Source organism: Malania oleifera, chromosome 3 (assembly GCF_029873635.1).
Source record: "Malania oleifera isolate guangnan ecotype guangnan chromosome 3, ASM2987363v1, whole genome shotgun sequence".
In the NCBI taxonomy this organism is placed as follows: domain Eukaryota; kingdom Viridiplantae; phylum Streptophyta; class Magnoliopsida; order Santalales; family Ximeniaceae; genus Malania; species Malania oleifera.
Genome location: NC_080419.1, coordinates 88,326,107 through 88,470,285, shown reverse-complemented (window position 1 = coordinate 88,470,285; position 144,179 = coordinate 88,326,107). Strand labels below are relative to the sequence as shown.

At 36.4% G+C, this 144,179-nt stretch overlaps 3 protein-coding genes and 2 non-coding genes across 13 annotated transcripts; 2 read left to right on the top strand and 3 right to left on the bottom strand.

The window, feature by feature from the left end:
* Positions 1 to 57,556: 57,556 nt before the first annotated feature.
* Positions 57,557 to 61,245, top strand: LOC131150994 (adenine phosphoribosyltransferase 5-like). 2 transcript variants are annotated; one of them, XM_058102137.1, is made up of 7 exons: positions 57,557 to 57,863; positions 57,957 to 58,067; positions 59,675 to 59,767; positions 60,364 to 60,513; positions 60,612 to 60,670; positions 60,750 to 60,822; positions 60,957 to 61,245. In XM_058102137.1, the coding sequence occupies exons 1-6, from the start codon at positions 57,773 to 57,775 to the stop codon at positions 60,819 to 60,821; spliced, it is 576 nt and encodes a 191-aa protein (XP_057958120.1). In that variant the 5' UTR covers positions 57,557 to 57,772; the 3' UTR covers position 60,822; positions 60,957 to 61,245. The 2 variants fall into 2 exon arrangements, 1 of the variants encoding a protein (XP_057958120.1); XR_009135650.1 differs by having other exon boundaries at positions 57,561 to 57,863; positions 60,750 to 60,887.
* A 299-nt stretch (positions 61,246 to 61,544) lies between these two features.
* LOC131150993 (PX domain-containing protein EREL1) lies at positions 61,545 to 107,252 on the bottom strand. 8 transcript variants are annotated; one of them, XM_058102130.1, is made up of 10 exons: positions 106,819 to 107,252; positions 103,159 to 103,269; positions 86,377 to 86,475; positions 86,089 to 86,175; positions 83,371 to 83,479; positions 82,351 to 83,138; positions 81,418 to 81,582; positions 81,084 to 81,329; positions 79,929 to 80,147; positions 61,545 to 62,094 (listed from the first exon to the last, which is right to left on the bottom strand). In XM_058102130.1, the coding sequence occupies exons 1-10, from the start codon at positions 106,909 to 106,911 to the stop codon at positions 61,804 to 61,806; spliced, it is 2,208 nt and encodes a 735-aa protein (XP_057958113.1). In that variant the 5' UTR covers positions 106,912 to 107,252; the 3' UTR covers positions 61,545 to 61,803. The 8 variants fall into 8 exon arrangements, with proteins under 8 accessions (XP_057958113.1, XP_057958112.1, XP_057958115.1 ...); XM_058102129.1 differs by having other exon boundaries at positions 83,347 to 83,479; positions 106,819 to 107,214; XM_058102133.1 differs by lacking the exon at positions 61,545 to 62,094 and adding an exon at positions 72,336 to 74,111 and having other exon boundaries at positions 83,347 to 83,479; positions 106,819 to 107,204.
* LOC131152529 (U6 spliceosomal RNA) lies at positions 101,162 to 101,262 on the bottom strand. The gene has a single exon (XR_009136023.1). It is a non-coding gene; the product is annotated as a U6 spliceosomal RNA (small nuclear RNA).
* LOC131152527 (U6 spliceosomal RNA) lies at positions 101,546 to 101,650 on the bottom strand. Its single transcript, XR_009136022.1, has one exon. It is a non-coding gene; the product is annotated as a U6 spliceosomal RNA (small nuclear RNA).
* A 6,680-nt stretch (positions 107,253 to 113,932) lies between the features above and the next one.
* On the top strand, positions 113,933 to 114,643 carry LOC131151418 (uncharacterized). Its single transcript, XM_058102662.1, is given in 1 exon segment — positions 113,933 to 114,643. A coding segment is annotated over 1 exon segment (711 nt).
* Positions 114,644 to 144,179: the final 29,536 nt, after the last annotated feature.

The following is a 144,179-nucleotide window of genomic DNA, read 5'->3' as shown; positions in this document are numbered from 1 at the left end:
AAACTGTCAGAGGCATGTGTGGGCATGTGCAAGCTCGTGGGACCTCCGTTTGAGCTCCGGTTTGCACCATTGGCTTCATCTTTGGGTCAAGTTGGTGCTCACGCAAGTGTATCAAGACCACCTATGGACTCCTCATGTGCTAACAAGTGGTATCATAGCCGATGATTTGTAACTCTAGGTAAGAAACTTTGTTAAAAAAAAAAACAAAAAAGTCGAGATGTGAAGCTAATTCTCGTGACGTGCTAACAATTAGAGGACCAAGTGTGTGATTAAGGCCAATAAGGATCATCTAGGTTTAGGATGGATCCAAATAGGGTCAAGACGTGGGAGGTAGGATTGGTTCGGAGGCACATGGAATGCAATCTCTGAGCCACGTAAGGCACCAATGGTAAGGCCCACTTGAGCAACTATTGGAAAATTAGGCTTACTCTGATAAAGGAGACGGTTTCCATTCAAGGGGAGTTGTTGGAACTCACAAGTAAGAGGAAGATTGTTGAGAATTTCATTTATGAGTTTGTCGCACATTGAAAATTTTGAGTGGATGATGGGTGGTTATATACATGATTGGGTCCAAGACCCAATAGGCTTAAACTTTTGTGTCAAGTTGGTGCTCACTCATGTGTGTTAAGACCACCCACGGACTCCTCTGGTGCTAATTTCATGTTGTACCTTTAAGAACATGAATATGACATTAGAGTTAATGATGATCTGACTAGTTTTCCAAAACCCTAACACAAGTCATTCTCTCTAAAAGACTCTTCTTTTAAAAAATAAAAATAAAAAAAATTAACATGCACAACTTTTAAAATCTCTTAAACAATAAAATAAATAAAAAATAATAATCCTATAAATAGATAAATAAATAAATATATGTATATATATAAACACATTAAACAAATTGGGATAAAAAACACATGAATCCAAGAAATTGAATCATTCATATTCTATGTCAATCTAAATAAAAATTAAATCAAAGGAAAGATAAGATGGAATTAGGCATGTTTCGAAAATAAAGCATAAATCATATTTTTATTATAGAACAAAAGCAAAAGAAAGTAGGAGATGGAGGAAAGGCCAGACCTTTCAAGCTATTAATCAATGCTATAAATTCCCAAACATATATTCCCCAAATGTCTTGTGTTCCTTCTTTAAGGTCCTTCCAAGAATACCCCAAAAAAAACCATTTCAAGCTTCCAAGAATATAGAAATTGAGGTTAGTCTGGACAAAGCGAGTATCAACAAGTAGATATGCTGCTAGGTTATGTAAAGTAAAAATAAATGTTGTTTGCCATATTTAAAATATATAATTTATATTAAAAGAGTTTTGTGTTTCAGTATTAATTTTGATGAAATTTCTATATTAATAAAAATAGTTGAAAGAGTTTTTTTAATTTAGTATTTCCTTTCTTCATTCAAATTTTTTTTAATTTTAAATTCTCGTGCATTGCGAAGTTGCAATCTAATTGTTACTAAAATAAAGGTTAAACTCGAAGACACTTCTTGAATTTTCTAAATATGATACTCTACCCCTTAATTTTCTAACAACTACTAGAGAACCTCCTAGCATTATAATTTATTTGCAAAAGTAATTTCTTGTTAGTTGATTGTTAATCAATAATTAAACTTAAAAAGTAATTTACATTATTAATAAAATTACCTTTTTATCCTTTCATTTAAATTGAAAAAAAAAATAGTTGATTCTTATAATAGATTGATGATCAAGTGCAACAATGAGCGTTTACTATAGTATTAAGAATAAATACTACTCGCACTAATATGTCCTTTTAATAAAATAAAATAAAATAACTATTACTGCATTTCCTATCTAAGAAACAGTCACTTAAAATGTTCATATTTCTCAACCATATAAATCCATTGATTAGTATCCATCATAATCGCTAGACAAAAGTAGAAAAAAAAAATTAAGATTCAATTAAAGAACTTCGCACAAAATGTGCACATTTCATTACTGTAATAAATTAAAATTTAAATGCAATAATAAATATTCATTAAAATATTGTTGAAGAATATTAACCTTCAATATTTTGCATATCCTTAGGATTTTTCGGAAAAAAATTACAAATTAAGTCAATGGTAGTTATGATAAAATTTTAGGTATAAACGAAAGTGTTGCAATAATGGATTGGATATAGGATGTACAGTGGAATAAAAAAAGCAACAAGCAAATCAAGCTCAATCAGAAAACATGAAATAACAAGCACAACAACAAGATGTACGTGATTCGACACAACCTACATCCACAAAAGCAATCGGCACGAAAAGTTCACTAAGAAATTTGAGAATACATAATACATTTCACAAAGATCTCTCTCATATCTCACAATATCCTCGGATAGGGATAAATAGACTTTCTTTTGAAAATTTCCCTCCAATTACCCAACCACGCCAACATTCAAATTCAAATTTTAAATTTCTTCTTGCAACCTAGGCGCACTCGTCGACGAGAATAGGGGATTTGTCGACGAGTCAAAGAAGCCCACTCATCGACAAGTCTATCCACTCGTCGACGAGTCTTTAACTCTGAGATTTTCTAACTCTCGGTATCTACTCGTTGATGAGCACAAAGCACTCATCAACGAGTTTTTTACTACCAACACAAGAAGACCTTTATCTCATGTTTTCCTTCCTTTGTTTGTGATTCTCACCAAGTATAAGAGTCACACACAAATACAACAATCTCCACCTTGGCGATTATACGTCCCTTAGGAGATCCCAAAAACATGACTAATTGCTCCACCTTGAACTTGAAATGCTCGGTTGGGACAGTCTCCCTTCTAGTACTTGGAGACATGCGCCAAGTCCAAGCAATGCCGCTTGAACTTCCCGACAGCAGCTTCAGCTTCTACCATCAACTCCGATACAGTTGTAAATTCAACACCCGAAGACTTCATCCCTAGGCTTCCAATAAGACCTTCTCACAACAGTAAACACAAAAGTTGCTACAAGTCTTATATCACCAAAGTCCCCTATATAGTCTTCAACAAAACTAACAACTAACGGTACACTTTGTTGCCTACTGAAAGACTCCATTACACAATCATGGAGGACCTTTGACATATCCCGGACATCCCAACCCATCCTTGGGTACCGAACGGTAGACATTTCACAACGATTCACCATAGAAGCTCCCTAAGACATAAAACAAAGTCTTCCTGCAATTCCATCCACAAAGCTATCCTAAGATAATACCAATCTCCCTGTAGCTCTGTCCATTTGAATCAGAAAACCAAGACCCATCTTGATCATACCCAACACATTCATGTCCAAACCTTTCAACAGAGTTCTCATCTGATTAGCCTCAGTTAAAGCATTTCTAGCCAATAACATGTCATTCACATACAACAAATACATCACTTCATACATCACTATCACCCTCTTCCCAACTGGAAGCCTCACCAATTTATACCTGAATGGTGGTCTGATAGTCCACATGGGCCCACTGTGATCCTGCTAAATTCTTGAGTTGAAACTCCCTACAATACGACCAATGCCATTGTTGCCCTGAGTCTGTTGCTGCACGTGCATCACATGCCCATTTATATTGTGATATTGTTGACCTAAGATAGAACTTTCTGCATTTCTACCCCGAGATAAAACTTCCCACATTTCTACCCCGACTCCTTAACTTTATATGAATAACATGATTGTTGTTGCCACAGTTTTTTGGCATTAGTTTCTCTTCCTTTACTTGAGTACGCTGCCCCATAACTTTAACAACAAAAGTCTAGTCCTCGATCACCCATTTGTTTACCATAGGATCACCCAGCTTGCACCCACCTTTTATATAACCCAGAAAGATGTATTTTCTGGACATAACACCAAGCATAGATCCTCCATCACTAGAATAGTGCACCAATGGACATCCACTCACAATCGAGTAGCTTACCACAAAATCTGCCCACAATTCAGTCGCAACTTTCCCATCTAGCGATACCTTTGGCGATCAGTCACACGAGAAACGTGTCATACTCACTGACTTCACCAAGAAATACCCTGTAAGCCCTGCATATGATCTACCCTGCTCATAAAACGCCTTAAAAAAACCAGCATACTTAGTCCCAATGGCTAACATGAGGATTTCTCTCCTAGTCTAGTACTTCACCTCAACCACGACACCTCAACATCAGGCTTGTGCCACATGAGATAAATCAAGACCTTCCGTGATACATTCACAAAAAACATATGTCTATCCTTTGATGTTATCATCATTGGTCCCCAAACATCTGAATACATGTAGTCATCAATATGCTTCAACTGTATATGCCACAAAGTATTTGATTCAAATTCAACAGTTGTAGTTCCACCTATAATGGTAACACCCTACAATACATAGATATTTCCTGCTATCTTTTCTCCTTTCATCACTATAGGGTTGCCTCCACACACTTTCATTTCTCTTTTTTCAAACTTGTAACCAAATCCATTACATTCTAAAATACCCAATGAAATAACATTCTTTCCTAGACCCTCAACATGCCTTACATCACATATGGTTCTTACAACACCATCATGCATTTTGATTTTGACATTTCCAATACCAAGTATTTTGCATGAAATATTATTTCCCATCAAAACAAAACCATTATTGACTGACCTGTAGGTGTCAAACCATCTTCTATTTTTTGTCATGTGATAAGAGCATCTGGTATCTAGGATCCAAGAATCATCCCTGAGGCACTCCAAACTTGATGAAATACATAGCATAACCCCATCACTGCACTCTGAATCTTCTTCCACTGCATTTGCAGATTCTAGTGGGCCTTGCTGATTTTCAGAATTCCTTTTCTTCAACTCCGGACATTCCATTCTTATGTGCCTAATTTTACCGCGCTTAAAACATTTCATGTCCTTCTTCTTCTTCCCAGACTACAACCGAAATTTGCTTTGGGACATACATCTCCCATGTTCTCGATTACTTTTCACAACAAGTCCTTCACCATGTGAAGCTTCATTGCTAATCATTTTTCTTTGATGAAAACCAAGAAATGCACTTGTCACTTCTTCCAAATTCAGGCTGTTAACTCTATGACTCCAATCTTGTTTTGATAATGACAAATCACTTGATATTTGATCTGTGCATTGAGTTTGTGAACAGGACTTACACTAAGCATGCATGGAAAGTTAACAAATCTTGGCAAGATCCATGGAACTCAAAGAGTACGAGAATCAAGATGCAAGCAGCAAAGTTCAAGAATATCTTGGGAAAGGGTATTTAGAACTCATGTACTTAAATTTTTGTATGATTTAATTTGAGGCTCATTATAACTTAGAATGGTTTTAGGATTCATCCATTTGATGTATATCATTAGGAAACTCTCATGGACCTTGAAATGTTTTCAAAATCATGAAAAATATGTTTTATGAAAGACCCAAGAAAAGGAGCCAAGTAGATTTTTAATTAGAAATGAAAATTTGAGAAAATGGGGACTTCGGTTGCCTGAACTCAAACCTCGGGCGCCTGAAGAATTTCTTTGGTTGCCTGAAGATTAAGTTTAATAGCCTGAAAAATTAAATGGAGAAGACAAAACCTGGCTGAGGCTCTTCGGTCGCCTGACCTTGGAACCTCAGGCGCCTAAAGTCACTTCAGGAGCCTGAAGTCACCACTTCGGTTGCCTGACCCTGTATTCCAACTTGATTTTTCAAGGCTTAAGGAACTTTGGTCGCCTAGACCTTTACCCTCAGGTGCCTGAAGTCGCGGGGCTACTGAAAACTAGATTTTTATTAAGTGAACTCGCGAGCCATCTGATTGATCCAACGGCTGAGATCAATCCTAAGGGTCATTTACTATATATACTAAATTTCTAAACCCTAGAAGCAAGCTAAGACACACAACAAGAAAAATATACATCTCATTGCAAGACTTGAACCTTAGAGCTAATTTTTCTGCACTCCTTCCATCTTCATTGGGCAAATCTCTTCGGAAAATCAAAGGGGTTTCATTATCTCTTTCAACTGTACCTAAATTGTCTAGTGAGGTTTGATCTTTCAAGTTTTTATTTCTCAAGAACCTTTCATCACATCTTGTGTTTTCTTGAGTATCTTTAGAAAAAGTTTTAGATCTTGAGTGTGCATACACATATAAAAGTTGATTTTTGTTAAAAAACATTTTGTGAGAAAGTCTTGTTAGCTTGGTTCATTGATTGTTGGATTCAAGAGTATATAAACATATATATATATATATATATATATATATATATATATATATATTGTTCATAGGGCCTTTTTATTGAAAAACCTAGTTTGGTGGAAAGATTGAACTTTGAAAGAAACTTTGTGAGTTTATTGTGTTTGTATTCAAGACAAAGTTTTTTTTTTTTTACTAGTTAGCTTCAAACACACTTGTGCATCTTTACAAAGTGAATCAAGAACCCTAGTTGACTCCAAAGCATTTCAAATATATTTTCACTTGGGAGTTTTGATTAAATATGGATTTGTGTGCTCAAGCATATCGTACATAAAATGCGTTTATCGTTTTCATACATTCATGAGCTTTAAGTTATATCATAAGTTAATGTACTAGGAAATTGAATTGTACTCATAAGCTTTTGTTAGAAGCATTGTTTTGAGTGTTATTTTCAGATTTCATTGTAAACACGGTTCGGGTTGTGAACCGGGTGTGAGGAGGAAGCTGTACCTCTTGTAAGCAGTGGATAAGGAGGGAGTTGTACCTCTTGTAAGTAGCGGTTTGTAAGAGAAGCTCCGTCCCACTTTAAGGAGCAGGGTTTTTAGTGAATCCTTGAGTGGTTACTCAAGGCGAGGACGTAGGCCAAGTCGGTTGAACCTCGTAAAATCGCATTTGTCTTCTCTCTTCCCTCTACTCTTTATTTTCCGCGTTGTATTTAAATTGAGTATATTGTATGCATAGATAGGATTGTCACACACATACATAATTGAGCAACAAGAAGTAGTTGGTAAATTTATAAGAAGTGTGTAAAAGGAAATTAAGTGGCTTAAATTTTTTTTTAAATATCCAATTCACCCCCCCCCCCCCCTTCTTAGGATTACACCTTAATCAACACTGGCTATCCTTGCCTTATGTAAGAGTTGTAACCAAATTCTCGTAAGTTTAAGACATAGGTAGGGAATTTAATAGCATTAATGCTTTGTTTTCCTCCTCGAACTTTACATCAACACGTGCCAAGTCACTCACAATTTGATTGAAAGTGTTGATATGTTGGTTCAAATCCGAACCCTCATTCATCTTAAGCCAATACAACCTTTGCTTAAGAAAATGTTTATTCGATAAGGATTTAGACATATATCAGCTTTCTAACTTTCGCCACACAGCCGCTGGAGAATCCTCCTCCATCACATGATAGAGAACTTCATTGGCCAAACACAAGCGTATTGTAGAAATGACTTTTACTTCCAATTCTCCACATGTTGCCTTATCCATTCCAACCAGTTGAACACCAAGTAAAGCCTTAGACATTCCTTGTTACACAAGTATATCCTTCACTCTCCTCTACCATAAACCAAAGTTCATGGTTCCATCAAATTTGACAAAGTCAAATCCTGCAGAAGATAATCCCGATGCCATGACAACAATTGCTATGATACCAATTTGTTATAATAATGGATCGGATATAGGATGCACAGTAGAATAAATAAATAAAAAAAAGCAACAAGCAGATCAAACTTAACTAGAAAACATGAAATAACAAGCACAACAACAAGATGTACATGGTTTGGCAAAGCCTACATCCACGGAAGCAATCGACACAAAATTTCACTAAGAAATTTGAGAATACACAATACACTTCACAAAGATCTCTCTCTCATATCTCACAATACCCTCAGATAGGGAATCATAGACTTTCCTTCAGAGGTTTCCCTCCAATTACCCAACCCCACAACGTTCAAATTGAAATTTTAATTTTTTTTCTTGCAGCCCAGGCACTCGTCAACGAGAACAGGGAATTCGTCGATGAGTCAAAGAAGCCCACTCATTGACGAGTCTTTAAATCTGATATTTTCTAACTCTCAATATCTACTCGTCGACGAGCACAAAGCACTCATCGACGAGTCTTCTACTGCCAGCATAAGAAAACCTCTATCTCATGTTTTCCTTCCTTTGTTTGTGATTCCCACCAAGTATAAGAGTCACACACAAATACAATAGGAAGAAATAATGAAATCATTACAAATGGAAGTGAAGGATGATATACAAATAGAGAGCATATAATTCAAATAAATTCCAAAACATATCTTATTAACATAAATTGGGTAGTGTAAATCAAACAAATCCACAAATTTTATTTTATTTTTTTTGCTCTAAAATCCTAATATATATATATATATATATATATATATGTGTGTGTGTGTGTGTGTGTATGAATGTATGTATGTATGTATGTATATATTTAAATCCTAACTGAAATATGCTAGTTATTGGAGAGCAATATTATTATTTATAGTATTTTAATGTGTACTTTTCATTGTACTTGAGTTTTAGTATATTATGGTAATGGAGATGCATATTTTTGTAAAGTCCTTTTTTTTTTTAATCTTAATTTGTTGCTACCTTTTTTATAGTGAGGGCAATGGATATTTGATGTAAAATTGATCATGAAATATGAACATCTTAAATAGCTTTATCTATTAAAAGAAAATCTTAGGCAACAATAGTTTTTTTTTTTTTTAGGACAAGTTATTTTATGAATAGTACTTTTTAAAAATTTGAAATATTTTACAAAGGTAAGTTATTTTATGAAAATTGTATTTTTAATATTTAATTAAATATTCATTATTGCACTCGGGTCTTGATTTCTTAATGAAAGGGAAATTTAATTCAAAGTTCCTTTTTTAGTTCACTCAACAATATTCTGGCTCTGAATCAATTAACCTAAAAGAAACTTGTTCTAGTCTCAACCTATTCAAAAGATATATTGATAAGCACTAATGAATAAGAAGTACTATATAGAAAATTCTTTTTTTTTATCTGAAAATTATTATTATAAGACCAAATGGATATGTTCAATATCACTGGGCATACCTAGGAAAGGGAGAACAAACTCCCAAACAGACAATTGCAAAGCAGTACAATTAAAAAGCCATACAAAGGCTCAGATCAACTACTACTCAAATACATCAAAAACCTGGGCATACACAGGGGCCTAACGTCACATTGACAAACAATCAACTACTACTCAAATACATCAAATATGGGCATACCCAAGGGCCAATGGCCAAACTAAAGTGTTGACTTTTTGAGTCAAATCCTGTTTTAATGCTAACAAAGCACAAGTATCTTATCTATGCATTAAGTGCTTAAACAGGTTTATAATCTAGCATGCACATATGATAAGGAAAAAATGGAAGCCATAAAAAACTTCAAGCTATACAACTTGGCGTATTAATTCCATGACGGATCAAAAGCGCAATAAAGAAGAAGACCTTCTTTTTTTTATTGTAATTGCATTTATGTTTTGGACTATAATAATGCATGACATGTATGATATGAATACCAAACTCAGGAGGACCATCGACTGACTATAGGGAATTAAACAAAGACTATAGACAAACCTTAAGGCACCAAATTTTTCATGAAAAATCCTTTTCATAAAAACTAAAATCATTCATGTAGGGTTTAAGTTATTTAGGGTCAAAATAGGGCTAAAATTTTGATTTTTCACTATGCTCAGTCGACCGGCCTTCTCTAGCTTAAAATGCCTCAGCCGATTGACCACCTCAGTCGACCGGCCATTTTATAACAAGAAAACCCCAGCCAATCAACCTAAGAAAATTGACCAAAGTCAAAGGTTTAGCTGACCGGTCACTATAGTTCAAAACGGCCTCAACCGACTGGCCTTTCAAGCACGGCAAATCGAACATTAGGCCAACCGATCGAACCTACAAAAGTTTGGGAAATCACTTTGGCTAGCCAACTGGCTCATTTCATAGCCAACCAAACCTCTTTAAGATTTGAATTTCTAGCTTTGGTCAACCAACCGGCGAAGCCCCCGGTCGACAAAACCTCTCGGGTTGGACCATTTTTAAGCGCTTAAAACATAATTATTTTTTTATTAAATAAATTCTAAAATGCCTAATAGGTCCGAAATGGTCATATTTTTCCCAGACTCTATAAATACCCCTTCATAACTCATTTCCTAACCAATGATTACATTGAAAATATTTTTGAGTTTTATTCTTTTACTCTCCCACACTTTTCATTTTGAAAATCTTTTTCAAAAAAGCATTCATTTTGGGCATTAATTTTTCATATCAAAAGTCATTTACTCTTATTCACTCTCTTCTTTTCAAAATCATCTCTTGAGAGTAAAATTTGTGTTTCTCCAAATATTTTTCTTGATAAATATTTTTGGAGAAACTTATTGTAACTTGTGAATTTTTTTGCATTTCCATTGCAAGATTCATAAGTTCATCTTGTTCTTTATTACAAAATTTATTTTGAGCTTCAAACCCTAGGTTCCCTTAAACCATATTTCTGAATATCATTTCTAGGAAAATTTTTAAGGATTTAAGATCTTTGAAAGACATATATTTCCATATTTCATATTTAATCAAAGATCTTATATATTTAGTTGCGTAAAAACTCTTTGAAAGCAAAACCCTTGGTTCTCCTTTACTTTTATTGAAAAAAATTTGTGGAGAAATATTGATTAGGGGTTGAATCTTTGAGCTCTTATCATATACATCTTACACAAAGATTGCAAAAATTATTTTGAGGAAAATACCTATACTCACGTAAGCTTATGTTCATATCTTGTGTGAGTGCATTTTAGAGCTTCAATTTGTACACATCTACTTTTGTAGAAGCATTTCTTTGTACAAAAATTTTTCATATCTGTTGTATTCCAGATATGGCCCGAAGAGAGGGACTCGCCCTGTAAAGAGTCCTGGATTGGCTCAGACTCGATTAGGAAAGTTAGGATTTGCACCATCTTGAAAAGTGTACATAGTTTGGCTCAGCCTGGTGAATTAAGTTAAGGTGTCTCCGCCTCGTAAGAAGAATTGGTTATGGCTCAGCTCCGTAATTGAGTTGGGGAGTCTCCACCCCGTAAAGAGAGTGTAAGTGGCCTCGCTCTGCTCAATTAAGTGAGCAAATAGAGGAATCCTCTTGCTGGTTAGCTCAAGGTAGGGACGTAAGCTGGTTTGGCCGAACCTCGATAACAAATTTGTGTGTTTGTTCTTTAATTTCCGCACATGAATGTTTTATTCAAATTTTCTATATCTATTTTAAATATTTGCATATCTTATTATCTACTGACTTGGTGAATTCTTAGAAAGACCCTAGGTTGTGTAATACTGATGGTAATTCGAACCTAACTTAGGAAGAAATTTTTGAAATACCCAATTCGCCCCCCTCCCCCCTCTCTTGGAAATACATCATTCCTATCATAAAGCAATTACATACAGAGGAAAGAGAACTTTTCAAACACAATCGTATAAATGTAGGTCTTAACCACTCTGACAATAGCATCTAAGTGTGTAGCACATCCTTCAGATTTCCTTTTATTGCGAAAGTGCCACAAAAAGTAGACCGTAATGGCTAGGTAGGTTCTTTTAGCAACCTCCTGCACTCCAGTGCCCTTTGTTTCCTTACAGAGCCATTTGAGGGCTGCTTTGATAGTAGTCATTGATCTAGTAATACCAAACCTGTAGTAACCTGAACCAGGAAATAAAGAAATAAATAAATAAAAGAGAGGGATGGAAAATTCAGAAACAGGGACAACATGGCCTCGTCGACGAATCCCAGTTTTCGTCGACGATCCTTAGAGAAACAGGGACAACATGGCCTCGTCAACAAATCCTAGTTTTCGTTGACGAGTTCCTTTCTAAGGATCGTCGACGAAGTTCAGGTCCTCATCGACGAAGAGTTACCAAGAGTCTAGAATAATTTCGGGCTTTAGGTTTGTCGATGAACCATTGTGATCGTCGATGAATAATCTTCTGCGGCTCGTTGACAAATGCTCCACTTTATTGACAAGGGCGGCCAAGTCAAAGACATAAAAGAGAAGAAACATAAGATATTTTGAAAATAAATAACTTTTTTCTCTTTAATTCTCTCTAACCTACAAACTATACTCTCTATCTCCTTAATTTTCTCGTCGATCGTTGCCATATTCAACGATCGAAACTTATCACTAGGATCTAGGAGTAAATCTCTAAAAGTCTAGTATAATGGATTTTTTATCATGGCATTTCGGGCCCCACTCCAAAAAACTAAGATTTCGGCCTTTTGGTGCATTTTTCAAGAAAATAGGTAAGGGGATTTTATTATGTCAGCTAATCTTACGGATTTTACTGATTTAGAATATTGGAAATGTTTTTATGTGTTAAATTACGACTTTTCTAGGGTTTCTGAGCCTAGGGTTCGGTTAACCGACTTTATTTTCAAAACCAACTGATTAAATTCAAATATGATATTTTTAGATTAAAGTACTCAACTTTCGGAACACTTTCACCGGTTGAGTATTTGGGATTTGAAACCAAAGGGGTATTTTACAACAAACCAAAGGCGATAGGGTTGATTATCTCCATTTTTCCTGTATTTAGTTATATAGCTATATTTTTAGTAAAATAACAACTTGGAGATACTCATACCCCTATTTTCAATGCAGTATTTATTTTCTTAAGTAGTTGTGTATTTATGAATTACCTGATGAAAAATTGTGTGGCATGAGTACAGTTTTAATTATTATAAATGAGCAAGTTTTGTGTAATACTGATATGATACGATGGCTATATGCTGAGATATGATACAACGGCTATATGCTGATATGTAATATGACGGCTAGATGTCGAGTTTATGATATGTCAGTTTTTACGGAGACAGTTTATGACAAATATGATATGCCAATTTTTACCAAAACAGTATACAATAGATATTTTTACAGAACTACGAACAGCTATTGTTTTATGTAGTTTCATGAAAAAGAATTATGATTTCAGTTTTATATGATGAAAATTATCATATATGACTGTAGAGCCCTATTGATACGATGTTATGTTATGAGCACACTACCGTAGCTATATATATATTGTAAGGGTGCAACCACACGTCTTAGATAGAGTATGGATATGGGAAAGGCTACTGGTGGCTTGGGTAAAGTACTCCCCAATGCAAAAATTCCAGGGCTCCATCTGATGCAGTAACTCCAGGTGACCCTGCCTTCGGGCATAGGGTAGGCACCATCGTATTACTTTATGTTTGACTTAGCTATAGTCGGCCGACTATATGCTAGGTCCAGCCTCTGGGCTGCACAACCCGTTATAGAGGGAAGCATGTCGTATGTTATGTTTAGTATGACAATGCTAAGTCAGCAGTACAGGTTGTATCTTCTAGGCATATATAGGTATATTTACTATAGAAAGGACTATATTGAGCTAGCAGTATGTATTTTCAGATATACAGTTTAGTATAGTTTTAAAATTCCAGTTGAATGATTTAAAAGTTAGCAGTAATATGTACACACGAAATCTCATGTTAACCACACATTGATGATAATATAATATGTCTTACTAATAGGTGTCTCACCCTAACATACAATTCATGTTTCAGGTCCTTCGAGGGATCGAGTTTAGCGTACCACCGAGCTGGCTTTTTATCGTTGTTTGTTTTGTCAGAGCCGTTGAGTCATAGACAATAGCTATGTTCCTTTTAGGAGTTGTAATAGCAAAGTATGGATGTAGTATGTATGTATGTATGTTGGGAAACAGTTAGAAACTTAAGTTTTAGAGAATGTATGGTTTTCCGATTTGTATGTTTATACAAATCGGTATGGAACACCCGTTCCCTTTATTTGGGCGAGTTGTATATGTATGGTATTAGAGAAATGTATGTTATATATGTTTAGTAGCACTCTAGCCCACCTAGAGGGTCAAGGGTTACAAAGCTTGCCCCTCAAAGCATTTCAAAAAGTTGAGGACAACATGCATTTGAAAAACAAGTGGTTAATAGATTCAACATCAAAACAGCAAAACACACAGACATTGTCAATCCCATCCACGCAGAAATTATCACAAGTTCGTAACTTACCGAAGGTTCCAAGCCATAGAACAAATGAATGCTTTAGGTCACACCAATTTCTCCACACCTGAGCCTACCAAGGGGCAGTCCTTCCCTCATTCCTCCAAAAATGGTAGGCATCAGAACACATGAACTACCAACCCACCACCCATTGTTTTAGCTAGGTTTCTACCTTGTTCGAATCCCCACACTTCAGAATGAATAGGGATTTAATCTTAATCAGTTTCTTATACAAAGGGGAGTGTTGGCCTAACAAGGCTTAAAATCTTGTTTTGATGATAACAAATCAAGGGTGTACTTAATATGTTTGTTTAAGTATCTATCAGGTCTTCAAAAAGAGCTTATGAGATCGAGTTTATGTGTTTAAATAAAATGGATGAAGTTTATACTCAAGGCTATGAGCTATGATAGATGTCGAAGTACATTGAAGTTATAAAGCTTCAAGTTGGATATAGAAAGCAAGCCAAAGCATGAAGACTTTGTTCTTAAGATAGAGTTATTTATATAAGTCTCATGTAAATACTGCGCAAATTCAATATTGATGCATGAAGCTCTTAGGAAAGTTTAAGTGACTTAAAGACCTTATTTCAAAATCATGGAAAATGTTTTAAAGTTTTATTTCCATTTTTCCACGATCCAAGTAAAGTTTTGAAATCAAAATTTGAAAAATCACTTAGTTAAAAGCAGGATAGGTGACTAATCAATCATCATCAAGCGACTAATATTTTTATGTGCTTTTTAAGAAAGCAAACAAAATCGAAATAGGCGACTGACCCTTAAAGCTTAGTCGACTAACCCAACACTGTGTTTTCAACATACGCTAAACTTAAAAGGCTCAGGCAACTGACCTCGAGCATAGTCGACTGAAGTTCATGTTTTAAATTTTAAACAACATTTGAAAAGTTTCCAAATTTGATTTCTTGAGCTCCAAACTTAGATTGGTATCAGAGCCCTAGGTTGTAGTAAATCTTAAACTAGCAGCTACATAAAGACCCCTATGGCACACCCAAGTGTATCTCCTCTTGACGAGGGTCAATCATCATCTAGACTACCTATTTTTTGCAATGTTAACTACACTTTCTGGAAACAATGAATGAGAATCTATTTGCAAATCATGGATTGGAAAGCTAGGAAAGTAGTCATACATGGTGACCTCATCCCCACTAAAAACATAGATAAAAAAGAAGCCCTGTACTCGTTGACAAAAGGCGCTTGGGCTACAAGTATTTTTTCTAAATTTTGAATTTTTGAACGTTGGGTGGTTGGGTAAACAAAGGGAAACCTCCGAAGAACTTCTATATATGTTGTTCTGGGCATATATTGAAGTGAGGGTGATCATTTTTAGAAGTGTATTGTGTGCATTGTGATTTCTATAGTGAAATTTGTGTGTCATTGCTTCCGTGAATGTAGGCTTTGTCGAACCACATAAATCTTTGTGTTGTTCTTGTTCTGGTTGTGTGTTATTTACTTGTTAGTGTTTATTCCACTGTGTATTTTTATTATTAGATCCATATCACAACACATTGGTTTCAGAGCGATTTTTGTTATGGCATTGGGCTCGTCTTCTGCAAGATTTGACGTTGTCAAATTCGATTGAACTGAAAACTTCGGTTTATGGTAGAGGAGAGTGAAGGACATTCTTTTGCAACAAGGAATGGCTAAGTCTTTTCTTGATACTCAATCAGAAGGAATGGATAAGACAACATACTAGATTTGAAAGTAAAGGCAGCATCTACAATACGCTTGTGTTTGGTCGATGAAGTTGTCTATCAAGTGATGGAGGAGGATTCTCTAGAGGCTATCTAGCAAAATTTAGAAAGTCGGTACATGTCTAAATCCCTCAATAACAAAATTTTTCTTAAGCAACGTTTATATTGGCTTAAGATGGTTGAAGGATCGAGTCTGGATCAACATATCAATGCTTTTAACCAAATCATAAGTGATTTGATGAGGATCGATGTGAAGTTTGATGAGGATGATAAGGTTTTGATGTTGTTAAATTCTTTGCCCTCAACTCATACCTACAAAAATCTTGTCACCACTCTTACGTGGAGAGAAGAAACTCTTGATCTGGAAGAGGTAACAAGTGTCTTGTTAAATTTTCATCAAAGGTTGAAGATATGTGATGAAGGAGAAGGACTTGTGGTAAAGGGTAGAAATGAGCGAGGAAAATGAAAGTCTAAGAATGGGTCTAGTCAGAAATCATCTCAAAATCAATCCAAGAAGAAGAAGGAAATCCGGCGTTATAAATGCGGTAAAAAGGGGCATGTGAAACTAGAGTGTCCAAATTAGTAAAAGGGAAATGTTGAAAAGCATAAGGGGATTTCAAAATCTGTGAATGTTGTTCAAGAAGAAGATTCAGCGGATGGTGATGTTCTATCAGTTTCAGCGGGGTCGAATAATCTAACGGACTCTTGGATACTTGACTCGGCAATTCTTATCACATGACTTTGAACAAGGAGTGGTTTAGCACTTGCAGGTTAGTGAATTCTAGATCAGTTTTTATGGGTAATGATGCTTCTTGCAAGATCGTTGGCATAGGAAATATAAAAATAAAGATGTTTGATGGTGTTGTAAGAACATTGTGTAATGTAAGACATATACCTGAGTTGAGAAAGAGTTTAATATCTCTTGGCACTTTGGATTGTAATGGCTTCAATTATAAGTCCAAAGGTGGAGTCTTGACGGTTTGGAAAGGTAATCTAACTGTAATGAAAGGGTAGAAACTGGATGAAAATATTTACACATTGTAGGGAACTACCGTTGTAGGTGGAGTTGTAGTCGTGAATGTAGTGACCCGAAGAATAATAGCCTTTTAAATATTAGAGGGAGAGAAAATAGAACCAGAAATAGAAGGAGGTCATGGACTTCATCGACGAACACGGAGAGTTCATCGATGACATTGCATTTTGGAGATAATATTAAATAATCAAAATTTCAGAAATTGCCAAGCTTCGTCGACGAACACAGGGTTTCGTCGACGAAGGTCTTCAGAATTTCATCGACAAACATAGGGCTTCGTCAACGAGAAAATACCGAGAGATGGTTTGGGCTACTCTGAATTTCGTAGACGAACACAGGGCCTCATTGACGAATTTTGTGAAGGGCTCGTCGACGAACACAGGGTCTTGTCGACGAACCTGGCTCTATAAATAGTGGAAATCTGGGATAATCTTCATTTCTCTCACCTCTCTCTCTCTCTCCTCTCTCTCTCTCTCTCTCTCTCTTACGACTCCCTCTCCCTTCTCTCTTCATTTTCGGCCCCACCGGTCGCCGGATCAACGATCCAAAGCTACTACGACGCTCCTGGCGGAGTTCTCCACGCATCTACCAAAGCGGATTGTCTGGAAATCGGAGTTGGAAATCATCCCAAATTCAAGGTAAGGCCTTTTAGTCTCCTTTTGGCCTTGTGGTAGTTATAGGAAATTATATAGGCAAAAAAATACTGATGTTTAGTTTTGGCAAATATTGGTTTCAGGGTGTTTTGTAGAAGGCCCTACGGGTGTTATACTTGTATTCCCTAGGGGCTTTTCAAAGTTAAGGTAAAGGAAATATGCTATACTAGGAAATTTCTAAATATTATATAGTTTATTTATTTATGAAAATTATGTATTTTAGTATGGTGTGGCTTGTGATTATGTATATGGTACGGGGATATGTTTTACGAATTTAGTTTCCTGATTTTATGAATTTCAGTATTATGGTTATACGAACTTCAGTATCATGATCTTATAGATTTCAGTACCATGATTTTACGTTATCTCAGTACCATGATTATACGAATTCCAGTATTACGAATATGCAGTTCCATGTATGCAGCATCATGGTTATTTCAGTACTTCAGAATCATGGTAAATCAGTTAGTTATGTATAGAAATATATTATATGATATTAGACCCTATTGGACTTGCAGCTACAGAGCACGGTACCGTTGCTACAAATACTATGTTACTTTATGAGTGCAACCACCTATTCAGATATACGTGGAAAAGTCGACCACCTAGGCCCTTGAAGAGGTTAGGCTCCCCATCCAGATATGGGTTGAGGTGGGCAGGTCAACTGACGGAGTTCAGTGATTTATTCCTGGTTGGCCAGCCAGGGTAAATCCAGCCTATGGGCTGCACAACCTCGTCATGAGGGGCATGTCATGACACAGATAGTCATAGGGAACAATTTCAGTTACTATTACTTACGTATTGATTTACAGAAACGGGGATCCTACTATATACGCTAAAAGTATTTTGAATTATAACCTTAATACTGATATGTCAAGCAATAGGGAAAAAGGGGTGGTGTACTTTATTATTTGTATTGTACTTAGTTATTCATGATTTTATGAAACAGATTTCATGATATATATATATATATATATATATATATATATATATATAGTAGCTCATTGGCCTCACACTAGTAATAGCATATTTCTTCTTACTGAGCATTGGCTCATCCCAGTGTTGAAATATTTTTCAGGTGATCCAGGTAGGCGAGCAGATCAGGCTCGCAAATAGTGGGGCGTCTGTAGTGCCCTGTCAACAGAGTGAGTATCATTTTTGAGAGCATTTTTGTGTAGCCCTCACCAGTTGAGGTTATTTTGGGAACAATAATACATGTGTATTCAGAGATTACATACTAGCACTCTGGTATTGTACATAACGTATATGGATGTGTTTATTCAGTTTCTGCTTCTTGCTGCTTAGGTTTATGGATGGACTTAACTCGGTAGGGTATCAGAGCATGTAGATAATCACAGTATATAAAAAAAAAACCCATTTAATTAAACAGGTCATTACAGTGAATGCTGAATCAGTTGAGGTCGTCTTGGGGCATATGCACCTTGGGCATATAAGGAAACACGACATGAAGGAACTACACAAGAGGAAACTCTTAAAGGGCTTGAAATCATGCCAGTTGGAATTTTTTAGGATATGTGTTCTTGGAAAACAAAATAGGGCAAAGTTTAGACCAACTAGTCACAAAACAAAGGGTCTTCTTGACTATATACATTCAGATGTTTGGGGCCCAGTTAGGGTTGCATCAAAGGGTGGGCATGTGTATTATGTGAGTTTCATTGATGATTACTCACGAAAGATCTGGGCTTTCTTCATGCGTTACAAATCAAGTACATTTTCCAAGTTTAAGATTTGGAAGGCTGAAGTGGAGAACCAGACGGGGAGGAGAATCAAATGTTTAAGGTCGGATAATGGGACCGAATACGCTGATTCTCAGTTTATTAAGTCTTTTTGTGGAGCAGGGCATCAAGAGAAATTTTACAGTTCATCGGACACTTCAATAAAATGGTGTGGCAAAACAGATGAACCAAACTCTTACTGATAGGGCTCGGTGTCTTACATTGAATGCGGGGCTACCGAAAAATTTCTTGGCCAAGGCAATTAGTATGGCTTGTTTTCTGGTAGACAGATCACCAAGAGTGTCACTAGAGGGTAAAGTGGTGGAAGAGGTATAGACGGAAAATGCAATAAACTATTATGAATTGAAAGTATTCGGGTGTCCAACCTATGTCCACATGTCTAGTGAGGAGAGGTCTAAGCTTGACCCAAAGTCTCGTCGTTGCATATTTTTGGGATATCCAATAGGTTTAAATGGGTACAAGCTATGGGACCCAGTGACAAACAAGGTGGTGATCAGTAGGGATGTAGTCTTTGATGAGAAGGCTATGGTGAAGCATACTCAAGAATGTGATGAATAGAAACAAGAGCCTCAAAGCTAGGGCAGTGATGAACATATCATGTAGGTGGAGTTGGAAGCTCAGGACAACGGAAATGATCATGGTCTCAACGATATTCTATCAAGAAGATCTAGATGGACTATTCAGTCTCTGCCAAGGTATGGGTTTGAAGAGTTAGTGTCTTATGCTTTTCGTACAACTTGCAATGATCCAACTACATTTCAAGAGGCAGTGCATAGCCAGGAGAAAGATAGATGGATAGGAACAATGATTGAGGAAATGGAGTCACTATGTAAAAATCAAACATAGGATTTGGTGGAGCTTTCAGATCAGAAAAGACCAATAGGTTGCAAATGGGTTTATAGAAAGAAGGAGGCAATATCAAAAAAGGAAGGTGAGAAGTTCAAGGCACATTTGGTGGCAAAAGGATACTCACAGAAGAAGGGGATAGATTATGATGAGATCTTTTCTCTGGTGGTCCGACATACTTCTATTATAGTTGTGTTAGGGCTGGTAGTTCATTATGATCTTCATTTGGAACAAATGGATGTGAAGATGGCGTTTCTTCACGGTGACTTGGAGGAACAAATATATATGGTATAGTTGGAGGGATTCATTGAATTGGGAAAAGAAAATTTAGTTTGCAGGTTGAAGAAATCTCTTTATGGGCTGAAACAGTCTCCAAGGCAATGGTATAAATAGTTTGATTCCTACATGATCAAAATTGGCTACAAAAGATGTGAGTATGAATGCTGCGTATATGTGAACAAACTTGATGATGGCTCACTTATTTTATTTTTATTGTATGTCGATGATATGTTGATAGCTGCAAAAGATTTAACTAAGGTGAATCAGTTAAAGGACCTGATGAATAAGGAATTTGACATGAATGATCTTGGTTTAGCCAAGAAAATACTTTGGATGGAGATTCGCCGAGACAGGACTGTAGGGAGATTATGGCTATCTCGGGGTGGTTATGTGCATAAGGTGTTGGAGATGTTTAGCATGGCTGATGCAAGATCGGGTAGTACACCTCTAGCGAATCATTTTAAGTTATCTACTACAGATTGCCCAAGTTCGAATGAGGAAATCTAGGACATGTCAAAGGTCTCCAATGCTAGTGCTGTGGGGAGTTTGATGTATACCATGGTGTGTACAAGGTTAGATTTGGCTCATGCAGTAAGCGTGGTAAGTAAGCTTCTTTCTAATCCATGAAAGAAACATTGGGAAGCCGTAAAATGGATACTTAGATACTTACAGGGTATATCGGGATATGGCATCATGTTCGACAAGCAACAGGGTTGTCCTTCAGTTATGGGGTTTGTAGATGCAGATTATACTGGAGATATGGATGATAGATGGTCTACAATGGGATATGTTTTTACTCTTGTAGGAGGACCGGTATGTTGGATATCTATGGTACAGTCTTTGGTAGCGTTGTTTACGACTGAGGCAGAATATATGGCAATTGCCAAAGCTACCAAGGAAGCCTTATAGCTTACCCGTTTAGTCAAAGAGCTAGGATTACAGAAAGATGGAGTGGTGCTGCATTGTGATAGTCAGAGTGTCATTTATTTGGTGAATAATCGAGTATACCATGCTAGAACCCAGCACATTGATGTAAGGTTCCACAAGGTTCGAGAATTGATTACTTCGTGGTGAACTTGTATTGGAAAAAGTTCACACATCTGAAAATATAGTGGATATTCTAACTAAATCAGTTACTTCAGACAAGTTCAAGCATTTCTTGGACTTACTTCATGTCTCCAAGTGATAGAAGGGAGACATACCCAACCAAGCATTTTCAAGTTCAAGATGGAGCAGTTCATGTTTTTCGGGATTCTCCTAAGGGGTGTATAATTGCCAAGGTGGAGATTGTTGTTTGTGGCTCTTATACTTTGTTTTTGTAAGAAAAGAAAGAAGAGGGAAAAACATAAAGGGGCAGCACAGCAGAGCTCGTCGATGAATGCCCTATGTTCGTCGATGAGAGGATAGTAAGGACTTGTCGACAAAGGTTCTATCGCCGATGGGAAAATATCAAGAGTAGGAAAATTTCTGAGTTCTGAACTTGTGGACAAAAGCCTGTTCTCATAGATGAATTGTTTTCTATGGATCGTCCACGAAACCTTGTACTCGTCGACAAAAGGTGCTTGGGCTGCGAGCAGTTTTTCTAAATTTTGAAGTTTTGAACATTGGGTGGTTGGGTAAATGGAGGGAAACCTCCGAAGAACTTCTATATATGTTGTTCTGGTTATATATTGAAGTGAGGGTGATCATTTTGAGAAGTGTATTGTGTACATTGTGATTTCTACAGTGAAATTTGTCTCATTGCTTCCGTGGATGTAGGCTTTTCCGAACCATGTAAATCTTTGTATTGTTTTTGTTCTGGTTGTGTGTTATTTACTTGTTGGTGTTTATTCCTCTGTGCATTTTCATTATTCGATCCATATCACAACAGGATGAAAAAGAGATGATTGACAATGATCTAAAGATGCTGCAAATAAATTCTAGTGCAATGAATGCACTATAGTGTGCCCTAGATGTCAATGAATTCAATAGGATCATGGGATGTAAATTAGCTAAAGAAATCTAGGATAAGATTGAAGTAACTTATAAAGGAATAGTTCACGTAAGGGATAGTAGAATTGACATGATCATCAGTGAGTATGAGGCATTTAAGATGAACCTTGAAGAAACCATCAGTAATATGTATACTAGGTTTACCCATATAACAAACTCTCTTAGTGCATTAGGGAAAAACTACTCTACTTATGAGATGATTCAAAAAATTCTTAGAGGACTTCCACCGATTTGGGAACTTAAGGCCACTGCCATAATGGAAGGCAGAAATCTGAAGAATGTCTCCTTAGATGAATTGATAGGATTGCTTCTCACGTATGAGATGGCAATAAACGAAAGAGTTCGAGGAAAATCTAAAACCAAGGAATCCATCGCATTTAAAGCCTCAAATGAAAGCTCCAACGATGAAGATGAAGAAGTAAAGGATGTTAACGATAAAGCCTTCATAACCAAAAAATTTACAAAATTCCTTAGAAAGAAGAATAAATTTATAATAAATTTCTAGGACTCCAAATCAAATAAAGGAGAAACTAGTAAGAAGGAAACAAAGGTTGAACTTCCAACATGTTATAAATGTAAGAAAGTAGGCCACATAAAACTAGACTGTCCATAGCTCAAAAAGAAGGATTCTAAGAAGAAGAAGAAAAAAGCAAAGAAGGTCACTACATGGGACAATATAAGTTCCAGTAGTTCAGAAGGTGAAATGACCAAGAGGTTGCTAATGCTTGTCTTATGGCATGGGACGATGATAAAGCACAAAATTTTTTGTCCAAATCGTTTAATAATTCATGCAATGATGTGACTATTCATGTAATGAATCCAATGATTAGAGTATGCCATCTTATGAAGAACTATAAAGTGAACTTGTAGAGACCTGGAGAATTTATAGTAATTAAATAATAAGAAAAGGAAAGAAAGAAAGGGAAAATTTCACAAAAGGGATAGAGCCTCGTTAATGAACACAGGGCGTTCATCCACGAATCATCTTCTTGGGATTCTCGACGTGGACGCGTGTCTCATTGATGAGAATTTACCGAGAGGCTATTTTCATGCTCTGAATTTCTTCAACGAGGTTAGGGTGTTCATCAACTAACTTGCTTCTTGGCCTCGTCGATGAAGTGATGTGTCTAGTCGACGAAGCTAGGGGTATAAATAGCCAAGAATTCTTTTTCTGCGAGGTATTTTGCATGCAGGTTCTCTCTCTCTCCCTCTCTCTCTAAAATCGTCCCTCCCTCCTTCTCTCTTCGATTCCGACTCCGTTCTTTGCCAGTTCGACGATCTGAAGCCGCCACGTCACTCCTAGGAAGATTCTCTTCAAATCTGCTGAAGTGATTTGTTGGTTAGGCCAACTTGGGAAACATCCTAAAATTTGGGTAAGTGAATTTTTAGATATTTTTAGAATTACCAGTATTATTTGAGGCCATATTTTTTATACCATGAGAATATGTTGGTGTTTTATAGAATAAATTTGGGGTGTCATATTTTTATGAATAGGGTGTTTTGGACCCCTATAGTCATGGATTGAGGACCCTAGCAAGTATCTGTTCAGGAACCAAGGTAAATTATAGTTTAAGAAATTTATGAATAGGCAATTTCAAGAATTATGGGTGTATTGATTTACTGGAAAATATGTATATGTAAATGCAGGTTTTTGAGATTGGTACACCGAGGGTACGAGAGTGGAGTGGAGTGAAGGCAAGCCTCCCAGTCAGATAGGTAAAGGAGATATGCTATGCTAGGAAGATGTAGATTTTAGAGCATGAGATTTTAATTACTCGATTGTGTGGCATAAGTTCATTACAGTTTAGTATGGTATTGATACAGTTTAACAAATATCATGTTATACAGTATATTAGCATAAAATATCAATATGCAGTTTTTAGAAAATATGATTTATAGTATTTTTCAAAATGCCATGATTTCCAAAACCATACACTCAAAATTACAGATTATTCAGTCAGATATTATAGTTATTTTAAATAGATAATACAGTGTTTCAGATCAGATTTATAGTGTTATGGTTATTTTGAAATCATGATGAAACAGTAAGATAATTATATATATTAGTATTATACAGTATCAGATCACTAAGGAAATATTCAGTCAGATTTAGACAGCAGAGTACGGTACCATTGCTATTTCAGATCAGAGTGCAACCACATATCTCAGATAGTGTGTGGATTCCATCTACTGTGCCAGGAGAGATCGCCGTCTCTCTAGAGAGCTGGGTTGACATGGCCGATTTGACGAGGTAAAGATTAGTAGCATTCCCGGAGAGACTATAGTGGGCCGGATTGTTGATTGATAGAGTTTCAGATTGACTTACCTGATAGGCCAATTAGAGTTAAGTCCCACCTACGGGCTGTACAACCCTGTCATGAGGGGTTAAATCATGACATTCAGATCCTAGGGTATTATCACAGTTATTTCTATAAATACAGATTTACAGTACAATAGCAGATTTATTATAATATTAGAATTTTGTGTAACTAGAAAACTCAGATATACAATTGTATTTTAAACTATAATAAATGTAATTTATACAGTATACTAGACTATCAGTTTTACAGTTTCAGTATTATATCAGTATATTAAAATGTATTACTCAGTTGCCACACACTAGTGATAGCATATCTTCTCTTACTAAGCGTTGTCTCATTCCAGTGACTTAACATTTTTCAGGTGAGACAATTAGGCAAGCAGATCAGGCTCGTATGTAGAGTCGTTCTTGCGCTGCCCTTTTCGAAAGGGTGAGTGTTTCCTGAGTGTTGGTTGTTTGGGTAGTTCCCATGATTTTTGATTGATGTCACTAGGTATTTTGTGATGTATGTTTTAGGACTTTCTAGATATTCAGGTATTGTGTTTTTAGTTGTACACTTTATGTTTTCCGCTACCTAGGTATGATTATGTTTTTGGGTATCAAAGAACAGGATATATTTACCAGTCAGTATTATGTTTATTATTATTATTATCTTTTTAAAAAATGGCATGAAAAAGCAGGTCGTTACTATTTAGTATCCGAGCCTAGGTTGCTAGGTTTTGTAGACCCTAGAGTGTAGCGGAAACAATAACAGAATAAGGGAAAAGGATTTGAGGTTTTGTTCTATGGTCTGGGCACAGGATTTTTGTGGTGGTTTCTATGTCTTTCCTGGGGTGACGATTTCAGGAAAGTCATAGTAAACTATTGACAAGTCATGTGTCTAGGTTGCATGATTGGATTTTGAATTAGGACTGGGGAGAGTAGTTAATAGTGAATATGAGATTTTAATTAGATGAAATAAATTAGATCTGCACAGGTGACAGGTGATAGGATCCTTAAATAGTGTTCTTTGTCTTTTCAAGATGGACCTAGGGAGCAGTGGTACGAATGCTAGAGGTGATAAAGAAGGACCCTCTAATATGGGAGGTGGAGATACGGATGTAGTATTGCGCAGCGTCACCCAACAGGTGATGGTTGAGATGGCTAGGAGTTCGGGGGAGCATGGCTGCACGATCGAGCAGTTTACGCAGATAAAGCCCCCATCCTTTGCTGAAGGAGCTAGTCCGATTGTGGCTGAAAATTAGGTTCGGGATATTGAGGAGATTTTGGCAGTGCTTTCATGTACAGACAAACAAAAGGTATCATTTGCATCATTTAAATTGATAGGGGAGGCAAAATGCTGGTGGAGATCAGCAAAGCTGATTGAGGAGTATAGGCCTGATCCCGTGCCAGTGACGTGGAGTCGGTTCAAGGAGCTGTTCTTCGAGCAATATTTCCCTTCTATAGTTCAAAGTGCAGAGGTAGTAGAATTTTTGCATTTAGCTCAGGGGCATATGACAATATCATAGTATGCAGGATGATTTATTGAGTTGTCTCGATTTGCCTCACACTTGGCACCATACGAGGAGAAGAAAGCAAGGAAATTTGAGGAAGGTTAGAGACAGAATTTGTTTGAGCAGGTCATCGGTTTTCAGGCTCAGACATTTGCAGAGGTGGTGGACAGAGCTGCTGTTATCAAGAGTGGCATGTAGAGGGGTGCCACAGCTCAAAGTTAGAGAAAGAGGCCCATGCCTCAGGATTTCTAGACGGGTTCTAGCCAGAGGCCATAGAGGGGAGACCGATATGGAGGTACTCAGGGACGAATGATGGGGCGTAGTGGTCCTCAAGGTGGACGAACTATTCCTATTTGTTCTAGATGTTGCTGAAGGCATCCAGGTGAATGTAGGATGGGAGAGGACATCTGCTATCATTGTGGGAGACCCGAGCAAAGGTCATGGTCGTGTTAGGGACTGCCGGCCTAGGCACCAACTCCTAGACCATTTCGGGGTGGTCATTAGGCGCCCCGTAGAGGCCAACAGAGGAATACTACACCGGCGAGGGTTTATACGTTGACACCGGGTGACGCCGAGGTAGCTAAAGACATAATTACAAGTGCCTTTATCGCTTTTTCGTATAAATCTGTTATTTTTTTTACACAGGTGCCACCTACTCTTTTAATTCATCAAGGTATGCTAAATTGACTGGGTATAAGACACGATTGTTGGATGTCAAGTTGGTTGTAACTATGCGGGCTGGATCAGTGGTGAGGTGTAGGAAGGTAGTTAAGGATTTTCCAATGGCCATTTAGGGAAAAGTACTGCCAGCTGATCTTGTGATATTAGACATGCAAGAGTTTGATGTAATTTTGGGTATGGATTGGTTGGCAGTTAATCATGCCAATATTGATTGTCATTTGAAAGAAGTAATTTTCAGACCTCCTGGTGAGCAAAAATATAGATTTATTGGTTCACGTGTGCGTGCTTCACCACAGCTTGTGTTAGTTATTCAAGTGAGAAAACTAATTCAAGAGGGTTGCCAGGGATTTGTTGCCTACATAAAAGAATTGCCAAAAGAAGAACTGAAACAAGTAGATATTCTTGTGGTAAGAGAACTTTCAAACATTTTTTCATAAAAATTACCTGGTTTACCACTAGACCGTGAAGTTGAATTTATCGTGGATCTTCAACCGGGGTCGGCACCAGTATCTAAAGCACCTTATCGAATGGCTCCAACTGAGTTAAAGGAACTGAAAGATCAATTGCAAGAATTGCTGGATAAAGGATTTATCAAGCCCAGTGTGTCACCCTGGAGAGCACCAGTTCTACTTGTGAAGATGAAAGATGGGATCATGAGGATGTGCATAGATTATAGGGAAATAAATAAACTAACAGTCAAGAATAAATATCCTCTTCCCAGGATCGACAATTTGTTTGATCAGCTTCAGGGGACCCAAGTCTATTCTATAATTGACCTTTGGTCGGGTTACCATCAGGTGAAAGTTAGGACAAAAGACATTTCAAAGACGGGATTCCGAACTAGATATGGGCATTACGAGTTTCTGGTGATGCCATTTGGGTTGACTAATGCACCAACAATATTTATGGATTTAATGAATCGGGTGTTCCATCAGTTTTTGGATCAATTCGTTGTAGTTTTTATAGAGGATATATTGGTCTACTTGAAAAGTTCTATGAAGCAAGAGCATCATTTGAGACTGGTGTTGCAGACATTAAGAGAAAGAAAGTTGTATGCAAAATTCAAGAAATATGAATTCTAGCTGAGGCAGGTTTCTTTTCTCAGCCATATGATCTCTGAGGCTGGCATATCAGTTGACCTGAGTAAGACAGAGGCAGTGGTGAGTTGGGTGAGACCAAGGAATGTCCAAGAAATTAGAAGTTTTCTAGGTTTGGCAGGCTACTACCGACGCTTTGTTGATGGTTTCTCCAGACTATCGGGTCTGCTGACACTACTCACGAGAAAAAATGTGAGGTTTGAATGGACCGATAACTGTGAATAGAGCTTTCAGGAATTGAAGCAACAGTTGGTCACCGCCCCAGTGTTAGCTATTCCTTCAGGAGAGGACGAATTTGCGATATACAGTGATGTGTCCCTGAAGGGACTTGGGTGCATATTAATACACCACAGCAGGGTTATTGCATATACTTCTAGGCAGTTTAAGGAATATGAGAAAAACTATCATGTGCATGATTTGGAGCTAGCTCCAATGGTTTATGCTCTTAAGATTCAGAGGCATTATCTGTATGGAGGGAAATGTGAAATCTTTACGGACCACAAAAGTTTAAAATATTTCTTCACTTAGAAAGAGCTAAATATGCGATAAAGAAAATGGTTGGAACTAATTAAAGATTATGACTGCACTATTGGCTACCATCCAGGTAAAGCAAACGTGGTGGCTGATGCATTAAGCTGAAAGTCAATGGGAGTAGTATTATCAACAATAGAGATTCAGCACCCTATTCTGATGGATTTCGAGGGATTAGGCATGGAGCTGATGGAGGATGATCACCAGCCATTCATTGCTAACTTGGTGATTCAGCCTATGTTGCAAGAAAGGATTAAAGCTGGCTAGAATTTTGACCTAGAGTTAGCGAAGTTGATAGAGAAAGCGGAAGACGGACAGGAGGAGGATTTCAACATATCATAAGACGGAGCCTTGCAATTTCGTACTAGACTATATGTTCCTGTAGATGCCGAGATTAGGAGAACTATATTGGAGGAGGCTCAAAAATCCCTATATACCATACATCCATGTAGTACTAAAATGTATCGGGATCTACGGGAATCCTTTTGGTGGAGCGGCATGAAGAAGGATATCGCTGAATATGTAAAGCAGTGCTTGACGTGCCAGTAGATAAAGGCTGAGCACCAGAGACCCATGGGGCAGTTGCAGCCACTCTTCATTCTAGAGTGGAAATGGGATCATGTCTCTATGGATTTTGTTACTGGACTACCACCAGTGTGACATGGGTTAAATGTTATTTGGGTGATTGTTGATCATTTGACGAAGACCACTCACTTCATCCCTATTAAAGTCAGTTATTCCATAGATAGACTGAAAGAAATATATGTTCAAGAAATAGTTCGCGTCCATGATGTACCAGTATCCATAGTCTCAGACTGAGATCCCCGATTTACTTCACGATTTTGGTAAAGCTTTCATGAGGCTATGGGAACACAGTTAGCATTCAACACCACTTTTCACCCGCAGATGGATGGTCAAACTGATAGGATGATCTAGATATTACAAGATATGCTTCGTGCATGCGTGCTGTATTTTGGAGGTAGTTAGACCCAATTTATGCCGTTGGTTGAGTTTGCTTACAATAACAGCTATCAAGCTAGCATCGACATGGCACCCAATTTGTGTCGTTCTCCTCTTTTCTGAGATGAAGTAGGCAAGAGACGAGTTTTGAGTTTGGAGATGGTACAACAGGCGTATGATAAAGTCCGATTAATTAAAGGAAGAATCAGTACAGCTCAAAATCGGCAAAAGAGCTACGTAGACACTCACTGCCGAGAGTTAGAATTTGATGTGGGAAATCGAGTATTATTAAAGGTAGCTCCTCTAAAAGGGGTTATGAGATTTGGGAAGAAGGGCAAGCTGAGCCCTAGGTATATTGGCCCTTTTGAGATACTAGAGAGAGTGGGGTCAGTTGCTTATAGGCTAGGTCTGCCACCAGCTTTGTCTAGAATACACAACATATTCCACATTGCCATGCTAAATAAATACGTCCCAAACCCGTCTTACATAATCAGTTATGCAGAAATAGAGCTTAGAGATTCATTAGCCTATGAGGAAGCACCAGTACAGATCTTAGACCGAAAGACACAGGAATTGCGCCCCAAAGAAATTTAGTTGATAAAAGTTTTGTGGAGAAACCATGTTATAGAAGACGCTTCGTGGGAGCTTGAGGAAGAAATTAGACAAAATTATCCATACTTATTTAATGAATTATAGTATTATTCAGTGTTGTTTAGATAAAAATAAAGTTTGTTTAGTGTAGAGTGATATATATATACATATATATATATATATATGTATATATATATATATATTTGTGTATATATATATATATGTGTGTGTATATATATATATATGTGTATATATATATATATATATATATATATGGTTGTATTTTAAATTATAGGATAGGTAATGTCTTGGTTTTGGGAGAATTTTCTTTTGTTTTTTTGAGTATATTTGTAATCTCCCAGGATGTTGTATGTAACCACGGTATTCCCTGCCACAAAAAGGGTAATTAAAAAAATAAGTAGCCAATTTTCTTCAGAGAGTGGTGTAGGGTACAGATAGTAAATTTCGAGGACGAAATTTTATAAGGAGGGGAGAATGCAGAGACCCGGAGAATTTATAGTAATTAAATAATAAGAAAAGGAAAGAAAGAAAAGGAAAATTTCACAAAAGGGATAGAGCCTCATCGACGAACACGGAGCATTTTTCGATGAATCGTCTTCTTGGGATTGTAGACATAGACGCGTGTCTTGTAGATGAGAATTTACCGAGAGGCTGTTTTCATGCTCTGAATTTCATCAATGAGGGTAGGTTGCTCGTCGACTAACTTGCTTCTTGGCCTCGTCGACGAAGTGACGTGTCTTGTTGACGAAGCCAGGGGTATAAATAGCCAAGAATTCTTTTTCTGCAACGTATTTTGCATGCAGGCTGTCTCTCTCTCTCTAAAATCGTCCCTTCCTCCTTCTCTCTTCGATTTCGGCTCCATTCTTTGCCGGTTAGACGATCTGAAGCCGCCACATCACTCCTGGGAAGATTCTCGTCAAATCTGCTAGAATGATTTGTTGGTTAGGCCAACTTGGGAACTATCCTAAAATTTAGGTAAGTGAATTTTAGGTATTTTCAGTATTACCAGTATTATTTGAGGCCAGATTTTGTATACCATTAGAATATACTAGTGTTTTGTAGAATAAATTTGGGGTGTCATATTTTTAGGAATAGGGTGTTTTGGACCCCTATAGTCATGGATTGAGGACCCCAGCAAGTATCTGTTCAGGAACTCAGGTAAATTATAATTTAAGAAATTTATGAATTGGCAATTTTAGGAATTATGGGTGTATTGATTTACTATAGAATATGTATATGCAAATGCAGGTTTTTGAGGTTGGTACACCGAGGGTGCAAGAGTGGAGTGTAGTGGAGGCTAGCATCCCAGTCAGATAGGTAAGGGAGATATGCTATGTTAGGAATTTTAAAAGTTTACCAAAAAATTGTATATGTATGTGTGTGTGTGTGTGTGTGTGTGTGTGTGTATTAGTTTATTATTCAGTTTTTCCATAATATTATTACTATGTTAGAAGATGCAGATTTTAGAGCATGAGATTTTAATTACTCAATTGTGTGGTATGAGTTTATTACAGTTTAGTATGGTATTTACACAGTTTTACAGAAATCATGTTATATGGTATATTAGCAGAAAATATCAATATGCAATTTTCAGAAAATATCGTTTATAGTATTTTTCAGAATGCCATGATTTCCAAAACAATAACACTCAGACATTACAGATTATTCAGTCAGATATTTTAGTCAGATATTACAGTTATTTTAAACAGATAATACAGTATCTAAGATCATATTTATAGTGTTATGGTTATTTTGAAATCATAATGAAACAACAAGATAATTATATATATTAGTATTATACAGTATCAGATCCCTGAGGAAATATTCAGCTAGATTCAGACAGTAGAGCACAGTACTGTTGCTATTTCAGATCAGAGTGCAACCACATATCTCAGATAGAGTGTGGATTCCGTCTACCATGCCAGGAGAGAATGCAGTCTCCCCAGAGAGCTAGGTTTAAGGTGGCCGGTTTGATAAGGTAGAGATTAGTAGCGTGCCCGAAGAGACTGCAGTGGACCGGATTGTTGATTGATAGAGTTTTGGATTGACTTACCTAGTAGGCCAACCAGAGTTAAGTCCCGCTTAAAGGCTGCACAACCCTGTCGTGAGGGATTAAATCATGACATTCAGATCCCAGGGTATTATCATAGCTATTTCTATAAATACAGAGTTACAGCACAGCGGGAGATTTATTATAATATTAGAATTATGTGTAACTAGAAAACTCTTATATACAGTTGTATTTTAAACTATAATAAATGTAATCTGTACAGTATACTAGACTTTCAGTTTTACAGTTTCAGTATTATATCAATATATTAAAATGTATAACTCAGTTGTCACATACTAGTGATAACATGTCTTCTCTTACTAAGCGTTGTCTCATCCCAGTGACTTAACATTTTTCAGGTGATCCAACTAGGCGAGCAGATCAGGCTCACAGGTAGAGTGCTTCTTGCACTACCCTTTTCGGAAGAGTGAGTGTTTCCTGAGTGTATGTTTTGGGACTTTCTAGATATTCTAGTATTGTGTTTCAGGTTGTACACTTTATGTTTTTCGCCACCTAGGTATGATTATGTTTTTGGGTATCAGAGAATAGGATATATTTACCAGTCAGTATTATATTTATTATTATTATTATTATCTTTTAAAAAATGGCATGAAAAAGCAGGTCATTCAGAACTATTCAAGGTTCATAAGATTTTAGTTAAAGTAACTAAACGATACTCTTTGTTGAAAAATAAGAATGAGGCAATAATGAAAGAATTCAAATCTAAAAATCTTGCTGAAAGAGAAATGGATTTAAAAATTAAGAGATTAAAAAGCAAGAATGAACAAGTGATCAAAGAACTAGAAGATTTAAGATCTCAAACTTCGATTGAAAAAGAAAAGGACCTAGTCATTGATGAACTTGAAAGCAAAATAAATCAGATGACTAAAGAACTAGTAAGGCTGCAAGCTAACTGCAAAGTAATAAAAGATTCAGAAATACTTTGCCTTGAAAGTAAAATTGAAGATCAAAATAAAATAATTTACAAGTTTACTAGAGGAAAGTAGAACTTGGAAAAACTAGTTTGATCACAAAGAATGTCTTTGGATAAGGAAGGTAGAAGATTCAATGGAGTTGAAAATAAAAAGAAACAGAACCTCTACATGGGGTACTTTTGTAAAAGCTTCTAAAGACTATGCTAGCACCTCCTCAAATGCTTACACACACACCACTTGTTTCCTATGTAAGGAGAATGGACACATAAAGTTTGAATGTCCATTAAAAAGAAAGGGTGTGAAAACTAAATAGGTTTGGAGAGTAAAAGAATCATCACCTATTAAACCATTAAGACCCAAGAAAGTATGCTTGAAATAATAGCCTAGTTCTCAAACTAAAGACTTCAAAGATCTTAGGATTAATTATTATCCATTTAGGAATTAAGAAGATTCTTTTGTACTAAAATGAAATGGGTTAGTGTTGTTTCAACATCATATAGAGTTAGTTAGCCTACACTAATATGAGAAGATTTTTAGCAGTAACTATTAAGTGTGCTCTAATAGTATATAATGATTAAAGAATAAATTACAAATGGATGTCTACTATAGTAGATACCTTGAGAAGCTAAAATGATGAATTCTAAGAATCAATCTAGAGCCAAATTTAACTGAACATATCATGATTAATTGATTAAAATGGTGGCTACAACCCAAGAGACATGGACAAAAGTGGTAACCTTAGTTGAATTGTTAAAGAAAGTTTCTGAATACTTAAGGTTAAAATTCTAGAGCACACATGTGTTGTTCTTTGCACATACTTGAGATTTAGAAGATCAAATTAAAAGAGCCCTAATAATGTTACTCATAAAATCCTAAACTCATCTTGAGCTAGTTGATTTATCAAACATTGAAAGAAGTTCAAAGTGAAAATCTATAGTTCAGCTAGTTAAGTATTGAATAAATCAACAAGATATTCATCTTTAAGTGCAAGTGCAATGAAATTGTTTTTTTTTTTTTTTTGGTACCTATGTAGTCTTTTTGAGTTTATATATGTTAGTAATAGCTTAAAAGCTTTAACTCAATCATCATATCAGAAGCAACTAATAAGAAATTCAGGAAGTTCACAAAACCACAACTTAGACTCATTGAAAAAAATTGAAATGGACTATGAAAATTTTAAAAGATGATTTTCCGACCTAATTGACGACTATTATATTGAAACAAATGAATACAAAAATGGCATTGTTGGCCACAATCAAAAGATGGATTGTACAAGGCTTAACTCAAAGAGCAATGAATTCAAGAGATCTAAGCTCTAATGACTAATTTGGAAAGTTATTTGAAGCTTGGTAAATCCATATGCATAAGGAAAAGAGTTAAATCAAAAGAGAGAGAATCTAAAGTAAACTAAGATTATTGCATAGTAGAGAAGTAGTTTGAAAAGGAAAAGTGAATAAGTGAAGGTCAGGCAACTGACTCTATAAGGCACAGTCGACTGACTTGCTATTGTTTGGAGAAATTTCGAAAAAACACATTTGTTAGGTGACTGACACATCATGATCAGTCGACTGACTTACGGCAGTTTAAATTCGAACAGTGCATAAAACCCTAAATTTTTAAATCCTCAGTCTACTGACGATGTTCCTCCCTTCTCCAAAACCTTTTCTACTTCATTCCCAAGTGTTTCCTCATGCAAATTCTTCCAACTAAACCTTGAAGATCATTCTCCTACTTCATTCCTAACTAATTTTCTAGGGTTTCACTGTTCGTTTTTTTTTTTTCTCAAAATTAATCATGCCATGAACGAAAACCACTGGAAACAAAGGATCTTCTTCCAGGAATGATGACAGCAATGACATAGAGAAATGGCTTGTAACTTCTCTATTGGAATTGGTGTATTCCCAAGAGGGAGGTGAATTGGGTATTAAAAAAGTTTCTCCTATGTTTAATGTTTGGCAGCAGTATAACACAACCTAGGGTCTGTCTATGCAATTATAAACACAAACATTCACAATAATAAATCATAAACATTCAAGTGCTAAAATATAAATTGCGGAAATTAAAAGCAGGTGTAACGACCTGCTTATCTTATCATATAATAAAACATATCTAATGATAATATCACCTGAATCCGTGGGTAACGGGGTACACTTGACATACACAGCGGAAACTTAAGCAGCAGTAAATATAAATCACATTTTCCAAACCACAAAATACATATTACCAGAGTCAACTACATTCCAAAATGCCGTGTTTATATACAATCTCCAAAAAATACAAAAGTATAACGTAAATCTCCTGTTCCTAGAACAAAACTTACCCTCCAAGCAGGGTAGTATCACACTAACTCAACGGTGGCCTCGATCCGCCGGTCTTTCTGGGTTTCCTAAAAATTATTTAAGTTCGAGGGTGAGACACTTCTTAATAAGAGGAAATAAACTAAATACAGCTATGTGGCAACATGAATATTTGATGCTATAATACATACACAGTACATTTCATATTATGGAAAACATTCATGATAACATATCTAAATAATCATAAACTTTTATAATTTCTAATAATTCATACTAATCATGAAATATCTAATATATATGATAATACTGAAATTTACCCAGGATGTATAGCTAGTTGATGTCATGTATTACCCCCCATGACGGGTTGTGCAGCCCAAAGGCAAGACCTGACAATGGTTGGCCGACCACTACCGAGTCAAAAATGTCTGTAAGTACGATGGGCCTACCACACCCTGGTCCGGATTGCTAGGTGGATGTCTACAACTCTACACTAAAAGTCACATCGACTATTCATCTCCTTGAATAGACTAGTACATCATCAATAAAAACAAAACAAACTGATCTAAATATGGATGGAAGATCTTATTCATAAAATCCATAAATATTGTAGGAGCATTCGTCAGACCAAATGGCATAACAAGGAACTCATAATGCCCATATTTGGTCCTGAAAGCTGTCTTTGTTACATCTTCTACCCTTACCTTGACTTGATGGTAGCTTGATCTGAGGTCGATCTTAGAATACACCCGTGTACTCTAGAGCTGGTCAAACAAATCATCTATACGGGGTAGAGGATACCTGTTCTTGATGGTCACTTTATTAATCTCCCTGTAATCAATGTATATCCTTATAGACCCGTCCTTTCTCTTCACAAATAGTACTGGAGCTCCCCACAGAGATACACTAGGTCGTATGAAACCCTTATCAAGTAAATCCTGCAACTGATTATTTAATTCTATTAGCTCTACTGGCGCTATTCGATACGGTGCTTTAGAGATCGGCATTGTACCTGGAAGCAGATCAATGTGAAAATCTACTTCACGGTCAGGTGGCAAACCTGGTAATTCATCTAGAAACACATCAGTAAATTCTTTCACTATTGGTGTATTAGTAAGCTTCATTTCGTTCTCTGATACTTCCTTCACAAAAGCCACGAATCCCTGACAGCCACTCTGAAGTAGTTTCCTCGCCTGAATAGCCGAAACTAACTGAGGTAAAGATTGCACTCATGACCCCTATGAATCTGAATTCTGGTCTTCCTAGCGGTCTGAATAACACTTCTCTAGCACGGCAGTCTATAATGGCAGAGTTAGCTGCTAGCCAATCCATGCCGAGAATGATATCAAACTCATGCATATCTAACACTACCAAATCAACAGATAAAATTCTCCTCTAAACATCAACTAGACAGCCACAGAGTACCCTACTACACCTCACCGCTAACCCGGTCAGTGTAGCTACTAATAATTCAACATCTAAGGATTGTGTGTCTACCCCACATAATTTAACACACCCCGAAGATATGAACGAGTTTGTGGCACATAAATCAAATAATGCAATAACTTTAAATAAAAACATACTAACCATACCAATCATCACGTCCCTGGCTGCCTCAGCATCACCCAGCGTCAGAAAAAAAAAACCCTGGCTGGAGCCATGTTCCTCTGCTGGCCTCCACGTGACGCCTGATAGCCTCCCTGAGCAGGTTTAGGAGCAGGAGCAGCACCAATCAGAGCCTAACAATCCCTCATCACATGCCCTGGCTCCCCATATCGGTAGCAGATACCTCACCCGGTACGACACTCCCCTGGGTGTCTCTTCCCACAAGTTGGGCAAGCTGGAAATGGCTGCATCCCCTAGAATCCACGATTCCCGATCTCCTGCCTTTGGTCTCTGTAGTAGCCACCTCTCTTCCATGAACCATGACCAACTCCTTGCTGGGAACCAAAAAGGTGTGGACCTCTTCTTCTGTCTCTGCTCCTCGACCTCTAACCGCTCTCCAATCTCTGTTATAGTGGCCCTATCTACCAGCTCAGCAAAATCCTGCAACTTCAGTATCGACACCTGCTTATATATTTCTCTCCTCGGACCTCTTTCAAACTTCTATACCTTTTTCACCTCATCTGTAATAATGTATGGGGCGAAACGAGATAGTTCAATGAACCTCGCCACGTACTGCTACACCGACAACTGTCCCTATTTTAGGTTCAAGAATTCCTCAATCTTAACTTCCCTGGACGAGGTTGGAAAATGTCTATCAAAGAATGTCTCCTTAAATCGCTCCCATGTCATCTCCATAGGTACTATCCTCTACTGCTCTAGAAATTTCACCGCCATCCACCATCTCTTGGCCTCTCAAGTCAATTTATAGGTAGCAAACAGCACTCTCTGCTCCTCTGTACACTGCAGCATTGCAAACACTTTCTCAATCTCCTGCACCCATTTTTCAGTGACTGCAGAATCAGTTCCTCTTGAGAAAGCTGAAGGATTCATCTTAAAGAATTTCTCGATCGAGCTACCGTAGCCTGTAGATGAACCACCTTGTTCTCTAGAACTCCTGGCAATTTCAGCTATAACTTGTTGTGCCACGCTATGCAATACAGCATCTGAATCACCCCCTGCAGCGCCTGAGGGTCCAGCACCCTCATTCCCACTAGAATGGGCACTACTGCCACTATAGTCCATCCTTAAAAACAAATAACTTAACTTAGAACTCTATCACCATAACATATCACCCAACTAATACAATATTTTCTTAATTAATTCACCACTCTTAATCTTAATTCAAGGTTCAATCCTGCAACCCAACGATAGTTTATCATGACTTTCCTGAAATTGTCATCCCAGGAAAATCACACAAACCACCATGGAAGTCCTGCATCTAGACAACAAAACCAGACCTCAAATTTCCTTATCCTATACTCTAGTATTATTACTGTTGCATTCTAGAGTCTACAGAACCTAGCATCCTAGGTTCTAATACGAAACTGTAACAACCTGCTTATCTTATCATATAATAAAACATATTTAATAATAATATCACTCAAACCCGTAGGCAACGGGATACACCTGACATACACAGTGGAAACCTAAGCAGCATTAAATATAAATCACATTTTCCAAACCACAACACATATTACCAGAGTCAACTACATTCCAAAATACCATGTTTATATATAATCTCCAAAAAATACAAAAGTATATACATATCTAGGAACCCATAACATAAATCTCCTATTCGTAGAACAAAACTTACCCTCCAAGAAGGGTAGTTTCACACTAACTCAACGGCAGCCTCAATCCACCGGTCTTTTTGGGTTTCTTGAAAATTATTTAAATTTAGGAGTGAGACACTTCTCAGTAAGGGGAAATAAACTAAATACAACTGTGTGGCAACATGAATATTTGATGCTATAATACATATACAATACATTTCATATTCTAGAAAACATTCATGATAACATACTTGAATAATCATAAACTTTCATAATTTCTAATAATTCATATTGATCATGAAATATCTGATATATCTGATAATACTAAAATTTTCCCAGGATGTATAACTAGTTGATGTCATGTATTACCCCCCATGACGGGTTGTGCAGCTTGAAGGTGGGACCCGACAATGGCTGGCCGACCACTGTCAAGTCAAAAATATTTGTAAGTACGATGGGCCAGCCACACCCTGGTTCGGACTGCCAGGTGGACATCTACAACTCTACACTGAAAGTCACATCGACTATCCATCTCCCACCCCCTCTACTAGTAGGGGCGGTTAGCACAAGACTGAACATAATAATATGATCTGTATAGCTACGATACTGTGCTCCTGTAAGTAAACTAAACTAACATCCGAGTTCTGATAACATATAATACATGATAATATATTGTTTAACGTAAATAGATTGATAGAATTTTCTATAATAACATAAATACATACATACATACATACGGCCTTGCGCCGATTTCTTTCATATCTGCGGTCTTGCGCCGAACATTTCATAGATTCGGCCTTGCGCCAAAATCATACATAATACACGGCCTTGCGCGGGCTATCAATCACGACTTTGCGCCAAATATTTCATACATATCATTATGAATAAATAATTCATTTATCATGTATTTTAAAAATCATAATGTACTACATTATTTCTTACTCTCTAAAAAACATACTTTATTCATAAAATTGTCATATCATAATACTTTCCATGTAAAATAATATTCATGCCACACATTACTGTATAAAACCATACATTCTATTATAAAATCATAATTTCTAGCATTTCATACATATATATTTCAACATAATAGCAGTATTTTCCCAAATATGCATTTCTCAATAATATACAAATATAATACATGCTTTCCTAAACATAATTCTTCTAATTAATAATAATTTTCATGGAAAGATAACTGCTTTAGTTTATTCCCTTACCTGATTACTGAAAAGAAACCCCCTAAAATATGCTGGTCCTACCCCCACAGGGTTCTTCATTCAATACCCTGAAAACGACAACTCTTAGAACTAAACTTCAGTATTTCTCCGTGAATAACATTTCCTATAACTATGGGAAGACCAAATTCTAAATAAATAGCCTTACCTTGATTTAGGGATGAATTTCAAACTAAGCCCACCGATGATCCACTCCAACAAATATGCAAAGAACTTCCCCAGGAGTGTCGTGGTGGCTTCAGATCATTGAACTGACATAAATTTGGCCTAGAAATTTAGAGAGAAGGGAGGGAAAATGAAGGGAGGAGAGAGAGAGACTCATCACGTCGATTTTCAGCCAAAAAAAATAAAGTTTGACCTATTTATACACTGGCCTTCATCGATAAGCCATGTCACCTTGTCGATGAGGTCAAAAAGGCTACTCGTCGATGAACTCTCCCCCTCGTCGACGAACTCTCTCCCTCGTCGACAAAATTCAGAGGCCTATCCTCTTGATATCTTCTTGTCGACTAATCACACCCTTGTCGACGAGCCCAAAGTGCAACATCATCGACGAACGCGTCCATATTTCTCTCTTTCTATTATTTAAATATCATTATTCTTCGGGTCATTACAGCAGGCACAAGAAATGTTATCGGGGCTCGACCAATACTGCCTATGTCCCCGCCTCAACTCGCAAGCCTAAGGATTACCACTATTGCTCACTTAATGGGTGGAGCGGCACCAGTTATAATTAGGTTAAATTACACCAGGGCTAACCTCAACCTTTACAAACTCTCCTTACGGAGCAGAGAAGGCCCTACTGATCCTTATGGGCTAGATCAACGCCCCCTTAGGTCGCGCCTAGAATACATTAATGAATACCAAATTTTTGTGTACAATTCTAATGCTTCTAAACCCAAGAAAATTTGTACCAATACGCACATGCAATAACCAAAGCACCTCAAGCTGATAAGAACTATAAGCCAAGTGCAATACATATGCAATAACACTCAATCTAATATCAATATTCAATTAAGAGTAAGACTGTATTCTCAATCAAACTTTAAAAAACTTTAGCAATATATATCAATCAAAAGTGGAGTTTCAAAGATTTCCAACAAATGTAATCAAAATATTTTCTAAAATGATTTTCTCAAAATTCTAGCACAAGAGATATTTGAAACATAAGTTTGTAAAAAATATTTTTGCACAAACACAATACAAGCTTACAAGTCTTGCAACACAAATGCCAAGACTCACAAGTTTCAAAGTTTTCCCCACTCAATGATAATTAATTAAACCGAGGGGAAAAACCTTAGCTCAACTCTCAATCGAAAAACAATCAAACAATCAAAGAAATGAGAGTTATAACTTTAGCAAGCAATGTAGGATGATTTAAAATACTCTTACTCAAATAGATTTAGCAAAAAAATGATCAAAGGATGAGTATATGGGTTGTGTATGAAGAAAGGGCTCTCAAAAAATTTAGAGAAAATTTTCTTAATCAAACTCCCTAATCTTAGCTTAATCTTTGTAAATGAACCCATATATATAGCCACTCATAAAATTTTGACCATTGGGACACAAGGGTAATATTTAAAATTGTTTAAAGCATGTTTAACAAAAAATTACCCTGATTTACCCTTAATTATCCACGGTAAAAGTAGGCCAACCCAAGAGTTTTGGTTGACCGAGCCATAGGTTCGGTTGCCCGAATCCTTAATATTTTAACACCTAAGTCCTGTTTTTGAAAATTAATTCCCCTTGATAGCATATATGACAATGGGGACTTTCCTAAGTGCAAGTGCAAGGACCTAGGGTCAGTCAATGGTTTAGGATTTTCAAGTATGCCTAAAAACCTAGTGTCGATTGACCGAAGCTTTTCAAGTATGCACGACATGCGTAAATTATTATAGACCTTTGGAATTATAATTATAGACCCGAAAGAATGAAATATAAATTACAACGATTTAAACACTTTGTCTTTATCATTTTCTTCAAGTCACCATACGCACCATATGATCTTGGCCATTTAAGTAAGACTGATTCTGCACACAAACTCAGGGCAAACGTTAAATACCAAGGTATTTTTCATAATCAAAACGGGATATGACCTATAAGGTCAACATCCTCATGCAAAGAAGTTATACCGGGATCATATTCGATGTATTAAACTTATTTTTGGTAAGGTCTTAAATACGACAATCTTTGAAGAAGATTTTCCTGCTATTTTACCCATGTTCAAAACTTTAGGATGGAAACAGTTTATCACATTTCAAGCAAAAGGTATGTATCCTAATCTAGTTAAACTCTTTTATGCCAATTTGATAAAAGGAGACATTGTGCCCTCCACTGAAGTTATGGGGAAATCGATTGCTCTTACTCCACAAACCTTAGCAACCATTTTGCATATTAAACAATGAGAGTTTGAGTGTCCATCTCTTGGCCAATCTTGGATTATGGCTTAAGATTTCTCACCTGAAGAGTTTCTCCCATTGGTTATGACTGAACCACCTGTTTTGTTTAGTCATCCTCCTCTCTATTTGTTGGAATTGGTGTATTCCCAAGAGGGGGCTGAATTAGGTATTTGAAAATTTAACTCCTAGGTTTAGCTAATCCAACAATAGTATTTCACAACCTAAGGTCTTTCTAAGCATATACCAATTGCACAGATAATATGCGGAAATTAAATCATATGCAGCATTCACAATATATCGTATATAACATACACGTGCAGGAATATAGAGTGCTAGGAATATAAAGTATACGCACGATATGTTATCGGGATTTGGTCAATACTGCCTACGTCCTCTCATCAACTCGCAAGCCCGAGGATTATCACTATTGCTCACTTAACAGGTGGAGTAGCACCGATTACAACCAGGTCAAATTAAAGTAGGACTGACCTCAACCTTTACAAACTCTTCTTGCATTTCGGGGAAGGCTCTAGGTTAAATTCACAGGGCTGACCCCAACCTAATCCTTTCAGGTTAGATCAAACCCCGTCAGGCCACACCTAGAATACAATCAAATAAACTTTTTTGTACAATGAAAAGTTCTTTTAACACAAGCATATTTGTACAAAAATTCAGCACAGTATAATCAATGCACACCAATAATGTAAGAACTATATGCTCAGTGCTATATGTGTGCAATAACACTCAAGTTAATGTCACTAAGCAATCAAGTGCAAGAGTCTGTATTATCAATCGATCTTTGAAACAATATATATATCTCAATCACAAATAAGGTTTCAAAGATTTTTAATAGGATGATCAAATATCTCAAAAATGATTTTCAAAAATATTAAGCATAAGAGATATTTGTAAAAACAAGCTTGTCAAAAATATTTTTCTTCACAACACAAGACAAGCTTTTGAGTCTTACAATGAGAATGCAAGACTCACAAGCTTAGAAGGTTTCTCCACAAATGAATTTATGAATTAAATCACTGGGGAAGACCTCTAGGCTTACTCTCACTAAAATCAAAAATCAATACACTTATATGAGAGTACAAGCACGTAGGAATTATATAGAATAACTCAAGATACTATCACCAAGGTTGATTTTTCAAAGGAATAAAAAGGTTGGAGTATATAAGCTTGTATGCTCAAGGAATTTTAGAGAGAAAAACACATTTAATCTAATCTCTAATTTTTGCAAATGAAGGTATGTATATAGCCTTCAACAAAAACATAATCATTGGTATATGGAAGGAATTATTAAAATTTTTTAATAAGTTGTTAATCAAATTTACTCTTAATTAATCCCAACTACCTCGCGGTAAAATTTGAGCAACCCTAGAGTTTCAGTCGCCCAAACCTTAGGTTCGGTCGCTCGAATAAACACAAGTGAAAAAGTTATTTTTCACATTTGAATGCCCAAGGAAAGGATCGATTTGCTGATCCAAGGCGATTTTCCAAACGCTCAAGGTTCAATAGCCTAGTCTCAAGTTTGGTCTGCCGAACTTGAACATTCAGTCGCCCAAGGTTATTTTGAACATGAAGTTTGGGCGCCCAAGTTGTTAGAAAAGGACAGGGTACATATTCGGTTGACCGAGCACAGTGAAGTCCTTTTTGGTTCGGTCGACTGAAGTCAGGTCAACACACTGACTCATTTAACGGTTTGGTTGATTGAGGTGTTTTGAGCACCAAGGTTCAGTCACCCGAAACCCTATTCTTTTAGCCCTTTAAGTCTTGTTTTAATTCAATTGATTCCCTTGATATTATATGTGATTTTGGGGACAATCTAAGTGCAAGTGCAAGGACCTAGGGTCTTTTCAAAGGCCTTTTCAAGTACGCTTAAAAACCTAGTGTCGGTCGACATCCCTAAGGTCAATCTATGGTCTTAAGCTTATAATCCCTACATGCATGATGCACATCAATTATTACAGACCATTCCTACTTTACTATTACAGACCTGAATTAGACATAATATAAATTACAATAAAAGACTATTCTGGATCTTTATTCTTCAAGCCATCATGCCACCATATGATTTTTCTAATTTGATCCTGCACACAAACTCGACAAACATTAAATACCTTGTATTTGTCATTATCAAAAACGAGATAGGACTCAAAAAGTCAACATTATAAATAAATGAACCTGCAAACTCAAATCCTCCAAAAGCTCATTAAATATAATATCTTACCTAGGGTAGGATCACACGACCACATTTCTTATCTTGATTGTTTCGTCATGTGGCACTTGCCTAAAGGTAAAAAGTTTGACTTGCTAAGCTTAATTCTCAAATGGATGATTTCTAGAGAAGAAGCTCGTAGAGTTATTCTTCCGTATGGTGTAGTTCTGAACATTGTTTTTGCACATCTTAGTGTTTCCACTTTATCCTCCTTGTTCTTAAAGAGAACTCATTATGATCTTTTTTCTTCTACCACGCTTAAGCAAATGGGCTATAAGCGACATGATCAAGGATGGTTTCTTAAATATGGTTGGAGACGGCGACAAGCTTAAGAACAACAGCCACTTGCTTAGCAACCAGCTCAGCAACCTGCTCCTCAAGCAAATGATACCCCTTTCTGGTTCATTGCTTATCAGCAGCAGCTCACTGATTTTTGTGGTGAGATGCGTTTCGCGTTTAGCTCACTTCAGGAAAATTACACATCTCTTCAAGCAAATTATGCTTCTCTTGATCAATTACTTGAACGAATTGAACAACATATGGTCGGATCATCCTCTTCACGCAGTAAAGCTCCAATGAAAACTAATTCTGGTAATGCTGAAGAAGAAGATGAAAATGGAAATGAAGAGGAAGATGAAGAAGGAACTGAAATTGATGGGACAAATGATGCTTAGTTATTTTCCTAGCTTGAACAAACTTTGTTTGTAATATTTGACTCCAATACTATATTTTTTTTACACGCTCTTTTGGAACTTGTTGACTATCTTCTTATGCATGATGAATGGTTATTATCAGTTTTGTGATTATGATGGCTCACTGCATTACACTTTGATTGATTATGCTTTTCTTGATATCTTTCTCTTTTTGATTGATGTTAAAAGGGGGAGAAAAGGTTAAGCAAAAGGAGCATTGAGCACTGAGCATATGAAATTTTATTGAGCTAATATTCTGATCATGAATGAAATACAAATTTTATTGAATATGGTATATGTTTCATTCAGGGGGAGTTATAGTACACAATTGATAAGATCATGATATATGTTCATTAAGTTAATATGAATTCTATTTTACTTTACAAATCTTGTTGAGATTATGCTTATTGTAAAGAGGAGCCTTTGTAAGGCTTACTCACTTTTGCTCATTATTTGTCATCATCAAAAAGGGAGAGATTGTTGGTCTAACAAGGCTTAGAATCTTGTTTAAGTATCTATTAGGTCTTCAAAAAGAGCTTATAAGATCGAGTTGATTTGTTTCAAGAAAATGGATGAAATTTATACTCAAGGCTATGAGCTATGATAGATGTCAAAGTATATTGAAGTTAGAAAGCTTCAAGTTGGGTATAGAAAACAAGCCAAAGCATGAAGACTTTGTTCTTAAGATAGAGTTGTTATATATATAAGTCTCATATAAGTACTTCGCAAATTCGAAATTGATGCATAAAGCTCGTAGGAAAGTTTAAGTGACTTAAAGACCTTATTTCAAAATCATGGAAAATGTTTTAAAGTCTTACTTATTTTTTTCCAAGATCCAAGTAAAGTTTTGAAATCAAAATTTGAAAAATCACTTAAGCTGAAAACAGGACAGGTGATTAATGAATCATCATCAGGCGACTAACATTTTTATGTGCTTTTTAAGTAAGCAAACAAAACCAAGACAGGCGACTGACCCTTAAAGCTCAGTGAACTATATTTTCAAAATATGCTAAACTTAAAAAGCTCAAGCAACTGACCTCGGGCATAGTCGACTGAAGTTCGTGTTTTAACTTTTAAACATCGTTTGAAAAGTTTCCAAATTTGATTTCTTGGGCTCCAAACTTAGAGATTACTTGGGAAATACTGTAAGTAACTTGGGGAAAACATAAAGTAGCTTTACTACTCTATAAATACTTGTTATTTTCACAAATTACATACAAGCAATCAAGCACATACAAATTACAAATTCAAAGTTCTCCTGCTGAAATATTTTCTGAAGTATTGTTATGCTTTTTGCTAAAACAACCCACAGTTTTTTTATCTTTTCTACTGAGAATTTCAATTCAAATCAGAACCCTAGTGATATTCTACTAAGCTTCACTCTTCTATATTGATTATTGTTGAAGTATATTATTTTTCAATTGTACAAATTTGCTCTAACTGAGAGTTTCAATTGTACGAACAAAGTTTGTTTGTGTTTCTTATTTTCTTGATGATTTAGGATTGTTGGATCATTGCCTAGCGAGAGGGGATTCTTGTTAGAGAGGTGAACTCCACCTTTAAGGGAGAGAGGTTGAAACTTCACCTGGTAACAAAGTTGGAAAGGAAAATCCTCACAGCATGTTGGTTGGGGCAAGGACGTAGGCTTCTGGCCGAACCTTGTAAAAAATCTGGTCTTCAACTCTTCTTCCCTAATCTCCTTACTTTATTGCAAGGTTATAATCTGCGTTTATGTTTATTGAGAACTTGCTGCATATTGGAAGTTGCTCAAAAACTGATTTTGGTTCATACTTGAAATCAAGGAACATATTGGTTATCATTGATTGGTTTGACAAGTTCAAAGTAAAATTTGAATACTGATTTTTGATTATCACAACTGAAGTTGATTTTGTTAAATTAATTCAAAGAAATTTGCAGGCTTTATAAAATCAACCTCCTGAAATTATCTTAAAATTGTCACCATTTATTGTTAAAGAAAATTCTGATTCTGAATATTAAAGTTTTGAGATTTTTTATCAAGCTGGTATCTAATATCATTCATTTATAAAAGATTGAATTTGGATTGTTCAAAGGATTGTTGACTAAACTTGTTAGGGTTTTCAAAGGATTGTTGACTGAACTTGTAAGGGTTTTTTATCAATACTATTGTGTTTGTGTGATTGCTGAAAATCAATTTGCTGAGTTAATGCTTAAACTAAGGAATTTGTGAAACAAAGTTATAAAGAAATTTTAAAAACCCAATTCATCCCCCCCCCCCCCCCCCACTCTTGGGAGTATACCTAAATTCTCAGGGAGTCATCATGTTTAGCTATCGCATCCCAGATACTGCCACCCCCCAAGTATAGTCTATAGAAAATTCTTGCAATGTAGAATCAGAGCATGTGCCCATAACTAGTATTTTAAAAAAAAATGTGATTTGAAATTTAAGAAACAACATAAATAACCTATTTAACATTTTTTCCTCCCTCATATTTCAACAAATGTGATTGAATAACTTATATTTTATCTCTATTCTTTTAATGTATACATGCATCAAATATCATAATTCAAATATATGAAATCCAATAACTTTTTGGTAAAAAAAAAAAATTTAATTGGTGATTTATGGATACCTTACCTAAGCTATTTAACCCATTATGTAATTGGTTCTGGTTTGGGTCAACCTAATTATAAATGTCATCCCTCTTAACCCAAATTCAGTTAAAAAAAAAGGGTGAATAATAGGTTATTCATTGAGTATTAACCCGTTTTGTCACCTCAAATTAAAAGCCACAAGCTTGTGTCTATTATGAATTACATAGTGGAAAAAGAGTGGTGGATGCATGGACCGTTACTCCTCTCTTGCACTCACATACTGACACATAGGCTTGTGATATAAAGTTTTTTCATCTTATTTTAAATTTTAAAAAACTAGAGGTGTGGGGGGTTTTACCCATACGACTATTCCAATTTTTAGCTTTGCAACTTGAAGGGAAGGTATCTCATCGACAAGTGTTTCTAACACACCGCTATAGAGTGTGCAACAGTTTATTATGCAACAAGATGATGTCATCCATTTCTAGTTATGGGCCACAACAATAAAGTATGATTATATGGTCAATCCAAAAAAAGACAAGCTCGCATATTACAAATCTTCTAACGTGGAACCTTCTCATGCTCCTTTGACGCAGTCATTTCGTGACGTTACATAAGTGTACCAAGTCTTCACCAAACATCATGCCATGTGTACGGCAAAGGTTAACTCCTCATAATTGCTTTTCCATGTCATCTCTCTAAATCTAAAAGAGAGTGTTGGCACTGTACCACCCAATCAGAATCTCCTGCCACTCAATTCTTTGCCCATTAGTAGTCATACGTTTTCCTTTCTAACCAAAATTCCCTTCCTCATTTTTTTTCTCAAAAACCCAAGAGGCGTAGCGTTTAGGTACTACCTAGATCACACCTCAATTTGCTTCAAATGTAGATCATAATCATCCAACCAAGCATTTGGGGAGTGCGTACAGTGGTGTTCTCGTCAAGTTTCAAGGAGAAATAATGGATGGTCTTAATGTCATAATGAGAATCCAATTTTGCATGAATACATGGGTTGCGAAGCAAGGGATCCTTTTTTTTAAAAATTAGGTAAAGCAATTGAAAGTTATAAAGTTTAGATACAATGAACAATATATATCATCAATCGATTCTTCAAAAAGTATGATTATATGGTCAATCCAACAAAAGACAAGCTCACATATCACGAATCTCCTAACATGGCACTTTCCCTTGCTCCTTTGATGCAATCATTTCGTGATGTTACATAGGTCTACCAAGTCTTCACCAAACATCATGCCACATGGATGGCACAGGTTTATTCCTCATAACCCCTCCGCCATGTCATCTCTCTGAATCTAAAGGATAGTATTGGCACCATGCCTCCCAATTTGAATCTCCTACCACTCGATTCTTTGTCCATCAGTAGTCATTGGTTTTCCTTTCTAACCAAAATTCCCTTCCCTCGTCTTTTTTTCTCAAATACCCTAGAGGGGTAGCATTTAGGTACTGCCTAGATTACACGTTAGTTTGCTTCGAACGTTGATCACAATCATCCAACTAAGCATTTGTGGAGCACGGTGGTGTTCTCATCAAGTTTGAAAGAGAAATAATGGATGGTCTAAATGTCAAGATGAGAATCCAATTTTGCACGAATGCAGTGAGTTGCGAATCAAGGGATCCTTCCTTTTTAAAAATTAGGTAAAGTAGTTGAAACTTATAAAGTTTAGATACAATGAACCGTATACATCATCAACCGATTCTTCATAAGAAATTTTGACCGAGGATGGGCCTGTGCAAGGAAACATTGTTTAATGTTTAATTCCTTTTTGAATGCTTAAAATATCTTTTTTAATAAGCCCTGCTAGGGGTGAGCAAACGGTCGGTTCAGCCAAATTCGGTTAATTAACCGAATTAACAGAAATTTTCGGTTAATGATTTCTGATAACCGAACCGACCGAACAAAGGAAGCTCACCGAACCGAACCCGACCGAATTACCTTTTTGGGTAATTCGGTTAACCGAATTTAACTGAAATAATTTGAAATTAATTATTAAAAACATAATATAATTATAACCTTTTTACTAATTCGAGCTTAATTAAGCATCTCATCTATTAATTTTATTAATAAAAAAAATATTTTGGTATTAAACTATAAGAGTAGAATCACTAGAATCATTAATTATCAATTCGGTTAATTCGGTTAACCGAATTGATAATTCATATTAACCGAACCGATAACCGATTAACCGAAAATTGGTAAAATCGTAACCGAACCGAACCGACCCTATTTCTTGACCGAATCGAACCGACCAAAATTGGTCTGTTAATTCGGTTAATTCGGGTTTCCCTAAATTATGCTCACCCCTAGGCCCTGCCTAACTTTTTTTGGGTTTTGAAAATGTTTATTAATTTTAAAATTTTGTAAAATTATAAATGTGTAAATAATATTATATAAAAAGAGTTGATAAAACTAATTATTCGCTATTTTTTGCTATGTTACGGTGTGAAAAAATTTTATTAAATAAATGAATAAGTGCACATGGTCAATGGCATCCATTTGATATCTAGAGATAATTAAAAAATTAATTATTATTACGGGTCATGTTGAGTTAATTCAAATGCAATTTGATAGGAATAAATTATACCCATCAATCTCCCTTCACCCATTAAAATGCCCTCAACACACCTAATGAGTTCATATTGTGCTTAGACAAATAATTGAACTTAAAAAAGTATATTTTCCCCTTATACCTCCTTTCCTAGAATCTTTTCATACACGCAACTTTGGAAATACTTTTTTGACCTTTTTTTTTTTATAAACTTAATAAATAATCACTATTTTTCTTCTACCTTCCCATCTCTTTATTGTAGAATATTCTTGGCTAGCTACTTTGATAGAATCATTTATAATACAATAATATAGTTGTTAAATTTTATAACTACCTTAATAATGACAATAATTATATATTTTCTAAATAAGAAAGCATAAAATGATTCACGTACGAAGTTGGTTTACGTAATCTTATTTCTTTATTATTTACTTTATATGATTTATTTATGAGACATTTTTGTCCATTTTTTTCTTGATTTTTCTTGTGTATCCTACTTTTATCAATAAAATGATAAGTCTAATTTAATCAATATTCGTATAATATTCATTTTTAGAAGACAAGATAAATATGTTAGCTCAACAAAAAAGATATGAATACAAAGAAATCAAAATACAACTTAAAAGGATCCTACTAAAGTTGACATCTACCACTAATGTTACAAATGATATAATGGAAAATAGAGCGAACACTATATTGCAACCTTCTCAAATAAAATAATATTTGTAGCCTTCCATATATGCAAAAAAAACCTCCCAAATTTATAAGCAATACTGTGGAAAAATTTCAAAGGGTAAGTAGCCATGTGCTCTCCTCATCCCAAGTATAAGAGAAGTCCCTTAAATTTCTTAATGAACGTATGTGACATATATATATATCTATTAATGTTTCACACGAAACAGAGGGGGGTGGGGGAATATGATTTTTGTTTTGAAGGCATTGAAGACAAAATAAACAAGTAGAGGGGCATGTCTTCTCCCAAGTTAGAAATTTGTACAATGTTGAGAGTCTAAATTGAGCAATGAGGCAGGAAATGAATAAATGCTATAGAATTTGTGTTAGAACAAAGTGGATTACTGAATGTTGTGTTAGAACAAAATGGATTAGTGCCAACTGACTTTAGGATTTTTAGTCCTTTGATGATTTCAAGCTAATTGGAACAAGGGAATAAAGTGGTAGGTGTTTTGACTCGATAAGGTGTCATGGGGAGGAATAGTTTGTTGACAAATAGTAGTCAACTTCCTAAAGTTATCAAATGTTTGTATAAATTGGATAAGATGGGTACGGCTTATATGAAGTATCTTTAATTAGTTTTCTTTTGGTTCTAGTATAGGTTTATTTTTATTTTTTTTTTTGTTTGGTTTGATGCATGAGGTGTTTTATTGGTTATTATGTAAGCTCCAAGTGTCTTTTTGTTTCCACAGTATTCCTCCGCCATAAGTAAGAGTTATTAATAAACTTGAGACAAAGCGCTATGTGAATGGCTTCCGGCTCTTTCCAAAAAAATAAATAAATAACAAAAAATAAAAAAATAAATAGAATAAATAAATAAAAGCTAATTGGAACAAGATAAACCTAAGGTGGTGAGGTCAAAATACTTCGAATACAAACATTTGCTCTTAATTTCTTAAAATGGATGTTTTCATTTATGGATAAATGACATGAATATTGAAGGCAAACTTATCCTGCCACCGAAGCTTTCACTTCGTGACTGAGTGAAATAAGATTTGGGTTCATTGTTCAAATCCATGACTTCAATATATCCTTAAAAAAATCCTTTTTAAGAAAAAAGAAGTTATCTTTAGCAGACTTGTAAATAAGGAAAGATGACTCAAATCCTATAACCACCACATATGATGAATTAATCACTTGGTGATGCATTCAATAAAAATGACTTGTCTAGAAGAGTTCAAAGGAAGTAAATTTAAGTGTATAGCCATAGCATTAGTTTTTATATTCAATACGAAAAGAAAAAAGGGTAAATTTAAAGGTCTATAAAAATATGGTAAATTCGTTTTGTTTATAATCATCAAAGGCATTATTGTTTTGATTTCAACTTTAGTTTTATACATCTATTTAATTTTTTAATAGATTTTACAAAAAAAAGTTAGTATCATTATTGGATGAAGGATTTTATTTCGTTTACAATAGTGGGGATAAGGAAAAGAACAATTCTTTATCTAGAAAATCTTATCCTCCAATTAAACCATTACGAGCTAAGTCATTTGCTTCTACTTTTTTCTTATTTCTTGAAATCTTAGAGTGCCATAATAATATTTTTGGGTGTGTATATCAACACCTAATTGTGCTCCTCTCCTTATTTATTTAGTTCCATCTCATTGAATATAATACCCCCATCAAGTTTGTTTAGGGCTCATAAATTCAAGCTACTTTTCCCCCTTTTTTGGTAATTAATCAAGCTCTTTCTCTATAATTAAATCGTAGCTTTGGAACTAGAAAAATTTTATATAGAAAATTAAGGAAAATGCAAAGAAATCTAATTTTTCATATTTGGTTATTAAGGAAGGAGAGAAAAAAATAAAAAATGTACCAAATCAATTAATAAAAAATTGATTTTACACATTACTAACATTTGATCTTTCTTGATTTTTAATCATATTAAGATGAATTTTCATTTTTAACAACATTTGATATAGAGGAAATGCAACGTAAAATAAACTTCGTTCTTATTTTTTTTTTTTTTTCATTTCCCCAAACAAAATTCTTGATGCAAATGGGCCCTAAAGAAACAATCAAAATCCTTGACGCAAATGCAAGATTTATGCCTCATGAGGGAAAGCTATATATATCACGTCAGAGTTTTAACAAGTATAAATTAAAATAAAGATTAAGAAGCCAACTATGATTTTATTTTATAAATAACAAATCAAGTTAAGAAAAACCCTAAAAAAATAGCTCCTTAATTTTATATAAAATAGGATTTGAAATATACCCCAAAATATATTACCTACCCTAAAGAGAAGGCATGTGCCCAGTATTAATGGAGGAAATCACCTACCAAGTCAATCGCTTGACCAGAGCCATTGACGCTGGCCGTATATTGACCGAAGTGATCCATGTCTGCACTATAATGATCAAAGTGATCCACGCCAAGTGCTATAAATGACAGATTTACCAGAGTCAAACCTCGCCAATATAAAAAGGGTACTATGCAGTGGCTAAAGTATCTTATTCTAACCCAATTTCACTGTTGCTTACAACCTCTCTAAAGCACTCCCTTACATAGGCATCGGAGAGATCCCCCGAAGTACACCTCAGGTCTCCAAGCCGTGTTTGTTTTCATCCTTTTCAGGTGCTCGAGATCAAAAAGCTCACCGAAGATCAGATTTACATTTTTGGCAGCAATAGTTGGCGCTGTCTATGGGAACGTTTTTGAAAGGTTTTAAATTTTCGATCCTCGATCCCTGCATCATGACAACAACCACCAACTCAAGGTCAGAGCCTGCTACGAGTGATCAATCACCCTAGTCCATTTATTCCTTACCTAAAGACCAACCAAGAGTGACAAAGGAGGAATTCCTTATCTTCTGAAGGAAGATGGAAGCCTCCCAGAAGAAAATGGAAGACATGTTCAACATGATCCTACTGCAAAAGTGTCATGGAGGATTTGTACCTCCACATCAACCAGAAAATCCCGAATCACCTGAGGAAATAGCGACCCTAAAGGATAATGATGGAAAAACTTACCCCGCAAAGAAGGTGGAAGATGCGAATAGTGTAGAAATCAAGGAACAACGGTCGAACGAGCTGGAGGAAAGAATCAAGAAAATTGATCAAATAGAAAAGATGATGAAGGAGATGCACACCGACCTATCTTGCAGAGATATCTCATTTAAATCTACAAATCTGCCCTTCACCAAAGAAGTGATGGAGGTCCTATTGCTAGGTAAGTTCAATAGGCCAACCTTTGAAAGGTATGAAGGGTCGACCGACCTGATTGATCACCTAGATACCATTAAGGTGTTGATGCAATTGCAAGGTGCACCTGATGCCATCATGTGTCGTGCGTTTTCTGGCACCCTTAAAGGAAATACCAGGGCAAAGTACTGAACCCTGAAGATTGAGTCCATCAATTCCTTCTCTGAGATGGAACAACTATTCAATAGGCACTTCACTGGTAGCCGTAGGATGGCAAAGACCTCAGCTCACTTGATGAGCTTGGTCCAAGGAGAAAGGGAAACACTAAAGAAATTCATACATTGCTTTGTGGCTGCCACCGTTGAGATTCGCAATCTAGATCACGGGTATTATTGGCGGCCCTAACCACGACCCTCCAACCTAGAGACTTCCCGTATTCTTTAGGAAAGAGACCTCTAAATGACAGGGGGGAGCTAATGGCAAGAGCTCATAAGTATATTAATCTGGAAGAGATAATGGACACAAGAAGATAACAAAGTGATCTGAAGAGAAAAGGCCAGAGGGGCACGGAAGAAGTCTCTAAAATATGGGAGAGGAAAGAGAGTAACAAGCTGCAGAGTAGCCCTAGGGGGTTAGGATATACGAGTAAGTTCCGGTCCTACACTCCCCTACATGTCTCACATACCAATGCCCTAGGGGGTTCTGACCCAATCTAGTATGCCTAGAAAGGAAATTGTTCCATAAAATTGCATCTTTGTCAATCATGTACTCGAACATTTTGTGTGCCTCTATTAATTATCAAATTTTGCATACATATCTAAAAGTCCATTCTCTCTCACGCTATTCAATTTCAGCCCAAAAAATGAGCACAGATCATTAGACAAAGAAGAATCAGCCCAACTGATGAGCAACGCTAATGAGGACAAAAGACTACCCAAAAAATGAGTACAACTCATTAGGCCAGAAACAGCTCAAAAGATAAGCATAGCTCATTAGGCCACAAAATAGCCCAACAAATAAGCACAACTCATTAGGCAAAAAATAACCGGCCCAACTAACAAGCAACGCTCGTGAGGCCAAAAGACTACCCAAAAAATGAGCACAGCTTATTAGGCCATAAACGGCCCAAAAGATGAGCATAGCTCATTAGGCCACAAGATATCCCAAAAGATGAGCATAGCTCATTAGGCCACAAGATATCCCAAAAGATGAGCACAACTCATTAAGCAAAGCAAGAACGGTCCAAAAGATTAGCACAGCTCATTAGGCCGCGAAGGGCAGATCAGCAAGTATGCCCCACGAAGGGCAGGTCGACAAGAATACCCCACGAAGGGTAATTTAGCAAGAATGCCCCACGAAGGGCAATTCAACAAGAATGCCCCACTAAGGGCAACTCGGCAAAAATGCCACCAGAAGAGCAACTCAGTAAAAATGTCACCAGAAGAGTAGCTTGGCAGCTCGGCAAAAATGCCACCATAAGAGCAACTCGGCAAAAATGCCACCATAAAAGTAGCTCGGCAAAAAGGCCACCAAAAGAGCAACTCGACAAAAATGCTATCAGAAGAGCAGCTCGACAAAATTCCCCAAGAGGGACAGCTCGGAAAAAATGCCACCAGAAGAGCAGCTCGGCAGCTCGGCTAAAATGCCATCAAAAGAGCAGCTCAGCAACTCAGAAGAATTCCCCACGAGGGATAGCTCGGCAAGAATGCCCCCAAAAGAGCACCTCAGCAAGAATATCCTCATAAGAGCAACTTGACAAGAATTGCCCACGAGGGACAGCTCGGCAAAAAGGCTCCCAGCCGACCTCCCTTGAGTTCGACTCAGCAAAGCTGTGCTCACCTCAACCTCGGCTCAGCAAAGCCAAGAGCATAGCAAGTTCGGCTCAGCAAAGCCATGCTCGCCTCAACTTCGGCTCGGATTAGCCAACATCCCAGAGTTTAGCTCGGCAAGATGTGCATAAGCCCAAGTCGCAGCGCTCATAGACTAAGCCTGAGTAAGAAATCACTTGTTAAGAAACCACGAATCATTACTTTGGATCGAGTCATCACCCGGATCAAACACAACTAAGCTCCACAAAAGCCCAACAGGAACAACTTTCGAACTTTGGGAACATGATTCAAAACTTCAAAACTAAGGGGGGGGGGGCAACTAATATACCCCAAAATATATCACCTACCCTAAAGAGAAGGCATGTGCCCAACATTAATGGGGGAAATCACCTACCAAGTCAATCACACAACCAGAGCCATTGACGCTGGTCATATATTGACCGGAGTGATCCACACCTGCGTTATAATGATCAAAGTGATCCACGTCAAGCACTATAAATGACAAATCTACCAAGGTCAAACCTCAACAGTATAAAAGGGGTACTACGGAGAGGCTAAGGTATCTTATTCTAACCTAATTTTACTATTACTTACAACCTCTCTAAAGCACTCCCTTACTTAGGCATCGGAGAGATCCCCTGAAGTATACCCTGGGTCCTTCAAGCCGCATTTGTTTTCGTCCTTTTCAGGTGATCAAGATCGGAAAGCTTGCCGGAGGTCAAATCGACATTTTTGGCAACAACAGAAAAGGCTTGATGGGCAATTACCCTCATAACCTCTACTTCAGTCTCTTTTTCCTTCAAGATATTGTATTTTTCCAAAATTTTGAATAAAAAAGATTTAAATATTTATTTCAACATATGACAGTGACACCCCTTGTATCCCATGAGATAAGATTTTAAAGGGTATCATTGCCCTTGAAACCAAGTAAAAAAAACAAAAAGAAAAATTGTCCAAACTTAATATTGAAATGCCAAGAACAAGGCTCTAATCATTAATAACAATTTTAAAATTCATATATTTAAAATGTAACAGTTGCATTTTGATACGTTTTTACTTTGTTTTCTTTTTGTTTTTAAATTATAATTTATTTAGCAATTAATATAATATTTTATTTGTTCTCATCTCAAACATTAAAATATAAACACTAAAACACGTGTTCCAATGCAAAAAATTGAAGTCCATAGATATTGCCAAATGCCAAATATGTATTATATAATTATTTTTAAAATAAAATAAAATAGAACAAAATGGTTCCAAATAAGGCCTAAAGAATCCTTGGCAATCCATTTTTCACACATTTGGTAATAAGGGACCACATGTCCTTTGTTTTTTGTCCACTATAACATAGCCACCTAGAGGTATGAGATTTTAAATGTTTTTTTTTTTTTAAAGTACCTTATAAGCTGTGACATAAAATGCAAATTGCTAGGGTTTTCCATAATATTTTATGTCAAGTATGTTAGGAGGAGCCAATAGTTTTGGGGTTTGAATAGAATTTGCGAAAGTTTGGTGGGCAGTTGCAGAATTCCATAAAGTGAGGGGGTGTGGATTGGGGGCGAGTTTGTTGGACACGCGCTTTGAGACCACGTGGTTAGGAACCCTCCTCAGTCCAAAACACACACACCCGCACGCATCCTGTCTCTCTCTCTCATAAATACAGTATTTAAAGCACACCCAATGCAATTCAAAAGTTAGAACTGAGAACCCAGAAATTTAATCCTGCAGATTTTAGGAGGGAAAACCAAAATCTGTTCTGCTCTGCCCTGCTGTGCTGGAGTCCAATCCAAAACCCATTTAAGAGAGAGAGAAGAGAAGACGTTGAAAATGTCTGCTTCCTGCCATACGTTGTGAAACTGGTAAGAGCCATTGAAGAGAGAGAGAGAGAGAGAGAGAATGTTTGCAGAGGAGAACGGGTTGAAGGGTGACCCAAGGCTGCAAGCCATTTCTGAGGCCATTAGAGTGGTTCCTCACTTCCCAAAGAAAGGTTTGGTTTGGTTTGTGTTTGATTTAATTCGCACATTGAAATTTATTACTTCTGGAGGTTTTTTGAGATTTTGATTTTTGTTTTGAGGGGCAGGAATAATGTTTCAAGACATAACTACATTGTTTCTCAACCACAAGGCCTTCAAGGACACTGTGGACATCTTTGTTGATAGATACAGAGATATGGGCATATCTGTTGTTGCTGGTAACATGCTTCTCTCTCTCTCTCTCTCTCTCTCTCTCTCTCTCTCTCTCTCTCTCTCTCTCTCTCTCTCTCTCATTTTGTGGTCTTCTCCTGGCTGGATATGATGAGGAAAGATTGAAGTTTGAAAATGTACCTCACCTTACTCGAAATCTCCTATTCCTCTTTTTCCCGTATCCTTCAATTGATTCCCGTAACTGCGAAGGAACATTTCTTCTTGTGTGTTCGTTTCCTTTAAAATTTTGTAGTTTCAGAGACTGGAAAATGGGAAGACTTTTTAATTTTTGTCTGGGACTGGTTTTCTTCTGCCTCCCTTTTTCTTTGGGGCCGTGATTGGTTGCTGAGAAATTTTATTTTTCAAATCAACTGTGTTAAATATTAACCCCCAGCTACGGTAGAATTTCAATATTTGAATTAATATTTTGGGTTGTTTTCCTTTCCTCTTGCTTTCCCAGCTGTTCAATGCTGTGTACATGTTTTTTTTTCAAATTCCATTTTTGGGGAAAAATGTAGCCTTTTTAAGCTGCCTAGTTTTTGTCCTCCTATTGTTTCTTCTGGGTTTATTTGAAAGTTATTCCTCTCTCTCTCTCTCTCTCTCTCTCTCTCTCTCTCTCTGAACTTCCATGTTTTTATCAAGTCTATTTTTATCTCTTGGATCTGTTTGAAAAACAGGCTGTATTGTTATTTATAGGCTATTGAGTTTACCCCACTTGGTCCTACAGAGAACAAGCTAATATACTATTGCCAATTTGATTTGTGAATAGTGGGGTGGGGGTGGTGCTATTTCCAGCCTGCTGTTGCTGCTGATGTAGTGTGTAGTGTGTAGTGTGTACCCCACTTTGCGTACCTACGAGAGGTGGTGCTGCATGTGGATTTGGATTTGGATTTGGATGAGCAAAAAGTAGACTAGACCTGTGAATACAAGTACTAGCTGGATGAGTAATTCTATTCACACACTTTTTTTTTATTGGTATTTTATTACCATAGGCGCAGCCTGTGGACCCTCATCCTAATGGGGGGTCCTAGCTAGGTCTTGTGTTTGTAGTGATGAAATGCCTCTAATTAATCATTAAGCTGGTTAGATAAGCATTTCATTTTATGTTAATATTAGTTTTATTATTCTTATTATTTTTTATATAAAAATAAGATCTTGCATCTTTCCTAATATTCCCTTAACAGTTCTGAAAAAAAAAACAAAAAAAAGGTCATTACCCTACTATACAAAATGAAAAAAGTACCAATATTCATTTACTAAGGAAGAAGTTGAACTTTTTTCTCCCTTGTACTGATTCTTGCCTTAATTTTCCCTGCATTTTTGACAAGTGATGAATAAATTGCCATGTAGTTGTGCATATGAGATTTGTCATTTTAGTGCGTAGAGTTTATTGACACTGTTGTTGATGCTAGGCTTCAACATGTCCATCTCAAAAGAGAGGAAAAAATAAAATAGAGTGGGAAAGAGTTGAGACATTGTTTACAATGCTGGAAAATGGTTTGATGTTGAAGCATGAGATTTCTGTAGTCGGTTGCACACTCATCGATCTAAGAGCAGTAATTTACAGAAATGATTATTTGGACATGCTGTTATGTTGTTGAATTCTCATTTGCAGGAGTTGAAGCTAGAGGGTTCATGTTTGCTCCGTCAATTGCCTTAGCGATCGGTGCGAAATTTGTACCACTTCGCAAACCTAAGAAGTTGCCAGGTACGCCTGTTCTATGTCATCTTTGGTTTCTATTGAAATGAAGAAATTGTAGATGCATTCTTATTAGATTGTTATAAAATCTTGTGTCTTAAGCATTTGCAATTTATTTGAATTGTTAGAGTTGATGGAAAAATAAATGGAAGTGGTAACAAGTGAAAAATCTGGATAAAGAATGTTATTAGGTTTTGATCTGTCTTTAGTTTTATTTCTTATGAGTGGCAATGTTATTGTATTTCCATGGATTTCCACTTTTGTTAATGAAAGCTTGCTGTCAAACAGTGTCACTGTGAGGAGAAATGCTGTTTGATTTAGATTCATCATAGCTCCGTAGAATTAAAACCATGAAGGCCTAGTCAAAATACTTGCGACAAGTGTTTTTTTTTTTGTGGGTCCATGGATAACCTGCACGAGTTAACCCACGTATATCACCGTTCACAATTCACACACTCAAGGTTGGGTTTGTATTTTTGTTCAGACCATTCAAAGTGGAATGTTTTTTTGGGGATGACTATTACTAACTACTCCCTTTCTCTCAATCTCTGCATGATATGAGAATGCACACAATTTCAAAAGTTGAACCTTCAAAATTTATGCAGGTGAAGTAATTTCCGAAGCATATGTGCTAGAGTATGGGACAGATTGTCTGGAGATGCATGTAGGTGCTGTTCAGCCAGGTGAACGTGCATTGGTAATTGATGATTTAGTAGCAACAGGTGGGACTCTCTCTGCAGCAATCAAGCTTTTAGGTAAGCTTGAAAGCTACTTCTCGGGTCTCTCCTACTGGTTATTTTCTCCACTTATAATTAATCCTTGTATTGGAAACTCTTTCTTTTCCGCTTCCTAGAACGCATGGGGGCTGAAGTGGTTGAATGCGCATGTGTTGTTGGGTTACCGGAGGAAGAGGTAATGCTTGGATTCGAGCTGATGAATTTCGTGTGTACTTAAAAATCTCTTTGATGATCAATCGGGGCTCTTATTCCAGGGACAGTGCAGGCTAAATGGAAAACCAGTTTATATCCTTGTCGAGCCACGCCAGATAGAACATTGTTGTTAAGGTACAACACAAATGCATTTGGAATATGAAATTCAGAATTTCAGTAACTTGTAGCGCATCTACCAGGTAATCCCATGTTTTGTTTTTCTTTAGTTATATTCTTAACCTTTGTTTATTTACTTTATTTCTCTGCAGATACTGCACAAGTATGATGATTACATGCTTGGGCTGATTACATGTGAAAAGATGATGCTTGGGCAACAGTAATATTATGTTTTTCTAAAGATTGATGTTTCAAGTCATTGAGTTGTCTCAAAAGGCCCTTTTATAAAATTTGTTCTTTGTAGTAGAGATGTATCTTTGTAGACAGTTGCCTTGTGATAATTTGGAAGCAGCAGCACAATAGGAGCTGTTTCGTTCTGTTGTTTCATGACTGATAAGTCTACAATTCATTTGAATCAGTTCAGCAAGTTTGAAAATTCAACATTCAGGTGTATACAAAGGGTGTGCGCCATATGGTTTGAAGTGTTGACCTACTCACCAAACTTAAATCTGAAATAGTAATTTGATTTGGTTCGGTTCAGTGCACTTGAGAGTCAAACCAGATTGCAAATTATATACATCATCCGGCAATTTTAATACTGTATGTAGCGCTTCACTGAGGTTGGAATTGGATTTCCTATTGCTCAAATGGTGTAGAGTAAAAGGAAAAGGATTAGCACCCACCAAAAGGATACAGTACAAGCCAGCCACATATATTGCTCGCATGCTGCCAGTGCAAAATTTGAATCATGAACTAGGTGGCACATTATAAAGTTTACTTATTATTCAAATCTATAGGAGTACAAAAATGCTCTAATTCGTATAGCGTGGATTCATGTATGTAGAATCACAGAATTATGAATTACAAGTGCAACTTCTGCTACTGCTAGTGAGTTAAATCAACCATCCAAAACAGAAGATTTGATTGCCCAGAACATGATAGGAGGATCATAGGGGCTTTTAACAAGGTGCTAAGATTAATTTACAGTTGTCATGTGTTTCATCTCTGAAGAAACTTATTTGGTACAGTTTCTATTGATGGAGCTCTGTCATCCTCTTTTTTGGCAGCTTCCATTTTGAGAGCACCACGGATGACTGAATTAACTTTTTTTCTTAATGTAGCATTATCAATGAAGATATCCTTAAGCAGCTTTCTTAAAACCACCACTTCTTCCTCATCTGTTATTGAGGTATCGCCATCAAATTCACAAAATTTACCACTGGGGGAACTATTTTCATTCCCTTGAACAGATGGTTGTGAGTGTTCATCTTCTGCGGCTATAAGTTGTGCCTGCACAATTTGGGGTGAAGGCAAAGTGAGATTAGAATTGATTAATTTTAAAAAAATAAATAAAATACATAGAATTTGGCAGGGTGAAGGAATCTAATAAAGTTCAATACACAAGCACAGCATCAATTAAACAATCTAGAAAATACAACTATATTACACCTTTCCTAGGATTCTAACCCTGTGTTTGGGAGCATGAATTTGGACTTGTGTGGATTTAGACAAAAAGCAATATTAGTTATTACCACCACAGTATTAGTTATTATCACCCTTGGAATTACAACCTCAAACTTTTTGAGACATACATTTAGGCAGCTACAGCAATCTGATTGGGGTTGTAAATGCATAAACACATAATAAAATTTGCATGAAACAACATGATTGCAAACTAGTAGTTGTGCACAATCAATCAAGGGGATTATTTAGGAAGCCTATTTAAGCCCATTTGCAGATTCTTCTCATGCTATATCAAAAAGCCCTTTTTAAAACCTCACACTTGGTCTGTGAAACCTGCTATTTGCATCACTAGTCCTCACTACAGACCAAAACCATCCAATTATGCAGGCTTTCATCTTGTTATCCAGTAATTTGTAGGGTTGAAAATGCATCAGGTTGGTTCAGTTCTGACTTCTGAGGGAAAATTTGAACTGGACCAAATACATTCAGTGTCCAAAAGTTGGACCCAAAACCAAACTGAACTTAGCTGGGGAACCAAAACAAAACAAAGCATAAATTTTTTAATAATTGTATTTATAGAACCCAGTTAATTCCATCCAAAAAATCAGAAATTGCGAACTGAACCAAGAAGCCAATCTATCCAAAGCAAAACTAAGTAGGTTAGATTGGTTTGTTTTGGATAATTTGGCTTCTTCAAACCTGAGTTTCATCCCTGATACATATGTTATATCCCTAGGAATACATTAGCTTCTAGTCTGTTTCTTCTGGTTTTCTAATCCATCTATCTCAAAACCCCATGAGCACATATATATATATAGGGAAAAATGATGCTTCTTCAAATTTGGATACATTGAAATTCACAAATAGTTTTGTTAGCGTTGTATTTATCTTCAGTAAATACTCTAGTCAACAATTTGGTCGCATTAAATTATGCCTATGAAGAACAAAGACCAACACTGATTCAAGAATGAGGGCTCTTAGCTACATCCCGTTGCTTTTGGAAGGAAATAATGCATCACTGCAAGCAATATTCTAGACACTTTCAAAATAAACATGAAGTTTTCATTGAAGGATTTGAAGTCTTCCAAGAACCAAAAAGAAAGGGGAGCAAATGAAGCTTCCTAGCAATCAACAATCAACACTACAAAAGACTAAAGCAGCAAGCCAAGAAATAGGAGAAGAAACCAAGGAAACAGAAACAACAACACTCCTAAGAGGCCAAAGTATCAATTTGCAACATGTGTTAGGCATCATCATGTGCCCAGGATGCCCTGACACGTGCCCTACATATCTGAAATTAATTTTAATGTTCTTTTTATCAGACATGGCTGGACACATCTGAACACATCCCAATACGGAGCTGACATGTCTGGGACACTTTTGCTTAAAAATGCAGCATCTTAGTCAACCTTTGACCCCTTTGTACAAGACCAAAAAAAGGAAAAGAAAGAAGGGAAAGAAAAGAGAGAGTCAAGGACTTCGCCATTTTGGAGCACTAGCATGAGCACCATTGCACCAGAGGCCAAATAATTGCCCACCATATGATGTAGGACGGGTAAGGGCGGCCTAGTCCTACGGTTTCAACCCTCACACAAGCACATACACTCAAGACACTTTAATTTGAGAAATCAATTAACTAAACATAAACACAATAAATCAAGCTTCATTTCACATGTTGTATTTTTAAACAGTGTATGATGCTATTCAGAAATAAGTCCCAAGAGTTCTTTCACAAAGGAATCAATTTATATGCAACAAAGATGTTATTCAAAATTTCAAGAATTTAAGTTCTATTGTTAGCAAGCAATATTTCCACAATTGATTTTAAATTAGCAAGTATCAATATTAAGTCAATGGATTCAAATGTGGTATTCAAGTATGGAATTTCAGTCTTTCAAGCAAAGGCTTCAATATAAGCAAGGGTATACAATATATAGCAAAGATTCAATCACAAGTACTGATATTACCAAGATAATTGTTTGGATGACTTGACGTTGTTCAACACAAGTCTTACACCATGCAAGAAAATTTCTTGGAACAAGATTTGAAACACCGAAACAAACGCAACAATGTAATGGAGGGGAAGTGGCCGTGTGGGGGGGTATTTTAGTGTGGCCATGTGGATGCGTTGGAGGATAGTTAGAACTCGTCTGAAGTTCTTCGTGCACACTTTGAAATATGGATATGCATGCAGCAAATGAAATGATGGATTGGTGTCCTTGGGGTGTAAAACTTGGTGATGGCCATGTGGGTGATGGAGGGAAGTCGTGAAGGTGGGATAGAAATGGAGTCGTTGGATAGAATAGTGGTCTCTCACCACTTGATCTCCGAGGAGAGCGACGAAGCCTCTCACTACACAATCACAAGGATTGGACAAAGCTTAACAAGCTTCACAAAGGAAAAATCTTTTTAATTCAATAACAATACTTTTCTCTCTACACATAGTTCTTACAATGAAGGGGTATATATATAGCTAGCATGGGGGGACAAAGCATTAATAAGCTTAGCTAACATGGGGGGACAAAGACATTAAACAACTAACACTTCCCACACAAGCATGGGAGACACAAATAATAAAGACACCAACTTACTAGACGCATAAATTACTCTTACAAGTTACTAACAAAATAAATGCTCCAACTTTCTAGAGACAATAAATATACTAAACACAACTTACTAACACTCCAACTCACTAGACATACTCACACAATTTCCTAACATACACATGCAAGCAAGTTGTCATGCATGTTTACAAATTAAATACAAACAAAAGTCAAAGGGAGGCCCAATTCGTGTGAGCCCAATGGAGCCGTGTGGGGCCCACATGGGTCTTGAACTCGGACTTGTTTCGGCATCTCTACTGGAGTCTTTCTCACACTGAAAAGTCTTCAAATAATCCATTCAAAATCTACAAACAATTATAAACTGATGTAGACATCGGTAGGTCGTCCACGTGTCATCATGTCAGCAAAGGAAATGTGGACATCGGGAGGCCGTCCGCGTGTCACAAAATCCAAAAATGACATAGGTAGGGCATGCTGATCCCCATCACCATACCTCCCACCCTTTACTTCACTAGAGACAACATGACTAGAGGAGCCGTGAGGCCTCAAGGGCACCTCAATTCCTACATTGTTGCTTCATTCAAGATGTTCACTCGAGTGTTAGCTATTTTTTCCATGTTTGAGCTTCTGCCCAGGCTCAGCTGACACAATTGGTTGAACTCCATTCCCTTTGTCTCCTTCCCTCCCTCTTCACCTTTAGGCTTTTTTTTTTTTGGCACCAATATTCTCTAATATGAATGTTGTTGATGATTGTATAACTGCAGTTTGTAAAATGTACAATTGATAACTGTGCATCATAATGCCCATATTTCATTTTAAATTAATATTAGCTCAATATTTGTCATCTAAAAGAAATATATATACATATATATATATATATACATACATACATACATATATATATATATATATATATATATATATATGTGTGTGTGTAGTATTAATGTATTCTGTCCATGTCGTATCCTCATTTTTACAAAATTTCAGAATCACACTGTTGGTTTCATGTCATATCCATGTCCCACGTTGATATTGGTGCTCTTTAGAAAGGAACTAAATAAACAAGTGTAAAAATGCCCACCTATTTTGCCAATAAGTCCTGGAATTAGACTTGGCCAAATATAGAAAATAAAAAAGGAAGCACCTAAAGAGGTACCACCATTCAAGAGCCTCAAGACTGTTCTAACCTAATTAATTAGGCCAAGTTGGCAGCTTTTTATTCAGTTTCTTGTGGAGTCAAATTCTCATCAGTACGATTCAAGGGAAATAATGCTGTTTGGTCTCTGATTTCCACATGAAGGACTGGACTCCTTTACCATTCAAACATCCACAGCAGCCAGTTGCCCTTCATACATTTCCTAAGCAGCCAGTCACCAACACTCTCTCCAGGGCACCATCCAAGAGCATCAAAACTGTTCTAACCTAATTAATTAGGCCAATTCGGCAGCTTTTCATCAATTTCTCATGGAGTTAAATTCTCATCAGTATAATTCAAGGGTATAATGGCCCCCTAGGCCTCTGATTTCTATATAAAGGACAGGACTCCTTTACCATTCAAACATCCATAGCTGCCAGTCGCCCTTCATGACATTTCCTAAGCAGCCAGTCTCCAAGATAGTGATCAATTTTACATTCGGAGCTCCCATTTATGAGAGGACCATGTCAGCTTGTGAAGAGGTTCAATAATAGAATGAATGAATTACAAATCAACAATGTATTCCTTCAGAAATCAATAGAGATGCTTTTACAAGCCTTTTAGTAACAGATGCTCAAAGATAAATCCAAAACAGATTATCTACTCTGAAATCCAAATACCATTTAAGAAATTGAAATTATCATAAAAGATTAAATCATTCTTTCCAACCAAATAAAATAGATAATTAAAAGACTTCACTGTGCCCCCCTTCCAAACTCTATAGGAAAATAGAACTGCTCCCAACCAGAAAAAATGAGTTACAACGGATATGAGAGGGAATAATGAATTAAAAAAGAATCAGGGAGCAACCTAAACTCCAATAGGGCTTGCCCTGCCCAAAAGAAAAAAGAGCCAGCACTAGAAAATAACCAGGCACAGGCTATCGGCTGTCTTGCTAGCATCATAGCACAGAATTCACATTTCACGTAAAATCTTTCAGAGCACGCTCTTGTTTGAAACATATCATTGGTATCCACCTTTCAAATGTCTAAGGACAAACCAAACCTTTAACTCAAAATTAAGAGAAGTAACAAAGAAACAATTATTTTCCCACCACATAGAATTTTTTTCCTTCTCTTGTTCAGATAGCAAAAGAAGTGTATCAAGATAGAAGAAAAGGAATTACAAGAAAAGAGAGGATGAGAGATCCATAAAAGAAACAAACAAAAAGAAGAAGAAGAAGAAGAAGAAGAAGAAGAAAACCTAACAAATAACTAAACAAGAGCACCCCATTTAAAACCCTTCCTGTCAATTAATTGAAGACTTCAAGTTTACTAGCTCATACTGGGTTTTTTCATCTTATTCTTACCCCTATTCAATTGGGACTTCGTGTCCCTTAGGATCATACAATAAGTCAATGACAATCTTTTCCATAAGTTGTCAAGCTTCATGAGCCTTCCCCATTAATCTGCACCAAAGGAGAGAAGGGTAGGAAAAATGCCATCCCTAATCTGATCGATTACTTGCTGCTCTTTACCAATACCATCATCCTCAAAAATATGAACACCCTTTAAACCTTTAAGCGGAGTTGCTGTCACATGAGAAATATCACAAACCAAATCAGAAGGAATATGAAACAAACCCATTTTGCTCATGAAACTCACTTGAGAATCTTCAAAAAAAGGGCTTCACTGTCATGAATAGGTGTTCTCTGTGCCTTGAAGAAGCAGAATAGATTAACCACATCCTTCTTCACTACCCTTGGACCAGGAATCTCTGGAGCTTGGCCATTTCCATGGTCACAAAAGGAGGGCTCTTTCCCCTATCCCCCTCGCCGTTTTTAGATGATTTGGAAACAAAGGAATAGAAGGACCTTCGAGGGGACGGCTTCTTTGCAGGCTGTCCTGGATAACTGGATATCTATGATCTCTAGTTGAACTAGTGGGATGCCTAGGAGGAACTTTCCTGTTATTCTTCATTTCCTTTATGTACTTCTCTGACCGGTAGATAACTTTTGTTATTTTTTCGGGATCCCCTTGCAAACTCATGATCAATCACTCTCGATATCAGATTCATCACCCCATCTATCCCCCCGCCCCCCTAAAATAACCAATTGTGTTTGGGTACCTTTCAGGGTGCAACTAATCCACAGGGAAGAGGGTCCTTCCCTTAATTCTAACCCTCCTCAATGTAAGTAGGCACAAGAGTGGAACCCTGACCAACAACAGGTGATGTCCCATGCCTTTTCCAATGGGGCGACTTGTGGGGTATTTTCACTCCCATTTGTTTTTTCCATTTAGACTACCTTCCCCATTAATCTGCCCATCTGATTCCACCTTGAGAACATTCAAAGTTTCCTCAATGCTAAAACTACCATCATTAAAAAAAAAAATTACTCACTCGCATATCAGAATTAATTTGATTATCATGAATAGAATTCCTAATTTCAAGCCCCACCTGCATCGCTTCCTGTCACGGTCCGCCTTTTTCACATCGTTGTGAAGGGCCGTGCGGCGCTAGCTAAAGCACTCTTGCTTAACTAGCCAACCTTTTGTTTACCAACATTCATCCACGAAGCACTTTCATTAACATTCAATCAGATAGCAGCGGAAATAATAATCAATTCATGAAAGCCGTGGCAACCAAGCAGTAAATATTGAAGCAAACGTAATTCATTAACAAATCCTCCGTTGACATGTTGTACTTAGCGAGGGAGGCAAGTAGGCTAAGCACGTTGACAATTGCTAGTGAGTTTTACAATGATTGATGAACACTCACCCTCCCCTAAAGAGCTTTCTAGGCCATTCTCACTCTAGCACTAGGAAACGTCAAAGTGACCGAGGAGTCATACTGCCTTATTTGGCTTACAATGAAATAAATACTAGAAAATAACCCTACACTAGTATTTACATGATGGAAACCCATCCCAAACACACGAGATAAGCGGTCATAGGCAAGCATAATGCCCTGAACAAGCTTAGCCCGTGACATTCTCCCCCACTCATGCGGTCGACGTCCTCGTAGACTTTTGGCAATAGGTACACTTCAACTTTGTCCACGAATGGATTCAAATCTTCCGCAGAAATCCAGCTGATTTCTTTATCATCAAGGCACTTCCACTTCACTAGGAACTTCTGCCGCTTCTTCCTTGAGGATAGGAACTTTCTGTCTGCAAGGATCTCTTCAACATCATGTCTGTCAGGTTGCACTGTCTTCAACTCTGCGCTGTTTAACTGACTTCTGCTCAGGTCGTTGGGGTTGGCATTGAATGGCTTGAGGCAATTGACATGAAACTGCGGTCTTCTCTCTTGTTCTGCCCATTTCTTCATCTGCTTAGAAGCTTTCTCCAGATAGGCTTGGGCAAAGTCTGCATTCTGTCTCCCTTCACTGGTGAAGATGTACGCCTTAGGACTCTTTCGTCTGTACGGCTCGCCCACTATGTGAGGTAACAGCGGTAGCTGGTCTATAACAAGCTCAATAGGGCTCTTGTTGGTAGTTGAGCGCCTTTGGGCGTTGCCACAGAACGGAGCCACATGAAGTAGTTGCACGCCATTCTTCTGGTTGTCGTTGACAAAATGGCACAAGTACTCATCTAGTAGCTCTCTGAATCTCTTCATCTGTTCGTTTGTCTGTCGATGATAACTCGAAGAGATGTCAAGGTGTGACCTGAATATCCTGAAAAACTCTGTCAAGAAGTTGTCAGTGAACATTAAATCTTGGTCACAAATAATAACTTGGGGAACACCCCAATATCTCACAATAGTCACAAGGAACAATTGTGTCGTCCCCTCTGCCGAACAGTACTTTGGTGCGGCCATGAAAGTACCATACTTCTTCCGCTCCCCCTTGTCTTGTTGGCAAGTGAGACAAGTTTTGGTATAATCAACCACATCATCCCGCGTGTGTAGCCAATAATACCTCCCCAGTAGTCCTGTTATTGGAGTCATTCTCCGCGAATACCCCTCAACGAACTTCCTGCAATATCTAGTAAGGCCAAGAAAGGAACGCAACTCCTTCACTGTCGTGGGGATCTTCCGTTCTTGAATCATCCTTACCTTCTCCATACCCCTCCAGATACGACCTTGTTCAACGACTTGACCAAGGAATTTGTTGCTCCGCCGAGCGAAAGAGAAATTCTCCTTCCTCAAATTCAAACTGTTTCCCTTCAGCCTGTCGAACACCCTCCGTAGATGCTCTTCATGTTTCCTCTGAAACGACACCGATGCTCCCAACGGTGTTTTGGAAGGGCGAACACATCCCGCTTCCACTTCATCAAGCTGTTTCCCCAACTCTACTATCTCTCGAGGCGCAATCCGACATGGCCCTTTAGTAGGTGGTTTCACTCCTGATAACAACTCGATCTCTTGCTCCACAGTCCGTCGTGAAGGCAAATTTTGAGGCAACTTATCCGGCAACACCTCCTTATCCTCATCCAACACCGCTTGGATGGTCGTAGGCTCCAGCTCTTGGCCTACTTCTTTGTCTACCACCACCGTGGCTAGACGTGTCTGCTCACCCTTACCCAATCCTTCATTGAGTTGTATGGCTGAAAGGGACTTCCCGTCGTCTCCTTTCGTTGCAACGACTTGCACCATGCACAAGTGATCTCCCATCAGACACAGGGAACCAACCGAAGGCATCAGCACTGCCCTCGTCCCCATTAGGAACTCCATTCCTAGAATGACTGGATAGTCATCCAATGGCACCACTGTGAAATTCGCATGACCTTCCCACTGTCCAAGCTTTATAACCACTTGCTTGGCTACTCCCAGAGTAGGCTGGGCTACAGAGTTAACTGCTTTCACGCGTCCTGTATCCTTCTCTAAGGATAAGTTGAGTCTTCCTGCTTCCAACTGCGAAACAAAATTATGAGTAGCTCCCGTATCCACCATAGCACGGGTACTCTTCCCATTTATCCTCAAGTCCACAAACATTAACCCTTTTGCTCGTGTAACTTTCAGTGTTTTTGCCTGCTTTTCCAATGCGTTCACCAACCGCACTGAACCCACCCTCGGGGCATCATCCTCTTCCCCATCATCTTCCACTGCCTGTTCTACAATGGAAGCCTATAAGGCATTAAGTGATGCTTTGTGAGGGCACTCAAAAACTCTATGAGGACCTCGACACAAGAAACACTCAATTTTACTCTTCCCCTTTCCATTGGGTGTGTTGAACCCTTGAGATGACGAAGCTTCCTGTGAGGTTGATGATTTAGAGTCGGCTCCCCCACTCTTGGGTTTGCCATTCTTGAAAGACTTTCCACTGTTTCCCTCTCCGCCAAACCGTTTGGACGAAGCGGTCTCATCACCAGCGTAGTCTGTCAAGCGCTCTGCAGCCGCTTGTGCAGTTGACAAGTCTTGAACCCTTTGCCTATGAAGTTCAATTCTTGCCCACGGTTTCATCCCCTCAAGAAAATAAAACAACTTGTCCTTCTCCGACATATCCCGAATATCCAACATTAAAGCAGAAAATTGTTTCACATATTCACTGATTGACCCCGTATGCTTGAGATCTCTCAGTTTTCTCCTTGCATTATACTCAACGTTCTCAGGAAAGAATTGGGCCTTGAGCTCTCTCCTCAAGTCTGCCCAACTATCAATCACACAGTTTCCATTTTCAATTTCTCGGTACTTGGTACGCCACCACAGTTTGGCATCACCAACTAAGTACATGGTTGCAGTATCCACCTTTGCCTGTTCTGAGGCCATCCTCACAACGCGAAAGTACTGCTCTACATCAAACAAGAAGTTCTCTAACTCCTTGGCATCTCGGGCACCCCCATACGTCCTGGGTTCTGGCACCTTGGTTTTGCTAACTCCCGGAGTGTTGGAGTTCCCCATAGCAAGAACCATCACATTTACCTTTGCATCCAGATCTGCCATCCGGGCTTGCAAAGTTTCCACAATGTGGCGAAAGTCCTCTGACATGTCGCCTATCAAACCTGCTTGATGTTTTTGTAATCCCCTCACTTCATCAACAAGTTCTCTCATCTGGGCCACCTCCGCGGCCATAGTATTGGTTGCTTCCTCAACCTGTGCTTCCAGCACGCTAATCCTCTCAGCATTGTTTGGTGCCATGGTCACTTACCAAAGCTTCCCAAATCCAACAACGAAGGCAATCGAATTCACGTCGCAACTCAACCTTGGGCTCTCACCAAGTTTCACCGACTTGGCTCTGATACCAAATGTCACGGTCCGCCTTTTTCACACCGTTGTGAAGGGCCGTGCGGCGCTAGCTAAAGCACTCTTGCTTAACTAGCCAGCCTTTTGTTTACCAACATTCATCCACGAAGCACTTTCATTAACATTCAATCAGATAGCAGCGGAAATAATAATCAATTCATGAAAGCCGTGGCAACCAAGCAGTAAATATTGAAGCAAACGTAATTCATTAACAAATCCTCCGTTGACATGTTGTACTTAGCGAGGGAGGCAAGTAGGCTAAGCACGTTGACAATTGCTAGTGAGTTTTACAATGATTAATGAACACTCACCCTCCCCTAAAGAGCTTTCTAGGCCATTCTCACTCTAGCACTAGGAAACATCAAAGTGACCGAGGAGTCATACTGCCTTATTTGGCTTACAATGAAATAAATACTAGAAAATAACCCTACACTAGTATTTACATGATGGAAACCCATCCCAAACACACGAGATAAGCGGTCATAGGCAAGCATAATGCCCTGAACAAGCTTAGCCCGTGACACTTCCCAATGAGTATTAACTTTAGCAGACTCCACTCTTCAACAGTTTTATTTCCAGCATCCAGAGACTTATCACCACACCATTATTCCCACAGTACAAATCCCTCTTCTCTGCTCCACATCAACATTTATTACTTCACATTTCACACACAAAACTCTTAATTAAGATACTGACTTACCAGATCATTAATTAAATTAATATGATTTTTGGACACCTCACAGAAAAATTGGTTCCCTCTTCAGAATGCAGCTCACAATTGTTAGCCAAAGCAGAAAAGTAACCAGATTTGACAGCCATCAAAGGTTGCTGATCTAATTGCTGAGCTCTGAACCCATTTGACCCACACAAATTTGCAGAATTCCTTTTGGAGAGAACTTCCACCTGAGAAGAAGCAACTGAACCATGAAAGCTCTTATTTGCCACCTGCACAGGAGCGCTATTGGCAAGACATGATGAATCTTCTGCTCCCAGACCTATTTTTTGGGCCTGCCCATTAATAATTCCTGCCTCCAAAAATGTACCGCCCCTAACCGTACCGGAGTGAAGTGCACCAGTCCTTAAACAAATTCCACTAAGCATTTTCCTTGTTTAAACTATGGGCCTCAGTAAAAGGTTTTAACAGTTGGCCCAAATTGAAATTAAAAATAAAGTACTTGCCCCACTCCAAAATACCTCAGCTTCAAGCCCAGGACCAACCAAACCATTTTCTCCCTTTGACGTTGCCTCTGGAAACCCAAGCCGCTGCCCCAACACTCCAGCCACATAATCTTTCCACGTGCCAACAATGTAGAACCAAAAAAGCATAAAATTCCTTATTTTCCTCAAGTGGCAGTTGAACAAAACCTTTTACCATCTCATTCTATTGAGATCTATTCTTTCTTTTTTCCCTCAGAAAAAAAAAACCCCAAATATCTGTGCACTAACCCTGACTTTCACTGGATCAGCAATCGACTTCAATACACCAGAAAATCTCCCAAGGAATCCTCCACATCCCCAGGTATGAAGATGCAATGATTCTTTCCCCAACAACTCCACCAGTCCACCCTACCTCCAAGAACTTGCCACTTGTAGTCAACTGAAGCACCACCATACCAGTGATTCCCAAATTTCTTCTGAGGATAAAATCTCTCCAAATGCACCAAAAACCAATGATAGGCACTCAACAAGTCAATGAGCAGCCAGTACCAGGACTTGCCACTGATCTGGACCTTTTTTTTTGACAGGCATTCTGTCATTATGTTCCAAATTAATTCTGTCATGAAATCATCAAAAATTTGAGAAAGAGGCATCGACTATGAACAAAATAGAATTTATCAATTGGCCATGCTTCAGTTCTTCCCATCCAGGGCACCTAGTGCACATCACCTTGCCAGAAGCTGCCTGTGTGCCCTGCCCTTAGCAGACCCCAGGTGCAATTTTAGCAACTATGCCCCTCCATTACTGAATACAAAAAAACAAGAGTAAACACCAACTCCTATAAATGTTCAAAGCACGATCATTGAGAAATAAACAGTCCACTATTGCGCCATCATCCTTGCAAAAGCAACACCAACATATAAATCCTTTCTTTGAAATTATCCACCATTAGAATGCAGTAAAGAGAAGCTATCCAAATCAATGTTCTAATAGGAGAAGGCGTAAGGCAAGGCGTTTTAACCCTTAAGAGGCAAGACGTAAGCCTTAAGGCGTTGGGGTGTAAGCCTTTTAAGAATTTGTTTTTAAGATAAAAATATGTAAATTTATATATTTAACAAAATAAGGAAAAATTAAGAAAATCACAAATATAATGCAAGAAAGAAAATTTATATATTCTTTGCAAGCTACTTGTTGGCCATTCAAAAATTGCTAACTTGAATACACGACATAAATCATGACAAGAGATAGCTATACTATTACAAAGTTCAAACTACTTTCATGATCTAAGATACACCTCTCAATTATTTTGGAAAGATTGAGTTCCAAGAGTTCTAGAAATCAACTCATATTATGACATTTCTTTTATACAAACATGTTAAAATTTTTTAACCAATTCTTACTTGAGAATCACACACCCAAAATGCGTAAGCCTCAACTAAAACAGCGCAAAAGGCGTGCCTTCTGTGAAAATGCACAAGCCTCAACATGAAATGTGTTAGCCTTTTGGAATTTGGTATTTTAGATGGAGTGTCAAGGCGTTTTAGGCATGTCATACATTGAGGCGAGCCTCAATTGAGAGTTTTAAAACACTGATCCAAATGAAGAAAGCAATTTATGAAGGAACAAAAAATGGCAAATTACCCACTGGTTTGGGGCATTATGTTTTTTATTTTTTTCAAATGCTTCTAAACCAGGGCCAAATTGAAGGAACCCCAGAGTGCCAATTTACTGAACAAAAGGTCAAAAATTAAACACACAATCAGGGGTTTCTAAACTATTCTTAAAACAGCTAACCTCTATATTTAAGAAACAAAACTAAAAAATATATAAGTTTTTTACTTTTTTAAACAGATACAAAATTGCAAACCAGTTACAAGTGCAGCCTAAAGTCATCGCAGCATATATGACACACTACACCGATTTTCATCCATGACCATATCAGTTTGTGAATAGTAATTATTTACCGCTTGAATGTTTCCCAAAAGGAACGAATAGTCTGCTCTGCATGAAACATGCACCACAATGTGTTATTCCACTCTTGGAAATGCATTATCTCCATCCTCACAGTTGTAACTGCAAACCAAAAGCAGTCACGGTGCACTTGATGACTGTAAAATTGGCACCTACAAAGTTCATGATATTCATGGTAGTGGGTAAAAACTTAAGCTTACTTCTCTGGACTAACAACCAAACACAAGGTAAACTCACCTGGGCCCATCTTGGCTCTTTAACAATCACATCCAAGACATTTCCTAAGTACAGGAATCATACATCATACAATTTGTCTTCTATAATACTTGCACATGTGCACAAATTCCTGGTTTCCTGGTTTTGAAATACAATGCCCATTTTTCCCAGCATATAGTAAAAAATAAAATTCCATATTTTCACAACAAAATAACCAAACCCCGGAAAAATGTGGAAAACTGTGTTATCTCAAATTCTCAGACAGCCTGTTTGCTGCTGTTTTCACGAACTGTTTTACATTTTCAGAAAACAGAAAAAAATAAATTAAAATGACATAGAAACAAGGTTTGGCAAGGAATTTTTAAAATTTTATTTCAAGAATCTCTCAAAGCATGCAATTTTATGGGAATAAAAAAGGCACAGCTGTTTTTTATATGTAAAACAAAGAAGTGTATTAAGAGAGAAAAGAAAACATACAAAAGGCAGAATGAGCTACCCTACCTAGTCAAAGGAAAGAAGAAAAAACAAAGAGAAAATACCTAGTCAAAGGTAAGAAGAAAAAACAAAGAGAAAAGAGAGAGAAAAAGAAACCAAAAAATTTAAAATGAACAGCTCGCCAATCCCTTCGCAAATCACTCAAAGAGAATCCTCTTCAATAATCTTTCAAAAAAAATCCAAAGCAATGACAATGTAAGGGTGTAATTGATTCAACTCGGTTTGGTTTTCCCCAAATCCACTTCAAAATCATTCACTTAAATCCAAAGTAACGACAATGTAGGGGTGTAATCGGCTCAACTTGGTTTGGTTTTGTTCAAAACCAAAAACCAAATCAAACCCATAAACTTTTAAATTTACACACTACTCCCAGACAGAAAAACGACATTTAGTTAAAATTTGAAGGCCAGTTCAATTCAGTCCTCTCGATGGTCTTTAAAATTTTTAATTAACTCTAACATATTATAGGTCCATCACCCATAATTGTAAAGAAAACACAACAGCTAGAAGCTAAAATAAAGCACAAAGGTTAAAAAAGCAGGACCTAGCAGCCACCAAGACATTGGCTATAACCCACAAGTTGGAGAAATATTGCAGGGTGGATTTTTATAAGAAGCAAAGGGCTCGCCCATCTGGCATGTAGTTGGTGCCACCACAAAGCACAAGGGAGTGCTGCACACACATTGACAGCCAGGCAGGAGGAGGCAATGCTTTACACTGTCGCAGATCATTGAGCAAACAGAATTGAATGGCCATTCCCTTGTGTGCCACATAGTTTTGTGAGCAAAGGGGTGGCCCTTTTCCTTTTTTATAAAATGATGTTATGCCCTCCTTTTGGTCAGACCATATCATAACATTAATCATGTATATGGATCTAAAAAACCTAATATTTAAGATTTAAATAATAAAAAACATAATTTGGTTTTTCAGTTCAGTTTACTTGTACAGCCGAAAGCAGAACCCCATTTTTAAAAAATGAAAAACCAAAAACTAGAACTGTAACCAAAAAACTGAACTGAAATGTGAAACCATTCGGTTTTGGTCCAGTTTTCGGTTTACTTCGTAATTCTTGTACACCCTAATGGAAAAAAAAATACCTTTGTCCTTCACAAATGATAAACATGAAGTGAGGTACCCTTGAAAATACAAGCAGTGCACTCCAACCAAATACACTACATCATTGTGAACATTTCTCTGCAAGGCCTTCTCCTCCTTCCCTTTATTGAAATACTAAGGGGCCGTTTAGTATCACTGTCAAAAATTAGAGAAATGAAAACCAAAAACTAGAAATAAAAACTAAAAACTAGAAACCAGCAACCTGTTTGGTTAACATTTATAAAACTAATACAAATTAAAATTTTGATTAAAAAAATGCTCATTTTCAACTTTAAATCAAAATATTATAAACATATGATTAAAATAATAAAATTATAAATAATACACATTAAAAAAAATTACTATAATAAAAAATAAAATTTCTTATAATTATTTTACTTAATTGTTCAACTTTCAAATTTTACTTTATAATAAAAATTATATTTGACATGACAATTGAAATTATTTTACTTAATTTTTCTACTTTCAAATTTTACTTTATAATAAAAATTTTATTTGACATGACAATTGAAAAATAGTAAAAGTATTTTGTAATTGACTTTATTATAATTTTTTGAAATTTATGTATATTTTTATCTTAATTATATTTAAATTCATATGATCATTTAATTTTGATTTTAATTTAAAGTGAATAAAATAAATAATTTAATTCAAAAAAATAATTTCTGGATATTAAAATTTTGGCATAAAATCTAGTTTTCAATTTTTTGGCAAACAGATGAAAATCAGCAATAGAAACAAAAAACTCACAATAGAAACAAACGCATTTTATAATATGTTTTTTCACTGTAGAGAAACAAAAACAAAAAACAGCAACGATACCAAACAGACCCTAAAAGAACGAGAAAACAGGCACTCTAAGGAAGAAGGGCAAATCCATTGCTCATCAAAAGCATCTTCTATATCCCCCACAAAGAGCAGCAACGCAAGGACAAAGGAGAAGTCACTAAACCAGTGTGGCAACAAAGCAAACACACAATAGGAGATAAAGCTTCATTTGGCCTTCTCTTTTGGTGGAGATCATTTGTATTTAAACATCATAGTCCACATAAAAGCATTGATTTTGGAAGGTATCTTAGATTTCCAAATAAAGGAGTGTGGCCCAAAAGGGAAAATATAGGAACATGCATGATATGAATAAAGAATGATTTGCACCAAAATTTCTCAAATGAGTCCAAACCCAAGATCCGCAATCACTCCCCTTTGAAAATAGAGAGTTCAGAGCATTTAGCAAGAGAACAAAACCATTGTTATCCCTCCCATTTCGATTCCAAAAAACCAAAAAAAAAAAAGGTTCTAGGAAGCAAATCCTCTGGATGAAAGGAAAAAATCAAAAGTAGGAGCATCATGAAGACAAGAAAGCCGAAAAAGGGGGAAATAAACATGGGAAAGAAAAAAAAAGACTTTTCCCCAAATCAACAAATGAGCCCACTGTCCAGTATGAAATTTATGCCTTGCTTGAGTTAAAAACAAATATGCAATCTATGAAATTAATCGCCAAAGAACTAGCATATCTGCCATTGAGCCTCAAACATCCAACCATTGAACCCATACTTGCTATTGAAGTATGAATTACCTTAGGGAAGTGCCATAACCACTTCACCGCCAAGGACATGCTTTTAGACACCAAACCATCACTCTACTAATAGCCACACAAGACCATAAAAAGCTCATCTTTTCTAACTGACATACTAAACATAATGGGATCCTAAACAAAGATGATAAAAAAACACAACGGAGTAAAAGAAAAGCTTGAATCTAAGCAACTTGACCCTCAAGAGTAAAATAAGAGCTCCTTTATCCAACTAACTTCCCAGAGAATTTCCAAGTCTAAATCACTAGGTCCCAAAACGAAATATAGAAGTAGAATTACCGCCTAAGGAAATGTTTAATAAGTAAGAGGCCAATTTAGAATGCCACACACTGCCACCAAAGAAATCAGGGAAAGAGTATTAGGGTCCACATTAATACCTGCAGTCGCACTCTTAAACGAGATAATCCTCAGATCAGAGACACTTCAAAAATTTGCAAAATAAGAAATACATTATCAGACACAAAAAAGACAGTACATCTGCAAACTGTAAATGTGAAATAGCACGTCATCAGAACCAACCCTCATTCCCTGAACCACACCACTAGCTACCCCTCTACTCAATCTGCTAATGTAGTGTAGAGGAAATGAGATAAGGGATCTCCATGCCTCAAACTGCTATAAGCTTGGAACCAAGACTTGAGTTCCCATTCATTAGGACAGACGACACATAAAAAGACAGTCAACCCCTAATCGGCTTCCCCAAGGCGAACGGGGCTCCCAGGCCGGGACGTCTGGCAGAATGCTTGGCCTGTGATGCCTTCATGAAGGGTACTTGGCTAATGTGGGTGAAAGCGCTAGGGTAGATCCAATTTCTACACCCAAACCCCTTCCAACCCAAAAATGATTATGCCTTCCACATTTTCTTTTCATTTTCAGAAATAAAAACTGTTTCCAAAAAACTCTTAATTTTTAGGGAATACGCAGACAGTAAGAGTACAGATTAGGCTAACATCTTCATGGGCAGCATCTACATGTGGAGATGTAGACTGAAGTAGAAAGACCAACAGAGACCCAGAAATCCTTCAAATGGGATCAAACATAGGATCCCTTGTTACAACCTCTAACATCACTATGAGAAACCAAGTTAGCTTACAACAAGATTAAGTTTTTAAGGAAATTGGTAAACAATGAATGTCAGGCTATCATGCTTGAGCTTAACAATACAAGAGAAACCAAAATCACAGGTGGCAAACGAGGGACAACACTAAGGGGAAGTATATGAGAAGTACCTCAGCAAGGAGATAGCCAATCCGGTTGTCAGAGGTCGTCAAGAGATCAAAGACTTCTGATGGAGGAGAAGAATCTTTGAAAAATTTATCTCCCTCTTCTGCCAGGATATTAATGTTGCACTCATCAAGCTGATTCTGAAAGATCCTGCATTCATGCAACAGCTTTCTTCGAGCTGATTTTGCATGTTCCCTCCTTTCTGTTTCCTCTCTAAGGAGCTTCTGAAAATACAAACTGATTTCAGCAACAGAGATATTTTTAAACACCCAACTTTTAAAGAATCAAAGAAATGGCAACTAAGACGGTGCAAATTCATATACAAATGGAATTCAGAAGAAACAAAAAGATATATGATCATTGTGTTCCTTGGTTTAGAGCTTTGGTAAAATTACACGAATCATGCCATTCTGGGATTTAAGCATGGTTCTTTTTGCGAAAAGGGAAGCCCAGACTTATTTCTGTTCACATGTTTTGGGTACTAGATAAGCACTAGATAAATTCCCATATGAATAGCATTGTAATGTTCTAGTGCACAAGTGTACAGATTGCACATTTTTTTGGATTAAAAAAGAATTTAGATTTTACTAAAAGAAAAAGGAAGTAAAGATATACAAAAAAGCAGGACAAGATATCCTCCTAAGAAGAAGAAATGGAAATAAAACAAAAGAAAAGAACATTAATGGAGTTAACAACAGGTTGTACATCTTGCACGTATCTTTTTTCAATCCATGAGTGAATAAAGAGAATGGATTATGCTGCCCAAAAGGTTGTAGAAGAAAATAAAAAAATGACCACAGGTATTAGTAACTCTAGGAAGGTAAATGAAAATAATGGCTATTGAGATAAGTAACTTACAACAATCGTGAAAGAAACAGAAACTCGGCAATGAATAGCTTCTTTAAAAATAAAAAATAAAACAAATTTAGAAAGAAAAAAAACTCAACTAGCCCTACATCATTATCAATGTCGTGATTCCATAAAGTGACAAAGATAGTTATTTGAATTAAGAAAACAAATAGTAAAAATACAGTAAGAAACAAATAGTAAAAATACAGATGACATGCTTTGCTGAGTAACAAACTACCTCTGCTTCAAAAATACAGTAAGAAAAAAATAGTAAAAATACAGATGATATGCTTTGCTGAGTAACAGACTACCTCTGCTTCAGTTTTTTCCTTCAGTGATTGGCTGAGCTCCTGTTTCATATCAGCTTGAGTTCTTCTGAGAGATTTAACCTCTTTAACAAGAACTTTAATATCAGATTTTGATTTCACTTCCAGCTCCTCCCGTCTCTTCAATGCATTTTTTAGCTGTTCTTTAGTGTCTTCCAACTCCTGCAGCAGCACTTGTTTCTCATGAACAGTGAGTACTTCCTGTGTTGACTCTGCATGCACTTTTTGATCCTGAAACAATCATATAAAACCATAATAGTAACAGAACAAGAAAAAATATGACATTAACAAATAGAAGACAGATAATAAAATAAATAACCTTTTCAGAATTCAACTTCAACTCCATTTCCAATGACTTCCGTCGGAGCTCCTCCATATCCCACTGCATTTGTGTAACTCTTTCTCTTTCGACTAAAATAGCTTGCTGCAAGTTTTCTTTACTTTTCTGTCTGGTGGTATCAAGTTCTACTTCCAAATCCTTGACCTGAGCAGAAGCAATCAGTTATGACACCACAAGATATGTGTTTTAATAATGCATGGTCCAGTTCAGCAGCAAATCATTACAAGAATAAAGAGTGCTTCAAGGCCTGGAACTCTTAAGTACATTAAATATTGTGTTTTTGCAAAAAAGTAAATCCAATTACAAATCATTGCATAATCTATCCTCTATTTAATCTGCCAATAAAGATACCATGTGTATAAAGATACTCAGGACTGCATCTGTATACAATCTCAGGATTTAAATTTTATAATGCTAATCCATAAGACCCTGCTTTATGGCAGCTAACAAAAGCAAGCTACATCAGAAATTTTCACAAAAAAAGAATGAAGACCATATTTACTACATGTAGCCATTACCTACATAAGATCAAGGTTCTCGTCATTATTTTTTTTTAATTGACCAGAATCAAAGAGAAGTATTAGGGTTGGAAGGGAATGAAATGAAGAGCTGGAAGGAAATGAAATGAAGAGTTCTTATTGTCACAGATCTTCACTTCCTGTGAACACCCATATTTGCAAACTTTCTTTAATCTACAAGGTAACACTTCCCACCTTACACATACACGGAGACAGAGAGAAAGAAAGAGATTTCAGTTGCTAGATTTGCTCATTTGGTTTTGATTAATAGATTATAACAATTCACAAAGATAAAAGGGCAAAAAGTGGAAAAAAGTCTGTTCATAGCTCACACAGCATCCATATGACCCAACAGTTGACACCTAGGAGAGAAAAATAATTTATTCATGCATACCTTTGTCATAAGGTAATCTTTCACAGCTATTTCTTGATTTAACCTTGCTATAAGATCCTCCATGTCAGTTTTCGCCGTAATTAGTCTCCGCTGCATGGTCATAAGAACCCTGTTCATTTTATGGCGCTGATCCAGTGGAAGAACAACTTGTGTATTGCCTACAAACTGCCAGTCTGAGTTGCTGACAGTTTCCATATTTCTTGAAACCTCAGCACCTCCAGGAAAGTCAAGGGAGCCATCACCAAATGAATTAAGATTCCCTGAATTTGATGTTTCGCTACCTTTTAAAGAACTTGTATCACTTCCAACACTCTCAGTTGAGAGCTTTCGTACATGACCAATTATTTTACCATGCTCTGGATCAGAAAGAACTTTGGATTTCGACACAATTCCGTTATCTATATCCCTTCGAGCAAAATTGTTAAGCTGTCTTGCATGCACTTTATGCCCAGGAAAACCTTCCAACTGCTCCAGGATAGTCTGCCCCATGAATAGTCCCTCGTCAATATTGGACAAACCATACTTTACAAGCTTTTCGATTGGACTAGACAAATCTTCATCCAATACTAGATCATCTGTACCAACTTCAGAATTGGTATCCTTTCCCAGCCTTGGTGTTTCAAGTTCAGATGTCTCGTAAGCTGTATCACTGCCAAAATCTGATGTGATCGATGAACTACCAGCAATCAGTGATAGGCTTGAATTGGGATGTAGTTCAAGTGAAGAAGTTGTGCCACTGCCAGATGCGGGGCTTCCTTCTGAAGTTTGCTGATCCACATCTTGGAAAGCTGACAAGAATGTTAATGGATTGAATGTTAACATTCTAATGTTACATGTTTATAATAAAGAAAATACCAATTAGAAGAGCATCGATAAGAAATTAAATAATTTCAATGTTACCCGAAATCAAAAATCTCCCTTAAAGGGCAAGAAAAATAAGACCAAATTTTCTTTTTTTTAAATAAATGAAAAGAAAATAGGAGTCCTGAACTAAACTTGATGCAGTGGGAAAACACATACAAGACCTAGCTGCAGCTTCTAGTTCAAGAAAGGATGCCACTGAAATGCTTCTTGATACATCAATGTCAGATAGTAGCTTTGACATCCACTGCTCCAAAGAGCACCTCCGCTGCAACAAAACTAAGCCTTTTAAGAATATTAGCCACCCACATTAAAATGCTGATAGCTTCAAGTGTTCTTATAAGGTTTATTGTATTAGTGAGGAAAAAAATTAATAAAGCCTCATTTCACATATAAATGTAACACATTCTGCGCATGGTCATAAACTTTTCAGCAACTTCCAAGATGTAACACCCAGTGCACAACAGCAAAAAGGCTCCCACAATGTCACGGCATCAGGGGTGGTATAGGGAGGGCAAGATGTATGCAGTCTCAAACCTTGGTGCAGCTTGCTCAATTTGCAATGGAAAATAACAGAAATACACAAAACAATTCCACCAATTCAAAACTCAGCATAAATATTCATGCATACACCATTAACATTTGCAAAAAAGCATTAAGGTATAAGGGATCACTCAACTGTTTTGTTTGACCAACATTTTTGGCCTCACACAGCTCATGTTATCAAGAGCATTGTCCCTCTTGTTTGTGTCCTAAGGGAACTTGATTCTAAGGAAAGACCCTCCATGGGGATATGAGTTGATGGACTTGACGAAGGAAAAAATTATTGCCAATATTTCTAGAAATGCCAAGAAGTATGGAGCCATTTGAAGGAAAACAGATGATAGATGGACTCAACATCTTCATCTTCCTTTACACGCAGCCAGATGTTTATCTAAATTCCCAATTGCATCATAGGGAAAATTTCTTCGATCGTGAAGAACTAAGAAAGAGTTATTTGATTGCACGGATAGGATGTTGGAATATGAGGAGAGCCACTAGCTCCACACATCTAATTGGATTTATTTGACACTGCAAGAGGAGACTTTGAGAGTTTAGTGGCCAATGAATATAGAATGTTGAGAAGCCTAGGTAAAAATAAGAAGTTAACAACAATTAGTTAATTATTGTTTAGTATTTTATCTTTGTTTCTTACAAGTATATATTTTGCATTTTCTTATTTTGTGGCTGACTGGTGGAAGCATTTTTGGGACAAAAATCCCTGAGTTAACAAAGTTTGCTAGTCGTGTTTTTAGTCTCACATGCAGTTCTAGTAGATGTGAGAAGAATTGAAGCACATTTACACAAGTTCTTACAAATGTCGTGTTATCTTCTAGTTGGAGCTATTCATTTATTCTCCATGTTTCATTTGGTTATGCAATTATCTTCTAACATTTAAACATTTATATGGCTTACTTGTAGATTCTTATGGAAAAGAGGAATAGACTAGAGCAAAAAAGATTGAATGCTATAGTTTATGTGAAATACAACACCAAATTGAGAGGAGAGGAAGAGCTATAAGAAGAAGACAGAATTATGATCCAATATTGGAGGAGGAAGTAGATTTAGATGATAAGTGATAACCAAGAAGGAAGAAACCATCCTCCCAAGAGATACTGCTTGGCTTGATGATGAAAATCTCCTTGAAGTTGAAGCCATTAAAGCTTTGCGTAGCTAACGAAGGAGATAATAGTTAAGCAACTCAAGCTTGTGATAGCTGTCATTCCTTAATCTATACTATTAAATAAGGGATGAGGTTTTCAACATGCATTTTTTTCCCCCAATGTTCCCAAAATGCCCTTATAACTTCAAATTTTCTTGTAAAAAAAATGGATTATGAACTGTTTAATTAGTAAATTTATATACTTTGAAAAACTACTCGCAACTCCCCATTATCTCCCTTAACTAAAGGGCCGTGGAGCACACACATATTGTGTGCCCACAGCTAGTTCCTTACAAAAGGAATAGTAGTGATGAAGATCAATATTTTTTTTCTTTCGAATCTACCATACTATCACTTAATATCCTCCTAAAAAGTAAAACTTTATTGAATATGTAAGCACTCATGACAAAGGCAAGAGATCGATATTGGCCACAATTGAGGAAGAAGATGATGTTATTGAATATTGAAATTAGAGAGGGGGAATTTCTTAGTGAAAGGACTCCTACAATAGATGAGTTTGATGAAGATGATGAGTTTGAAGAAGACCTCCACAATTCCTTTTGAACTTTGTTAATTTAGGTTTTAGATCCTTAGTCTTGGATGGTGAGACATTATGATGCATTAGTTTGGTTTCTTCTCTTCTTTTTGTTATGTTTATTTAAGAGTTCATAAATTTGAACCACAAAAATAGTGTGAATTTTGTAATATTATGGCTTATGCTTATCTTTTGAAGATACTGGCAGCAAAGCTACAAAGAAAAGAACATTAAAAAATAAGACAATAAACTTGTAGGGAACGGTTACTTCACATAGGATTTGGAAAACACCAATCACATGTGAATATGTGATATTAATGTTTGGACCCACTAGCCATGTGGGATCTGGATCAACATCCTTGGGACCCATACGAAGTAATCTCACATTTGTATGGGTCCTGCTAAATGTGACATCTTGTTATTTGTAATTACAAATCTTATGAGGAACCATTCCTTTCAAGTATTTCTCAAAGACAAAAGAAGTAAAATTTAATGTTCCAGAGAAAAATTCAGATGCCACCTTGTGGGTCAACCAACAGTTAATGCATGAGTATCTATTTTCATAAAAACAGTTAAGCAGCCACCCTGTGGATCACTTGCAATTAATGCAAACTAGACAAGATGCAAATGTATGACATACCTCTTCTAGCAATGCTCTGCTTTTCATACGCAGGAGTCCCTTAGGTGGCGGTGCAGGAAGATTTTTCTTAGGAAATGCCTTTTTAAGCTGTGAAGAAAACCGATAATAAATTAATGAAGTTGCAAATTAACCTATTGTAATCAGAAAAGAGACATGATATTTTTTAGCAATGATATTTTTAAGCAATGTTCAAAGAAGATCTGTTGTCACATGCTGCACAATTCACCACTTGGTAAAAAATGAGAAATTAGTTAGTGCACGACAATGTGAATAAATTAATAGGCTTACATCACTAAATAACTTCAAGAAATCATTAAAGCGTCTTAAAACCCCTCGTATAGTTGTAATCCCTTCCGGTGACTGTACCCCGATCTGAACCCTGTAAAACTGTCCCTTAAGAGTGTTAAAATAGAAGAAGCCTATTGCTGGTAAAATATTACAAGAAATTTGTAAATCACCTCCAACAATTATACTTATTATATTAATATTATAACAGACATTTTTATGTTCTTAAGAGGAAAATATTCAAGAAATGCAAAAAGGGGGGGGAAGGGGGAACCAGAATAGAGCAAGCAAGTCAGATATGTTTTTTTTTTAATCAGCAAAGGGGGAATTTATTAAATAGAGAAAACGGCATCAAGGGGATACCGCCCAAGTACAGCAGAGAAAATGAAAACAACACAACCGTCACTGTAAGATGTCAAGAAAAATCAAGAATTACATAGATGTTCCTCCCAATGATCTCACAGTACCAATTAAAAATCATAGCTAACCAACGATTTTAACCAACGGAGAGGAAAATGTTCCCTCAAAATCTATTTTGTTACTTTCCCTCTAGTCCAGAAAACAGCAAGGGGAATGAGGGACGTGATCAACTGATTCAGCTTATTCAATACAAAGAAAGCACCTATCATGATTGGTTAGCCCTTTTTCTGAACGTTATCAAGGATAAGGATCTTGCCAAGACTAGCCTCCCATGTGAAAAAGGTGACCGTTGCAGGGAGCTGCTGTTTTCCAAATGGAAGCCCAAGGGAAATTAAAGCTGCAACCAGCCAGGGAGCTGAGGTGATTGAAATAAGACAGTAAAAATACCGTCTTTGTTCAAGGACCACTTGGGCTTATTGGAGGTGTTCTGACACTGAAATTTATAAAAGTAACTGAAGAATTCTGTCAGAATATCCATCTCCCAGGAAAAAGCATTCCTAATCAAAGGGTTATATTCCAGATCAACCCCCGACCAGAGAACTCCAGGTGCTGGCTAATAAAGGCATCCTCATTGCAGGCTAGCCTTAAGATAGAGGGGTATTTGGTGGGACTCCCCACACCAGATGTCATGCCAAAAATACACATCCTCACTATTTCCCACCTGAAAGCAAATGAGAGGGAAGAAATTACTCCATCCTCTCCTGATGTATCTCCAGACACCTGTGCCATGGCGTTCATTCACCTCTTTGAGATCCAGCCATTGTGGTGGAGGCCACATTTATTGGCAATAACTTCTCTCCAGAAATGCTCCTTCTCACTCTGTAAATCATGAATCTAAGCCACTTCCCCAAAAGAGCCTTATTGAAAGTGAGAAGGGATCTAAGACCTAAACCTCCCTTTTTGCGTAGGCAGATTGACAACCACCCCCCCCCCCCATCTAACAAGATGATATTTGAAGTCCTCGCCTGTATTCCCCCAAAGGAATATTCTTTGAATGCTTTCCAATCCTTTGGCTACAACACTGAGACTAGTAAAGAGACATGAAGTAGACTGGAAGATTGGAAAGAGTGCTCTTAATGAGCACGAGTCTACCCTCTTTTGACAAGTAATTCCTTTCCAACCAGCCAATTTCTTTTCGAATCGGCCAATAATAGGGCCCCAAACTGTAGTCTTTGAATTTGACTCCCAGTAGGGAACCAAAGTGATAGGAAAGCCTCCCAGCTTGCAGCCTAAAAGAGCATCTAGAAAAGGCCCATGACCACAAGCCCTGACTGGAATGATTTTACTTTCTCCAGTGTTCATTTTTAGGCCAAAGATTGCTTCAAACCTGAGGAGGATATCTAAGATGGAGAATTTTCTCAGGGTCATCTTCACAGAAAATGATAGTGTAATCAGCAAAAAAAATGAGAAACTACCAGAATTTCATTATCCCTACCAATGCAGAGCCATTTAAGCAAACCCTCTTCATAATTGACAGAACTTCCATCACCATGACAAACAGAAGGGGGGAGTCTCCTGGCCTCAGACCTCACAAAGACCTGAATGGCAGTCATTGGCACATGCTGAGAAAGAGGGGCTCAAGATACAATGACTGATCCAGTTGCACCAGATTTCCCCAAAACCCATTCTCCTGAGGATATACAGCAGAAAATCCCAGTTCACATGATCAAATACCTTCTCCATATCTATTGCTTGCACACCACTCCTCTTTTACCACCCTTAATTTAGTCATCTACCTCTTCATTCACAATTGAGGAGACATCCAAGATTTGCCTACCTGCAACAAAAGCATGCTGGTGTTTCCCTATGACTTCAAAATTACTAGCTTGAGCCTATCCGCAAGGACTTTGGAGAGGAGTTTATAAAAGCTGCCAACGAGGCCGATAGGGCAAAAGTATTTGATGTTGCAGGCTTCTGCATTTTTTTAGGGATCAAGAAGACTAAAGTTGAAGTGATGATAGTCACAAGTCTACCAGATTTGTGGAAGTCAACAAAAACACCAATAATGTCCTGTTTGACAATGTCCCAATACTTCTGGAAGAATGCTATGCTGAACCCATCAGGGCCAGGATCTTCGTCCTTGCTCCAGCTCCTAAGGGCTTGAATAATTTCCTCCTTTTCAAAAAAACGCTTGAGCCATCAAGCTGTGAAAGATCTTAGACTTCTAAAAGTGATGACATCAACCTTTGGTCTCCAGGCCTCTCGCTCAGAATATAGGTTCTTGTAAAAATTGCAGATTGCCCTTCTGATATCCCTTTCCTCCACTAAAATCTCTCCTTCCACTTCAATTCTTGTGAGCATGCTGAATCTACGATAAGCATTAGCAACTCGGTGGAAAAAGCACGAAAATAAGAAACTTTTTTCTATTCTTAAAAATACAATGAACTTTAAAATATAAACAAGCAGGAAGCATCTACAAAATTGTCATCCACACAAATGCACTGAAATATAAAATATAAATGAGCCAAAAGCATAAAATATTCATGAGATTTTTTTTATATTTCTAGATGTCTGGATTTGGTATCGTATCAAGCTATTCGTTTTTTCTTTTTTCTTTTTTTGATACATTGGCCAAGTAGTGCTCTAGTGAGGAGGAGTGAGTTAATTATTGTTAATGGCAGTAGAAGGGGTAGAGGTAGACCTAAAATAACTCGGAATGAGGTAGTGAGAAAGGATCCAATTGCTCTGAAGCTAGACGACGAAAATGCCCTTGATCGGGTGAATTGGTGGAAAAGGATTCATATAGTTGACCCCACCTACTGGGACTCAAGGCTTATTGTTGTTGTTGTTGCTGCTGCATAAAGTTATTCTTTTAGCTTCAGTTTGGGTTTGTTCGTCAGGTGTTTATAGTAATAGTCGTTAGAATCTTACAACTCACAATTTGATTCATATGATTCGTATCAGTTCCATACCAAATTGATTTGAATCTCACTAGTGAGTCTAAAAACAACTGAATTGTTGTCCAATCTATTGATTCACCTTGTGATTCTAACGAATCAATCCGAATCCATTGATCACACAATTCTCGAGCTATCATATCACATATGTAACTAGTTTAAAACTCTAAAAGTAGCATTTCTTTTCTTTAATTGCTTTTATTTTTACACAATAACCTTTAAAAAACCATGCTTCACTCCAGGAGTATAGTGTTTTGCCATTGCAAAGAAGGGGTGGAGCACTCATTGGCTAAGGTGGTACACATGTTCTTTTTGATGCTAAGATTCAAAAGTTAGTTTTTTCAGTAGTTTGTTCAACTATTATCATTTTGTTAGCTTAATTATTTTTTTAATTTTTAATCCAAGAAATAATATGCATGAATATTATTTTTAATTGTTGATAAATATCTGAAGTTCAATTTCTTCTTATCGTTATTTGATTCCTTCCTTAAGTAGCATAAAGTTCATTTTTTTAATTAATATTCCTAACTCATTCCCTTAAATTTCATTTGTTGAGGGAAAGCATACACATGAAATATGATTTTTATTATTGTCAAAATTAAATGTATTTTACCTTTTTGCTCATTATCCATTTATCAATATCTTACAACTCATTACAATTCTCAATTCTCGATTCCCAAATTTGGAATTTCAATTCATGATTTGAATCTCAATTTAACAACCATGATAATAGTATTCGCAGCACAACTGGAGGGCTATTTTATTGCAATTTTGTGTCCATATTTATCTCTAGAGGATGCCTTGTCCTCCTTGTATTCCTTTCTCTCTCAGTAAATCATTTGTTACTATTAGAGCGTACATATTTATGAACATTCAGCTAAGAGAAAATAAATTACACAAATTAATAGGATGAACCACAACATGGTGTGAACAATGCCTAAATTAATCACAAGATACCTGTTAGCTCTGAGAACCATATATATACGTGTCTGCAGATTGATAGATGACAAGTTTGTCAAGGTGCCCTTAGTGCCTTTCTCGGTAGTGATAGATTGAAAACCCCATGCGAGTGGCAAACAAGTGCATAGAGACTTGAAGCATGATAAATCAAAAAGGTGGTATGGGAAAATTGGACCTAATGATTCCCATCTAGAGAAAAAATCTAAAAAAATCAATTTGATTGGATGAGCATAATCTACTTTTAAAGTGCTCCAAAATATTTTTTCCCAACATACAACAAATTTGACTATCCAAATAATTAGATTGGTGGACATAATAACGACATCCATCAATTGTTGGGTCCTCATTCTCCTTTCTTGTCAAGATGCTAATGTATCACCAATCACTTGATAATACTTGATTAAGGCTTAGGAGAATAGTGACACCAACCATATCTCTATATCTCATTAGCCAAAAAAGGGCTTCCCTATCCCATATCATATCTATATAATGTTAAGAGGAGAGATTTTATGTAACACTGCAGCAATAGTGATAATTTCCATGATATTTTAAAGGACTTGCTCTCACTCTTTTTCGTCCAGAAATACAATTTACATGATATCTAAGAAAAAGATTGTGTGTGTAAGTTCTACCATGCATGTCCACATCTTAAATTTTTTAGGGTTCGTTTGATATCCTTGTTGAAATTTATGAAAATGAAAACTAGAAATGAAAACTGAAAACCAAAAATAGAAACTAAAAACCGAAAACCAACAAACCTATTTGGTTAATATTTTCTAAAACTAAAGCAAATTAAAAACTTGATTAAACAAATGCTCATTTTAGTCCTTGAATCAAATAAAAATTTTAAAATATAATTAAAATAATAAAAGTACAAAATAATAAAAATTAAAAATGCTATAATAAAAATAAAAAATTATTATAACAATTTGACTAAATTATTACATGACAATTGAAAAATAGTGAAAATATTCAGTAAATGGCTTTTCTTAATTATTTTAAATTTGTTGGAAATTTTATGGACATTTTTATTTTAATTATATCCTAAATTCATATGATTATTTTATTTTAATTTTAATTAAGAAGCATGTAAAAGATAAAACTTAATCCAAAAAAGTTAATTTTGGATACTATAAAATATCGACAACAAATTGCCAAAACAACTGAAAACCATAAATTTGGTTTTCAGTTTTCTCGCAAAACAATTGAAAACCAATAACATCAATAGAAAACTTGTAACGTAAACAAACACATTTTCGTAGTCTATTTTTTCACTATACAAAAATGAAAACAGAAAATATAAAACAAAAATGAAACCAAACAAACACTTCGTCTTAAACTCCTAGGTAAGTGTAAAATCCAAGAAAACATTGAGACATGACAAGAAACAACTAAGCAACTCATGATGGCTCCTCATTCCCGCAAATTTGAGGACTTTGGATGATGCTATGTGCACACCAAATATAGGTAATTCGCTCATATGTGTTAGTCATGACTGATTTCATGGCATCTTTTTCAAAGCAAAAACAGGCCTTATATTCCTAATTTCTTCCACAATCACAAGTATCCAAGTTTTATCTAATATTCAAAATAATAAAACCAAAAAACCACAATTTCCAAGCATATCTACTTTCTTTACTTTCATGTTTAATAACAACACCCTACACACGTTATTTGTGCTGCAAAAGAGGATCAGTTATAAGTCCAATATAGAATCATAAGTGATCACAACCACTAAACATGCATGAAGGTGTTAAAAAATGTTGAATAAAATATATGTGACAAGTACCTGTCGAAAAGAACAACTATGAGAAGCATGCTGTCACATCAACCTACATGATGGCCTTACAATTAATGAGGAACGTATTGTGAGGAATACAAGAAAAGTTAGCTAGATGCCTGTAAGATTTTCAAAAAAAATTAGGCAGTGGTCTTTTGGCAATTTAGGTTGACTATCCTAATTCACCATACATGTTAAAGAATATCACAAATTAGAAACAAGTTTTAAAGGCCATTGTGTCAGAGAGAGAGAGAGAGAGAGAGAGAGAGAGGCAGACAAGCACATAAGCAAATGTGAACTTAGACAAGTTCCTGTAAATTAGAATCAACCTCCCAACATTATTAACAGGAGGATCTACTCCTAGTCCTTGAGGAATGGTCATAATATAATACTCAATAAAAGTTAATTTATCAAGTTTTGAGCAAAGAATTGAACACATATGAAAGTCATTAATAAGACATATGAGAGTCATTGTCCTCTATTTTTTTTTTCTTACCAAATCACTGTCCTCTTGTATGTATCCTTAACATGTTTGACAAAAACCAAAATAAGGCCATCATTCGAATGAAAAATAAAATTGGCCACTTTGCACTTCTTTTTTAATCTTATATTCCTTGAATATTTAAGCAGAATATTCAAACGAGCAAACCTAATATGCAAACACCTACTATAAATCTAAACTGAGCATATATAACAATGACATTCTTTTTTCACTAGAAACTGCAATGTCATATATTATAATAAAACTCAAAACTCTCTCATCTAAAGATTAGGGTATACTTGTGCTGTTTAAATTCATCGTATTTCATTACCATTTTGGATAAGATATCTTGCATTAATTGGCACCAAGAGAGTGGCGACCCAAAGGACAGTAAGATTTGAGGGATATTCCGCTCTGGATTGCCCATTTTACTTGGTTTGCAGATGGCAATAAGACAGTAGCTACTATGATTGATAGGTTTCTGTTTTACCACTAGATGGGAAGATACTTTTTCCCACCCTTACTAAAGAAGTACTCCCTCAAGTGATTTCTGATCATTGCTCTGTAGTTCTTGAATCTAATCCTGTTAAGTGGGACGTACTCCATTTAGATTAGAAAACATTGATAAGACCCTTGGGTTTTATCGTGGAGAAATTAGGGAAATTTAAAGAATGGAAAATAATAAGAGAAATTGGGCTGATCACTTTGAGGGGATCTGCCTCCAAATTAGCCAAAGGCTATGAATAATGTTATTGCTTCATTTCTTGCTTGAATGCCAAAAGCCCAGTAACAATCCCATATATGTAGGGTAGAGAAACTGACTCATATTAGGACTCTAAAATATCCCCTCAAATCCTAACTGATTTAGGAATCCTAACAAATATTGAATAATCCTAACATTAAATAGAATCCTAATTGATTTGGGAATCATATTCATTAGAAATACCAATTGATTTAGGAATCCTAACATTCCCGCCTCCTTTAAATCAGCCTTGTCCTCAAGGCTGAGCAGCAATAAACTCCGATAATCTCTCCACTTTGTAGCTGCATGCACAATGGCTAGCATCTCTTTGTTAGTCATCCCAATGTAAAATGTAGAAAAAGCTTTATTGGTTAAAGCAATGGGGCATCTATCTTGCATTAAAACTGCATCAATATCAAATCCTGATGCATCAAACTCAATGATGAACACCTCATTGTAATCTAGCAAGGCAAGAACTGGTGTGGTGGTCATTGCATGCTTAAACTTGACAAAGGCTTGTTCAGCTTCCTTACTCCATTTGAAAGCATCCTTTTCTAGTAGAGCAATCAATGGAGCACTAATCATTCCATACAAACTTGCAGTGGTAACTAGTCAATCCCAAAAATCCTCACAGCATTTTTATTGTTTGTGGAATAGGCTAGTTTGTCGTCACTTGCATTTTATAAGGGTCAATTGAATTACCTTCTTGGGAAACAATATGCTTAAGGTATTCCACATGCGGTCGAGCAAAACTGCATTTAGATTTCTTGACAAACAGATGATGCTCATGAAGAGTGGTGAGTACAGTTCACAAATGACCTAAATGATCCGGCAATAGAGGAATGTGGTGATCATGTGTTCACTAAGGTGGCAATCCCTGTGGCCCCTCAAATAGGTTAGAAAATTCTGAAATATGAGATTCCAACACTTCATCCTGCCCATATTGATGTTGTAACTCCTTTGACGCTCGAAGTCGTGCTAGGCAGCCATGTCGCTCCATTTTGAGGAGCTTCTCCATACGATGGCTTGAAATTGTAGTAGCATTACCACAACGTTTGCCCTTAAGAGTCACTTAACCATTCAATACTCAAAACCACTTCATAGTTTTCTAGTGGCAGCAAAAAGAAATCAACATACAACCCATGATTTTGCAAAGTTTAACCTTCAAACACTTGCTTTGACATGTCAAGGTCCTTACATCTGCAACCCTCACATCAAACTTCACATTGCTCCATAGGATAGGCTAGTCGTTTAGCAATTTTAGTGTCCATGAAATTATTAGTGCAACCTGTAGCAATTAGGATAGTAACAGGCTGGTGTTTTAGGAACCCAATAATTTTCATGGTTTGAGGATTAACATAACCAACTAACGCATGAACTGAAGAAGTGATAGATTCATCATTATCATCAGATTTCATACCTTCCTGATTTGAATAATGGGGGTCATCCTCAACTCTTCTGACCCCTCCACTAGTTCAATCATCAAGAGTCATCCTTTTTTGCAAGGGTGCCCTTTATGCCACTTTTCATCACAATGCCAACACAAACCTTTAGTCATTTGCTCTTCAAGTTCCTCTGGATTCAATCGTTTGGAAGGAGGATTATGAGGAGCAGGTGGTGTGACAGTGCTGCTAACATTCTGCTTGCTAATGGTCATGCTGGAGAGATATCATTCTTCTTCCAACTTCTCTTCTTCTAACCCTGCAAAAGAAATTGCAGCGGTCATTGTCTGTGGTCGACGCTCCTTGACCTTATGTCGAATGCTTGGTAGGAGACCTTCAATAAAAGTACCCACAAATTGGCTTTCATTTCAATCTTTAATCCTATTTGATAGCCACTCAAATAGTGTCTAATACTCGATAGTGCTAGTTTGGCATATTTTAGCAAGTTCTTCATTGATATTCTCAAATCCAGTGGGCCCAAATCAGACATGTTATCCAAAAACAAATTCTACCAATGAAGGCACTCCATAACAAACTTCAAACCAATCATACCATTGAATAGCATCGCCATCCAGACTAATAGAGGCAATCTCAACTTTAGATATTTCTAGCGTAGTGAAAGCAAAAGTATTTTTTAGCCCTAGAAACCCAACTAGTAGGGTTATCACTATCCCATCGAGGAAATTCCACCTTCATATGAGAAGGACCATGATCACACTCTCCTTGGTAACCTCCTTCACGCATGTACGACTGCTCCCTATGATTAGTTGATGTAGAGACATCATCTTCTCTCCTTATGAGAAGATGTACTAAGTAGTTTAGAGAGCGATGCTTAGATCTCTTCAAATTAAGACTTAAACATATTGCTAAGTTCAGCCCTCAGCCTAGCTTCCATCTGAGACTCAAATGATTTTTTTGAGGCCATTGCATATGAGAGAAGATCATGAATTCCAATATATTGCTTTTGTTGGCATGTTGTCGACATCCACAAGAACATCGGCTCTGATACCAAATGATAAGGCTCTGGGGTTTTACTGTGGAGAAATTGGGGAAATTTAAAGAATGGAAAACAATAAGAGAAATAGGATTGATCGCTTCAAGGGGATCTGCCTCCAAATTAGCCAAAGGCTATGAATTATGTTATTGCTTCATTTCTTGCTTGAATGCCAAAAGCCCCTTAAGGGTTAGTGAGTCACATATATATATAAGGCAGAGAAATTGACTCCTATTAGGACTATAAAATATCCCCTCGAATCCTATTTGATTTAAAAATCCCAACAAACATTAAATAACCCTAACATTAAATAGAATCCTAATTGATTTGGAATCATATTAATTAGAAATCCCAATTGATCTGGGAATCCTAACAAACATGTCGTTGACTCATCTGGATTTTTGGAGCTAAGTTAGGAATTGCTAGGGTGAGTGCACTATGGAAGGTTGGGAAGGTTTTTGTTTTATGAAAAAATTGAGATATGTGAAAGAGAAGTTAAAAAACTAGAATATGGAGACTTTTGCGGGTGTTCAGTCCAGAAAAAGAAATATTCTAGAGGAATTGGGTGCAATTGATAGATTGGCTGAGGGAACTCTTCATGAGGACATTGTTGGTAGATGAGTCCAAATGTTTAATGAGTTTGAACAAGTTGATTTTAGCGAAGAGATGAGTTGGAGATAGCAAACCAAATGAATTGGGTTAGGAATAAGGATTGTATTTCTAGGCTTTTCCATAGGATGGCGACTATTAGCAGAAGAAGGAACTTTATTAAAGAATTTGAGAATGATTGGGAGACGTTACTAGGGATCCTGATCATATTGCTAGCCTAATTACTATTTTACAAGAATCTCTTTTTAGTAGAGGATGACAGTAGAGTTATGAATGAGGGGTTGGACTGGTGTCCTATATCAATTAATAAAGCTGCTTGGCTAGAGAGACCTTTGAGGAAGAGGAGATTAAAATCTCAATTTTTGAGATGGATAGAGAAAAGGCTACTAGGCCAAATGGTTTTACTATGGCTTCCTTTCAAGATAGTTACGAGACCTTGAAGGGTGATTGCCGGGTGACTTCCTCAAAGTTTTCTTGAATTCTTTCACAATGGAGTGGTAGGGAGGAGTTTAAATTCCACTTTTATTACCTTGGTCCCCAAAAAATATGGTGCGGTACTCAAGGATTTTATACCTATTAGCTTAGTAACTAGTATCTATAAGATTTTGACTAAAGTGCTAACCAAGAGGTTGGCTACTATTCTAGAGGACAATATCTCTATTAGCCAAAGTGCTTTTATAGAAAACAAACAGATATTAGATGCTGCCTTGATAGCTAATGAGGTGGTTGAAGATGCAATTCGTAGGAATAAAAGGGGTCTTGTGTTGACATTTGATTTTGAGAAGGCTTATGATAGGGAAAGCTAGAGCTTCCTAGACAGGATTATGGCTAGAAAAGGCTTAGGTCTAAGGTGGGGGAAATGGATTAAAGGGTTTCTATCTTCTATGGTCATTTCTATCTTAGTAAACGGTGAGGCTATGTCTTGATTTCATGTGTCCACGGGTCTATGACAAGGAGATCCTCTTTCTTCCTTTCTCTTTACTATCTTGGTTGATGTCTTGAGTAGGATGATTGAGAAAGAGATGTAGATAGAGGGTTGGTGGAGGTGATCAAGGTAGATTATGAGAATTGCATCATTTCTTATATTCAGTTTGCATATGATATTATTCTCTTCCTATCAAATAGCATAAGTTGCTTTTCTATTTTGTTGACTATCTTACAACTGTTTGAGAAAGTGTCCGAGCTGAGAATTAGTTTCTCTAAGTGGTATGGTGGGTCTGGGTATCAATGTGGATCTTTTTTCTAGGCTAGCTAGTTGTGCCATTTTGACTTGGCCTATTACTTATTCAGGTGTCCCCCTAGGTGGTAATCCCAATGAAGACATTATGGGACCTTGTTTTGAGAGAGTAGCTAGGAGCCTGGACAAGTGAAATGGAGCATTCTTCACCTTAGGGGGTTGTATTACCGTTATCCACACATGTATATTTTCCATTCTTTTGTATTACCTCTCTTTTTAGAATCTTTGTGAGATTGGCGCGGAGGCTTGAGAAATTAATGAGGGATTTCTTATGGTCAAGCAAGGGAGAGGGTTGTACAGATCATCTTGTATGTTGGATGATTATTTGTAAGCTTAGGTCTCGGTAACTTGGTGCCCAAAAAACATCTCTATGGTGGTAAAATGGTTATAGTTCTTTACTTTAGAACCTAATTCTCTTTGGCATAAGGTAATTCGCAGTAAATTTGGAATGCTACAAAATGGGTGGGATGCTAAAGTGGAAATTAGCACTACTTATTCAAGTCCTTGGAAGTTCGTATCATAGATTTATCATTATTTCCTTCCTAAAGTCCATTATATAGTGGGTAATGGGGAGCGTATTCGCTTTTAGGAGGATCATTGGATGGGAGAGATGCCTTTGGCTAGTAGTTTCTCGTCTTTTTCGTTTATCGAATCTTCATGACACCCCAATTTCTGCTTTTCTTCTTTTGCAAGAAGATGGACATTCTTGGAACTTCTATTTTGGGAGAAATCTAAATGAAAGAGAGATTAATGACATGGTTCTTTTTACTGGGTTGCTCGATTCTTTTCATGCTCATGTGGGGAGTGATGGAGTTTAGATACTTCTGGGGAATTCTTTTGTAAATCTTTTTTCACCTACTTGACTTGTGATTCTACTACAGATCCTTTTGCGTTGTATAATTTGATTTGGAAAGCTAAAGCTGCCTCAAAAATAAAAGCTTCTATTTGGACTGCGATACTTGAAAGAACTAACACCAATGATTTGCTTCAGAAAAGAAGACCAAATAAGGCCCCGTCCCCCAAAATTATGCCCTTTGTATGAGGAGTGAAGAAACTTGTGCACATTTCTTTCTTCATTGCCCTTCCATGTTGGCTATTTGGAATAAGTTATTTGGTATATTTGGAGAAAATTGGGTCAATCCATACACTTTGAAGGCCGATCATTACCTCTAGGGGTTTTGGCAAAGGAAAGGATAGGAAAGCTCGACGGCTATTGCACCATTATGGCTATTGTTTGGAATGTTTGGTTGGAAAGAAACGCTACAATATTCAAAGGTGTGACTACTGCTAACCATTTGCTTTGGAGTAGAGTGGTATATCTTGTGTCACTCTGGGCAAATGGTTTTTTTCATCATGATTCTCTGGAAGACTTGCAGCGAAATTGGTTGGCCCTATGACATTGAGTTTGGTTCTCAGTTTAGGTTGCATTCTTTGTAACTAGTTTCTATTGATGTAAAGGGAGGATTTCTTATTCCCTCTGCCTTTTCTTTTTTTCTTTTCCTTTCTCCTTCTAATTTTTCTGATGTACATTCTTCTTTCTTTTAATACAATTCTTTGTTTATCAAAAAAATAAAATAAAATAAAGAGCAAGTTAAGATATTTTTCAGCCTTTGTACAGGCAGCTCTTTTCCTTCAAATGCCAGTCCATTCCTTTCCTTCCTCTTGCTGTAGAGAACACAAAGTGGATACCAAACTCCACACCTTAACAGATGATCCGTTCCCAGCCCTTGGCCTTCCAGTGGTGAAGAAGATAAGAAACACTATTAGGCGTAACTTGATACACATTAAACCATTGCCAAATTGAATTCCACAGTTTTGTCACTTTTGTGGCAACAGGACAGTAAAGAAGCAGAAGGTTAGTGCTGTCTCCACTGTCTTTGCACATGTAGGACCAGCTAACAAGCAGTGTGGATCTTCTGTGGAGTTGATTTGCGACAAGACTCCCTTTCTTGCTTGCCATGTGGATGTTCACTACAGGTCATTTTGGCCATGCAGTTTTTTTCTGACATTCAACATGATTGCCTGTCTCTAGTGTCTTATGGTCTTGGGTTTCTTCATGTACTCTTCTTTTTTTCTTATCCATTTTTTTAGGGTTCCTTATCCTCCTCATACATTCTTCTTTCTTAATAAATTTATTTTTTCTATAAACAAAAAAACAAACAACATGCATCTTCCTAAGGTTATCCCCGTAAGGATGGCCTCCTGACAAGCTTCCCATACAAAGAAAACAACTTTTTGGGAGCTTCAACTCTCTGAGCACCGTTCCAAAGAAAAGAAATCACCACTCTTCTTCTAAGCAGGTTGTGGGGTCTTTTAACAGTAAACATGCCATTTTGACCACCAAACCATCTCAAAGACTCTCCCCTATCTATAAGAACTCCAGTGCTGTCACTGAACAGATTCTTAACATCTCCCAGCTTCTAGTTCTGCAAATTCTTCTGAGAACAAGATTCCATACCATGCCACTCGCCTGAAGCTAGGACATCTGTTACTTATTGCATTACATATCTTAGCCAGGTACAGTGGCAGAGCAAGGATTTATGGTTGAGAGAGAGACTCAATTAAAAATTTTGCTAGGGAAAATTTAAGTCTAATTATCATAGTAAAAGGTGATCAAATTATCAGTATATACTCCACAAAAAGATTACATCAAGCAAAAATAAAGCATGACTATAAGTTGATTTAATCTTCTGAAATTATAAAGTGGCAAACAGTTATTAACATTCTAAATTGAACCTGCTCTTTGACACTAGACAAGGGAAGGGAGGCAAGGGCGGTAAAATAAAAACATACAAAGTAAACTATAAAATGAATATTTTGGCAGTCTGTGGGCGGCTCCTCTCTCCCTTTCCCCGGGTGGGCAGCAGCAGGGGTACTACTTGATTCAGTCTATCCAAGATGGTGTAATTTGGCTCTCAAATTGCACCCCAAAAGGTCCTACTTTTAGCAAAGCAAAGAGTCTACCGTGATCAAAAAATCAATTAGTGTACATTTAAGACAAGGATGTTCATCTAATTTGCACACATAGGAGAAGGAGGCCTTTAGACCCTAAGAAGAGGGATTTCTATCTTCAAAGTCCAAGCAATCATGCCACAGCCATAATGCAACATTCCATTATATATAAAATTAGTTAATAGTTCTAATGAAAGACAATAATTACTTAGATACTCCACATAACAACCAAACAAACATGAACTCCTTTTTATTTTGGCTTTTTTGGGCGAGAAAAAACTAGGATCATTTCTCTATTTGTGCATCCATGCACAAAGGCCATGCTAATCATCTCCATATTTTTCCAATTTTATCTATGTCAAAAAAAGAACTCACCCAAGCTCATTTGTTTTAGTGAAGTGAAGCATTTAACAGCACGCTCAGGAAGATTTTGAAACCCGAAACCTGTGGAATTTCTCTCTACAAAGTCCAAGCAATCACCCCACAGCTTCCCATAATGCAACACCTAAGTAATGGGGGCTTCAAAATTGAATATAATATATATATATATATATATATATATATATATATAAGATTAGTTATAGTTCTTATAAAAATAATAATTACTTGCACCATACATGAACCAACCAAACAAACATGAACTTGCTTTTGGTTAAGCAAAAATTTGGACCATTAGTTGATCTGTGTGTGTTATCCGTGCACAAAGACCTTGCTAATCATCTCCATATTAGTCCAATTTTACTGGATATCTCCATAAAGAAACAAGCATGAACTTAACCCAAGCTGGTTTGTTTTGTTTAATGAAGTATTCAACCAGGTTTCCAGAAGGTCAGAAAAGTAAGAACCTTGGGTATGGATTGTTTATAGGTTGACCTTTATTTGGCCTAACAAACACTAGCATAAAATGTAGGCAGCATCTATGTTGCTAATTGCTAAAAATATAAAATTGAGAAACCCAATGCAAATGCAGAATTAAACAACAGTTTTAAAGTCTGCATTTGAATTAAGCATTGAGCATGTACGAGAAGCTTTTATTTTTTGGATACAAAAAATTACATTAAAAGAGAAAAGATAAAAGTACAAAGAATAGAGGACAAGATGTCCTCCAAAAAACCTCTTAACAATTATAGTATTGCCCTCCAATCCCTCTGAAGGTCAAACAGTGACATCCCCCAAAAAAACCAAGCAAATGAGCCCAAAAAGAAGCCAAAAACACTACTCTATCCTGTAACAAATGAGAAGAGATTGTTCAAGGTGGAGATATCTCAAAGCTAGAATTAAGTTCAAGACTAGAACATCAATTTACTCATACAAATATAAGTTAGATTATGTTCATTTCCTTGCTGATTTCCTCAAATGTGAGGCAAATGTTCAAATTCACTAACACTTCATTTGGCCAAAGAGAAGTGGAGAGAAGAAAAAAGACACTTCTAGGATAGAAGAAAAAAGAAAAGAGCAATTTTTTGGGGGGTGGAGGCAAGGGGGCAACTACCCTCTAAATTACCACTTCTTAAATTATCCACAGGTGTGAGTACTGAGTAGGTTTCCTCCATATCTCTCTAACTCTGCAATTTGAGGAAAGAAAAAGTTCGCACTCTCTTCCTCTCTAATTCCTCCCTCCCTTACCTTCCTTCCTCTCTATTTCAACCAAATGAGAGAAATGGAAAGGAATAATTTATTTATCTTTATCTTTCTCTCCACTTCCCCTAACCAGAGTGTCAGGGGGCGGAGGGGAGCATGCAGGCCCTATGGGAACTTTGGAAACAGTTGGAATGGTCATAAAATTTTCATTATGACTACTCAGCCTGCATACAGCAATAAATACCTCCTCTGCTGCAACCCGTTGCATCTTAGAATCACTAAATAGATGAACTCATGAACAATCACAACTAAATAAAGAGAGACTGTTATGCTCTAAACAAAAATAAACAAATCATATAACACCTAGAGTTCTTTATTAAATGAATTAATTGATGATGCACACACTAGTTCCTTGACACCATATAATAACATGGTAATAGAAAGAAGAATACATTCATATTCCTCTCATTTGGTTTTGTTTCTAGTAACAAAAATACTAAAATTAAAGTTCTGTATTGCAAATTATTTACTGACCACTCACAAACAAAGAAAAAAGGCATAAAAATATGTTCTTATTCAGATCTTGCAAGTAAATTGATGCATTAATATGACAAATTCCAAACAATGGCATAAAAACAACATCTAACCCTTGGCATAGATAAACACTGGAGAGTCATTCAATTTGAGTACCACTACAGGATCTGAATCTCTTGATTTTGGAAGCACAACCCAAGAAGGAATTGTCACACAATAACTCCATCCTGTGTGGTAATCATGTGGCCAGACGGTGTCCCGACCATTCTGCACAAAGAGCATCAACAAATGTGTTGAGAATAATTAAAATTAAAACTCAAGCACGAATTTGTAAAGAGCAAAAATATATAAGAATACTAAAGTAAAACTAAAATTTTCAATTTGCTCAACCAAATTATGGTAGTAAAAATGCAGTTTAGCCACACTGGAGAAGTTGTAAAATAGAAATGGCTGAAAGGAAAAGAAAATGATATCCTCAAGTTATTAACAATTCAACTAATGGAATTACAGACTTAATCACGCAAATAAGGCCCCAAACATAAATGAACAATAAGACCTTTGCCTCTTTCTATTTTTCATAGGCAAGAAAGCTAGGGCATAAAATATTTGAGGTACAAACTCCCATACTCTTTACCAATGAAGCTAGCAGCCTCTCAAGGAAGCGTATCAAATATATACATATTATGCTTCTTAAAATTACACTAGAAGGAAGAATTCTTATAAGTTACGACCAAACTATTTCCTCTACTTTTAAAAAGTTAACTTTTGCTTAAGAAAATACTAATCAACATGGCTCGTTATTCTGTTACAGCTCTTCCCCAAAAAACTCATGCTTGCATGCACACGCCAAGTACATTCTCATGATTACAGACCAAAATGCAAAGGCACACTCATTTGCTTCATTTTTTAGCATATAAAGGGAAAAGGCAGGCAATAGAAGCAAAACTGTGAATTTAGGAATAACTAAACATAGGATGCAGCCTGATACATAATAACTGCATGACACACTGGAGCGGATCTAGGCTGGGGGCAATGGCAGCACCTGCCCTCTTTGTCCATCCAAAATATATATGGTGTTAACCATTTTTTAATGAAATTATGTTGTCCTTGCAACAACTTTTCCCCCACTAAATGACTAATTTGTTTTAGAATGAGGGATCAAAACCTCAAATTAACAGTTTTAAAAACCATTGTGCTATTTCAAAATTACACTAGATGGAAGAATGCCTACAAGTTACAACCAAATTATTACATCTACTTTTTTAAAATTGTGCTTCAGAAGGTATTAATCAATGTGGCATTTTATTCTGTCACATTAATTCCCCCAAAACTCATGATTGCACATATGCATCACTACCCTTCCAAGAAAGGAGAGTCTCATAATCATGGGCCAAAATGCAGCAGCACATTCATTTTTGCTTTATTTTTTTGGCACAAAAAGGGAAAAAGCAGGCATAGCAAGCAACAGTCTATAAATCCATGAACAATCAAACATTGGAAGCAGCCTTATACATAATAACTGCATGACACACTGGAGTGTATGTAGGCTAGGGGCAATCGCAGCACCTGCCCCAATTGTCCACACCTAAAATGGTGCTAACCCTTTTTCAAATGGAATAATGTCCTTCCATCAACTTTACCCCCACTAAACAACTAATTTTTTTTATTAAGTGAGGTCAAATTGATCTTTTTTAAGTAGTGTGTTACATAAAAATTGTAGAAACAAGTCCCCAGAATCTATATCTTCATAGTTTCACCTAAATCCCAATGATTAATTACTTTCACAACTTCACCCTAATTCCTCAAATGTCTTCCTCCCTCTCTCTATCACTCATTAACTCTTTACCATGCTCAATTTTTTTTTACTGCATGTCAAATAACAAATTCTCTGTCTCACAATTTTTCAAGCTCTCTCTCTCTCTCTCTCTCTCTCTCTCTCACACACATCAATAATCTATATAGTCCATGTGGGGTGTTTATTATTTGTCAATGATGTAGGATTTTTTAATTATGCTATGACATCAATGCATACATTACATTTTGAAAATAACAAAATTGAATTATTGATTTTGCTGCCATTGAAAGAAAATTATAGATTCACCTAAATGACACAATTGTGTCAGCTAAAATCATCAAAATGAAAAAATAAACATCAACAATATTACTCTGACAGGCTACGATTGGCTATGATGAAGATGCTATAAGCATTAGCCTGCTATGTTGTGGCTACAATGTTTTGTCTATCAATTAATTCACTTTCAGTCTCCACTTTGGAGAAAAAAAAGAACTATTAATTTTGTGTTGGGCAGTGCCAAACTTTTAGTCGGGTGCCAATCACGGGAATAGATTCTCTAACATGTAGAGGTTAGGCTGCATACGTCATGCCCTTCCTCAACCCATGACATATCATGACAGTCCCCTGTAATGATTGGTATGTTTTTGTACTGGTACATACTTCATATTCTGTAAAAATCAATGCTTCAACAAGTTTTTATTTATCTTCTGATTTTTGGAAAACAATCCCATTCCAAAGCTATTCTAAAATCTCCTATTCATCTTTTTTTTGCAGTTGAATGGGATGCAAAAGCCCCACCATTCAAAGCATGATTCGCCAAAATCAAACTAACCACAAAGTTTGCAATCCAATCGGAAACTCCATTGCCTTCCTAATAAAATGAATCTGACAAGTGAAAATCCCATTCCCTATTCCAATATGTCATGGAAGAGCTAAGCATGGTAAAAAATGGATGCGAGTTGTCCCAAACATTGAGGATACACCAAATTGCCATACTCAAGTCAATTTCAATCCCAACTTCCAGCACCCCATCTGCCAAGCCAACTCTATGCCTTTAATTACACCCCACATCTCAACAAGCAAAGAGCTACATCCTACAGCACCCCAAATTAAGAGCAAATCCCTTCAACCATCAACCCATTGAATCCCTTATAACCTCTACAGTGCCCAAACTGCCTTTAGAGGCTCCATCTATGTAATCCATCTAATTATTACTTCTTCCATTAAATGAACATCATTAACCTCATCCTTCCAAGCATCAATACATTGTTTTGCCTCGTGAACAATCTTCTTGATAGGATCCTCCCTGAATATCCCCCTTAGAAAATTTTCTCTTTTCCATTTCCAAATCCACCAAAAAGTCCCACTAAACACAATCTCCCATTTTAGAAGCCCCTGGATTTGAAACCATTCATTTAAACTTCAGGAAATCCATGAACCTTAATCTCTTGCAAGAAACAGAGTACGTTTTGTTCATTGGTATTAGTCTGCCCCAAATCTAAGATGCCACATGACAGTTCAGAACAAATGAAGAGCAACCTCGTTCTGCAAGCCACCAGCACTACAAGTTGTGTCTGCTATAAACTTCTATGCTTACCTATGACTTTGTTTTCCAGTGTTTTCACTTATTGCAGCAGGCTGGCAGCTAATGTTGACATTTTAAATGTTTCAATTGAAGATGAGGAAAAAAAAAAAAACCTCCAAGAGCCACGCATGCAACAAGCCTACAGCAATTACACAACAAATTAGCTATTCCACCCAACAACTTGCTGCATCCAAGCAGAACATCGTGTAATAAAATAAAATCATGAAATAGAAGAATAGATGTGGGACTGCTCTCAACTCCCAACAGCAACATAAAAATCACCGCCAATTACCCATTCAATGCGTGCTCAAATCTCAAATTCATACAAGAAGTGATCATACATCAAATAATCAACAAATCAAATCCCTATGACTGCTCTAATCAGCGAGCTCAAATTATGAAGTCAAACAAAGGATCAATGCACGACAGTACTGACCCATTTTCGCGGCGTAGGACTCCAGTCCATCCCCAAAGGCAGCGGCGAAGTGCCATCGTGTCTGTGCTTCGGAGGACTCTGTCTCAACATCATGCGATCTCAATCTCTGTCTTCTCTCTCTCTCCCGCTAGAAATTTAACCGGAATGAGAGCTAGGGTTTAGTCGATCGGATCGCGAAGAACAGAGGAGGAGAATCGAAGGGAGAGAGTATCAAACACGCCCCATAATAGTACAGAAGAACGGCGCACGTTAGAGAGGAAAAAGGGGGCGGACCTAAAAGGAACCGGGGGGTCGCCTGGTTCAGTTCTCCGATTGTCGCTACAGAGAGCTTTCGGAGAGTTGTAAAACAGGCTTCTCACTCAACCGTCCTCTTTTTTGCAGTTTGGAATTTGGATTAAGCTTTACGGCAATATGAAATCATGAAAGGCAACCCCAACAAAATAAATAATAAAATAAAATAAATAAAAGCTTTTCTCTTCTTTTTTTTTAAGCTTTTGATTTTGTTTATTTGTTTTGCTTTAGTTTATCTTTTCTTTTTCTTTTTTTCAATAAAAAAATGACTGAAATAACTGCAGATAAATTGATAGATTACCTCCAAAATACCTAAAAAATAATTGTAATCATGAATATTCATATATTAAATCTCACAAATAAATATAAAACGTCAAAATAAACATAATTTGCGCTTGCAATTTAACTATTAATAAAAGTAACATTAAAAAATAATGCAATATAAAAAAGTATAAACATGAGTTGTTCACGTCTTTCAACTTTTGATATGCTTATGATACTCAAAAAATAAAGAAATTAGAAAAAAAAATTAGAACATTTCAATAAAGAAATTAGAAAGTAAAGGAAAAAGTATTTTTTTTAAAAAAAATCTATAAAATCTAGCCTAAATTGTTCCATTAGCATTTTTTTTTATTTTTAAAACATAAATTCATTGCAAGATTATGCAATATATAGATTAAACTAAGTAAAAAGAATAATCTACCCATTAAAATAATTTCATTAAATTGTATCGTGCATGTCAAAAGCTAAACACTTCATGTATAAATAAGCATGTCACTAGTAAATTTTTTAATGTATAAATAATTTAAATATAATAGCGTACCAAGCAAAAATATTAAGCATAGTAAGTTATTTCAATGACCTATAAATTTGGGATTTTTACAGCCGTGTGAATGTAAAAATTTTAACATAGTATATGTGTGTTTTCCTCTGTTTTTGAATCATTTAGGTAGCATTTGATTCACATTTGGAATTGAAATCTGAATCGAATTCGGAATTCGCTAGAATTGTAAATATAATCTTAGATTCCTTCCTCATGTTTAGTTCAACATGTTGGTCTGGTGGTATGTCTAGAAGGGTGAATAGACTTTCTTCGGTGATGTGCTTACTTTCTACAAACATAGAAATCTTACCAAGAGCAAGTGCATAAAATTGTCGTGTAAAAGGAAATGTAGAAAATCACAATAATAATATAAATGAGATAAGAGAGAAGAAAAGCTTAACACATTGATATTTACGTGATTTGGCACCCCGCCTACGTCCACGCCTTGAGACCGACTCAAAGATTCCCAAAATCCACTAAAATCCTCCTTCGGGCAAAGAAGTTAATACACACCAGCTCACAAAGAGCTTCAACAAGGTGCTCACTTAGAGACACCCAAAAACAGCTCACAAAGAGCCCTTGTTTACAAAAAGGTAGATGAAAGATTAAATGTAAGCTTCAATACTCCCTTGAAGTAGTTAAACCAATAAAATCCTTACTCAATATCCTCTGTCAATAGAGTAAATGCAAGACTAAGAGTAGCAAAAAGAGGGCAAGTGAGTTTGTGAGTAAACCCTAGAGATGACAATACCAATGAATGATCTTCTTACAATATAATTTGTCTAGTGTGGAAGTAAATGTTATTTACTCCTATTTATACATTAAATGGGCGAGTGCAACACTGGAGAGCCGTTGGGCATTTATGAATGTAAGACAAAATTCAAAAATAGCTATTCGCAGCATTTAATGTTTGCTGTTGCCCGACGTTCGTCGACGAAGCCCTGTGTTCGTCGACGAGTTGCTGGTTCTGAATTCAGGTACATCTCGATATATTTTCATCGACGAGAACATGTGTTCGTCGACGAGTCCTTAATGTAATTCGTCAACGACGCCCTGTGTTCGTTGACGAGTTGTTGGTTCTGAATTCAGACGCTCCTCGGTATCTTTTCATTGACGAGAACCCTATGTTCGTCGACGAAGTTTGTACTAAACTCGTCGACGAAGCCTGTGTTCGTTGACAAGATCCTCCTTAAATTTTTGTCCCTTTAAGGGGGTTTCTTTATACACTTTTAAATGACTTAGTATTTTGTTGTGTGTGTGTGATACGCCCCTTTCTTGCTCTTAGTATTGAGTTTCACTCTATGTACAAGATATTTACAAGATGATATCTCTCTTATTTTATACACTCATTTTTCAGATGACTTTGTACATTTGTTGTATTGTTCATGAATGCTTTGAGAGACTTGTGCTTCTGGTCATGAAATGAGTTGCTTTGACTGTTTGTTGGTTCAGATGTCATTCTGTATACTTGAAACATATCTTAGAGAAACGTTAGTGACCTTAAGAGCAACTAATGGATTGATAACATCAAAACATAGTAGGAATGAAAGATCTTTAATTATTTGGTCTAACACAACACATAATGGGAATCATAATTATACTATAATGTTTGATATATATAAATATAGGAATAAAAAATGAGTCCAATGAATATAAAAAAATTAATTTAATTAATTTAACATGAAATAATGATATTATAAATATATAATTATTACATAATATTATTTTATTAAGCTATATAATAAATAATTTTTACAATAAAATCATTTTGATAATCATGTACTTGATTATACTTTGTGTATTATATTTTATCGTATTTTTTATTATTATTTTTCAACTGTAATTTTAACGTTATATTTTATCTTATATTTTATAAGTAGTATATTCTAATATGTAATTTATTGAATTTAAATAAAAACCTCATATAGTGTAGCAATATAACATAATTTATTTTTTAATATAATAAAATAAACACCATAGCATTATATTTAATTACACAATAACATTTTTTTGTATATTCTATAATTGGTAAAATTTACTATTATCTATTTGTATTAATGATATTGTTTACTTTTTGAGTGTGATCCATGTTTTGATAATGATAAAGCACAAGTTACTTATGTGTGTATTTAGTATGTGAACGGGTTTATAATTCAACACACATAAGGGGACTAAAAATAGAAGCCTGAATGACTTAAAGAACACATTGTCTAGCACATTCCATGAAGAGTCAGAAAAGCAAAGAAGACTGAAGACATGTCATTTATTTTGTAATTGCATTTAGTTTCTATTTTTGGTTTGTAATAATGCATGTCATGCATGATGTGGATGAGAGCTCAGATTGACCATAGACAGACCTTGGGGAACCAACACTTTCACGAAAAACCTTTTACATAATTTGCTAAACACTTACAAAGGTTTTAAAAATAAAATTGAGGTAAAAAACAGGGCTAAATCTTAGGATTTAAGTAACCTCGGTCGACTGGCCCTTTAGCGTTAAAATCAGCTTAGTCGACCAACCCTGAGGTTTGCCTATTTAAGAAGCCTCGGCCGACCGACCCTTCTAACACTTGATATGGCCAGCTAACCGGCCTTCTATATTGGTCGTATTTTGAAACGATAGTTGGCCAGCCACTTCAATGTTAAAGAGGCTCAGCCGATCAGCCTCCAAGACTCGACAGACCGACCTTAAGCCCAATCGACTGAACCTACGAAGGTTCGGGAATCGCCTTTGGGCGGTCGACCAACACCTTCCTCAGCCGACCAAACCCTATGAAAAATTCAAATTGTTAACTGAGGTCAGCCGACCGGTGATGCCCACGGTCGACCGAACCTCTCGGGTTCCGACAATTTTCAGCGCTAAACGAGTTTAATTTTTTAATTAAACAATTTTTAAAATACCTAATATGTCCCTAACGGTCAAATTTGTTAGAATGTCTATAAATACCCCCTCATAACTCAATTTTTAATCAATGCTTAGATTATAAAATCCTCCCAAACAATTTTTGTGCTATTAATTCCATACTCTCTTTTTCATTCATTTCAAAATCTTTTTAAGAGAGCTGTTGATTATTTTCTCTCCTTCTTCACTAGCATACCTATTGCTTTTGAAGTTTGGTTGAGAATCTTTGTTTCAGGCATTTGATGTATCATTTTTAAAAGCATCCACTCTCACTCATCGTTAGGGATTTATACTAAAAGACATGCTTTATGTAATCGGTTTTAGTATTTATTAATAACTTCAGTTATTCCATTTTAATGAAAATCTTTGTGAACAATGTTTTCCTGATATTATTTATTTAATGATTATGCATATTTGTCTTTTATTCTATATAGTAAGTATTCTAATGTATAGAGTACGACTTATACACAGAAGATTAGACCATCAGTTCTTATATAATATAAGTTTATTGTTCACAGTCTTAAATGAAATTGGACACACCATTGGTAGGACTGTAGCACAAGGTTTTAATAGATCTATTTTAACTATTGGGAATGGTACAGTTCCAACTCCTTGAGCTAGTACACTTTGTGTGTATTGAACATGACCGTCTTGGGGTAATTATTTTTATACTAACTATGTAAAACAATTAATACCTCATGGTTATTATGAGTGCTTATGCTCTTAACCCTGATATGATTACACATGCATATAGTGTTTATTACTTTGATTCATAGAAGAGTGAGATTCTTTATGGGCCAAAATACTCAATGAGTTAGGTGATGACATTATGTGTATGGTGAACATTAATTATTGATGGAATCCACATCCTAATATCAAGATTGATGATACCCCCTTAAGGAAGCTTATAAGTTTTGATTGTGTCAAACCCTGCAAGTGGATTTTGAATCCAACATATCAAATAAGTTAAGTGGAAGGTCTTAGGGAATTAATATGTCAAATAATTAAATTATCAGTAATTTAATTTAATAGACGGGTATCTGTAATCTTTATGTGGGGAGATAAATAAGCATTTAATAATAGGAGCTCGAAATTTAATTTCGAATATGATAGAGAGTGCAATTATAATTCTTTAGTGGTATGAATTATAATTAACGTAATTAAGGATCAATTCAAGTCAGATTAGGAATTCTTAATTACGTGGGAAGCCCTAGTCATATTTGCCCAAAGGTCCCTACTGTAGCCTATACACATGCCTCCATTCAATAGCTGAGGAGATGAGCAAACTCTCACAGAGGCAGACATTTTCATAAGAGAAGAAAACCCTAGCAGCCGCTTATGAGCCCACTCTCTCAGGAGCAAGGCATGTTTAAGGAATACAGTAGAAGATTCTTGGTCGTCTTCAAGAGCTCGTTTTCATACTTGCAGTTTTGGGATCAATCCAAACATATCTCGTAGGTATAATCCTAATCACGTAATTAGGGATTGCATGCAATATCAAATTTTTTTTGTTATCTGTATGCACTACAACTGGATCTTAGGGTTATTTTGCAAGTCACTTCAATTGGTATCAGAGCCTTGGTTGATACTGTATATGAATAATAATATCGTGTTCTTCGAAAATCGAATCAATGCATGCTTAAGGTAGAACGTATGTATGCACTAACCTCTATTTTGTAGCGTTCTATCCGACAATTATGGTCACATGAATGTATGTTTTGTGATTATTTATTACAAGATTCGTAGCATGTGAACTTCGGTTATGAAGGCATAGAATTTTGTAATCTGATGCAGCTTCATCACAAGAATGTATGTTTTGTGATTGCGATTGTTTATTATAAGATTTGTAGCATGTGAACTCCGGTTATGGAGGTATAGGATTTTGTAATTTGATGCAGTTTCATCACACGAATGTATGTTTTGTGATTGCGATTGTTTATTATAAGATTCGTAGCATGTGAACTCCGGTTATGGAGGCATAGGATTTTGTAATCTGATGCAGCTTCATCTAAGAAGGAGGCATAGCTACGGCGTGTGCATAACAGTGGTGAAAAATAGGAAAACCCCTAGAACTATGATGTGGTTTTTCTTTCCTTTTTTGAATTTGAATTTTAGTTTAAATTTACCCGAACCCCTACGACCTTACCGGGTAGGTCAAACCCCGCTGGGGTTACTGCCTTGGGGCCCCGTCGAACCCTAGCACAGCATAATGGCAAACAAGGATTCACGGTGTTATGATGCAAGCTACTTGACCATAATAGCCGAATATTTATTATATCATATTTCTTGTTTATATATGCTTGCTTGGCGTGTTTGTTGTTCTTGCGTTATGTCATTAGCATGTAAAATTTAAAATTTCAATGTTGGTTTATGCATGGACAACTAGAGAATAAAATTAATTCCCAAGTTATAATACAATTTTTTTTATAAAAAAAGAAGAAGAAATATTAAGGGAATTTGGAATTTTATTTGTTGCGTGTAATTTAGTCACCAATATTGGAATATTAAATTTATTTAAATATTAAACACGTGCTTGTATCCCTCATAAATTAAATAAATAAGTGGGTGAGGGAATTTATAAGATATAAATCTCATGGTCTCCTTCACTAGTTTATAGGTGAAGTAATTAATTTTATGTGATGATATTAGTATCTTCCTACTCATCGGATGGAATTAATTATAGACTCACCAAGTATAAACTCTAGTAATTGTTAGTATTTGGTCACCTCTCCATCTAGGGATTCACTATGGGACAATAGGTCTAGTATTATGTGATGGTATACACTTAGGTGTGAATAATAGTATCCTCACCATCTAAATCACTTCTATTGTTTATAGGACCAAAGCTAAGTCAGCAGTTTAATTTTATTTGGCATAGTTACTTGCTTAGATAGTAAAATTAATAGGTCCTCACCTATCTACACAAATGTTGAATAGTAGACGACCTCCCATCAAGGTATACTACTCATGATGTGCTAGGTTGCTGACAGATTCTTTAAAAGAAAATATTGGTAGAGGGAACCATATTCTTTTAATTGAATTAAAAGTTTATTATTGCTCATCATATTTAGTTATAATATGTGATTCTCAGGATTAAAATGACTTTCAATCCACTAGCTGTTATTCTCAAAGAAACTAAACTAGTTGGACCTAATTATATTGATTGGAAAAGGAACTTGGATATTGTAATGACTGTAGAGGAGTACAAGTATGTGCTCATAGAGGTATGTCCACAGAAACCTAGTGAAAGGGCAACCGATGAGGGAACCCAGGCTTACTGGAAGTGGATTAAGGCTGATGAGATGGCGCGGTGTTACATTTTGGCATCTATGTTGAATGTTCTGCAACATCAGCATCAGTTTGTGCCTTCTGCCTATGATTTAATGCAAAACCTCAAAGAAATGTTTGGGAATCAAAATCGTGCTTCTAGGCAGACTACTATGAAGGAACTTATGAATACTACTATGGCAGCAGGGACCCCAATAAGGAATCATGTTTTGAAGATGATTGGTCTTCTCAATGAGTTAGAGATCCTTGGAGCTGAAATCGATGGGGAATCCCAGGTCAATATCGTTCTATAGTCGCTACCTGACTCTTTCAAGTAGTTTTTCTTGAACTACAACATGAATAAGTTCTCTTACTCATTGGCAGAATTACTTAAAGAGCTTCAAGCAATTGGGGGCCTCAACAAGAAGCCAACTATTGCTCTTATGACTGAGAAAGGTTCTTCTTCTAGGCTGAAAGGCCGAAAGAAGGAAAAAAAAGTTCAGAAACTACGGGGAGCTCCTCCAGTAGTGCATGGGCCGTAGGATGGAGTGAAAAAGCCTAAAGGCAAGTGTTTTCACTGCAAGCAGTCAGGGCACTGGAAATCATAATGTCCAGTTTATCTCGCCAAACAGAACAATAAAGGTTTATCTCATTCACTAGTAGTTGAAACGTTTTTTAGCGGTGATATCTACCAGTACCTGGTGTGTAGATACGGGAGCCACTAATCATATCTATAATTCCTTGCAGGGGTTCCAACAAACCTGCCAGTTAAGTGATGGGGAGATTTACGTATTTCTGAGAGATGACACGAGAGTGTTAGTAGTTGCAGTAGGAGATATTTGCTTTTTTTTTTGTAGAGATAGGATTTTAATATTGAAAGACTCTCTTTATGTGCCTTCCATTAGAAGGAATTTGATCTCAGTTTCCAAGTTGGTTAATCACGGATATTCTGTTTATTTTTAACAAATAAGTTGTTATTAACTTTAAATAAAAGTTTTATCTATTCTAGTACATTGGTGGATGATCTTTACATTATTAATCATGTTTCACCTATAGTGCAGCTAAATGAATTTAATAACACTGATAATGTAAGGCCCAGAACCCGAAAACCCATTCTGGTGCATTATACCTTAACAAACTGTGCTTTGTGGTGCCCTGAACCCACCTAGTGGGACTAGAGTGCCACTTAATCCATTTTTTTGTACTTGTTATTTCATTTACAATTACGCAGCGGAAACCGTAACTATAATCCTCAACCAATATAATACCAGAGTTTTCTACATCTATCTACATTCCAAAATAAACCATTTCTCCACCTATATCCACATATATATATATATATATATATATATATATTTCCAAAAACATAATCCACAATTCCTAGCATTCACAACTCAGAAGACTTAAAATATAAAACATAAAAAAAAAATTTATACATCCCAAAAGTGTCATCATAGTTATGCCCTTTTCCTTTCTATATCCAAAAATGTTATAATAATCTCAAGCTCTCTAACTCAATCCCATGGAGGTCTTGAAAAGATAAATTTGTATTCGGGTGAGACACATCTCAGTAAGAGAAGAAACAATATATTAAATCAGCGTGTAACAAACATGAGGTTTGTAAATAACATATGCATATGTATTCATTATTTACAAATCATTATCATATTTTCTAAAATCCTTTTCTGAACCTGATCAAACACATGTCAGGTATTTTACCCACGAGAATACCTAAGAATTGAGGTGATTACCCACCTATACAAGTAGCACCCCTCTACTTTGATACTTTAGGCAACAATTGGTCACAACTGAAGCATATCAGGGAACTTACCTCATTCAGTAAGCTCTCAGGTGAAAAAGTAATCTCGTACTCACACAGTTCATATAATGATTTACCAGCAAAGGGTTCTCGAGAATAAGGAAATTTACCCGCTCATATAAGTATTTTCCCTTTGCCCTAATACGTTATGCAGCCTACTGCTTCATCTGATACCTACTTGGGCACTCTCCTTTCTCAGCAAGCTCTCGAAAGAAGAGTTTTGCCCCGCCCATATAAATACATATCATGTTAGCGTGAATACTGATACTACAATAATACATTACTTTTTTTGTCATTTATCCGGCATTTCTCATTTGTTCATGTTATCATCTTTGACATTTTGTAGCATTTCACTTTATGTGACTTTTTCTCATTTTACATTGTTCATATTTCACATTTCATTTCCATTTCATTTTCCTTTCATTTCATGCATTCGTACTACAACTCCTTTTAGCTGTACATAAGTTAGTCCATATAAATATGCGCTAAATCTGCTACTACAACTCATTTTAGCTATTCATCATTTACATGGCTATATTAACAATCACTTTCAGCATAGTTCATATAACATTTTCATTCTCATTGCATTCCTTGTATAACATATATCTCATACATATAACATAATTCAACGTAGAATTTCCATTTTACTCATGCCACACAATTTAACAATATATTTCAAACATATTCTGTAAAATAAGTCAACCCTCACTTATCATTCATATACTAAAAATATACTTTTAATTTCTTACACAGTTATCCTGAAAATTTTTTCACTTTCATCAGTCCATTTTCACATATACATATCTGATAAAAGAACCCTAGGCTAAGAAATTATAATTTAAACGGTTGACATTTTAAATTCATACGAAAACATATACATATATATATAACATAATCCATTTATCCATTTAATTCATAAAACCTGGTTTAATATATATTCCCCCTTACCTGTGTTCTTGAACTACGCCAATAGGGACCCCAAAAAGATACCTGCAGGCTACGGCACTCACCCGAACCCTAAATCAAAAACCTTACTTATCAACTTAAATCCCCAAACAACACTCATTAAATACTTTATAAGTTCCATATACCTAATCTAATAATAAAATCTTAAATTATCTCACTTACCCTCATTTTTGGATAGTTTCCTAAAACCCCAAACAATGATCAACTTCGACTACTTTGTAGAGAACGATCCCATGAACCTCGTGGTGGTTCCGGATTATCAAAATAAGCCTTAAGGAAGCGAGAATTAAGGAAAATAAGAGGGAAAACCATAGGTTTCAGAGGAGAAAAAGAAAGAAAAAGGATTTTTATTCAAATCTCTCACAGGATTTTTCTTTATAGCCACCTCTGCATAGAAAATCGTTGACGATTTTCTTAGACCTCTAGAAAATCGTCGCCAGTTTTATTTTTAATCGGCCCTATTTTTACCTTTTAACCCATTACTGACCCACGGTAATTCCACAAAACCGTTGCTGGTTTTGTCCTTACCTCAGAAAACCATGGCCGATTTTTTTTTTTCGGGTTATTACATTCTCCCTTCCTTTAGAAAATTTTTTCCTCAAAATTTATTTATTAATCAATCATTTCCTCATTTTATACATTCATTAACTCACTATAACCCAATATTTATATCAAAAGAATTCCTACATTATCCACAATGAAATAGAATCATCATAGAAACTTCTTAATCATCCATAACCAAATTATATCATTATTATCTTAATCATAAACTCATACCTACGCCCCTGACATTATCTGGCTTAGGCTGAATCAACGAGTAAACTCATGCTGGACTACCTCTTCCTAGTGGTACTTGCTACTTCCCCCGGTCTTAGTTCGGTACAAGTACAATAGGCAACGGTTCCTAACAATTTTTCTTGATATGCCCCGATTTACTGTACCTGAAACAATTAGGAGTCCCAAACCAGAATTCACCCCTATGCCTCTTGTTACATTTTTGGCATACGGAGTAAGACTGATTACCCTGATAACCAGGATAACCCCAATATCCTATCTCCTGCCTTGAGCCCATAGCATCTTTCCCTTTCTTCCCCAATCCCTGACTGACCTCAACTTGAAAACTGGATGGTGCAGGCCTCTTCTTTTGCTTTCTATAGGCTTTGTACTGCCCTAGATGCTCTTTTCCAGCACCGAAACCTTATCAACCAAGTTTGAGAAATTCTAGACCTGGAATCCCACCACCAGCTCATAAATTCTGCGTCTCAGGCCTTTTTCAAAATTTTTGGCCTTTCTTATCTTGTTCGGGATCAAGAGCAGTGCGAAGCGAGATAGCTCCACAAATTTCATCGCATACTTCCCAACGGTCATATTCCCCTAGGTCAAGTTAGTAAACTCTTCAATCTTTTCCTCTCTAATAGATAAGGGGAAATACCTATCAAAGAACAGCTCTTTAAATCGCTCCCAGGTCAGTGCTATCTTTATCAGCCTCTGCTCTTCTAGTAGCTTCACAAAAGCCACCAACATTTTGCATCTCTAGTCATCTTAAATGAAGCATAATGGACCTTCTGCTCGTCCATGCAATCGAGTATAGTCATGATCTCCTCTATATTTTTATACCAATTCTCTGAAGCCACTGGATCAGGTCCTCCTACGAAGGCCGGAGGGTTCATCCTCATGAACTCCTTGATGTTGCAGCCCTGACCCGCAAGTGGACACTTCTCCTCGCTCAGATTCTTCCTCATTTCTGCCCTGACTTGTCGGGCTATACCCCTCAACATTATGGAGGTATCAATATCTTCTTCGTTAAAAGTCGCTGAATCATCCCTTCCTTCAGCCTCTACATCCTCATCCCTAGGATCTATCCTGAAAATAGGATAGGAAAGAGTTAAGAATCCCATATCATAACTCTAACAACACAATCATTAAATTTAAATCCTATATCATAACTCTAACAATACAATCATTAAATTTAAATCCAATATACATCTAAATTCTCCATATAAGAACCAGTCTCACAGTTTATAAATGAAAACATCTAAGGTTTACTGTGGCTTTTCTGAGGCCGTCGACTGCTTTAGAAAAATCATAGGAAATCATCGACGTACTTCTGCCTCTAAACTATAAAACAAAATCCTATACTTCTCAATACCTAACCTATCCATCTAGTATCCTCATCCTAACTGATTCCTATACTCTGGTATAAATCATCCCTAAATTTGCAGAACCCAAAACTTGCTCTAATACCAAAATGTAACGTCTCAAACCCGAAAACTCGGTCCAATGTGTTATACCTGAATAAACCATGCTTCGTGGTGCCCTGAACCCGCCTGGTGGGACCTGAGTGCCACGTAATCTATTTTCCTGTACCTATTATTCAATTTACAATTATGCAGCGGAAAGCATAACTACAATCCTCAACCAATATAATACCAGAGTTTTCTACATCTATCTACATTCAAAATTAAACCATTTCTCCACTTGTATCGACATATATATATCTCCAAAAACATAATCCACACTTCCCAGTATTCACAACTCAGAAGACTTAAAACATAAAACATAAATTTATACATCCCAAAAGTATCATCATTGTTATACCTTTTTCCTTTCTATATCCAAAAATGCTATAATAATCTCAAGCTCTCTAAGCTCGATGCCGTGGAGGTCCTGAAAAGATAAATTTGTATTTGGGTGAGACACGTCTCAATAAGAGAAGAAACAATATATTAAATCAGCATGTGACCAACATGAGGTTTGTAAATAACATATGTATATGTATTCATCATTTACAAATCATTATCATATTTTCTAAAATCCTTTCCTAAGCCTAATTAAACATATGCAAGGTATTTTACTCCTGAGAATACCTAAAGACTAGGGTAATTACCCGCCTATACAAGTAGCACCCCTTTACTCTGATACTTTAGGCAACCAATGGTCACAATTGAAGTATATCAGGACATTACTTACCTTACTCAATAAGCCCTCAAGTGAAAAAGTAATCTCTTACTCACATAATTCATACAATGGTTTACCAGCAAAGGGCTCCCAAGAATAAGGAAATTTACATGCTCATACAAGTAATTTCCATCTGCCCTAATACGTTATGCAACCTACTGCTACATTTGATACTTACTAGGGCACTCACCTTTCTCAGCAAGCCCTCGGGCGAAGAGTTTTGCCCCACTCATATAAATACATATCATACTAGCGTGAATACTGATACTACAATAATACATTAGTCTATTTGTCATTTATCCTGTATTTCTCATGTTTTCATGTTCTCATCTTTGACATTTCGTAGCATTTCACTTTACATGAGTTTTTCTCATTTTACATTGTTCACATTTCATATTTCATTTCCCTTTCATTTCATTCCATTCTTTTCATTTCATTTCATGCATTCGTACTACGACTCATTTTAACTGTACATCAGTTAGTCCACATAGATATGTGCTAAATCTACTACTACAACTCCTTTTAGTTGTTTATCATTTATATGGTTACATTAACAATCACATGCAACATAGTTCATACAACATTTTCATTCTCATTGCATTCCTTGTATAACTTTTATCTCATACATAAAACATAATTCAACATATAATTTCCATTTTACTCATGCCACACAATTTAACAATATATTTCAAACATGTTCTGTAAAATAAGCCAACCCTCACTTATCATTCATATATTGAAAATATACCTTTAATTTCTTACATATTTATCTTGAAAAATCTTTTACTTTCATTAGTCCATTTTCACATATACATATCCAATAAAACAACCCTAGGCTCATAAATTATAATTTAAACGGTTGACATTTTAAATCGATACAAAAACATATACATATATACATAACATAATCCATTTATCCATTTAATTCATGAAACTTGGTTTAATATATATTCCCCTTTACCTGCGTTCTTAAACTACACCAACAGGGACCCCGAAAAGATATCTACGGTGCTCACCCGAACCTTGAATCAAAAACCCTACTTATCAACTTAAATCCCCAAACAACACTCATTAAATACTTCCTAAGTTCCATTTACCTTAATCTAATAATAAAACCTTAAATTATCTCACTTATCCTGATTTTGGGATGGTTTCCCAAAACCCCAAATCAACGATTTGCTTCGGTTACTTTGCAGAGAACGATCCCACAAACCTCGTGGTGGTTCCGGATCATCAAAATAAGCCTTAAAGGAATGAGAATCGAGGAAAATAAGGGGGAAAAGTGTAGGTTTCAGAGGAGAAAAGGAAAGAAAAAGGATTTTGACTCAAATCTCTCGCATGATTTTTCTTTATAGTCACCTCTGCACATTAAACTGTCGACGGTTTTCTTAGACCTCTAGAAAACCATCGTCAATTTTATTTTTAACCGACCCTATTTTTTCCGTTTAACCCATTACTGACCCGTGGTAATTCCACAAAATCGTCGCCGATTTTGTCCTTACCTCAGAAAATCATGGCCGATTTTCTATTTATTTATTTATTTATTTTTTACATTTTTTTTGGGTTATTGCAGATAAACTACCATGTAAGAGAAAGAAACCTTCTAAATTGAACCAAACTTATCTTTGACACTTACGCCTAGGTCATATTAATCTGAGATAGATTTCAAGGCTGGTTCAGAATGGATCATTAGGTTCATTAGAAGTGGAGGTACTACTAGCCTGTGAAACCTGCTTAGAAAGTAAGATAACCAAGCGGCCCTTTTCGGCTAAGGGCTATAGAGCAAAAAGGCATTAGAATTGGTTCACTCTAATTTGTGTGGCCCCATGAATATCTAGGATAGAGTGACTTTGAGTATTTCGTTACTTTCATTAATGATTACTTATGGTATGTGTATAATTATTTGATGTGCCGTAAGTCTGAATGCTTTGAGAAATTCAAGGTATTTAAGGTAGAAACAGAGAAACGTCAGGGTAAATGTATCAAGACAATACAATCTGATCGTGGTGGCGAGTACCTCTTAGGAGAATTTTTGGATTACTTATCAGAGGACGGAATTGAATCCCAACTGTCTGCACCTGATATGCCACAACAGAATGGTGTAGTAGAAAGAAGGAATAGGACTCTTATGGACATGGTCAGATCTATAATGAGTTATTTAGATTTTCCTAATTCATTTTGGGGGAATGCACTAGAAACAGTAGCCTATATTCTAAAATTGGTCCTATCAAAGTCAATACCTACTACACCCACAAATTTGTGGACTGGGCACAAACCTAGTCTGCGGCATGTTCGGATATGGGGTAGTCCAACACACGTGCTAAAAGGGAAAATAGATAAGTTGGAATCAAGGACAGATGTCTATTTATTTGTTGGCTACCCTAGAGGAACGAAAGGTGGCTTATTTTATTGTCCTAAGGATTAGAAAGCCATTGTTAGCACCAATGCTCAATTCTTAGAAGAGAACTATGTAATAAACCACAAATTCAGAAGTAGGATTGTTTAAGAAGAGTTGAGAGGAGATATACCAGCTATACCAATAGTGCAAGAAGAACCACCACAAGACAGAGTTATTGACATCCCATTGCCTCATTGTAGTGGGAGGAATGTTGTAATTCGAGCTGAGTCTGACCCATCATATGCAAGTATCATCAATACGCTAGTTGTACAACCAGGGCAGAATGATGGTGCACAAGGATCAGGATCAACACAACAAAATGTGCCTCGTCTTAGTGGGAGGGTTGTACACCAGCCTGATCGGTATATGTTCTTGGAAGAGTCTTATGACAGGATCCCTGATGAATTGGATACCGAACCCGACAACTACTGTAAAGCACTTCAAGATAAAGATGCAGAACTTTGGCAGAGGGCTATGAAATAAGAGATGGAGTCTATGTACTCTAATCAAGTCTAGGATCTTGTAGAGCCACCCGAAGGGATAAAACCCATCGGATGCAAGTGGATCTATAAGAAGAAGAGAGGAGCAAACATGAGGGTTAAAACCTTCAAGGCTAGGCTTGTTGCGAAAGAGTATACTTAGAGAGAGGGAATCGACTATGAGGAAACTTTCTCACCGGTGACCATGCTAAAGTCTATCTGGATTCTCTTATCCATTGTAGCTCATTTCAATTATGAAATTTGGCAAATGAATGTCAAGACAGCTTTCTTTAATGGAAGTTTTGATGAGTGCATCTATATGGTGCAACGAAATGGTTTTGCAGCAGTAGGCCAACAACACATGTTGTGCAAGATTAAGAAGTCTATTTATGGACTTAAGCAGACATCTAGGTCTTGGAACATCCGTTTTGATCAAGCCATTAAATCTTATGGTTTTTGATCAATGCCCTGATCAGTTATGTGTATACAAAAAGCATGATGGAAACATGGTGGTATTCTTGGTGCTATATGTGAATGATATCTTACTCATCGGAAAGATGTGGGGGTATTATCTTTGGTTAAGATATGGTTATCCAGATAGTTTGACATGAAGGACTTAGGATAAGGCAGTCACATCCTTGCGATCAAGCTTTTGGGAGATCGCAAGCAAAGGATGTTGGACTTATCACAAGTTACTTATGTTAATATGATTCTTGCCCATTTTAGCATGCAGGATTCCAAGAAAGGGTTACTCCCTTTTAGACATGAAATCTCCTTATCCAAGGATCAGTGTCCTAAAACATTGATTGAGGTAAAGAACATGAAGGCAGTTCCTTATGCATTAGTAGTAGGAAGCCTCATGTATGCTATGTTTTGCACTAGACCTGACATCTATTTTTCCATAGGCATGGTCAACAGATATCAGTCTAACCTAGGGCGAAAACACTAGATTGCGATAAAAAATATAATCAAGTACATGAAAAGAACTAGGGATTATATGTTGGTTTATTAGGCAGATAGTTTAGTACCCATTGCGTACACAAACTCAGATTTTCAGTCAAATAAGGATTCTAGAAAATCAACCTTGGGAAATGTGGGTGGAGTTATTAGTTGGAGGAGTATCAAGCAATCATGTGTTGCTGATTCCACTATGGAGGCCGAATATGTGGCAGCCTCTGAGGCAGCCAAGGAAGTCGTTCGGCTCAGGAACTTTCTATTGGATCTAGGAGTGGTGCCTTCAGTACAATCTCCTATTACACTTTACTGTGATAATAGTGGAGCAGTTGCTAACTCGAAGGAACCTAGGAGCCACAAGAGGGCAAAAAACATCGAGCACAAGTATCACCTGATACGAGATATTGTGTAGAAAGGTGTTGTAATGGTAATCAAGATTGCATTGGCAAGCAACCCGGTAGACCTGTTTACAAAGAGCTTACTAGTTAGGACTTTTGATAGTCATGTAGAGGGAATGGGAGTGAGATGTATGCTAGCATGGCTTTGAGTCTAAGTGGGAGATTGTTAGGGATTTATACTAAAGACATGCTTTATGTAATCGATTTTAGTATTTATTAATAACTTCAGTTATTCCATTTTAATGAGAATCTTTGTGAGCAATGTTTGCCTGACATTATTTATTTAATGATTATGCATATGTGTCTTTTATTCTATATAGTAGGTGATCTAGTGTGTAGAGTATGACTTATACACAAAGATTAGATCATCAGTTCTTATAGAATATAAGTTTATTGTTCACAGCCTTAAATGAAATTGGACACACCATTGGTAGGACCGTAACACAAGGTTTTAATAGGTTTGTTTTGACTATTGGGAATGGTACAGTTCCAACTCCTTGTGCTAGTACACTTTGTGTGTATTGAACATGGCCGTCTTAGGATAATTGTTTTTATACTAACTATGTAAAATAATTAATATCTTATGGTTATTATGAGAGCTTATGCTCTTAATCCTGATATGATTATTGGACACGTGCATATAGTGTTTATTACTTTGATTCATAGAAAAGTGAGATTCTTTATGGGTCAAAATACTTAGTGAGTTAGGTGATGACATTATGTGTATGGTGAACATTAATTATTGATGGAATCCACATCCTGGTATCGGGGTTGATGATACCCTCTTGAGGAAGCTTATAAGTTTTGATTGTGTCAAACCCTACAGGTGGATTTTGAATCCGACACATCAAATAAGTTAAGTGGAAGGTCTCAAGGAATTAATATATCAATTAATGAAATTGTCAGTAATTTAATTTAGTAGACGGGTATCTGTAATCTTTACGTAGGGAGATAAATAATCATTTAATAATAGGAGCTCGAAATTTAATTTCGAATATGTCAGGGAGTGCAATTATAATTCTTTAGTGGTATGAGTTATAATTAATGTAATTAAGGATGAATTCATCTCGGATTAGGAATTCTTAATTACATGGGAAGCCCTAGTCATATTTTCCCAGAGGTCCCTGCTATAGCCTATATATACATGCGCTTCATTCAGCAGCTGGGGGAGACGAGTAAACTCTCACAGAGGCAGACATTTTCGTGAGAGAAGAAAACCCTAGTAGCCGCTTACGAGCCCACTCTCTCAGGAGCAAGGTGTGTTTAAGGAATACAGTAGAAGATTCCTGATTGTCTTCAAGAGCTCGTTTTCCTATTTGTTGATTCGGGATCAAACCAGACATATCTTGCAAGTCTTAATAACGTAATTATCGATTGCATGCAAGATCAATTTTTTTTTGTTATCCGTATGCACTACAACCAGATCTTAGGGCTATTCCTTAAGTCTCTTCACTCATTTCTTTACTTTAAAAATCATTTTATGAGAATTTGCATAAAGTTTCTCCTATATATTCTCTTGATAAACATTTTGTTGGGAAAACTTTTGTAACTGGTGAATCTTTGCACATCCATTGCAAAATTCAAAAGCTCACTTGTTCTTTATTACAAAAATCATCTTTGAGCAAAACTTTAAGTTTCTCCTACACCTTTTTGACATATAATTTTTGGAGAAAATCTTTGAGCAAGCTAAGAGTACCTTGAGCATATTTTCATATATACATATTTGCTTGAAAGGTCTTTAAAACTTTAATTTTGAGAAAGTTATTTTTCACTCTACACTTTATTTGAAAAATCCTTTTGAGTGAAAAAATACACATACTCACATTGAGCTTTGAATTCATATCATGCGTGAGTGCATATAGAGCTTTATTGTGTACACATTTGCTTATTTTAGAAGCAATTTGTTTGTACAAAAATTTATATTTGTTGTATTACAGGCGTGGTCTGAAGAGAAAGACTCGCCCTATTGTGAGTCCTATATTGACTTAGACTTGGTTAGGAAAGTTAGGATTTGCACATTCTTGTAAAGTGTACACCATATTGGTTTAGACCAAGTTAGGAAAACTAGGAGCACCGTCTTGTAAGGTGTAGTTGTAGGTTGGGCTCAACCCTATAATGTGAGATTGGGTATTCCTCGCCCCGTAAGGAGAGGGCGTAATCGGTGTCGCTCCCCCCATTAAGTGAGCACTGAGTGGAATCCTCTTACTTGTTAGTTTAAGATGAGGACGTAGGCAGTATTGACTGAACCCCGATAACAAATATCTGTGTCATTCTCTTCCCTTATCTTTTTACTTTCAGTATATGTATGCTTATGCTTAATTTGTTGTGAATGCTTTATTTGGTTTATACATATAGACATACATTATTATTTGTGGAATTTGAGACTAATTGGAAAATATTGAGACTACTATCGGTGTTTAAATATTTGCTCAGTTATATATTGTTGGGTTTGTAGTTGATTAGAAAGACCCTATGTTTGTGTAATAATGCCTGCTACTTCTAACTAAACACACTTAACCAAGGAAGATTTTTAAATACACAATTCACCTCCCCTCTTGAGATTACACCAATTACATCAAATATTAATAATATTAATCTTATCTTGTTTTAAGGTTATACATAATAATATAATAAATAAATAATCCTACCAAAATTACATCATAGTATTTTATAATTTAATATTATTATATATATTACTTTTTTATGTGTTATAATATTATTATATATAATATAAATATTAATAATAATGATTAAAATACTTTACATTATAATATATAGTATATTATTATATATTTATATTTAATAATGTCATAATATTAATATTATTTTTTAAATTTATCTAATATAGATTATATATATAGTATTATATTAATATTATTTCTCATATTTATGTAATATATATTTTATTATATTATATATAATTTTACATTATAACATATATGTGTCTGTGTATATTTAATATGCAATAGTATTATATTTTTTTCTAATCTATATCATTATTAAATTTTATTGTTATGTATTTATAATTGATGATAGTAAAAAAATATTTGATTTTACTTTTATTGTAATCAAACCATTAATATATTGTAATATTTTAACATCTAATATTGTTCTATTACTTTTTATATGTTATAATATTACTACATATAATAAAAAATATTAATAATAATGATTCAATATTTATATTAAAGTATATAATAATTTTAAATATTACTAATGCTATCAAATATTAGTATTATTTTTTAAATTTATGTAACGTATATTATATTATATTATATAAATTATTATATTATAATAAATACTGTGTTTCCAAGAATCAGGATTTGATTCAAGAATAAAAGTCAGGAATCAAAATATAAGTAAAAAGAGGAATGGGAATTAGAATAAGTGTACCATAAAATAAAAATTAGGAATGGAAATCAACCATTTTGACTCACATTGTGATTCTTAGAGATAATTTCCAATTATCAAATACCACCTTAAACTCTCCATTGTTCACTAAAATTATATTGATGTCAGATATTAGGTCTTAGATTCACCACGCCTTTTAAGCACACTTGTGCTTCGAAAATCCCATACTTTTTTAAAGGGAAATCTAAACCCCAATTGTCGCGGAAGGCGAGATTAAAAAATTCAAAAGCATGTTTTTAATTCACTTTGATTATGTTATATGTTCCATATCCTTAAGTCAATCTTTTGTTTGATATCCTATTGTCTCTTAAGATCATATTAATATATAATTTAAGTACGCCCAAAAATTAATTTGAAGAGATAAGATTTAATGACTTGATTCTCTTAAATTTCTTCAAAAAAATGTTCAAACTCCTCTAAATTTCCTCTAATGCTAAGACATCATTTGGTAAAATTAAGTTTTAAGCTGCCAACATTGAATTAAAATTTAATTTTGCATTCATAATTTTTATTTGAACTGGCCTTTAAATTTGAATATTGAAATAGTTTAATTATTAGGGTATTTAATATTTGGAAGAGATAAGATTTAATGACTTGATTCTCTTAAATTTCTTCAAAAAAAAGTTCAAACTCCTCTAAATTTCCTCTAATGCTAAGACATGATTTGGTAAAATTAAGTTTTAAGCTGCCAACATTGAATTGAAATTTAATTTTGCATTCATAATTTTTATTTGAACCGGCCTTTAAATTTGAATATTGAAATAGTTTAATTATTAGGATATTTAATATTTGAATATGTAATATTTTCTAATTTTAATTCTCTGAAAGTCAAGTACATTACTGTTTGGTAAAATTAAGAAGTAATAGCAAAAAAAAATTCAAAGTTTTTATAGTAACATAAATAATATCTTTCTCGTCACAATTGTTTAATATTAAAAAATATTATTTTAATTTTAATAATATTTGAAGTCATATATTATCTAAGATAGATGGTGGAGGTAAGTGAAAAAAAAAATGCAATTTAAATGATATTTTTCTTGTCATATAATAATTATAAAATGAAAAATATTATAATTTATGGTGCAAAAAATAAAACTTATTATTTTAATTTTAACAATATTTTAAGTCAAGGATCATCATTGACAATTGTATATATTGTCCCTATTACATATATTTATACACACTAATATATGTATGTATATATATAAGTGTTAAATGCTTTTGAAATTGTAGGTGCTTATTAGTTTCTTTACTTATTTTTTGCAGTTGACAAGGAGTTAGGTCATATCCCAAAGTAAGTTGAGATGAGGAACAAAGAGGTGGTTGGGGTCTTCCTGTTGGTGAGAATAGGCCCTACAATATTTTCATGTGGGACAAGTGATGAAAAATTATTTAAGACTTTAATAAGCAACAAAACTGTAATAATTCAAATTACATTCAATGTGCTTTAAGGTAGAGTTTTTAGGAGTATGAATTTCAGATTTCAGATTTAGATTTGTATGGTTTGATCGAAACTCAATACAATTTCATACTTCATTTTGTTTAATTTTATATAAATTCAAACTCAAACCCTAAAATATGCAACCAAACATGTTGATAAGGAAATTTAAAATCATTTGAATTTGTTTAAGTTTAATTTATTTATTTAGTTATTTTTTAAATTAAGAGGTCCACACGTAAACTTATCAAGATAACATAGGAAGATATTAATCCAGTAATATATAAGAGATCATAGCACAACAATATTTCTTATAAACTTGTAGAATGGGCATATTAAAAACAATTTTATCACTTAGAGAATAGTATTTTAGTTATGTCTTAACTCTTAATAATTACTTTACAACCAATCATCTAATGGGTCATTTGATGATCTAAGATTATTAAAACTTGTACTCATCTATGCTACACATTAAAGTTGAGCCTTGGGGTAAACATATGTTAGCTAGAGAACTAGATGGAAAAGAGTGATTTTTTTTTTTTTTACATAAAAAGATGGTTTTTGCCCTTTGATTTCTTTGTTCTCTTATATTGCATGGAGAAGGTAGGACATGGATTTTGCTTCCCTAGTCTATTTTTAATTGGGAGGCTTTACTCTTGTTGACACTCTAATTTTTACCAGGCCTTCTTAGAAAGACCTGATGATTGTGAAATAGACTTTAAACCTGATTAAAGCTCCGATTGTTTCAAGTTTGAGTCATTTTCAAAATTAGAGTCACATTCTCAAAATCAAGGTCATTACAGTCTTACTATTTCAGGCCGAGTCCTAGTATTCTAGGAAAGTTTTGAGTCCTCTTTGCACTGAGCTTTTACAAAAAGATTCTTTAGTTGCAAAATTAATTTCTTTCCTTATTCAAAGGTCGCAAAATAAACCCAAAGCAAGCATTCTTAAAATAAATCCTTTCGGTTTTAAAAGTCAATTTCATATTTTCAAAATAAGCCCCGATGATCCGAATGAATTTTAAATTTTCACTTTTAGTCAAGGTCCTTAAGTTGAGTCTTTTATTCCTTTCATTTTTGAGTTCGAAATCATGCTAGTTGCAAGATTAGAGGTCCCGCAAATAACCCCCTCATTGGTTTAGATGGTGTTTCCAAAGTCTAGGTTCCAGGTTGAATTTCAAAATTAAATCATGTTTGATTTAAAAAATGGTCTTAGATATAAGGATTTGAAAATTTTTAATTGAGTGGGTCCTTCAAGACCCGGATGCTTTAGTTTGTTAGGACCCCGTGAGCATCCAGATCAAAGTGATACCAAGAATTTTACGTGGTTCAGTCAATAACGACCTACGTCCACGGAGCACACATCAACTATTCAATAACTCACAGAAAAATATTACAATTCTCCCTCTCTCTCTCTCTCTTTCTCTCTCTCTCTCTCTCTCTTCCTCCCTTCTTCCTCTCAGCTCTCCTGAGCTTCTCTGTGCTCTCTCTGCACTGTACTGTTCTATGCATATACATCTTCCACAACCCTCCTTTTATAGGCTTGGAATTTACATCATGATTAAATACAAAACAATCAAATTAATCACAATTGGAAGTTAATAATGTAGAGTTTAATTGAGAGATAATTCCACCGCGTTTTCTGACTCAGCAACTCATCGTCTCCAGCTGTCTCTTGGCTCCATCTCTAACAATCTCCCATTTGGAGACAGAGACACCTCCTCAACCAGTATTATGAATAAATGATGTGCTCAAAATATGTGTCTTTAAGCATGAAGACCAACTGAAGTTGAGCACAACTTCAGCTCCTCTGTAGTCGCCATCTTCCTGTCTGCTCGATTCCTGCGGACTAATCTGATGGCAGTTATCTTCACAACTGGTGTAAAAATGCCGGTGTAATCAATCCTATCCTTCTGCTCAAAATCGTTGACTACCAATCGAGGCTTGTATCTTCTGGAGCCGTCATGCTCCTCTTCAATTCTGTACACCCACTTGTTGTGATACTTCCACGTTCTATTGGAGGTAAGGGACTTCATCTCATCCTTCATCACAAACTCCCACTTGCTCGTATCTGCCACCTGACATGCTTCATCATAGCATTTGGGCTCTCCTTTATCTCTAGGAAGTAAGTAATCAGTATACCTTTTGTCTGGTATATGAGACCGAGTAGATCTACTAAGCTCCGAAGCTAGCATAGGAGACAGTGGTGCGACGATCTGCTCCACTGGTTCCTCTACCTAAGGATTCTCGGTATTCTGCTGATGTGTCCCAACACATTCTGAGGGGACCAGTTCTAGTCTCTTCTTCTTTGGGGCACGGGTGTTTATCTGGAAACTAACCCTCTTCTGTTTCCTGACTATATAATTTTTCACACATGTCAACCTGCACTGACTGTATATCACTCAAATTTTCTTTTGAGTGCATCACCCTGAGTCCTTTCTCGCTTATGTGACCAAGTCGTTGGTGCTAGATGTTGCTGTCGTCACTTCCTGCAGCAACTGAAATAGACATGGAGGCATTGTAGGTTAGAAAAAGTGTTTCGCTTTTCTTACCTCGCATAATCATTAGTACACCCTTTGAGACTCTCTATTCATCGCCAATGAATTTCGTCTTGTATCCCTTATCTGCCAGCTGACCCATTGAGATCAAATTCTTTCTCAAGTATGGAATATACCTAACATTCTTCAGTTTCCATACTGACCCATTTATACTAATCTTCACAACTCCTTTGCCGGTTACATCGCAAGTTTGATCGTCGCCAAGGTACACCTTACCAAAATTACCTGGTGTGTACTCCTCTAGGCAATCTTTGCAGCATGTGGCATGAAATGAGGCTCTGGAGTCTAAGACCTAACACTCCTGCTTGCTTTCCAAAGAGCAGATCAACATCTCATCATTCTCGGAAGCAATATTTGCTTCTGTCTTTACCCTCGTCTCAAATTCTTTCTTCTGACTCCTGCACTGGTTCCTGTAATGACCAGTCTTTCCACAGTTCCAGCACTCAATAACTTTCGTGCTCTGAGAAACTGTGTCCTGAGTACTTCTGGGATTTTCAGATTTTGACCGCCTGGGCCTAGATCTGCCGCTGTTTTTTGATCGTCCATGCCTGTTTCCTCTGCCTTGACTCTCCATGTTCAAGGCTGAACTCGAATTGGAGCTATGGTTTGGCTGTATTCTTATTTCCTCCGTCAAAATCATGTTGACGACCTCATCGTATACAAGCTTTGATTTTCTTGCGGAGCTACTAATGGTAGTGACGACACCATTCCAATTTTCAGGCAACCAGCTGAGAATCAGTAGAGCCCGAATCTCATTATCAAACGTTATCTCGACTGAGTCGAGTTGATTAGACAACTCATTGAAGTTATTCAGATGCTTGCTGAAACGCTCACCTGCAGACATGCTCATCGTAAATAGTCTTTTCATAAGATGTACCTTATTTGCGGCTGAAGGCTGCTCATACATATTAGAGAGCGCATCCACAAGAGACTTGGTGGATGTTATGTGCTTGATATTGAACGCCACAGATTTCGACAACGTCATTCTGATGGCTCCGAGGGCTTTTCGATCAAGCAACTCCCACTCGTCCTTGTTCATGGATGTTAGCTTACCCTTTAACGGTAAGTGTAATTCCTTCCCAAACAAATAGTCTTCTACTGTATCTTCCAGAAACTGAAATTGTTTCGATTTTTGAGCTCTTTTCATTTGACATCTAGATTTTCTAATCTAAAGATGGAATTAGCTAAAATGGATAGCACGGATGGATCCAGAATGATCGAAAACCCTAGAAATGGTTCGAGTCGCTCGAAAAATGGACCCAAAACAACCCCGAAAAGCTCAGTCAAAGTTTCAGTCAAACCTAGTCAAACTTGCTGACGTGGCGCTGACGTGGCAACTGATGACGTGGCAGAGGTGGGACCCACTGGTGGCGTGGAGCTAACATGGCAGTGTGGGGCACACCAGTTGGCATGGTAGTGCTGACGTGGCACCTATGCTGACGTGGCGCTCTTATGCTAACGTGGCCCTACTGGCGTGGCAGCTGACGTGGCCGGTTTTGAGCGGCGGGTCGGATCCGGGTCAACCCGGGTCTAAGTGACTAATCAGTTCAGGTTGGGTATTGAACCGGGTCGGGTCTGAATGGAACATACGAAGAAGATGCGTGCGGCGCAGTGCCGGCATGTGGAAAGGCGTCTTGCTCCGGCAAGACGCGTGTGGGCTTGTATGAACTTCGTTCGAGCTCCGGTAGACACCCTTCTCTTCGTCTTGGCGATCTGAATGCTATGGTGGCCTCAAAACATAGTTTTGATATATTGGACAGAGCTCTAAATTTCGGGATCACTTCCGATATGGCTTTTCTGCTCCAATCGGGCTCTGATACCACTTGTTAGGAACCTATGAGCATCCAGATCAAAGTGACACCAAGAATTTTACGTGGTTCGGTCAATAACGACCTACGTCCATGGAGCACACATCAACTATTCAAAAACTTGCCGAAAAATGTTACAATTCTCTCTCTCTCTCTCTCTCTCTCTCTTCCTCCCTTCTTCCTCTCAGCTCTCCTGAGCTTCTCTATACTCTCTTTGCACTGTGTTGTGCTATGCATATACATCTTCCACAGCCCTCCTTTTATAGGCTTGGAATTTACATCATGATTAAATAAAAAACAATCAAATTAATCACAATTGGAAGTTAATAATGGAGAGTTTAATTGAGAGATAATTCCACCACGTTTTCTGACTCAGCAACGCGTCGTCTCCAGCTGTCTCTTGGCTCCATCTCTAACATAGTTGGGATCTTAAAGTCATTTTTAATTATCAGGTTTTTCTTAGGGACAAAATTGTCTAAATGTGACATGGAATTGTAGTTGAAATATTAGAAGGGTGAGGTCACATTTTATTAAAACTGGAGAGGGGCACATGTACAAATAAAATGTAGGCACGCAAAAGGAAATGAAAAGTTATAGGGAAATGAAAATAAAGTTTTACACAAAGAATTGTTGCAGTAATAGCAACCTGGGTACATGAAAAATGATAAATACAAGAAAATTCAAAAAAGAAAACAAAAAGGAAGATGTCGTGCCCTCCTTTCATATGCTGCCACCTAGAATGTTCTGCCCCACATTCATCTACGCACAAAAGAGAGTGTTGGCCTTACAAGGCTTAAAATCTTATTATCTTATTTTGATGCTAACAAACAAGTGAAATTTAATGTATTTGTGTGAGCAATGATATTTCAGGGCTCATATATGAGAAAGTAAGGTCAAAGTACTCACAAGGATCAAATGAAGCTTAAAAGAGTCAAAGCATGGATTTAAAGATGATATATTAAACCTTGAAGAATATGAAGACATGAATGAGTTGTTGAACGCCAAGGAATATTAAAGTCAAAAGAGCCAAAGAAAGGAAAAGTGAGAAAGCTCAAAGAATATGGAAGCTTGAAGAAAAGATGGACTCAATCTAAGGACAAAACATGAAGACTCAAGAACCTAAAATGAGAAAAGTCTTAGAAGTCTTTATGCAAGTACTTTAATGTTTAAAATATCGTTTGAAATATTTTGAAACTCTTAGGTTAACTTCTTAGACCTAGATACCTTTTAAAATACGTATAAAATATTTTTATAAGGTCAAAAATTATTTTAAAAAGGTTAGAATCATTTTTGGAAGGAAAAGCACCAAAAAAGTTTTTCCAAATGCTGTTAGTTTTTATATAGTCGCATTGAAGTGAATTTTTCTCTATCAAAATCGCCTTATTTTAAAATGTATTCAACATGAAAGTTGTATTATTTTCTCTTAGATTTCTTTTGACACCAAGAACACTTAATTTGGAGTTATACAGAAAAAGTTATGGTGAAAAAACTAAAGCGGGCTCACAGTTGTCAAACATCTGAACATTGTTCACGAGAGGGACTTCAGCTGTCTGAATAGCACACAAAACCACTTTAGACGTCTGAACTCGACACTTCAGATGTCTGAAGCTTTTCTGGGCCGAACAAGAATAGGCAGTAGCTGTTCAGACGTCTGAATTCGGCACTTCAGACATCCGAACCCAACACCTCAGACGTCTGAACCCTTACTTCAAACATCTAACCCTGTGTCCAGTTCATTTTTTAAAAGATTTCAGGAATTTCAGATAACTGAACTCGAATCTTTAGACATCTGAACACTATTCAATGGGTAAATTTTTAAATTCTAATATTTTAAAATATAGCTGTTTTGTGCTCCAATTTTTCTAACAACTTGGGAAACTCTCTAAGGAAACTTTTGCAACATGGAAACAAGTTTAAAAGCCTATAAATACATGGTTTTGCAAATCAAAATACATCTAAGAATTGAAAAATCTGTTTTGAGAAGCTGAAAGCACTCTTGTTCTCCCAAAGTTCTCTTGCTCACTCATTGCAAATCTCTTTTGCTGAGATATTCTGAAGTGCTAATCCTTCATTCTCTGAATTCCTACTGCTAATCCTCATCTAAGAAGGATATTGGTGAACTTTACACTTGAGCTTCAATCTATTTCATATTGGTATTTTACATTGAAGTATATAGTGCTGAAATTGTACTAACTTGCTCTTTAAGAGAGTACACTTGTACGCAGATCTTATCTTGTGTTTCTTGTAGTTCTTTGATGTTCCAAGGATTGTTTGGATCGTTAACTAAGCAAGGGGATATTGCTTAGAGAGGCGGGCTCTAGCCTAAAGGAGTGACCAAACGAGGGAACATCGTTTGGAGAGGCGGGCTCTAGCCTAGTGAAGGAGTGTTTGAGCGTGGGGTATCGCTGGTAAAGGTTTTGTTCCACCCGTCAACGGAACAGGTTTAGTGAATCCTTTGGTGGTTTGCCAAAGGCGAGGACGTAGGCTGGGTATAAGTCGAACCTCGTAAAAATCCCCGTCTCACTTTTTCTTTCCCTATTCTTTATTTTCAGTGCATATTTAAATTGCGTGGATGGTTTAAATTTGAAAATCATATAAACTACGTATATTTGGAAATCAAGCAAACTTAAGGTTTAATTTTGGTTTGGGTTGCGGAAACCGAAAGGGAGTACGTTGGTTACACCATATCTTGCGGAAACCATACAGGAGTACATTATTTGGTTAACATCCTAAAGATAAATTTACCAAGAGTTTATTTGAATTCTAAATATTTGAAAAGAGTGATTTGATTCATTTATATAGGGCTTTACATCAGCAAGCATAAATTCTCGTTCACTACAGGGCTTGGTTCAAATTTGGCTAATATCAAAAAACAACCATTTTGAGTTTTTATATTACATTAGTGCTGTGTATTGACTTGTTTGTTTGCTTTCTAATTATAGTTGATTGGTTTGGTTGAATGATTGGATGTTTGTATGGTTAAGGATTAAATAAAGAAACTAAGTTCTTGAGTGCTTAACAAATTAAACAAATAAGTCACAAATGGGTTAAAAGAAATAAAATAAGTTTAAGAATTCTAAAAAGGAATTAAAAGAAATTTTTAAAAACCAATTTACCCCCTCTCTTGGGAAGCTATTCTTAATTTCAGAGAGGAAAGGTAGAATTAGGTAACTGTAGAATTGTAAAATGACAAAGGAAAATGAAACGGAAATCATATTCACTGACAGTTGGTTACTGGGGGATTTCGTGGGAATAATCCACGATGGAAGAAAGTTTTTGGCGCCAAGAGGCCCCCAGCTCCCTATAAATAGGGAGACTCACACACTGCAAAGACACACAAAGGGGGAGTGGAGAAACCTTGTTGAGATTGAGAGAAGGAGAAATTCACAAGAGAGGGGAGGTTCTGCTAGTTTGAAAGAAAAAGAGAGCACAAAGATACTCTGCAGAAATTACCCCTCAGAGAGCATAGAAACTCTGTAAGAATTAAGAGAAAATTAGAGAGAGCTAATAGAGTCCTATAGAAATTAGGAGAGGATAAGATTAGAGTTAGAGGAACTCTACGGAATTAGAAAGAGGGAAGAGCAACCAGAGAGCATTATAGAGAAATTCTGTAGTAATTGAGAGTTTAGAGAGAAAATTAGAGGAAGACAGAAGCAAAAAGGCATCCCTGTGGTGCCTCACAATCCAGGACTCGAGGTCAACCCAGAACCTTCGAATGAAGGATGAGGAACCAGATAGCGAATTCAGACTCTCCGACTGGAAAAGAAGATCAGAGGAGTGAGGAAAGGAAGGTAACCCAAAAAACCCACTGAAAATCATTCGATTCTTATATTGACTGTGAAACAGACGTGAAGTAAATGAAGGTGCTCTTCTCCAATCTTCTCAGGCTTCGAACCAGAGCTCAAGTCCAACCCCATTTCCCTGAACTAGAATCCAAATTCGGGTCCAACCCCTCAAACCAAAAAGCTAACCCGAAACCCTAATCTGTTTACCCTTTTGGACCTGAACCCCTAGCCTATTTTAAACCCAACTCAGAACCCATTTTCAGAAGAACCCCCTAAGCCCACCTGACTAAAACTAGCCCATTTTAACCCCTAAAGCCCACTTGTATTTTCTAGTTAGAGCTCATTCTTAAAATGCTAACCTAGCCCAACCCTGTCTTCAACACCAAGCCCAGTTCTACTTTTTTAACAAGCCCATCCGTCTTAAAAATAAAACAACCAAACCCACTTTAAAAGTCAGCCCACAACCCATTTTTGAAAAAAATAAAACCCAAGACCAATTTGAAAACCTACCCAAACCAGCCCAATCTGAAAAACAACACCAAACCAGCCCACTGTTTGCAGCTTGAACCAAGCCCACCTATCTTCAAAATTTTCAACATGTGCCTGGTTCAACGTCAAACTAGTATAAAGCCTACTGAGCTTGATTCAGGCCAAAAGGAGTCACACGATCCCCGGGTTGACCCGTATGAGTCAACCCATTGCTCACTTACCTGGATTGAGACGAGATTAACTCGTCTCCCCCATCTCCTACCCGAAACCCTAACTTGAGAATCCCCACACATCACCAACAACATAAGCACAAAACAACGATCCGACCATGCACTCACCCACACACACAGCCTCACTCACGGGTACACCAAGACACCGAACACCTCCACAAACACAAGACAGTGGCACCCTCGCACAAATCAATCTCACCACACTCATCAGCCTCACTCACCCATCTCAGCTTACAGAAACCCAAAAAAAAAAAGAAAGCACAGAAGATACATAAAAAAGGGGAGAGGAAGAGAACTCATCTATTTGGAGTGTTCTCGGATTTGAAGAATCTCCTTCAAGAATCAAAATCATCACCGAGCGTTTGTCGTGTTCTCAATGGATGGGCTAGCACTCATTCAGATCTGGGCATTCGGAGATGTGTGGATGTGCGGAGACGCATCGTCGTGTGGGAGCGATGGGAGGTGGCCGGCGAGTTGTCAAGGTGGCCATAGACTCTGGGTCACCAAAGCCGAAGACAAAACAAAGGGGGGAGGGCCTTTGGGTTTGAGTTATTGCAGACAAAGGCATTAGAGATGATGGAGATGTCGGCTTTGGGCTCGATGGAGGCCATAAGAATCATGGATAACGAAAACCGAGCAAGGAAAGAGGAGGTGGCAGCACGAAGCCAGGTGGGGGCTTCCGTTCGTAGAAGAGCAAATAGAAAGAGATGGAGAAGAGAGAGCTTGAAGGAGAAGGAGGGTTGTTCAGGTTGTCCATGGATGAGGCGGAGAGAAGGAAAGGAGGAGGGAGTGAGAAGAGAGAGTGCGTGAGAGGGAAGGCAAAACGAAGAAAAGAAAAGAAACGAAGACAAAAGAAAAAAAAGTTGCTTGTACCACAGAGCGACACGTGGCGCTCTCCATCTCCACACACCCAAAAGTCTTCATGGCCATTCCCTCGTCCGTTGAATCTTGGTCTCCAAAGAACGGACAAGATCCTTTATCCCTTCAATCTTCACCCATATGCGCCCATCTGCTCCCGAGGCGCCACATGGCGTTAATGGTCTTGCCCCAGACCTTAAAATCGGGTTGACCCAGGTTGACTGGTTTAGATTTCCGAACCGGTTGGGTTCGTTGAACCGATATGTAGCCGGTTTGACTCCAATAATTCATAAATAAACTCAAATAAATTCAATAAAATCATAAAAAATCTGTAAAAATCAATAAAAAGTGTAAAAAAATCACAAAAACCTTAGGAGTATTCAAACAAATAATATTTGGAATTTGTTTTTGCTTTCGTGAGCTTGATTTTCAAAAGTAAAAATTCACAAAAAATAGAAAATTCAGAAAAATTCCCAAAAATTTCTAGAAAAACATTTCAAAGCTCTAAAATTGATTTACACTTGAAAATTTTGAAGAAAAGCATAATAAAGTCCAAAGAATCTCCAAAGCATTTTCAAAAGATGTTTTTGCACTCATTTCACAAAAATTCAAAAAAACATGTTTTAAATTTTGAATAAAATTCCTAAATAGTTACAAAAATTCTAGAAAAACCCTAAAATTTTTCCAAGCTTCAACTTTCACGGTTTTCAGTCCAAGTTTTATTTTGTGCTATTTTGAAGTTCAGAAAAATATTGGAAAAACCACAAAATGGTCTCGACCAAGACCTTAAACGGGTTTTTTACCCCGGACCCCTCAACGTTTGACCGGTTCATCATCCCCCGAACCGATTCACGCCGATTTTCCCCGTTTCACTTGATTATTATTTAAATATTCATAAAATCCACAAAAATGGTCTTGACCAAGTCATTAAACTGGTTTTCCCCAAATCGGTCAACGCTTGACCGCTTCATCATTCCCGGAACCAGTTCACACCGGTTTTCTCCATTTCACTTGTATATTATTATTATATCTAGAAAATTCACAAAAAAATCAAAAAATTCTCAAAAATCCCAAAAATATCTTCATACTTTGATTTCCATTGATTTTATTTGCGTTACTTTGAAGTTCAGGAAAAATATTGAAAAATCACAAAAAATATTTTCACACTTTAAAAAATCACAAAAATATTTTTTAGGCACAGAAAATCATTTTCATCCCAAACAGATTTCAAAAATCTCTCGAAGTAGTATTTTCCTACTTAGAAAAACTTTCGGATTTCAAAACCCCCAGGAGCTTATTTTGTACCTTATTTTCTTGATTTTCTTTCCCGATGATTGCAACAAAGGGCATGGACTCTTCGGAGAATGAATTGCCCCGGTTCTGAGGGAATACCTATGTAATATTTTCATTTTTTGATTTTTGAAAGGGAGTAATTTTGAAAGGCTTATCAAGTTTATTTCATGGATAATTTTTGATTAATCTGGTACCGTTTGTAAGAACGGGCGTGTAGGGGGTGCTAATACCTTCCCCTCGCATAACCGTACTCTCGAGCCCGATTCTGGTGACGCAGACCAATTCTACCCCTAACGGGGTAACAATCAAGTGTTCTAACAGCACTTCAAAAGGTTAGTGGCGACTTCATCACATATGTTTTTCCGTGGAAATCATATTTTCAAAACCACACATCCATTTCTCCGAGTTCGCAGCCAAACACTAATTTTGTGCCAAAGAGAGTAGGTTCTCTCTGGCAGGGTCCGGGACGTCGCGACAACTCTCTCCTCTCTCCACCTTTTTATTTGTTATTCATATACATATACAAAGGATTTAGTGTAAATTAAATTGCAATGTTTATATGCAAAAAATCGAAAAAAAAAAAACGTGTTGCATAAATCTACGTAGCATGTTTTGTTAACAATTTATATGTATATACATGTTTTTATGCACTATATTTATTTTTGTGTCATCTTTGTGTACCCCCTTGAAACATGGTGATCATATCCTACTCATGGGAGTTGCCTAGGCAATTAATATGGGAGGTCACCTAGTAGGCATAAGGCAGTAGCCCAAAATGAGGCAACACATTTTTTGCCTAGTCACTATAGTTGCTAAATAGAGGATCGCCTAGACGAGGCAAAAAACAAACATCACACAGGTGAGGCACAAGTCACCTAAGGAAATAAAATGCGGAGCTGCCATATTCAATTCCCCAAAGCTTAGGCCAATAAGTAAATTGTTGCAGCGCAAAAGCTAGTGTTGCCTCACCTTAACCTACTAAGAAGTGTGTTATGTGTTGAAGGGGTGCGACATTTAAAGGGACAATGTACATATTACCCTAGAGCGTGCATGGCAAGGCAAGTATCCTCTTGCCTAGGGATTTGACACCAAAAGTATTTCAAATGAAGGCTTGCATGAAAAAGAGAAAACACCAAAGTCAACCACAATAAAGGACCAATAATCAAGGAGTGCCCATTTTAGTTAGGGTTATTTGTTAATATGAGGGTAATTTAATAATATGCTTTATATAAGGGTTAAGATAAGGGGATTTCTTATTGTGGACACCCGAAATTGTCTAAGACCTTATATAACCAAAATATTTAAAAAAAATTATTTCTAGAAAAATAAAAATACAAGAAGGAAATACACAAAAATAAAAAAAAATATAGAAAAATAAATTTTACATTGGAAAAAAATAAAAAAATAAAAAAGATAGAAAAAGGAAAATAGAAAAGGAGCTTCGGTTCTTCATGTATGCACCTGCACACTCACACAATAAAAATTCAGTTAGGAAATCAGAATTTAAAATTAATTGGTTACTTAAGATTGATTGAAAAATATAAATTGATTAATCAACTTTAATAAGCAAATTAGTTTTAGTTTTGATCGATTAATTTGAATTTGATTGGTTAATCAAATTGAATACAAATTATTCCTTAAGTCCTATAAATAGATACATTCAGATAGTGAGACATACAGTGGGAAATTCTTACAAATAAGCTCACACAAAGGAATTCACACACAGTGAGAGTTATAGAGAGAAATTCAAATAGAAAAAAGTTGGCACGGTGATATTCAAATGGTTCCAGTGAGAAAATCAGGGCAAATTCTGATTGAAAGCTCGAGGAAATTGCTGGAGAAACTGCTAAGTTTAGAAGTTTTGAAGATAAGAATTTTGGATTTAAAATTGCAGACAAAATCAAAGGAAAAGGGGTTTAAAGGTTAGAGGAGTTGAAGACCAGAGGCAGGTGTTTTGTTTTTAAGGTTATGCTTATATATATTGTAACGTCCCAAAAATTCATACCTTTTTTTTTTTAATATAATATACTATGAAATATTCTACTATGATACCCCTAATAATAATACCTACTGGAAAACACCTATGCAGCAGAAAACATAAAACTGTACAATCATAAATTACAATACCAGAATTCAGTATTTTCCCCAGAACATATATACATAAATTTTACATCTCCCCAGCAACATCTACCATAAACTCCTAGAATCTACTCAAAAATTCATCTCCCTGATAACACTTACCTTACAGACAGGGTAGTGCAAACAACCTCTCTCCTTTCGAGTTTGACCTTCTCGTCTAGTTGGATCACCTGAAATATTTTAATCACTGGGATGAGAAAACTCTCAGTAAGACGAAATATGCTATTACCAGTGTGTGAAAACTGAGTTTACATGTATAATATACTAATAAATAATTAAACCGAGATAGCATGTAAAATAATATACAGTATAACTCACACCTATGTGGCTTAAAATACAACTGTAATACCTGAGCTTTCTATTTACTCATACTTCTAGTATTATAATATATCTGTTGTTATTCTGTAAATCTGTATACATATTAATAACTGTGAAAGCTTCCTTGGAAAACTGTATGTCATTATTTAACCCCTCATGACAAGGTTGTGCGGCCCCTAGGCGGGACTTAACACTGGTTGGCCTACTAGGATAAGTCAACTGAAACTCTATCATCATTAGACTGGCCACCTCAACCCAGAATATTGGGGGAGCCTGCAATCCCTCCTAAGGCACGATAACTGACATCTCCATCGTCGAACCGGCCATCTCAACCCAGACTTCTGGGGAGCCTGCAATCCCTCCAAGGCACGGTTGACTAAATTCCGTACACTATCTGAGATATGTGGTTGCACTCTAATCTGAAATAACTACAGTACCGTGCTCTACTGACTGATCTTATCCATCAGGGTCTGATACTATATAAAATATAATACTATTCTATATATTTATCTTACTATTTTACCATGATTATGTAATAATCATAACATTTTATAAGCTGTTATGAATAACTGTAATAACTGAATATATAAATGACTGAATATCTGAATAACTGAGTATCTGAATGTTATGGTTCTGAAATCTGTATATCATGGTATTCTGTAAATGTTATAAAGTATATTTCTAAGTATATACTGTAAATCATGTTATACAGAAGGCTGAGTAAAATTTGTACTGATCTGATATTAACTCATGCCCACAACTAAATAAATAATATCTCATATTTTGAAATTTGTATTTTCTAGTCATAAAATAATTTATGAACTATATACTGATATGGAAAACATATAATTTATTACCTTTAAACATCTGTAAACCATATTCCAAAATACATAAACTTTACTGTTAACAATTTCTAAAATTACTAGCATAACATATTTCCCTTACCTGACAAACTAAGCTCGTCTACTAATTTCTAACTCACGCCCACGACGTTTATAATTCCAAAATCCTAAAATTGTACACACACACACACACACACAGATATATATATATATATATATATATATATATATATATATTTCTCTGTCAACCAACCAACACCCAGTATAATCGTACTCACATTTTCTAAACTATAAACTATTTATCATTTTACTTAGGTTCTTGAGATAACACCCGCTGGGATCCTTAACCCATGCCTGCGGTGTTTGGAAGCCCAAACCCTGAAATCATATCACCGTAATGTAATCATCCCGAACACTAGTATATCAATTTTTAATACAAAATCTGGGCTCAGAAAAACCTACTAACCAAATAAACCTTAAAAAATCCACTTATCCTGATTTTGGGATGGTGCCCAAACTTCCCCAACCAAAATTCTGCTTTGGTTAATTTGTAGAGAATCTCCCTGGGATCATTGTGGTAGCTTCCGATCGTCAAATCGGGAAAAAACGGGGTTGAAAACTTAGAGAGAAGGTAGAGAAATCATAGGTAGAGAGAGAAAGTAGAGAGAGAAATGATTTCCTCGCTGAAAATGTGATTTTTGCGCTTATATAGACGGATGACCACATGGCCTTGTTGATGAGACACGTCGACGAACCGAAGAAGAGAGTTCGTCGACGAAGGTGATGAGCTCATCGATGAACCAAAAGGGTCTTAATTACTCCTCTCGGTATCACTTCGTCGACGAGACACTGAGACTTGTCGACGAACCGTATAAGGGAGTTCTAGTAGATTTAGGAGGTTAGTGCCTTGGTATCTCTGTTGGTTGTTCGTTTCTCCC

Bases quoted from the DNA above. Each gene is read 5' to 3' on its own strand.
- LOC131150994 (XM_058102137.1), top strand. From the start codon at position 57,773: ATGTTTGCAGAGGAGAACGGGTTGAAGGGTGACCCAAGGCTGCAAGCC. The intron at 57,864-57,956 runs GTTTGGTTTGGT...TTTGAGGGGCAG, and splicing joins TCCTCACTTCCCAAAGAAAG to GAATAATGTTTCAAGACATA. The intron at 58,068-59,674 runs GTAACATGCTTC...TCTCATTTGCAG, and splicing joins GGGCATATCTGTTGTTGCTG to GAGTTGAAGCTAGAGGGTTC.
- LOC131150993 (XM_058102129.1), bottom strand. From the start codon at position 106,911: ATGATGTTGAGACAGAGTCCTCCGAAGCACAGACACGATGGCACTTCG. The intron at 103,270-106,818 runs GTCAGTACTGTC...CTCTTTGTGCAG, and splicing joins GTCCTACGCCGCGAAAATGG to AATGGTCGGGACACCGTCTG. The intron at 81,583-82,350 runs GTATGCATGAAT...GCTTCTGCTCAG, and splicing joins AAGATTACCTTATGACAAAG to GTCAAGGATTTGGAAGTAGA.